The sequence below is a fragment of the Heteronotia binoei genome, chromosome 2 (genome assembly GCF_032191835.1).
Source record: "Heteronotia binoei isolate CCM8104 ecotype False Entrance Well chromosome 2, APGP_CSIRO_Hbin_v1, whole genome shotgun sequence".
Taxonomy (NCBI): Eukaryota; Metazoa; Chordata; class Lepidosauria; order Squamata; family Gekkonidae; genus Heteronotia; species Heteronotia binoei.
Genome location: NC_083224.1, coordinates 87,418,375 through 87,550,949, shown reverse-complemented (window position 1 = coordinate 87,550,949; position 132,575 = coordinate 87,418,375). Strand labels below are relative to the sequence as shown.

The 132,575-nt window shown below is 43.5% G+C and overlaps 2 protein-coding genes across 2 annotated transcripts; both read right to left on the bottom strand.

Moving 5' to 3' along the window:
• Window positions 1-24,397: 24,397 nt before the first annotated feature.
• Window positions 24,398-79,936, bottom strand: C2H6orf89 (chromosome 2 C6orf89 homolog). The gene is made up of 8 exons (XM_060231519.1): window positions 79,762-79,936; window positions 75,640-75,833; window positions 73,363-73,528; window positions 47,624-47,775; window positions 47,385-47,524; window positions 40,498-40,624; window positions 26,794-26,917; window positions 24,398-25,119 (listed from the first exon to the last, which is right to left on the bottom strand). The coding sequence occupies exons 1-8, from the start codon at window positions 79,877-79,879 to the stop codon at window positions 25,034-25,036; spliced, it is 1,107 nt and encodes a 368-aa protein (XP_060087502.1). The 5' UTR covers window positions 79,880-79,936; the 3' UTR covers window positions 24,398-25,033.
• Window positions 79,937-87,067: 7,131 nt separating this feature from the next.
• RAB44 (RAB44, member RAS oncogene family) lies at window positions 87,068-130,460 on the bottom strand. Its single transcript, XM_060231525.1, has 12 exons — window positions 130,291-130,460; window positions 128,404-128,494; window positions 124,453-124,548; window positions 119,211-119,402; window positions 118,460-118,504; window positions 117,429-117,514; window positions 115,683-116,839; window positions 96,230-96,311; window positions 94,790-94,904; window positions 91,606-91,707; window positions 90,626-90,702; window positions 87,068-87,294 (listed from the first exon to the last, which is right to left on the bottom strand). Exons 1-12 carry the CDS (start codon window positions 130,458-130,460, stop codon window positions 87,207-87,209), a joined length of 2,301 nt encoding a protein of 766 aa, XP_060087508.1. The 3' UTR covers window positions 87,068-87,206.
• Window positions 130,461-132,575: the final 2,115 nt, after the last annotated feature.

Genomic DNA, 132,575 nt, shown 5'->3' with positions numbered 1-132,575 from the left:
GCTCGCATACTTATATACCAAAGTAAGCTGATATAAGCAGGGATGGGCACAAACTGGGAAAATGTTGTTTGGTTCGTGAACCACAATCCATCATGAACTTTTTGATGCTAGATAAAATGGTTTAGTTAATGAAGTTCATGACATGGTAGAATACCACCCCGCCCCCGCAGCATGCTAAAGAGACCAAACTCACAGGCTGACTCTCCTGTACATGCTCTCAAAGTGAGGGTTGGGTTTACAGGGTCTGAGTTATAGTCCCCCAGAGAAGGTGCCCCCAGGAAACCATTTTCAGAGAAATGACAGGTGCAGGTTCAGGAGTGCATAAAATTCCCAGATAGGCACTGAGAAATCTTATCTATCTATCTATCTATCTATCTATCTATCTATCTATCTATCTATCTATCTATCTATCTATCTATCTATCCATCCATCTATCCATCTATCCATCTATCCATCTATCCATCTATCTTTCAGAATAATCCAAGTCCGGTTTTGCTCTTTCTCCCACATGAGAACTCGCTTTCACTTTCTTTTCCCCTTCCTTCCTCCCAAAGAAGGAGAGCTCAGCCAATGGAGGAAAGGGGAGGCTTGGCTTGATTCTCTCCCACACGAAGCAGGAAGAGAGAGCGGAACAAAGGTGAGCTGCAATGCAGTGGCAGTTGCAGCTCCAAAGAAGGAAACAAGAGAGAGCCCGTTGCTCGCAGGCCAGATCCAAGCCTTGAAAGGGATGGATGTGGCCTGCAGGCCATATGTTTTACACTCCTGTTTTAAGGAGTGGGCAGGTGGCGATAACATCGTCTGTGGCTACGTGGTCATAGACACTAGTACCAACATGCTGGCAGAGGTGAAATGTGTGCGCCTCAAGGGCATTGTCTGCCTGGCACACATACTTCAGCTGGTGATGAAGGATGCTCTGGGGCTGAGGAGTACTGCTGCCCCCCCTTGAGACGTGGTCCTTGTTCAAGACTTCTTAAGTCTGCATGTCTGCTGCACAAGAGGCAGGGGGGTAAGGAACTACACCTAGGCTATGATTGCACTTTTGGTGGAGCAGAAGAGCATGGCACAGGATGTCACCTCCTCCATGACCATCCTGCACAGGGAAGAGGAGTTCAGCATCAGCTCTAACAACAGGCTGACCCTATCCCAAATGGTATGACCTCCTCAGCCCCCCCCCCCCCTCAGAACACCCGCAATGATGTGCTGTGCCAGCCTGGGGCAGGTCATCCCTGATTTGAGGGCTGGACCAAGTGCTGGCCTCAACACTGGGGCTGGCTGTTCTCCCATGGCTCAGGGCCTTGGCAGAGAGGTTACAGGTGGGCATTGCCACCAGGTTGCATCTTCTCTGCAATAAAGAGTACAAGTTGGCCTGTATAGACTGTTTCTCCCAGATAAAAGGCAGCATTGCTCTCCTTGAGTGCAAAGCTCTTGTAATGGAAGCATGGGCTTTGCAAAAACTACAGAGGCTGCAGGCCAACAGACATGACCAGAGGGAACAGCAGGTGGAAGAGACTGGGGAGGAGCAGCAGCAAACCAGTACCTTTTCCTCAAAGAGCCCAACCACAGAGAAGCCCCACTACTGGTTGTCAGTAGTGAATTGGGAAATCAGCAGCAGTGGGAATGCCAGGTGTGCAATGGTGGAGATTTGGCAGAGTTGATGGTGAGGGAGTACCTCACCAAGTCCCCTGAAGTTAAACTAAGGCTTAACCACAGAGTTTTGAGGCAAGTATAACAGCATCACCCAATGTGATGGCAACACTTCTGGGTCATTTCAGAAGCAATGTCATCATGCTGGGGATGCTTATTGCCCTCCTCTCAATTTAACCAGGGAATTTTCTTCTGCTGCCCAGCTGAGTGGTACTGGGAAACAGCAGTGAGGGATGGGAGGTCTCCCACCACCAGTGGGCAACTGGCAGTGCTAGGGAATAGATACTGAAGGGTAGCATGAGGAGACATAAACTGGAAGCTGAATACAGTTTCAGTTACCTCAGCAACACCACAAAAATGTCTAGTTCTTGTCTAGTTCTGGTCCAAGACTGGAGTAAATTTATTTGGATTAGTTAACTTTCTCAGGATAATGAATATGGCCTGTTCAGAATGGATTTTGAACTATTATTATGCACAACCCTAGTATCCAGTCTAGTTAGAACTCACTGCAATTCTACAAAGTTATGGCTATGGCAGGGTATATCTCCAGGGTATCCTGGAGATATAAAGGCTAGAGCCTATACAGGGCTTTGCTCCTGACAGTCAGTACATTAAACTGAACCCAGTAGCTGATGAGCAGCCAAAGAAGTGACTGTAGAACAGATGTAATGCATGTGCCCTGCCCGCTCCAGAACCACTAATTTTGGAAGGGGTGTTGAAAGACCTGAGTCAGATTGAGGTGACAAGACAGGAGGTTCTACAACTGATAGACAAATTAAAAACTAATAAGTCACGAGGTCCGGATGCCATACATCCAAGAGTTCTGAAAGAACTCAAAGTTGAACTTGTGGATCTTCTAACAAAAATCTGTAATCTTTCATTGAAATCTGCCTCCATTCCTGAGGACTGGAAGGTAGCAAATGTCACCCCTATCTTTAAAAAGGGTTCCAGAGGAGATCCGGGAAATTACAGGCCAGTCAGTCTGACTTCTATACCAGGAAAGTTGGTAGAAACCATTATCAAGGACAGAATGAGTAGGCACATTGATGAACACGGGTTATTGAGGAAGACTCAACATGGGTTCTGTAAGGGAAGATCTTGCCTCACTAACCTGTTACAGTTCTTTGAGGGGGTGAACAAACATGTGGACAAAGGGGACCCAATAGATGTTGTTTACCTTGACTTTCAGAAAGCTTTTGATAAAGTTCCTCATCAAAGGCTCCTTAGAAAGCTTGAGAGTCGTGGAGTAAAAGGACAGGTCCTCTTGTGGATCAAAAACTGGGTAATTAATAGGAAGCAAAGAGTGAGTATAAATGGGCAGTCTTCACAGTGGAGGACGGTAAGCAGTGGGGTGCCGCAGGGCTCAGTACTGGGTCCCACGTTCTTTAACTTGTTCATAAATGATTTGGAGTTGGGAGTGAGCAGTGAAGTGGCCAAGTTTGCAGATGACACTAAATTGTTCAGGGTGGTGAGAACCAGAGAAGATTGTGAGGCACTCCAAAGGGATCTGTTGAGGCAGGGTGAATGGGCGTCAACGTGGCAAGATGAGGTTCAATGTGGCCAAGTGCAAAGTAATGCAAATTGGGGCCAAGAATCCCAGCTACAAATGCAAGTTGATGGGGTGTGAACTTGTAGAGACTGACCACGAGAGAGAACTTGGGGTCGTGGTAGATAACTCACTGAAAATGTCAAGACAGTGTACGACTGCAATAAAAAAGGCCACACCATGCTGGGAATTATTAGGAAGGGAATTGAAAACAAATCAGCCAGTATCATAATGCCCCTGTATAAATCGATGGTGCGGTCTCATTTGGAATACTGTGTGCAATTCTGGTCACCGCACCTCAAAAAGGATATTATAGCTTTGGAAAAAGTCCAGAAAAGGGCAACTAGAATGATTAAAGGGTTGGAACTCTTTCCCTATGAAGAAAGGTTAAAACGTTTGGAGCTCTTTAGCTTGGAGAAACATTGACTGCAGGGTGACATGATAGAGGTTTACAAGATAATGCATGGGATGGAGAAAGTAGAGAAAGAAGTACTTTTCTCCCTTTCTCACAATACAAGAACTCGTGGGCATTCAATGAAATATAAAAGGAAGTACTTCTTCACCCAAAGGGTGATTAACATGTGGAATTCACTGCCACAGGAGGTGGTGGCGGCTACAAGCATAGACAGCTTCAAGAGGGGGTTAGATAAAAATATGGAGCAGAGGTCCATCAGTGGCTATTAGCCACTGTGTGTGTGTGTGTGTGTGTGTGTGTATATATATATTTAATTTTTGGGGGGCCACTGTGTGACAGAGTGTTGGATTGGATGGGCCATTGGCCTGATCCAACATGGCTTCTAATGACCGAGCTGCAGCATCCTATACCAGCTGGAGATTTCAGGTTTACTTCAAGGGCACACCCGTATAGAGTTAATTACAATAGTCTAGTTTTGATGTTAATGTGGCATGGATCCAGGTGACTATATAGGCTGAGTCAAGGCTGGGGGCCATCTTTAGGTATGATGAAGTTGGAAGAAAGCATTTTTTGCAAATGCATTAACTTTCTTCTTCAGCAGCAATGGTGGATCTAGTATAAACTTTAAGCTGCTGACTAAGTCAGCAAGGGTCAGCTGAACTCCATCAAAGATGGGAAGTACAATATCTTTCAAGACATCAGCTTTCCCAACTAGCATTAATTCTGCATTATCTGGATTCAGTTTCAATTTGTTTTTTTAACCATTTAACTACCAGAGCCAGGTAATAGTTCAAGACCTCTGTAGGATCACCAGGAGATTTGGATAGAAAGATATAGAGCAAGGTGTCCTCTGCATATTGAGGACATCTAGTTCCAAAGCTTTGAACTATTCCTCCTAATGGCTTTCCATACAGGTTGAATAGTAAGTGATAAGGCTGCACCCTGTGAAACCTCATGGGACAAGTCCCACACTGATGACATCTGACTTTTGATAGCACAATGTTATGAATAGTGTTTCCTCAAGTCACACTGAAGGGCTCTCAGTCTATAGAACTGTAGTGACAGAACCTTATATGAGTGTACTCTTTACCAGAGCCATCCAAAAACTTAGGTTTGAGCTTGACAGTAGTACTGGACAGAAGACTTGTTTGCACTTGGGACAGAAAGCAGGCTGGGGAGGATAGATTAGAGGAAGAGGGGTTTTAACCTAAAACTAGTCTATCTCATAATGGAAGTAGGGTTGCCAGCTCCATGTTGAGGAAATTCCTGGAGGTTTGATGGTGGAGCCTGATGCCTAGGTAGCCTGCTTATAGTAGAGCAGAGGCTATTGTGCATCTATCCTCTAATAAGAAAAGGACACGCATGTGAATAGAGTAATAGAGCATCTTGTTTTGCATGTCTAAGATCCTAGCTTCAGTTTCCATCATTTCCAGTTAAAAGGAACAGTTAGCAGGTGATACCAAAAACCTTGATGTGAATGTGTGAAACTCTCAGATCCTGGAGAACCACTGCTAGTCATAGCCAACCTGGACGGACCAATATTCTGATTCAGTATATGGCAGCTTCAAGCATGTTCATGGGTACTTGTCTAAAATTTGGGAGAAAGGCACTCTTGGGTGAAGAGTACAAAAAAGGTAAGGGTAGTCCCCTTGCAAGCACCAGTCATTTCTGACTCTGGAGTGACTTCGCATCATAACGTTTTCATGGCAGACTTTTTACGGGGTGGTTTGCCATTGCCTTCCTGTCATCTACACTTTCCCCCCAGCAAGCTGGGTACTCATTTTACTGACCTCAGAAGGATGGAAGGCTAAGTCAACCTTGAGCTGGCTACCTGAATCCAGCTTCCACCAGGATCAAACTCAGGTCATGAGCAGAGAGCTCAGGCTAGTACTGCAGCTTTACCACTCTGCGCCACATGAATTTCAGCCCAGTTATGGGAGATGTGAAGATTAAACCAACAAAAAATTATGAATTAACAAACCTGAATGTGTGATATATTAAAGAATACCAATAGAATGTGTAATGAACACAAAGTAAACTGCAACAAAAAAGACTACACATCATTAATGGCTATAATGAATGGATATGATAATTATAGAGAAAGTCCTGGATTTTTTTGAAGATATATCGGCTTCTACCACAACAGTATGCTGCCACAACTAAGCCTTTTCACAGTCCCTATAGTGCAGGCTCGTCAATAATAAATACGTGCCTTTGACTCTATCAGACTAATTTCTAGAAGATGAACAGAGATTAGCAGGAGTATTTTTAAAAGACAATCTAGCAACACCAACATATTGTTGGCCAATAACCCAGAAGAAATTATTCAGAGTGAAAGCAGCTCAGGGAACATTTTGAAAACTCATTAACAGTAGAAATGAAACAGGATATTTTAAAGCTTCTTAAATCTTTGCTTGTGGCACTACATCGGGAAGAGTGAACATGCCAAGGGGATAAACAAACAGGTGAGCAAACATTTGAATGGGAACAGAGCTGACTGCATCCACATAGTAACATTTCACTGTTTAGCTCCCTTTACCACTGAGAATGCAGTCATTCCTAGCAGCAACACAGCACCCAGACTGTAGTTTTTTACGTACTCTCTTCAATCAGCCACCATTTCCCCTTTATTTCTTCTCTGCTATGCTACTGGAGGACTTTTTAAAAAATTAATTACCATAATTTATGCCATTAAAGGTTCTTGAACTTGGACTTGATATCATAATATGACAACTTCCATTATGTTTTTACAGCCCAATGGTTTGGTAGGGAAAATGGTGGCCACAGAACATAAGAACGTAAGAACATAAGAGAAACCATGTTGGATCAGGCCAATGGCCCACCCAGTCCAACACTCTGTGTCACACAGTGGCCAAGAAACCCAGGTGCCATCAGGAGGTCCATAAGTGGGGCCAGGACACTAGAAGTCCTCACACTGTTGCCCCTCCCAAGCACCAAGAATACAGAGTGTCACTTGCCCCAGACAGAGAGTTCCAACAATACACAGTGGCTAATAGCCACTGATGGACCTCTGCTCCATATGTTTATCCTATCCCCTCTTGAAGCTGGCTATGCCTGTAGCTGCCGCCACCTCCTGTGGCCATGAATTCCATGTGTTAATCACCTGTTGGGTGAAGAAATACTTCCTTTTATCCGTTCTAACCCGACTTCTCAGCAATTTCACTGAGTGCCCACAAGTTCTTGTATTGTGAGAAAGAGAGATAAATAGTTCTTTCTCTACCCCATGCATAATCTTGTAAACCCTCTATCATGTCACCCCGCAGTCAACGTTTCTCCAAGCTAAAGAGCTCCAAGCGTTTTAACCTTTCTTCATAGGGAAAGTGTTCCAACCCTTTAATCATGCTAGTTCCCCTTTTCTGCACTTTTTCTAGTGCTATAATATCTTTTTTGAGGTGCAGTGACCAGAATTGTACACAGTACTCCAAATGAGGCCACACCATCGATTTATACAGGGGCATTATGATACTGACTGATTTGTTTTCAATTCCCTTCCTAATAATTCCCAGCACAGCATTGTCCTTTTTCATTGCAGTCACACACTGTCTCAACATTTTCAGTAAGTTATCTACCATGACTCCAAGATCTCTCTCTTGGTCGGTCTCCTCCAGTTCACACCCCATCAACTTTTATTTATAGTTAGGATTTTTGGCCCCAATGTGCATTACCTTGCACTTGGCCACATTGAACCTCATTTGCCATGTTGATGCCCACTGAACCAGCCTCAGCAGATTCCTTTGGAGTGCCTCACAATCCTCTCTGGTTCTCACCACCCTGAATAATGTAGTGGATGCAAGCAAAATGGTGCCACTGTGGACAGGATCTTCAAAAATGTGCACTTTCCCATCCATTCAACATGCAAATACACTTAGTGTTCTTGTTGGGAACAGCATCTTGTAGGCATCCAGATTTTAGAAAGAGTAAAGCAAAGAAAAGGATATCTAGAAGTCAACAATTAAGAGGTGGAACAAAGTCTCTGTGTGGAAGCAGCATATGTATGAGAACTACAGGGTGCCAAGGATTGTCTGTTCAGAAATTCCACTGTAGGAGAATTTCACAAATGTTGTAGAAAATGCCAACATTTTGTGTTTGGCACTCATGGCAGTTATTATGTAATTAGTTCCACCTCCAATGGAAGCCACTTAGTGGTGGCGCCCACTACTCATTCTCAAAATTTCAGAAATGCCCACAGGGTCGGCATACAGAGCGAGTGTGACGGCGCTTCTATGACAAGGAGTCAAGAACTTCTTATAGAACGTTTTTGAAGGTCTATGAGACTATGAAATCACACCCAGCTCAATTGTTTAGAACAATTCGGTCCTTCATGACACTGCCAACTGGCAATCAAAATGATAAGGAACTGGACATTAGCTGTGAGGCCTTTGTATCCTATTTTGCAGAGAAAGTCTTGACTCTCCTCCAAGCAGTACCGGCCCAAGGTTGTGTGGTGCTCCAGGCAGGCTGCCTGCCCCCCCACCCCTGCAACACCCCCACCACCACCGCAAAGCAGCGCCATGTTCCGTCACCGCCCCCCCCTCCGAGCGCACAGTGCCTGGGCTTACTGTCTTCGATGAGGCTAGTGGTATGACATCTACTCCTTTGAAGAGCCTGCCGAAGGAGGCTTCTCCCCCCTCCTTCCAAGAACCAGAAGTGAGGGGGAGTGAAGTCTCCTTCGGTGGGCTCTTCAAAAGAGTAGATACCACACCAGCTGCATCAAAGGCAGTAAGGCCCAGGAGCAGCATGTGGGGGGGGCGGGGGGGGGGCTCTGACACTCTGATTGCCCCCACCGCCACCTGCCCCCTCCCTTCCCTTGCACTTTTCCCCTGGGGGCAGGGGGAAAGTGCAAGGGAAGAGAGGGGGCAGGTGGCGGTGGGGGGAGGCAGGCAAACTAGGTGTTTGCCATGGGCATCAGGGGGAGAGCCCAATTCGGCACCCCTACCTCCCGGTGCCCTGGGCAACCGCCTAGTTTGTCTAGTGGGAGAGCTGGCCCTGCCACCAAGGTCTACCAGCCACAATTGATACAGTACAGGAACTGGAAGCATGTTGTCCATCTTCTGGCCCTATCTTGGATCACTTCAACTGACTTTCTTGGGAAGATGTTGACAGAATCTTGGCTGCAGTGAAGTAGGCTTGCCCCTTGGACCCTTGCCCTTCCTGGCTTGTAAAAGCATGTTGAGATGACATTCAGGGCCCCTTGGTGGACATTGTTAACTTATCCCTGGCTTTGTGGGTATTTCCAGCCAAGTTTAAAGAGGCAGTGGTCCATCCACTTTTTAAAAAACCTTCCTTCCTTCCTGGGAAAGGTAATCAAGAAAGAGGTGGCAGAGAAGTTCCAAGTTTTCCTGGAGGAGACATCAGTCTTTGATCCCTCCCAGTCTGATTTCTGCCCTGGTCATGGAACGGAGATGGTTTTGGTTGCCCTCACGGATGACCTCAGAAGGCATCTGGATCAAGGTAGGTCAGCGCTGTTGTTGTTTATAGATCTATCAGCAATGTTTGACACGGTTGATTATGACCTAATGATCTGTGCTGACACCGGCCTTGCTGACACTGGAGTTCAGGGGGTCACCTTAAAGTGATTTTCCTCCTTTATCCATGGTTGGAGACAAATGGTGGTGCTTGGCAAGCAGATCTCCATGCGGCCCTCACTGGAATGCGGTGTGCCTCAGGGAGCTATTCTCTTGCCAATGATGTTTAACATCTACATGCGCCTCCTTGCCCAGATTGCCCGAGGCTTTGGGCTGGGTTGTCATCAATATGCAGATGACACCCAGCTCTATCTGTTGAAGGATGGCCACTCAGACTCCACCCCGGGACATCTGACCTTGGCCTTAGAAACTGTGGTGGGATGGTTGAGGCAAAGTTGATTGAAGCTTAATCCAGCTAAGACAGAGGTCCTGTACCTGGGCCATGGGGGATTAGGTTTGGGCATCCAACTCCCAACCCTGGACATGCATCTCTTGTGCCAGCTCAGAAGGTGAGGAGTTTGGGGGTGACACTAGATGCCTCACTTTCTATGGAGACACAGGTCACAGAGGTTGCTCGATCTGCCTTTTATCATCTTCGGCAGGTCAGACAACTAGCACTCTACCTGTCTCCCCAGAACCTAGCCACAGTGATCCATGAGACGGTCACTTCCAAGTTGAATTACTGTAACTTACTCTATTCATATTGCTTTTATAATGTTGTTATCTGCCCTGAGCCCTCCTTGGGATAGGGCAGACTATAAATGACCTAAAATAAAATAAATAAAGTAGCTGAGTTAGTGTAGAACATTTCCATTCCTGTTGTGGTCACAGACACTATAGCTGGAATCACAAACTTTTGTTCCATCCCATGCATCTTAATTTCAAGTGGTACCATCACTGCGTTAGCTTCAGGTGAGACTGCAGTTTATTGTTTTACTAATATGTCAGTTTGTTTGATGCATCTATGTGAATCCAGATATTAACACTGCCTTTAACACTGCAATGGTGGTGAATGTATGTGCTAGAAATGAAAAATAGTTTATAACAGCAGTTTCTTAATTTCAGGGTCCCATCTATACTTTTTCTTTTTGGCACTAATCTCTGTAGCACCAAATTATAGAATACAAATCAACTTCCCACCCACTGCTTGACAAACTTGTCTTCTGCTTGCCTGCTAGACAAATATTAGTAAGCATATGAAGAATGTGGTTCTCATTATTAGTTTAAAATGCTTTAATACAAATCTATGGTCCAACTATAATAAGCCTGGTCATAACAGAGGAAAAAAATGTGGCTAAATAACAGCTGCATGTGCTTTACGTTTGACACGTTATGGACTCTATGCCAAGATGACAGGCTTTCAGTGAGGCCCTATACTCCTGCACATAAAAATTTAGGAACATATGAACTGTCCTATTGGCTCAGATCTGTGATGCAGATATCCCAGTATATCCCCCTCAAAGGACAGCTACAGCCAGATGTTTCAAAAAGAATGCCAAGACAACAGTGGGCAGTACAAGCTAATCTGTGTGTACAATGGTTTCACTCGAGTCTGATAATATCTGAAGCCCAAAAAGTTTCATTTTCATACATGAAATACCCTCTGAACAATCTTTGATGGTCATATCCGAGGGACCGTCTGTCCCCACACATTCCCCAGAGAGTACTAAGATCAGGAACACAACATCTTTTAGTGATCCCTGGGCTGAGAGAGGCGAGACTGACGACGACCAGGGGTCGCGCCTTCCCAGTAGCAGCCCCCCACTGGTGGAACTAGCTGCTGGAAGAGGTTAGGGCCTTGCAGGACCTCACTCAGTTCCACAAGGCCTGTAAGACGATACTCTCCCGGCTTGCTTTCAGCTGACCTTTGAGACCTACAACAGCAGGAGGAATCCAGGAAACACTGACGTCATCATAACTGAATAACACCAAAATGTTATTAGCACCAACTGTTTTAAATTGTTTTATTAATTAATTGATTTTATTGTTATGAGGTACCAATGTGTTAGCTTTTATTGTTATTATGACTAATGATGTAAGCTGCCCTGAGCGTGCCTTGGCGGGGAGGGCAGTGTATAAATTTAATAATCGAAACTATATAAATAGCCAATACCTTTCTGAACCTCACTACATTGCCCACTCAAGAAGAAGATGAAGATATTGGATTTATATCCCGCCCTCCACTCTGAAGAGTCCCAGAGCAGCTCACAATCTCCTTTACCTTCCTCCCCCACAACAGACACCCTGTGAGGTGGGTGGGGCTGGAGAGAGCTCTCACAGCAGCTGCCCTTTCAAGGACAACTTCTGCCGGAGCTATGGCTGACCCAAGGCCATGCTAGCAGGTGCAAGTGGAGGAGTGGGGAATCAAACCCGGTTCTCCCAGATAAGAGTCCGCACACTTAACCACTACACCAAACTGGCTCTCCAGGTATCATTATATTATCCACAAAAATGTCAAAGATGCTTGAGTTTCATTCACTGGAGAATCTAAATTGCTACGGCACTCACGTACAATCTAGCAACCTGAAATTTGATACAAGCATAGCCCAATATATTCTTGATCACTAGAAACACTGAGGGCACTCTCACACAAGCTGAATATAATTTCAGTTCATAAGAACATAAGAGAAGCCATATTGGATCAGGCCAAAGGCCCATCCAATCCAACACTCTGTGTCACACAGTGGCCAAAAAAAAATTAAATACACACACACACACACACTGTGGCTAATAGCCACTGATGGACCTCTGCTCCAAATTTTTATCTAACCCCCTCTTGAAGCTGTCTATGCTTGTAGCCGCCACCACCTCCTGTGGCAGTGAATTCCACATGTTAATCACCCTTTGGGTGAAGAAGTACCTCCGTTTATCCGTTTTAACCTGACTGCTCAGCAATTTCATCGAATGCCCACGAGTTCTTGTATTGTGAGAAAGGGAGAAAAGTACTTCTTTCTCTACTTTCTCCATCCCATGCATTATCTTGTAAACCTCTATCATGTCACCCTGCAGTCAACGTTTCTCCAAGCTAATGAGCCCCAAACGTTTTAACCTTTCTTCATAGGGAAAGAGTTCCAACCCTTTAATCATTCTGGTTGCCCTTTTCTGGACTTTTTCCAGTGCTATAATATCCTTTTTGAGGTGCGGTGACCAGAATTGCACACAGTATTCCAAATGAGACCGCACCATCGATTTATACAGGGGCATTATGATACTGGCTGATTTGTTTTCAATTCCCTTCCTAATAATTCCCAGCATGGCGTTGGCCTTTTTTATTGCAATCGCACACTGTCTTGACATTTTCAGTGAGTTATCTACCACGACCCCAAGATCTCTCTCTTGGTCAGTCTCTACAAGTTCACACCCCATCAACTTGCATTTGTAGCTGGGATTCTTGGCCCCAATTTGCATTACTTTGCACTTGGCCACATTGAACCTCATCTGCCACGTTGACGCCCATTCACCCTGCCTCAACAGATCCCTTTGGAGTGCCTCACAATCTTCTCTGGTTCTCACCACCCTGAACAATTTAGTGTCATCTGCAAACTTGGCCACTTCACTGCTCACTCCCAACTCCAAATCATTTATGAACAAGTTAAAGAACGTGGGACCCAGTACTGAGCCCTGCGGCACCCCACTGCTTACCGTCCTCCACTGTGAAGACTGCCCATTTATACTCACTCTTTGCTTCCTATTAATTAGCCAGTTTTTGATCCACAAGAGGACCTGTCCTTTTACTCCATGACTCTCAAGCTTTCTAAGGAGCCTTTGATGAGGAACTTTATCAAAAGCTTTCTGGAAGTCAAAGTAAACAACATCTATTGGGTCTCCTTTATCCACATGTTTGTTCACCCCCTCAAAGAACTATAACAGGTTAGTGAGGCAAGATCTTCCCTTACAGAACCCATGTTGAGTCTTCCTCAATAACCCGTGTTCATCAATGTGCCTACTCATTCTGTCCTTGATAATGGTTTCTACCAGCTTTCTCGGTATTGAAGTCAGACTGACTGGCCTGTAATTTCCCGGATCTCCTCTAGAATCCTTTTTAAAGATAGGGGTGACATTTGCTACCTTCCAGTCCTCAGGAACGGAGGCAGATTTCAATGAAAGATTACAGATTTTTGTCAGGAGATCCACAAGTTCAACTTTGAGTTCTTTCAGAACTCTTGGATGTATGCCATCCGGACCTGGTGACTTATTAGTTTTTAATTCGTCTATCAGTTGTAGAACCTCCTGTCTTGTCACCTCAATCTGACTCAGGTCTTTCAACACCCCTTCCAAAATTAGTGGTTCTGGAGTGGGCAAACACTTCTCGTCTTCCACAGTGAAGACGGAGGCAAAAAATGCATTCAGCTTCTCAGCCATTTCCCTATCCTCCTTCAGTAATCCTTTTACCCCTTGGTCATCCAAGGCCCCACTGCCTACCTGTCTGGTTTCCTGCTTCTAATATATTTGAAGAAATTGTTATTGTTGGTCTTTATGCTTTTTGCAATATGCTCCTCATAGTCCCTTTTTGCTTGCCTGATCACAGTCTTGCATTTGATTTGCCACAGCCTGTGTTGCCTTTTATTAATCTCACTTGGACTAGCTTTCCACAGCTTAAATGAGTCCTTCTTACCTTTTACAGCTTCCATTACTTTGTTTGTTAACCATGCAGGCCTTTTCTTATACCTGTTTGTGCCTTTCCTAACTTGTGGTATATATTTTATCTGAGCTTCTAGGATTGTAGTTTTAAATAGCCTCCAAGCTTCCCCAAGGGTTTTGACTGTATTTACCTTTCCTTTCAGTTTCCTCTTCACATGCCTCCTCATCTCAGAGAATTTACCCCTTTTAAAGTTAAACGTGGTTGTGCCGGTCTTTTGGGGCAACTCTCTATTTATACAAATGGTGATATCAATAACGTTATGGTCAGTGCTCCCAAGCCGTGCAATCGCTTTTACATCTCTCACCAAGTCTTGGGCATTACTTAGGACCAAAGCCAGGATCACCCCACCCCTGGTAGGTTCTGAGACCATCTGCTCCATAGCACAGTCATTGAGAGCATCAAGAAACTCAATCTCTTTCTCTCGACCAGAACACATATTGACCCAATCAATCTGCAGGTAGTTAAAATCACCTATTACGACACAGTTTTTATGTTTAGCCGCTATCTTTAATCCTTCCATCATATTATAATCGTCCTCTATCTTTTGATTTGGTGGGAGATAACAAACTCCCATAGTTAAATTTTCTTTTGGAAATTTATAATTTCCCAGGCAAGCTAGGCCCGCAACCTTTCTCCTGCCACCTCAAGACTTTGGCAGACAGTCCATACTGTTTGTCACCATCTCAGTGGACAACTCTGATCCATTACCCGGTAGAAAAGTAACAGCTAACCCTTCATCTATTTGAGATGAGTCCTCCCGAACCAGAGACCTTTCATCTCCTGTCGGCTTTCCCCCAAGATTTAGTTTAAAAACTGCTCTGCCACCTTTTTGATTTTAAGCACCAGCAGCCTCGTTCCATCCGGGGACAAGTGGAGACCGTCTCTTTTGTACAGCTCCCACTTGTTCCAGAAAGCATCCCAGTGCCTAACAAACTTAAACCCTTCCTCCTTACACCATCGTCTCATCCACACATTGAGACTTCTAATTTGTGCCTGTCTCTCCTGCTCTGCATGTGGAACAGGTAGCACTTCTGAGAAGGCCACCTTGGAGGGATTCCCGCTCACCAACTGAAGAAGAGGTCCCTTCTGAGAGCGCATTCCCCTTATCCTCAGCACGGTGCCCTGTTTCCTCTCGACCCTCATGCTTCCTGGCAGCAACGGGGCTGCCACGTTCAGAGCGGGGCTCATATATTACGCCCCCGAGAGTCTTTCCCGAGTGCCTAACTTCCCCGAGTGCCTATATGGCCGAGGACCTGCCTACCTGAGGGACCGTCTTTCCCCATACGAGCCCCAGAGAGCACTGAGGTCAGCAGGAAAGAACAAGCTGACTATCCCTGGGCCAAAGGAGGCCAAATTGCAGAACACCCGCACACGGGCCTTCTCCATCGCAGCTCCATGCCTATGGAACCAGCTTCCGGAAGAGGTGCGGGCCCTGCGGAGTCTTGACCAATTCCGCAGGGCCTGCAAGACCTTCCTTTTTAGGCTGGCTTTTACAGATTGCTGATTAATGATCGCTAAACAAATGGATCCGCCAAAATGATTTTGCCTCAGGGATCTTCGCTATCACGTAAACTGACAGAAATAGCACCAGGAACATCACTGTTACTGTCAAATTATGTTAAATGTGAATTGTGAAATTATGAATGTGAATGTGAATTTAGAATGGTTTTTAGATAATGTCGATTTTAACGTCTTGTATAACTACTGTATTGTATATTTTATGGATGTTGTTAGCCGCCCTGAGCCTGCTTAGGCGGGGAGGGCGGGATATAAATAAAATTTTATTATTATTATTATTTTATTATTAACTGACTGCCTCTGCTTCTCCAGGTCAGTCACCTCGGCCTCAAGGGTACATACTCATTCCCTGAGGACCAGAAACTCCTTGAATCGAGCACAAACCCAAGACTTCTGTCCTGTGGGCAGATAGTCATACATGTGACACTCAGTGCAAAACACTGGAAAGCCCCCACCACCACCCCTTGCTCACCTTTCAATACATTTAGTGATTGTTTGCAAATGGATGTTGCCGTTTCACACAGAAAAATCCACCTGCAAAGTGCACTGAATGTAGATTGATAGTAAAGAAGAGATTGGATTTATACCCCACCCTTTACTATCCAAAGGAGTCTCAGAGCAGCTTACAATCTCCTTTCCCTTCCCCTCCCCACCACAACAGACAGAAACTGCTCTTGAGTGGAACAGTCACTTGCCACTGACTCAAGGTCACATCAGCAGGTTCTTTTATGGTTGGGGAAACAGTATAAAACACTCTTGGTGTGGGAGATTCCAGTATGCAAACTTTGTGTGATTGCTTTTCCTGCACGTGGTCTTAAGACCTTTTGGTAACTGTTTGATATGTTTGATGATTAACTACTTCTGGATGATTGAAAGGTATGAGAGTTGGGACATCAAAATAAGGTGGGTAGTTCACCTGTTCTGGAGATGAATAAGAAAGATAGTGTTGACGTTTCTTTATTAACACAAGAATGTAGAGGCTTTTCTAGATGAAGTCCCACTTTTTGAAAAATACGTCGCCACACTGGCAAAAGTGCGTTTTTTCATCTTCATCTTGAGTAGACGCCCTCATGTATCTAGCTATGAATGACCATGTCGTATTAATCCATACATCCATAACCTTCATGCTTGATTACTTCAATGCATTCTACTTTGCCTTTGAAGACAACCCAAAAATGTCAGATGTTATAAGATGGAGCTACTTGCTTTTTGTCTAGAGCATGATTTCAGAATCACATCCAATCAGTTAAACTGCAGTTGCATTAATTAATAATCTACTTCTGGATTCAATTAAAGATGATCATAGAATCATAGAGTTGGAAGGTACCTCCAGGGTCATCTAGTCCAACCCCCTGCACAATGCAGAAAACTCACAAAAACCTCCCTCTAAATTCACAGAATCTGCATTGCTGTCAAATGGCCATCTAGCCTCTGTTTAAAAACCTCCAGGGGAGGGGAGCCCACCACCTCCCGAGAAAGCCTGTTCCACTGAAGAACCACTCTGTCAAGAAGTTCTTCCTAATGTTGAGCTGGAAACTCTTTTGATGTAATTTCAACCCACTGGTTCTGGTCCTACCTTCTGGGGCCACAGAAAACAATTCCACACCATCCTCTATATGACAGCTCTTCAGGTACTTGACGATGGTGATCATATCACCTCTGAGCCGCCTCCTCCCCAGGAGAGCCAGTTTGGTGTAGTTGTTAAGTGTGCAGACTCTTATCTGGGAGAACCGGATTTGATTCCCCACTCCTCCACTTGCACCTGCTAGCATGGCCTTGGGTCAGCCATAGCTCTGGCAGAGGTTGTCATTGAAAGGGCAGCTGCAGTGAGAGCCCTCTCCAGCCCCACCCACCTCACAGGGTGTCTGTTGTGGGGGAGGAAGGTAAAGGAGATTGTGAGCCGCTCTGAGACTCTTCAGAGTGGAGGGTGGGATATAAATCCAATATCTTCTTCTTTCTTCTTCTTAAACATGCCCAGCTCCTTCAACTTTTCCTCGTAGGATTTAATCTCCAGCCCCATCATCATCTTCATCACCCTCCTCTGGACCTGTTCCAGTTTGCCTATATCCTTCTTAAAATTTGGTGCCCCAAACTGAACACAATACTCCAGGTCAGGTCTTACCAGAGCAGAGTAAAGCGATACCATCATTTCACATGATCTGGACACTATACTTCTGTTGATACAGCCCAAAATTGCATTTGCCTTTTTAGCCACCACATCACACTGTTAACATGTCCAGCATGACACTAAGAGCACTAAGAGCCCTAGATCCTTTTCACACATACTACTGCCAAGACAAGTCTTCCCTATCCTATAACTATGCATTGGATTTTTCCTACCTAAATGCATAACTTTACATTTATCCCTGTTAAAATTCATTTTATTGGTTTCAGTCCAGTTTTCCAGCCTGTCAAGATCACCCTGCATCTTGTTTCTGTCTTCTACTATGTTAGCAACCCCTGCCAATTTAGTATCATCTGCAAATTTAATAAGCATTCCCTCTATTCCTTCATCCAAATCATTGATAAAGATGTTGAACAAAACAGGTCCCAGAATAGATCCTTAAGGCACTCCACTTGTCACTCCTCTCCAAGAGGATGAGGAACCATTCACAAGCACTCTTTGGGTGCAATCTGTCAGCCAGTTACAGATCCACCTAATGGTAACAGGATCCAAACCACATTTCACCAACTTGTCAACAAGGATAATATGTGGAACCTTATCACATGATGATCTAACACTTTAAAGGTTATCATGGCCTGCAACTTGTATATCTGAAGGACATCCTCTTTCTGTATATGCCAGCCTTCCTATTAAGAGGCCTTATTAGTGGTGCTTTCTCATGATTTAATTATGTGATATTTTTATTAAACCATTTTCTGCCATCTTGCCACCCAACTTAGGCAGTAAACAATCAAAACATTAAAACAAGCTTTAAAAATATATGTAACAATTTAAAACAATTAACAAAATGCATAAACAGGAAGGTCAGTGTGGGAATACCAAACAAAAACAGAAAAGTCTTCACTTGCTGGCAGAAAGCAATGACAGTAAGGAACACTGTCATTTCCATGAGAGCGCCCACCAAGGTTTCCTAAGTAGGTAAGGAAGGGGCAACATGAACTATTCAATTTCACATGTGCTGCAAAGCATACTTTTTGATGCACTTTTAATATCTTAGAAAGACTAGTGGTTTTTTTCTGGCAGTAGTTTTAATGCAGAGCTGTACTACTAGAATGCACTCCACATAAAGTCATTTAGAAACTCCACTGCAAAAGGTAGCTACCAGCTTTCAGATTGTCAGGCCATCAAAAGTACATTACATAACTGCCCCAGAATTTGCACTAGCTCCTTATTAGCTTCCAGACACAATTCAATGCAATTTATATCTATAAAGCCCTAAATAGCTGTATACCCTAACTTTTGGAATCACTTGCTCTCTTATGTACTTCCAAACTCAGTTCAGGCATTTCTTTAGCACATTTTCTATCCCTATCTCTTTCTGACCCCAACCTTTACCAAAAAAACTTCCAAATTCTATGAATCGGCAAACACTTCAGTTAGAATAAGTCCAGCTAACAATTTCATGCAGCTTGGCTTAGTTTTCAGAATATGTTGTACAGAAACAACTGGAGTTGCCAGTAGGCTTCCCAATCCCCAGTTCCCAGTGGGGGATTCCCCGGTTTTACAGGCTTCCCTCCGCCCCCAGCCAGTTGGCTGGCGGGGGGAAAGCTCCCCCCACACAAAGCCACCCTGTACCTCTAGATCTTGGGCAGGACCTGTTTGCAGTTTTAAAATGTGTGTGCGCCTTTAAATTGGAGCAGGAAGTACTTCATGGGGAAGGGTTAGCAACAGCAGACCTCGTCAGAGTGCAGCCCCTCTGTTTGTTTTGCTTTCCTTTCGGACGAGTGTGTGTGTAAAAGAGCAGCGTAGCCCCTGTACTTTCTAGACCTCATTGTGGAGGCACCAAAGACTCCTGCTTTGTTCTACTGCTTCAGACCTACACGGCTGCCCACTTGCACCAGAGACAGTTAAGTGTGTGTGTGAGTGAGAGAGAGAAAACGGTGGGAGGGAACTCTATTATTCCCTATGGAGACTTATTCTCATAGGAAATAATGGAGAATTGATCCACGGGTATCTGGGGCTCTGGGGGGGCTGTTTTTTGAGGTTGAGGCACCAGATTTGCAGCATAGCATCCAGTACCTCTCTCCAAAATACCCCCCAAGTTTCAAAAAGATTGGAATAGAGGGTCCAATTCTATGAGCCCCAAAAGAAGGTGCCCCTATCCTTCATTATTTCCTATGAAGGGAAGGGATTTAAAAGACGCGTGGGTCCCTTCAAATGTGATGGCCAGAATTCCCTTGAAGTTCAATTATGCTTGTCACACCCTTGCTTCTGGCTCTGCCCACAATGTCTCCTGGCTCCACCCCCAAAGTCCCCAGATATTTCTTGAATTGGATTTTGCAACCCTAGTTACCAGCTCTGCATTGTGAAATTCCTGGAGATTTTAGGGGTGGAGCCTGGAGAGGGTAGAGTTTGGGGAGGGGAGAGACCTCGGTAAGGTAGAATCTACCTTCCAAAACAGCCATTCCCACCCCCCAGGAAACTGTTTTGTTTTACCTTGAGACCAGTTGTAATTTCAGGAAATTCTAGCCAGACTTTTTTTTCTTTCTTGGCAGAGTACATGAATCACTTTGCCACTTCACCACTGGACAGCAGGGTTCTAACATACATTCCTCCCCACATCCCATAGGTTTTATTAACCCTCAAAGTAGTATGGACTAAACAGTGGTTTGTTGGAATGATTTTTTTTTTCAAATAAAGAGGAAAAGCCACTTAGGGGAAAGTGCATCAACAGCCATTTTTAATTTCAAAAAATAAAAATCCCCCACCCTCAAACAAACATATCTGACTTATTTACATTCTTTACAGGCATTTTCCAAGTATATACAAAAATTATAATATATTAGTTTAGAATTGTCCATAAAACTGCATGAATTGCATATTTACATTCTTTCATTGCAAGCAAAATAAAGTTCTATAATTTGGTGCTTATGCTTTTCCAATACATATAGCACTATTTCCCTCTCAGCCCTGAGCCATTGTAATAAGTACAACAGTGAGCCATTTTACACATATTCCCTGCACAGACAAATGATGTCAAAAAAATAAAAGTCATCTGTTCAAGTCTTAAATGCAATAGGAAAGCCCAGCATTTCCGATACTCAATAAAACAGCAGAACCCATTTTCTTTTAAAAACCACCATTTTTAGACTTCCTTGAACTGCATATTCCCCAACATATAACATACGAAGAGGAAAAAACTGATTACTCTGAGATATAAATGCTGTCTTATTCATTTGCTACAAAGCAGCCAGGTATCTTGATACTCAGGATATGGTCTTTGTGGGTGCCAAATGCCCAAAGACTGCAATGTGGCAGATGAATGGTTGGTGTGCTCACCACCTGGCAGGACAGAAGCTCGAAGAAGGTTCCAACTAGTACAGTCTTGCTGAAAGTGCAGGTTAGAGATTACTCCTTTCCTTTCAGATCGGAAGTTTTCCTCCAAGAGGAGTAAAAAGGACCAAATCACATAGCATCTTCCCACACTGTCTATCAGGAAAACCCACATTCTCTCTACAACTGTTCAGAAAGTCTCAGAAAGCCACTTGATTATACTTTACACAAAGGCTGCATTGAACTTTGAAACTAGTCTAAAAGTTGCAGTTTTGAAAAAGACCGTAGTGACTTAAACACAAAAGTTTGCATTCAAATGAAGAGGTACAGGGTGTGGCTAAGCAACTGGGAAAGTCTCAGTTTGAATGCCTTGAGATCAATAAGCCTGCCCCACCCCATTCACCTCTTCTTGCCATTATGTCAGATCAAGTCAATTCACCAAGGCAGAGTGATTTGCTTATAGGGAAAAAACTCTCATTACTAAGAGAAACTGGCAAGTTGCATTTTGTCTGGTGAACTCTTAACAATTAATATGCCATCTTCCTGCACCATGATGAGCCAATCTTTGGGATCCCAGGCACAGGATATAAGAATGCATTATGAGTTGAGACTTTTCCCTGCAGCCACTGTGGCCGGACCTGCCTGTCCCGCATTGGTCTTGTCAGCCACCAGCGAGCCTGCAGCAGACGTGGACTATTGCACCCTTCTTAAATCTTCGTGCGCGAAGCCAAGCCGAGAGAGAGAGAGAGAGAGAGATGAGTTGAGACATTAACCTCTACCAGTTTGGCACAGCAGAAAAGACATGAAAGAGAAATGAAACACAGGCCAAGATGCATAATTATGGGCACATGTAATGATTTGTGGAAGAAAGAATTAGTAGCATGCAACAAAAAAGCATTAAAAGATTGCAGAGGAGTGAGAAACAGCAAAGGACAGTAACTGTATACACACAATTTCTGCTGAAATGTTTTAGAACCAAGTATGTGACAGATATTTCATTACCAAACTTGGAATTTGCCCAACTTCCTACAGTTCACACATCATGCCTGTTGCAGAGTTTGGGAAAGTATTTCTTTATGACTGTGTGTCACAAACAGCAATTACTCTGAAAGGCTTTTTGTTGTTTTTGAATGGGTGACTTATCTGCAGATCTTGATCAAATAATCAGACTTGGAGTCCAAATTTTAATTCATAGGATGACTGGTCTTCCTGAAGGTTCCTTTTCAACCTCATTCTCCAGGGCTGCAGTAAATGTCAGAAAGAATAATATTATTCTTCTAGCTAGCCATTGCAGAAACAGACAGGGGCAGGTGCTATAGTATGCTCTAGAATGGTAGTTGGAACTCCAGATCAGCCATGAAAAACTGTGATTGGATAAAGTGCTCTTAATCAGCCGAAAATCAGAAAACTTAGACCTCTGGTCCTTGTTGAGCAATTACTTCTGCTTTTAATTCCTTGCAGCTTGGGGAAGGGAAGGGAGAAAATGTACTGGAAGTTTAAAAACAAATGATGTAAACTCCAGAGGGAATGAGGCTTGGCCACGTGCACAGTACCTCCTAGACACAAAGGCAAAAGCCTGTGGAAAGAAGTGCACGTGGAAAGCCAGTTGTATGCAAGGCAGACTAATTCTCTTTTGTCCAACAAACTATTTACTGATCCGCATTTGAGAAGAAAAAATGTTTTTATGAGAATGCTTATACAGCATATGCACAAACTGGACTGCAAAGCCACAGTTCTCTCAAGACCCTGAGGTTTACAGAAAGAAGGAATTTTTTTACCCTTTTGCTATTAGCTATCAGCATTGCTGATATTCCCTAAGATAAGAGATTTTACTACCAAACTAGAAATGGTGTCCATACCAGACAAAATAAAAAGATTAAAACTTGCCCTCATCCTTGACCATACCCAATCTGAATAAACCTAGAAACCAAGACAAACTTGCATGCTTCAAAAAGTAGGGTTTTTTAAAAAAAGAACTCAAAATACGTAAATTTTAGATTCCTATTCACTTATCTTTCACCCGTTGCTTAATTGTCTTAATAAAATAAGATCAGCATGATTTCCTGTAGCTTTGTTATAAATTCAGGTGGTTGTCACTTATTCAGAAGTAATAGAACAAGTTCTGCAGCCTGGATCCTAACTATGTTTTCTGCTGGCAGACAACACTTCTGCCAGCAGAGAGGGGACAGCTGTTTCTCTCCTTCCATTGCAGAGCCCCACTTCACACCACTATTCTGTTCCTGATGTCCCACCAGCCTGTTCCCCCCCCCCGCCCCGCTTCCGTATGATTTCAAGGGAGAATGTAGGTCGCACTGGTTGCAGGGGATGGGGTGTGTTTGGAAAATTTGCTTCTGCTCATGATAGATAGGATCCAGTCTTACTCTACCTGCTGTTATCTGATATCTTCTTAATGATATTCTGCTCTTAAAGCTTCCCCTCCCCTTATCAATCTCAGGCAGGTTTGAAGAAGCAAGTGTGAGAGTTCCCACTATACAAAAAAGAAAGACAGAAAATATGGGGGTGGGGGTGTAGGCAAAGGATTGCAAGGTCAAGGAAAATGCTGGAGAAGGAGGCAAACTGAAAACCAACCCTCCAAAAGTCCAGACTTCCACAGTGCTATCCCCTATTTTATATGTTGATCTTTATAATACACAAATCTCCAATTTCAGGGTCATATGCTAGTCTCACATTACATTCTGCAAGTCAGCAATGCATGTCTGATAAACAGACCGCTCACAATTAAATAGGAAGCATTTGGCACAGTACTGAAAAGAACTGGGCCCTGATTCTGATAGGTTGTTCCAGCCTTTTCTTTAAAACTGAGCTCTACTTATAAATAAATAAATTTTTCTTCTTGTTTGGAAAGTGCATTGTTTTGGGGTTTTTTTAAAAAATCCCTAATTGCATATAAATATGTTCAAGTTGATGCCCAAGCCCTCATTGCTGGGCTCTAACTGCAGCCTGCCTGACACAGCTGTAGATTATCTTAATATAGCAGGAACCTAAAGATTCACTCTTGGGAAGCACCACCACAACTGTAGAAAACACATGCTTGAAACTGATCCTCTCTAAAGGCACAAGACAGAGGAGCTTGGAAGGAGCTCAAGGATGATCAACATGCATTCTAAAACATGGATTAAGACTCAGGAAAACAACAAAACACAGGGGAAGGGGAAGAACACAAGCATACACATAGCACAGTCCTTAACAACTCCCTGATACAACCCTGCCCTTAATTACAGTAATTAGAGTATCCACCCATCAGCATTTTTAAACAAGAGATGGGCAAGAGTATTAGAGCAAAATATGCATGGAAAACTTTTAACATCATTTCGTAGGCTTAGATGGATACAGCTATAGCAGACCAAAATGTGGATTATTTGGGGTGCTCTCAAAAAAAGCCCAATTTTCAGAAGAATCATCCTTAACAATTTCTGCAAAAATAAAACAAAAACAACCCTATAGCATATTGCACTAAGCAGCCAAATGCTTAATCATTTTGAAAAATCCTAGATTTGACATTATTGATCCAATCTAGGGAATCAGTAAGAATATGCATTTTAACGCATTGGTGAAGAGGAATGGAAAGGAAATTTGCAAAGTGCTTCCCCTTTGGCAAATACACAAACTCCACCTTAACCACATACACACAAAAAAGGATGGCTACATAAAATCACACCAGAGGGTTGTTAGGGGAGCAAATATAGTAGATTTTACTGGAAAGAATTATGCTTGAATATTATGATAATGCAGAAGAGTCATCACATCATGGCAAAGGTTGCAGCTGCAGATGAAATTTCTGTGCCCAGGCTGTAACACAGAACCAGATCAGAGCAGATTCCTCCCGCAATTGTGTCCTCAGGCTTCAGATTACATTTCAGTAACTTGTTCCTTTTGTAGAAGTGACCCAGATACAGACTAGTAAGCAGTCTGGACAATACATCTCCAGGATGTCTGGAAAGAAGTATTTAGTAAGAACTCCATCTGACGTGTCAGAAAGTGGTGCTCACAAAGAGCACAGATCCTCTCCCATTTCCGAACCCTTCCACTGACTTTCAAGGACAACTCTATGTGAAAACAGAGAAATCTTGGGCTCCTCCAATTACGTCTGATACATTTAAGGAAGGGTCCATATTATCTTGAAGGTCTGATGAAGATGCCCCTTTAAAGTGTACAGTCTCCCTCGCTGCAAGATGTGCAGAATAAGGAAAACCACATCCTTGGAAATTGAGGCTACATCATCCTCATCTCTTCTGTACTCTGCTTCCTTGTCTTTGATTGTGCAGTTTTCTCATACTGAATCTGGGTTCTTTCTCAAGTGTTTTTAGCTGGCGGATCCATCACAAACAACGGCAGGCTCTGATCCCATAGAATTAAAACTTGTTGTCCAATATTCCATGTTCACAAAGCCTTCAGGGTTGGAAAAGCAAAGATATTGCATGAGTCTGTTCTACAGTAATCTACTTTTAAAATGGCAATGCACTGGCAAGCTATGCCCTTCACAAATTAGTCTGATCTCCCAAAATATTTATTTACATGGTTCGACCTCAATTATATGAGTCAGTTTTTCTCTTCCATCCAATGGTAATGAACTTAAAAACAGGACAGTCTTTTTAAGAGTCCTGACTCCTGATTATCCTTTTAGGCCTATATCAAGGGAAACAGAAAACAGGAGCATTCTCAAAACTGAACTCTGCAGTGCTACAAAGCATGTAACTGCAAAGACTGCCAAATGTGTTGAGCCATATCAATCTCTTTCTTTTTTCAGAGTCCTAAATCTTTACCAGCAATTTATCAGTACTTCAAGAAAGTAATGAATTTACTATGACACAAACTTTTTAAGGTGAGAACTACTTTATTAGAGGAAATAAGCATTGCTCTACAGAGAGTCATACCATAAGACGGGGGTGTCAAGCTCAATTGTTATGAGGACCAAATCTGACATAAATGAGACCTTGTCGGGCCGGGCCATGTTAGGCCGGGCCATGTGTGTACCTATTTAAGATTAGGTAGCAGAGATATAAACTTTTGCAAAGGACACAGACAAATCCAATTGAAGATTAAAAAAAAAAAACCCTTAAAATAAAACATGCTTAAAACATTAGCACATTGGTGCTTTCTATGTATTTCTCCCTTGGGATCCAGGGAACTGAGCAAGGAAGCTCTGGCTTTCTCCTTCCTTCCCCAGGGGACCAGGAGGGGAGCAAGCCTCAGCCGATACAAGGAAGAGATGCTTGGCTCAGTATCTCTGCTATGGGACTGAAAGAGCCTGGCAAAGCAAGCAAGCTCTGTCTCCCCATTTCTTCCCCAAGGGAGAAGCCTCAGCCAATGGAGAAAACAGAGCTTTTGCTCTGTAGCTCCTGTGCAATTGAGCAAGCCTGGCAAAGCAAGCTGTGATGCAGAAGGAAGCAAGATATAGGGAGAAGGAAGCAGATGACAGCCAGTTGCTCGGGGGCCTGATTTGGCCCCCAAACTGCATGTTTGACACTCCTGCCATAAGACATTTGTTAATCTTCAAGGTACCATAGCGATTCTGTTGTCATATTTGTTCCAACAGGCTATCACAGTTGCTTCCAGAGTGAAACCTGCTTAACCAAGAGTAGTTTTCTGTTAATTTTTCAGTTGTACAGCTCTGCTTTCAAGTATGGTAAAGAACAGTACAGTAGATAATCAAAAAGTGGGTGCCATGGATACTGGTGTAGCAACATTCTGCCATACATCATACCCTTTGTTTAAATAGCTGTTTGCTTTTTTACTGCTGCAGCAAACTAAGCTGATGCCTTTCAGCAAGCTTTCCACAATGGCAAGGCATCCTTCCAGAGTGGGAAGCATCAATTTAGACCATATTGGATACACAGAGTTCATGCATTTCCCAAAAGACAGGGTGTAGAATACATTATCTTCTCTGTTGTATAATGACACTTAGAACATTTAGTTGGGCACAATTATCATTTGCTGTAGCCATGGCTTGACTTTTTTCCTAGTGCATTGGGTACAACAGGCAGCACTGAACAGGGCCCAAAACACTATGGGCCAACCCATGCTGCAGTATAACATCAGCAAGGGCCATAGGACAATACTCACCAACATCCCCGGCTTCTAACTCCACCACCAGCATCTGGCAATGTTCTCTGCACAATGATGAAGGAGCAGCATGTAAGGTAAGCCGACCACTTCCAACCACAAAGGCGCTCTGTAGCCTGTAAGTCTGAAAAATATAGGGAAGGAACTTCAATTATCCTCTGTCCTTCTAGTTTCATGGAAAAGCAAGAGCAATAAAGCAGCAACAAAGCAAAGACAGAAGAGCAGTGTTTACTATAAGATGGATCATTATCAAAAGCCAGACAGAGCAGTCAAAAAGCCCCATAACTCAAGGATCTTGCCATTTTAAATGGAAGAGAAGTTTGATCTTGGAGCTGTAACATCTACAGGCACTTCATCTCTGTTTCTTATCACTGACTTATCCGTGGGGAGAAAAACACAGAGAGTGACTGCCACCACCCATCTGTCTGGAAACTGAGAGCCACTAAGCATGAAGCATATTGGGGTAGTTTCTGGAAATTGCTTCATGTGTATACACTTCTGCCACACAGAAAAACCACCAGAGAAAGCAATCCCCACAACCATCTGCCTGGGACTCAAAAACAGCCTGTGTCCAAGGCAGGGACTGGAAGCTGCAGGGGATAGTTCCTTGCTTTCACTCCTGTCTCCAAACAAATGGCCTTAGATTCAACAAGCTGTTTCCTCAGAAAGAACTGCTCGTGAAGAACTGCTGCTGCAGTCCAAAATACGCCCCCCTCAAAATGGCATTTCTAGGGGTCCCTGTCCTTCAGGAGAAGAATTTCAGAGGGGCACTTTGAGCTGCAGGAGGAGGGGAAGGAGAGAAAGTCATATTCTGCAGGCCGAAATCCTTCTGTCTGTGGATACGCTCCACTGAAGACAACACACAAAAACAAGGAACAAGCACTACCACCACTACCTAGGATTGACAGTCTTCAGATCCAAGAAAGAGGGTGGCAAAATCTGAGCATATCGCAGTCCTATGCTGCAATGTCAGAGGTTTTGCTACCACAAAAGCATCTTTACCCGGGGCTTCCAGGGTTGGAAAATGGAGAGCTGAACTGCTTCTCACAAGGGGAGCAGACTGGGGTCTCTGTTCAGGGTAGAAAAGACGATCCCGACGCCTACTGCCTACTTTTCTCAGCTAGAGATTAGTCCAAGACATGCTTGAAATATTCTGAGGAGATTTACTTTGGCTGAAAAGGAGTTCCGAAGGGGCTCCTTTGAGGCTTTGAAGAGTCTCCGGCGACAAATTTCATTCCAACATCTACAGAGAACCCCCAGGGTCATTCAGTTGACTTAAACTCACCAGGTTCCAATGCTTCTTTGTTCTACTTAACAGCTGAATTAACATCAGCACGGTGTCTACTTGGATAGCTAACGTGGAAGGTACTGATCTTTATCTATCATTCTGGGACTAAAATAAGAGCTTTAAAAGAAAGACTAAAAGGTGGCAAGTTAAACATATTATGTCAATATAAAGAAGAGGAGGGGGTGAAATTAAGACTATTTGATATTAAAGAACAGCGTTAAAAGATGAGAAAAACAATTAATGTTTTGAATACCTGCGGTTTCTGCTGAAAACCCCCATTGTCACAGAGTTGCTGATCTAGTGGACGTCACAGGAAGTGCGTCATTAAAGTATCGAGAGATCTTTGGATCACTGAGAACGGGATTTGGTAGCAAGCAAGGCAGGAAGTGGCCGTTGAAAGAAGGTAAAATTGCAAGTGAACCAGCCTACTCTGGGACTAAGAAATCATAAAAAAACATCGGCAGCCATTAAGAGGTAAAAAAAAAATTAAAATTATTTAAAGCTATTTGGACTTGGAAAATTAGTGGAGCCGGAATATTTGGACATTATAAGGTGAAAAATATTGTACAATATCAACAAAATTAATTTGGGTAGCCTTTAGAAGAAAAAGGAAAAATTTTTTAAAAGAGGTACAGAAAAACAGCGGGCGCCATCTTAGACAGAATTAAAACCTTCAAAATTAATATCTTGACCTGGGAAGCTCCAGGAACGGCAATTTTGGGCTCATTGAAAAAGGCAAGCCTCTGTCTTTAAAATCTTATACTTGAAATTTCGTTTGGAGAGATCAATTTTTGGAGCTTATTTACATGTCAGACCATAAGCCAATACGTACAAGGGCTGGCTCACTTGAAAAGATGCAGGAGCAACTGGATGCTATGGAGGCAAGAATGTGAAAGGGATGAAAGAGCTAATAACTGCCTGTAAAAAAGAAATAAAGAAGGACATTGAATCCAGTAAAGAAGCTCTAAAAAAAGAAATTGAGGATCTCAGAAATGACACTTTAGTAACATCTAAGAAGTACAAGAGGTGGAGGAGAAGGTGAAAGAACATGATTCCACCTTTTAAAAAGTGCAAGAGAAGGTAGTAATGCACGACTGCAAGCTGATGGAAAATCAGATACGCTTGAAAGGGGTACCTGAAAATGAACAAAATGACCTGAAGGAATATATAACAAAAATCATTGCTGAATTTTTAGGTGAAGACCCAGAAGATTCTAAACACCTGTATGACTATGTATACAGGGTCAACTCATTCTATGCTAAGAAGAATAAATTACCAAGAGATGTGATGATAAGGTTTGTGACATGAGATATGGTTGGAAAGATCATGAGTAAAAACTTTGTAAAAACACTAATGGTTGAAGACAGCAGAGTAAGAATAATGAAAGAGCTGCTAAGGAAGGTTATAACTGACAAAAGACTATACAAAAAATTAACAGACAAGCTACGAGACAATGAAATAAGGTACAAATGGATACTACCAGAAGGTTTGAGTTTTGAACATCAAGGAAAAAGGATTACAATTACAAGCACGCAAGAACTATGAAGGTTTTTTGAAGAGCATAAAGAATTTGGGGATACAGAATAAAGTAAAGAATCATGATGGATTACAAATTAATATATTGGAATGTAAACGGACTAAATTCACCACAAAAAAGAAAGGCAACATTTCATTGGATTAAAAAACAAAACTGTAATATAATCTGTTTACAAGAAGTACATATAAAACAGAAGGATTATAATTTTTTGTGGAACAAACAATTGGAATTTTTTTCATTGGCTAAACAGAAAAAAGAGGCGTGCTTTTATATATTAAACAAGAATTGAATCCAAAATTGATCTTTCAAGATGATGAAGGGAGATACATAGCAGTGGAAATAATGTTGAATGAAAAAAAAAGTTGCTATTGGGAGTGTATCCACCAAATGGAGCAAAAGATTCTTTCTTTAAAAACATTACGCAGCAGCTTGATCAAGTGGCATATGAACAAATTATAATAATGGGAGATTTTAATGGTACTGTTAAAAATATACTGGACAGATCTGGGAAAAAAAATAATAAGGAAGGAAAATTGCCAAAGTCATTTTTTTTAATTAATTAAATAAGAAAGTTTGGATGATATATGGAGGAAGTTTAACCCTGATGTGCAGGACTATACTTTTTTTTCAGCAAGACACAACACTTTTTCAAGAATTGACATGATGTGGAGTACAAAAAATTTGGGTCTCATAACGAAAAAATATGAGATTCTTCCCAAGATAGCAGCAGATCATAATCCATTAATGTGGTTAACTATGCCGGTTAAAAAGATGAGGAGGTGGAGGTTAAATGAGGATTTACCACAGAATAAAGAAATAGTGGCATCTCGGGATCAAGTGCCGTGTTCTACTGGAGAAAGTTTTCCTTCCAGACATTTTGTTCTCAGCTGCGGAGAACATCCTCAGTGGCGTTGCAGCCGGAGCAGGCGCTCTGACCTTCTTGGCTGCTGTGCACTCAATGCACAGCAGCCAAGAAGGTCAGAGCGCCTGCTCCGGCTGCAACGCCACTGAGGATGTTCTCCGCAGCTGAGAACAAACGTCTGGAAGGAAAACTTTCTCCAGTAGAACACGGCACTTGATCCCAAAAGATTCTACAAACCCTAATGATGTTACCAGCCGTGAAAACCTGAAATCTTTGATAATCTAAAGACTTCTTTCAAATAAACGATAATGAGGACTGAATTTCAAATGGTATGGGATGCATATAAAGCAGTGATGAGAGGTATCTTGATTACATTGAATAATAAAGATAAAAGAACAAAAGAAAAACAAATGTTGGACATTCAAAATGAAGTAAAGAAAAAGGAAACAGAATTTAAAAAGAGACCTGGGAAGAAGAAAATCATGAGGGAGATTACAATATTACAAACACAAATGAGACATTTGTTAAATAAAGAATTGGAATGGAATTTGAAAAGATTGCAACAGAAATCCTTTGAAGGAGCAAATAAACCTGGAAAATATTTGGCTTGGCAAATGAAAAAAAAAGGGAGAACAAAATTATTAATAAAATAATAGTTGGAGGAAAAGAGATTGTGGATCAAGAAGGAATTAAAAGAGAAATTTTTAAATACTATGCCAAATTGTTTAAAGGTTTAAAAATAAAGAAAAGATGGAAGTATATTTACAAAAAGTTAATGTAAATCCCCTTACAGAAAATATGGCGAAGGTCCTGAATGAACCAATAGAAAAATGTGAGATTGAAACAGCAATAAATTCAATGAAAATGGGAAAGGCACCGGGTCCAGATGGATATACAGTAAAGTTTTTTAAAGTCCTCAAGGAGGAGTTAGTACCCAAACTTCAAAAATTGATGAACATTATAAGAAAGCAGTAATTTCATTGATTCCAAAAGAAGATAGACATGCTACAAATGTAAAAAATTATAGACCAATTTCATTGTTAAATAATGACTATAAAATATATACACGAATACTAGCAGAGCAACTTAAACAATATTTGATGAATTTTATTAAAGAGGAGCAAGCAGGATTTCTTCCTAGGAGACAAATAAGAGATAATATGAGAACTGTTGTAGATATTGTAGAATACTACAAAAGACATCCAGAAAAAGAGGTTGCATTATTCTTTGCAGATGCAGAGAAAGCTTTTGATAATGTGAACTGGGACTTTATGTTTGTGGTAATTGAGATTGGGAGAAAAATTGAGATTGGGAGAAAATTTTATAAGAATGGTGAAGGCGATATATACTGAACAAGGTGCAAGACTTTGTATAAATGCAGATTTGATGGAAAATATGATAATTAGCAACGGAACAAGACAAGGCTGCCCTCTTTCTCCATTGTTATTCATAATGACTTTAGAAATCTTGCTGATGCAAATTCAAGAAGACAAAGAAATAGAAGGTTTGAAATTGAGAGGTTTTTCTTATAAATATAGAGCATTTGCAGATGATGTAATGTTTATTAATGAAAATCTGATACAAGTAACACCATTGTTGCTTTGTAAAATACAAGAATATGGAGAACTGGCGGGCTTTTATATAAATAAAGACAAATTGAAAATCTTATGTAAAAATATGTCAACTGCTAAACAAAAAGAATTACAAAGTCTAAGAGAATGTGAAGTTACTTCTAAAGTAAAATATCTAGGTGTGGAAATTACAATGAGAAATATTGATTTATATAAAAACAACTATGAAAAGCTTTGGCGTAAAATTGATGAAGATATGTTAAAGTGAAACAAGCTCAATCTATCATTGTTAGGCAGAATAGCTGCAATCAAAATGAACATTCTACCAAGAATTATGTATTTGTTTCGAACAATTCTGATAGTGAAGGACAGTAAACAATTTAATAAATGGCAAAGGAGAATTTCAGAATTTGTATGGGCCGGGAAGAAACCAAGAATCAAAATGAAAAATTTAACAGATGCAAAAGAAAGAGGAGGATTTCAATTACCAGATTTAAAGTTATACCACAAAGAAGTATGTTTGGTATGGATAAAAGAATGGATGACATTATTAAATAAAAACCTTTTAGTATTGGAAGGACATGGAAATATATTCGGTTGGCACGCATATATGTATTATGGAAAAAATAAGATGGATGGTTTTTTCTCTCATCACTATATAAGAAGAAATTTGTTAAATACGTAGATAAAATATAAAAAATATGGAGATGAAAGGAAGCCGTTGTGGATCGTGCCAACAGAAGTAATAAAACTATCTCCTGCGATGGTTGAAGAAAAGTGGTTACCTTATAGTCAACTGTTAAAAATACAAGGTGGTAAGATAGAATTAAAAACAGCTGAAGAATTAAATAACAAATATGATTGGTTTCAAATGCAACAAATTAAGAGCTTGGTGGAAAAAGATGTTAAAAATGAAGGAATAAGAAGAGCAAACTGAGCTGGAAAAAGTTCTGCTTGGAGATAATGATAAGTTAATTTCAAGAATATATAAATTACTATTGAAATGGTCTACAGAAGATGAAGTAGTAAAATCACAAATGATAAAGTGGGCAATTAATATAAATAAAGAAATAAAAATGGAATCATGGGAATACTTATGGAAGAACTCTATGAAGATATCGACATGCTATAATATTAAAGAAAATTGTTTTAAAATGATGTACAGATGGTATATGACACCCAAAAAACTGGCAAAAATGAACAATAAGGTTGTTCAGATAGATGTTGGAAATGTAAAAAACATGAGGGTTCTTTCTACCATATGTGGTGGACTTGTGACAAAGCAAAACAGTTTTGGCAAATGATTCAACAAGAGATTTCAAAAATTTTGGGATATGCGTTCAAGAAAATTCCAGAAACTTTTTTATTGGGATTACAAATAGAAAATTTTCCAAAACAAGACAGAACAATAATTTGGTACTTACTTTCAGCTGCTAGGACATTGTATGCACAGTTGTGGAAGCAAGATAAATGACCAGAAAAATGGGACTGTGTTTTAAAAGTTATGTCCTGGAGTGAAATGGATAAACTTACAAGAATTTTAAAAGACTATGAGTTGGAGAGTTTTAAAATGGAGTGGGAGAAGTTCAGAAGATATGTGGGAAAAGAATGGAAAATAAAAGGACATTGGGTGATTTTTGATAATAATTGAATAATGAAAATGGACTAAAATAACTGAGTTGGTTTATATAGGTTTTGTTTACTCTCTTGTAGGATGATATGTAGTTTTCTTTTTTAAGGAAATTCTTTAAGTGATAAGGTTACCTTTTTTTATTAGTATTTTAAGTAATTGACACCGGCGGGAGTCTTAATATGGGGGGACGGGAGGATAAAATTGAGTAATGTATGGGATAGGTATAGAGTGTTTTTCTTTTTATGTTATTAGTATTGGATATTATTACCATATGTTACTAAATAAAAAAATTGTTTTAACCAAAAAAAGCATCTTTACCCAATAGTTTTCCTCCCAATGGAGAAATCAGGAAAAATTATTATCCCACTTCACTGAATACATAACTAGGAATACCACATAGATCCAAGAGGGCAGCTGTGTTGGTCTGAAGCAGTTGAACAAAGCAGGAGTCAAGTAGCACCTTTAAGACCAACCAAGTTTTATTGAGAACGTAAGCTTTCATGTGCTCTCTAAGCACGCTTCATCAGATAAGGTGATCAGGTATCCCCTCGTCTGATGAAGTGTGGTTAGAGAGCACAGGAATACCAGAGTCCAAGGTCACAAAGGGAGTGTGTGATGGAGCTCTGAACTGAACCAAAAGTCCCAAAGTCTAGGACAGCACCCAGACCATCGATACATGTAGGTCAGTCAGTGTTCACCCACTCCACCCAGGCCCATAGCCCCGGGAGGGGCAGACCCCTCTGTTCACTCCCCCTCTTCAGCTATATGACCCCTCCATTGGAGTCTTCCATCCAGTGAGATTCCTGGCCAGCGAGGAGCCGCTGAACTAATAAGCCCTAGCCCTTTGGTTTTACTTTTCATGGGCTGCTGCTGCCGCCGCTGCGGGCCTGGGAGGCAGAGGAGGTGGCAGCACAGAGCCAGCGAGGGGCTATGGTGGCTAGCAGTGGGTGACAGGGGTGGGGCTCGGCCGGCATCTGCTGGGGCCCATATGCATGCCCTGCCATGGAGCAGAAGCGGTGGGGATGCTCAAGAGACAGGCACACAATCTCCTTCCTTGGGGCTCAGCTCCAGCTGCTGTTGACTCGCCCCGAGCTGAGAGCGGTGCCTGGGCTTCTCTTTCCTCATTGCTTTTGGGTGGCTTAGAGGTGCTTCAAGAAGCAAAGGTGTGGCTGGGGAGGTGGCATGGAAAGGAAGAACTTGCCCCTCAAATTCAAGAATTGCATATAAAGCTTCTATAAAAGATGAAAGTTTTAAGATAACATCTTGGAAACAGAAGAAATAGTCTTGGAAAATCAAAATCGTCTGCATTTGAAATACGGTCAGCACTGGCACTTTATTCTTTCCGCAGAGTCAGGTGAATGGTCTCCAAGCGCTTTAAGTCAGAAATTGACACAATGAATAGGGGTGTGCATTTGGTTTGGCTGAACCGAATAAACCTCCGAATCCAATTGGAAGCCATCAATATTCGGAAGTATACGGAAGTCCATAGAAAAGGTGGGAAAGGAGCTTCTGTGGCCTCAAGGGAGCTGCTTGCCTCCTTTCCCGCCTTTGGAAGCCTTTTCCCACCTCTCCCATAGCCTCCCTGGGATCAAGGAGGGAGGGGGAGGGGGAGAGGAGCCCCAGCAGCCAATACAAAGCTTGCATTTGCAAAATGCATTGCAAATGATTGCTTTGCAGGGCTGTGTTGTTCTTTTGTTTACTTGGCTATCCAAGTAAACAGTGTTCTCTGGCCAATCACAGAGCAGTGGTATTTTTTGAAACTGCTCTGTGTAGGGCCAGAGAACCTTTTTAAGGAGTCTGCCTGGCTGGACTCCATTCCATTGCTGCTGTGTTGGTGTGTGAGAGAGATTGTGCTGCGCTGGCCCTTGGCCTCAGCTGCTGCTGCTCTCTCTCAGCCTTGCCTGACCTGCCTGGAGAAGAGAAGGCATCTAAGTTAAGACAGTCTTGGGGTACTTGTTTTTATTTTAGTTAGTAAAAGGACTTTTTAAGACTCAGAGTCCCTTTACTTATCCAAATTTGGGTGGGTGGGTACTGGGTAGCTTATTTGGGTTAGGATTAGGGGGTTCTGCTGGGGGTGGCCTATATTTTACTTTAGTGAGAGGACTTTTAAAAGTGCAGTGTCCTTTTACTTTTCCTGATTTGGGTGGCTTGGATTTCTTGGGGTTAGGGTGAAGGTTTTTTTGGGGGGAGGGGTTGGTAAAGTTCCTGTATTGTTAAAAGTCAAGTTTTTTACTGTTTTAAAAGGATCATGTGTTTGATTTGTTGCTGCTGTGTTGTGCTGCTGTTGTTCCTTTTCTCTTCTGGTTCTTGGGGGGGGGGCTGTTTGGCCTAATTTTCATTGTTTAAAAGGTCACTTTTTTAACCGTTGAGTTTGTTGGCCTTTTCTCAGTGATCTGTTTGGATCTGTTGTTGTTGGTTTTGCATCCTGTCCTGTTGTCCCTTTTCCTGGTTCTGGTTTTGCGGGGGTGGGGGTGTTGTTGACTGATTTGGCCTGAGGTTTTTTATTGTTGAAAAGGTCACTTTTTTAACCGTTGAGTTTGTTGGCCTTTTCTCAGTGATCTGTTTGGATCTGTTGTTGTTGGTTTTGCATCATGTCCTGTTTTCCCTTTTCCTGGTTCTGGGGGTTTTTTTTGGGGGGGTAAGTTAAAAGTTGAGTTTCTTTGTCACGTTTTGATTTTTTTAAATTACCTCTGGTTGGTGTGGGGGTTGGTGTGTGGGCTGTGTGGGGTGGGTCACTTTCATGTAAAAACACCATTATAATTTTTGGAGTCTGAGGGTGCTTTCAGTTTCGCTAGGGCCACTAAATAGGCTGCCCCACTAATAAGGGTGTTTTTAGGGATTGTGTTTTTTGAAATTTTAAAAAAATTAATCCAGTTTAGGGCTTATCTTCTTTCAAAATTCAACCAGGCCAGATAAGGGTGAATTAAAAGGCAGCGTGACTACTAGGCCACATCAGGCTCCCTTTTAAAGAGACTAGGGTTGCAGTGCATCTTGCTTTCAGCCACTGAAAGCTGGTGCATCCTTAGATTTCCATAGGGTAAACCACAGCTTCTCTCTAGTTATAGGGGACAACTGATTTCTAGTTTGCAAGGGAATCTGGTTTGTCCCAGGATCTAGTTAGGAGAAGTTTAACTAGGAGGATATAACAAGGATTGCCTTCATCTCAAGGTAGCCTTTTTTAAAACTAGCCAGGTAGAGGCAGGATCACCTAGAAGGGGAGGGGGAGGACCCAGTTCCTCCACACACACCTGTGCATAGGGCCACTCCATAGCCGCCTTCCAGCACTCCGACCTCTGGCCATAGTGTGATGAAGAAGTCCCGCCTTGGGCCCTTCATCGAGGTGCGATTAGGTGCTAGCACTGAGCAGGGGTCTGCTGCTCGGGCAGTCTCTCCTCCAGCTGATGTCACTCGGCCTCAGCAGCCGGAGGAGGGGCAGCAAGAGCAGCCCGCCTTGGAGATGAGCTTTAGGGACAGTTTTCTGTCCAAAACTATCACCCCAAGGAGGGTGCAGTGTCGTGCAGGAGCTGGAGGAGAAGCTGGTTGAGGAGGACCAGCCCCCCTTCTTCGGCCAGCTCTCCCAGTGTTGTTTGGGGCAGGGCTGGAGAGCTGGCATCTGGATTTCTGCAGCCAGGTCTGCAGAGCAGACCTTGAGCAGATTGTGTTTTGTGTGGCAGTGACATTGGTAACTGGGTTTATATTGGTTCCAGACCAGCAGGGTTCATTGAGTAGATAGATGGATGTAGTGCATTTGGGTCCTATAGAGATTATCTGGTGTGAAGTTAGGTTTGGCTTTGAGACCCCCAGGAATTGGACCCCCTGGTCCAATTTTTTTTTTTTTGGCCTTGTGGGTTTTGTGCGGGACAGTGCCCTGAAGCTGCACAGCAGTTTGGGGGGCTCTCCTTAAAAACCCCTGCTCCCCAGAGCCACTTTTCCCACGATAATTACAGTGGGGGAAGTGGCTCTAATTGGTTTTTTCTCACCATTGGGAACAGTGTTTCTTTTGGGGTGCCCACAGATGGGTGCAGTCTTTTTGGGGCAGGGGGGTTGCATGCGGGGGAATCCCCTGAAGCTGCCCTGCAGTTTTGGGGCCTCTCCCTCAAACCCCCCTCTGGCCAGAGCCACTTTCCCCACAGCAATTATAGTGGAGGAAGTGGCTAATTGGGCTTTCCCCAGCATTGGTGGCAATTGGCCTTTTGGGGAGCCCAAAGACAGGGACCCCCTGGCCCAATCTTTTTTGGACTTGGGGGTTTTGTAGCAGAGAGTCCCCTGCAGGTTCCCTGGAGTTTTGGGGGCTCTCCCTCAAACCCCCTGCCCCCCAGTAGCCTCTAATTATGCCCTATGTTGCCATTGATTTCAATGGCCCATAGGGTATAATGGTGGGATAGGGGCACCCTCTTTGGGTGTCCCTGGAATGGGACCCCCTGCCCAATATTTTTGAGACTTGGGGGGTTTGTAGGGGGGTTTGTAGGGGAGAGTCCCCTGCAGGTCCCCTGCAAATCTGGGGGCTCTCCCTCAAACCCCCTCCCCTCCAGGTGGCTTCCAATATACCATATTTTGCCATTGATTTCAAAGGCCCATAGGGTATAATTGGGCCATATATTCGGAAAAAGCCGTATATCTCCTGTATATACGGCTATTCCGAGTACTGGTATTCGGAAATACATGGTATTCCAAATATTTTGGCCCCATATATTTCCGAATCCAATTTTTTCCATTTTTTTTTTTTTTGCACACCCCTAACAATGAACTGAAAGTATCTTTGGAAATTTATTTCTTGCACGTTGTACCTTGTATTCATGAATTATTGATAATATGGAATGATATATATTTTTGAAGTGTTTGTAGAACAATCATTTATATTTTTGAAGTAATTTTCACGATTTATTCGTTATTTTCCAGTTATTTGCGGTTTTTGTATAGTTCTGATCTGTGGATCTCAAGGCTTAACCACACTCTTTAGAGTGTGAGTAGAGCTGGCTGGAGGTGGGCTACAGGCATCCACAAAAGAGATTTATTACCTGCTACCTAATTTTAGGAATTTTTTTTTAAGATAGATGGGGAGGAGGTTAGTGCTCAGGAGGTTAGTACTCAGGAGGTTAGTGCTCCAGAAGGGAGTAAGAAAAAAACTGTAGCCATCTGTACTTCAGTGCAGCTTAAATAGACAGCAGATGATATATTTCAATGGTGGAGGATGGCAATACAAGCAGAGTTCTGAGAGTTACTCTATTAAGTAAATAAATGTACAATCACTGTTTGTAGGTAGATAATGAGCAACACAGCACACAAATATTTACAAGATGCAAATAAGACACCAATAAACACAATCCTGCATCACATATCATGCATTTGACCTTTCGGCAAGATACATAAACTACAATGTATATAGCAGGGGTGGCCAACAGTAGCTCTCCAGATGTTTTTTGCCTACAACTCCCATCAGCCCCAGCCAGCATGGCCAATGGCTGGGGCTGATGGGAGTTGTAGGCAAAAAACATCTGGAGAGCTACCGTTGGCCACCCCTGGTATATAGGAAAAGGGAAATACGTGAATGGAGTGAAATTGGCTTAACCGAAAACAGAAAAAAGGGGGGACAATCCAAACTGAATGAATTAAGAACGTAAACGTTAAGAAAATCTGAATGTATAGACCCAATAATTCTGTTAGTCAGAAATATTAAATATTGACAGATATACAAAAATATTAAATATTGACAGATATACAAAAATAAGCATGTTTATTACAAAGTAGATTAAAAACATTTATTGGTCCTGGTGACAGCCTAAATTAAGAATCACGTTGTACAGTGACAACCAAAAATCACTGTTATTGACGCTGCCCATGCACATTTCAGCCCGCTGGAGTTCCTCAGCAGTCAAACAATATTACATCACTACTGGTTCCTGGCTGTGAATTTTTCTGACCAAGCGAGAAAGGTACACAATTCAACCATTTCTACAGGAAAGTGCACCTGACCGTGGCAGAAAACTATCAAGAATTAAAATTAATTCTTGAGTAATATCTTTGCCTTTGTTCATGGACAATAATCATTACAAAATTTTTGTCTCGGTCAATTTATAAAAAATGGTTGCTGCATTGTAATGTCAGGAGCCATTCTGTAATATCATTTGTTTGGTCTCTGAGGAAGGCCAATGGGCTGAATAGAGTTGTGTTGGTGAAGAATGTGACGCGTGAGAGAAATTTGCATTCTTTGTGAAAGTTATTAGCCTAAGTGGCAAGTGAGAAATAAGACTTAGATCTAAAAAATAAGACTAGGCCTATTAAAGGAGCTTTAGAGAAAGAGGAACAGTACCTAACTGAAACAATTGTTTTTATAAATTTTACTGAAATGGTTACTCTGTTCTACTTCTCAATAAACTCTATTTTGTGTTTAAGAGACAAAAACCGTTTTATTTAGAGTTAAGGATTTTCTTTTATCTCAGGGGTACCCTCATGAGCTGACCATTCTGTCATTCTACAAAATACAACAGCACCTGTCCTTCAGGTTCAAATCTGAGGCAAGAGCCTTTGGTGGCAGCAAAAATAAGCAGGAATGCCAAGGAAAGCAAGGAGACAGCATAATACGTGTGTCACCTCAGAACACTACAGAGAGGTGCCTTTACAGGTGTTACATATAAGGGGGTCTCAGAAAAGGGCAAAACCTTACACAATAACTATGTAATATGCAAATACTGGGACACATTTGACCTTATGTTCAGCATACCGATGCCTCACTTTTGAGAATTCACAGGACACTCTCAGTCCTCTGCATGCTGGAATGCACATGACCTAAAGGTGGATCTTTAAAATACTCACCTTATCCTGAAGTTTTGGGTGATGGATGAGAAAACAGCTTTCCAAGGAAACAGAGGTTGGGAACCACAATGAAGAGAAGATGGGGAAAATCTCCTCTATAATCTGACTTTTATTCAGAGTTTTTTCCCTACAGAATATAAGAGAGAATAAAAGATTTCAGGTTTTCACGGCTGGTAATATCATTAGGGTTTGTAGAATCTTTCGGGCTCAAGTGCCGTGTTCTACTGGAGAAAGTTTTCCTTCCAGACGTTTCGTTCTCAGCTGCGGAGAACATCCTTAGTGGCGTTGCAGCCGGAGCAGGCGCTCTGACCTTCTTGGCTGCTGTGCATTGAGTGGGGCCAGGGCTGCTGGAGAGCTGCTATTTCTAGGCTGGAGGGGGTGTGGTGAAAGGGCAATTGGTTTGTGGATGTGCCCATTGTTTGGTGGGGCTTCCTGGAAGGGTAGTGATAAGGAAACTGGCTGTTGAATGTGCCCATTGTTCTGCGTTAATTGCTGGGAGGGTTGGAAGGGGTGTGAAGATAAGGAAGATGGTTGTTGACTGTGCTGATTGTTCTGTGGAATGTACTGGTTGTTCTGTGACTTTCTGCAACCAGGAAAGATGACGGAAAACTCGGCCACACTGTATTCAGGAAACCCACACACACTGACCGCCATCTAAATAAGAATTCCAATCATCATCCTCACCAAAAACGTACAGTTGTAAAAACCCTCATCCACCGTGCATCACGCATCTGTGAACCAAGCCAACTCCAGCAGGAACTATACCACCTCAACCATTCACTGCAGTCCAATGGATACTCCCAACAAGAAATTAGAAGAGCCCTCCATCCCAGGAGACCATCCACACCAAATCCCGAGCCACACACAAATGTAGGTACAGCCTTCCTGCCCTACATAAAATCTGTCACCGACCGCATTGGCAAAATTCTCAAACGCCACAATGTTGACACAGTCTTCAAGCCCACACAACAGATCCGCCACATGCTGCGTTCGGCCAAAGATATGAGAGATCCACTTTCAACCCCTGGAGTTTACAAAATACCCTGCTCCTGTGGTGCATTGGCATTACCCAACGCAGTATCAACACCCGTCTCACCGAACACAAGAGACACTGTCGCTTGTTTCAGCCAGAAAAATCAGCTGTAGCTGAACATGCACTTCAAGAAGGAGACCACGTCATCCACTACGGTCTCACATTATCATACCCGCCTGAACAGAGAAGCTATTGAGATTTACAAACACCAGCACAATTTTAACAGAAAGGAAGAAGGCATTTTCATCCACCAATCTTGGTACCCAGCTCTGCAAAACACCCTACAGACTATAAATTGCAGAAAGTCACAGAACAACCAGTACATTCCACAGAACAATCAGCACAGTCAACAACCATCTTCCTTATCTTCACACCCCTTCCAACCCTCCCAGCAATTAACACAGAACAATGGGCACATTCAACAGCCAGTTTCCTTATCACTACCCTTCCAGGAAGCCCCACCAAACAATGGGCACATCCACAAACCAATTGCCCTTTCACCACACCCCCTCCAGCCTAGAAATAGCAGCTCTCCAACAGCCCTGGCCCCACTCAATGCACAGCAGCCAAGAAGGTCAGAGCGCCTGCTCCGGCTGCAACGCCACTAAGGATGTTCTCCGCAGCTGAGAACGAAACGTCTGGAAGGAAAACTTTCTCCAGTAGAACACGGCACTTGAGCCCGAAAGATTCTACAAACCCTAATAAGAGAGAATCATAATATTATACCATAACATTTCTGCCCAGACCCAAACTATTTGAAATATTTCTATCTCTGGGTCAAGCTAGTGGTGATTTGCAATCAGGTTTCCCTCTTCCTCTTTTTAAAGGAAGTAGTCCCCCAGGGACTGAATTCAGATTATAATCATGATATGGGGGGGAAGGGATAGTTAGCCTTCCTTAAACCATTTCCTAATTCCTGTCTCCTACCCTGGAGCAACTATTCATCCTGTGTGAGAGAAAGCACAAATACCCATTTTGCAGGAGTAAAATAAAAATTAGCGTAATATAACTTTACCAGAGACTCTGAGTTACAGACCGGGACTCCTTGAACTAAATTCAGATCACTTATCTTCTCCCAAGAGAACAATGAGACCAAGGAACCATATGGCTAATACAAGAATAAGAGTAATTTTTGAAAACTCTTTGAAAAAAATCAAGTTCATTTTGAAAATTATATCTTCGAGAAGGGAAATAAAGGTCACCTCGTCCAATGTTAACAAAAACCACATGGGGCTTTGGGATTCCCAGCCTATTCACCCTTCCAGGAAAAGGGAGGGTAGTGATACATTTTAGAAATCCCTGTGTGGGGACCTGTCATGATTCATAGTTTGATATCCTGTACCCAAACTGTCCATCACAAGTTCAAGAAGTGAGAATAGCACTGAGTGATTTTAAAAACACTGTATTCCACAAACATTGCATGCCCAAATTTAATTCAAAGTATAAAATCTTTATGCTCCTGCATGCAAACAATTGTGTTCTCTTTTCCAACCCAGTCATGAAAAGGGTACTAACTGCAAGGCTCATCTACCTACCAGTATACATTTAATGGAGGATGTAGACAGGGTCCTGGCTGCAGTGAAGCCTACTACCTGCCCCCTGGACCCCTGGCCATCTTGGCTTGCGAAGGCTTGCCAGGATGATGTCAGGGTTTCTCTAGGTGACATCGTCAACTTGTCTCTGACAAGCGGGACATTCCCAGAGAAGTTAAAGGAGGTGGAAATTCGGCCACTTTTGAAAAAACCCTCGCTGGACCCTACGGTTCTAGCTAACTACTGCCCAGTTTCAAATTTATTGTTTCTGGGAAAGGTAGTTGAGAAAACGGTGGCGGAGCAACTACAGATTTTCCTGGATGAAACATCCACCCTGGACCCATTCCAATCCAGTTTTCGCCCGTCCCATGGGACTAGTCGCCCTCACAGATGACCTAAGAAGACATCTGGACCAAGGCGGGTTGGCGCTGCTGATTCTTCTCAACCTGTCAGCAGCGTTTGACACGGTCAACTATGATCTATTGACCCACTGCCTCGCCATCACCAGAATACGGGGGACAACCTTACAATAGTTTTCCTCCTTTCTCCGGGGACGGGGACAAAGGGTGAGGCTGTGTGAGCAAACCTCCATGCAGCTCCCACTTATATGTGGAGTGCCACAGGGAGCTATTCTCTCGCCCATATTATTTAATATCTATATGCGCCCCCTTGCCCAGATTGCCCAAGGTTTCGGTCTGAGTTGTCACCAGTATGCTGATGACACCCAGCTCTATCTGTTGATGGATGGCAGACCGTCCTCTGCCCCTGAACACCTGTCTGAGGCATTAGGAGTCGTAGCAGGATGGCTACAGCAGAGCCGACTGAAGTTAAATCCAGCTAAGACAGAGATCCTGTGCCTGAGTCGAGGGGAGCGGTTTGTGTACCCAGCTCCCACCCTTGACTGGCGCAGTTTTAGTGCCAGCCCAACAGGTGAAGAGCTTGGGAGTGATCCTGGATGCCTCACTCTCCATGGAGGCCCAGGTCACGGCAGCTGCCAGGTCTGCCTTCCTTCATCTACAGCAGATAAGGCAACTAGCACCATATCTCTCCCCCTGAGACTTGGCCACAGTGACCCATGCAATGGTCACTTCCAGATTAGATTACTATAACTTGCTCTATGTTGGCTTGCCCTTGAAGCTGATCCGGAAACTGCAGCAGGTGCAGAACGCGGCAGCCCTCCTGCTGACTGCATCACCTATAGGGATGAGCATGTGGCCAGTGCTCCATGGCCTGCACTGGCTGCCCATAGAGTACCAGATCTGCTTCAAGGTGTTAGTTCTGACTTTCAAAACCTTACGCGGCCTGGGACCAGCATACCTGCGGAACTGTCTCTTCCCGTATATGCCCCGGAGGTTGCTTCATTTGGCCTCCCAGGACAAGCTGACTGTCCCCGGCCCAAGAGATGCCCGTCTTGCCTCTACCAGGGCCAGGTCCTTCTTGGTCCTGGCCCCAGCCTGGTGGAATCAGCTCCCTATAGAGATCCGGGCCCTACCTTGCTTACTAGCCTTTCGTAGGGCCTGTAAAATGGAGCTGTTCCGCCAGGTCTTCGGGTGAGGTGGCGGGCATCTGCCCATTAGATTGGTTGGCCTCCCCTACTGTATATCCTACTGTTTTTCTTACTGCGCTGATTCGCTGCACTGTCCAGCTGCGCCATCTCATCATAATTGTTCTGCCGAGCTATTTTGTTTATTGAATAACTGTAATTGACTTTTATTAATATATGATTTTATTGTGATTTTATTATTTATGTTGTGCTCCGCCCTGAGCCCCTATGGGGAAATGGGCAGAATACAGAATGGGCAGAATAGAAATAAACTAATAATAATAATAAATAATAATAATGGGAAGTGGAGGATGAGGACTACTTAAATCAGGGTCAGTGGCATCAAGATGATGTCCCTGCAAATGTCAAAAAATGGCAAGGGGGGCTCTTCTGCATGATATAGTTAAATGATTACCTTGTTCATTGCATGATTTCATAAATCTGCTTTGGTACAAACTTTCCAGAAAGATCATAGATTGGGTTTGGGATCAGTGTGCATGAAAAGGTGCAAACTTTCACATGGAGGATGTTGCCATATTTGCATTTGCAGCTGCAATGAGAGCAAGATGGAGAACTGTCCCAGAGTGGAAACAACTCTGGAAAATTAATAACTATGCTCTTCAATACTGTTGTTTTTCTGGTGCAGCTATACCGAAACTTTTTAATATTTTCCATTTGATTGTATTATGTTGGTCACATGATCGGTTCTTATGCTTCAGGCCTCTAAAACTAACCCTCTTTAAATTTCAGTGGGTAGCTGTGTTGGACAGAAGTAATATAATGGAGTTTGAGCCCAGTGGCACCTTTTGTTGGTCTTAAATTCAATAAGCTTCCGTGTGCATGCACACTTCATCAGATACACAGAAGCTTATACCCAGAATTAAACTTTGAAGGTCTTAAAGGTGCCACTGGACTCAAACTTTGTTCTAACCTTCTTTAGGAAAGACTTAGAATTAAATTGATAGCTCTGAAGAGATGAAACATAGTTTAATTAGAAGTTTCACATCTTTATTGCAGGTATGCCACCAAACTGATCACTGAAAAGCCAGCTACCATGCAGTAATTTAATTAACAGTAACCTCTGCAATGATTTGAAGATAAATGACTTCTGGGTGACAAAAGCCTCCTTTGCATGCTCTTTTCCATGCTTTGTCTCAATGCAGTGATTCATTTTAAGCTGTTCAGTCCCAAGAATTCAATGCAAATAATCCACCCATTATATTTTCGGTGTAGAGTGCTACAGAATACCTGGGGGGCCAAGCACATTCCATCCATAATGGGAGACTTGCCTAAATCCAAAAGTCACCTGTAGACTGCTGCAGCTGGCCTTTACTATGTCTCAGTGTACACAATTGACATCATTGGTGTTTATTTTATTTATTGTTTTGATTTGATTTGTATCCCACCTCCCCAACGAAGCAGGCTCAGGGCGGCTCACAGCATAATTAAAACAATACATATGATAAAATAGTACATTCTATAAAATTATACATTCAATGATTAAAAACATTTAATTTGGTGTTCAGATCTAGATGTTATATTAGATTTTACTGTGCGACGGTATTCCATCTATGATGTAGGCTCCAAGTTAATTAAAGGCCAGCTGGAAGAGGATGGTTTTGCAGGCCCTGCGGAACTGGCCAAGATTCCGCAAGGCCCGCACTTTCTCTGGCAGTTGATTCCACCAGTGGGGGGCAGCGATCAAAAAGACCCTTTCCCTGGTGACTTTCAGTTTGGCCTCTTTGGTCCCGAGGATTACCAATAGGTTTTGAAATCCAGATCGAAGTACCCTCTGGGGAATATATGGGAAGAGACGGTCCCTAAGGTAAGCAGGTCCTTGGCCACATAGGGCTTTAAAGGTAATAACCAGCACCTTGTAACGAATCTGGTACACTATTGGCAGCCAGTGCAATTCCCACAGCCCCGGCTGTATGTGCTCCCACTTTGGGAGCCCCAATAACAACCTGGCCACCATGTTCTGCATTAGCTGTAGTTTCCGGGTTGGCACAGGGGCAGTCCCATGTAGAGGGCATTACAGTAGTCCAACCTCAAGGTGACCATTGCATGGATCACTGTTGCCAGGTCGTCAACGCTCCAGGACCAACTGCTTCACCCACCTAAGATGGAAAAAAGTGGATTTAGCAGTGGCTGCTATCTGGGCCTCCATTGTCAGGGCAGGCTCCAGCAGCACCCCCAAGCTCTTGACCTTGTGCGCCACTTTCAGTGGTGCACCGTTAAATGCTGGAAGGGGGATTTCCCTACCCAGACCGCCCCCAGGCAAAGGACCTCTGTCTTCGCTGGATTCAGCATGTGTACCAAGGGCTGCAAAGTGTGGACTTGTACCCTCCCTATTGTGTCTGGGAACAGGTGGAAGGCCTGGTTCACACTTTGCAGGGCACAGGAGCCCCAGAGACCTCTAGACCACAACGCTGGCAATCTGGTGAGCCACAATTCTGCAGCTCCTGAAACTCAAAGCATGGCCTATAAGTATACGTCTCTCTCCAGAATCAGGTGGAAACCACAACAGTTTTAATAAGCCCTCCCAACCCATTCCTTTATATGCCAAATTTGGCTGAAGCTGATTTGGGTCAAGATGAACCATTACAATAATAAATTAGTCAACTATAGGGGCAATAACTCCACTGTGATAATTTCTACTGTTTTGTTCCCACTTCCCCCAGACTTCTGGAAGATCACTGTGTGTTCCTCAGCTGGGAATACAGTCAGATCAGCTCAAGAAAGAGGCAGGATATAACTTCAGAACTCCACTCAAACTCACCGGAAAAAGTGATATAGAAGGCCCTGCCCCAGATGGCTGCTCCTGACTTCAGCTGAATCTTCATGTATCACAAAATTTATCAGATCAGGGTAGAGAGACTGAAAATGCTTCATTTCATCATAAGACCGATACTGTCCTGTCTTGTGAGAAACACAGTAGATGTTTATATGCGCTATGTTTTCTCCCAAGCCTAAGGAATGTATCACCTTCTGTCAAACATTCCACACTATAAAAGTTACCTTGATGACAAGAGGCTGCGATTGCAGGAGATTTTCTGATAGCTCTCCTAGGTCAGCTGCTGCCCCAAGATTTTTCATGGAACAACAGCAAGAGCAATTGGCAGTCAGAGAAACATTCTGTCTACAATCCAGGCTCCGCCAGTCTTGACATTCTTTGAAGGAAAAGGACAAAAAAGATCTGTGAACTCTTCACTTAAACAAATAACGAGTTCCAAATACTATAGTCATCACTAAGCTTGCAGTGGAATATCTTGAAATTACAAATAGGTTCCAAGGCTAATTCACTGAACAGGAACCTTTAAGATCAATGTGAACAACAACAAAAGGGACAGAAACCACATGGTGAATCTCAGACACAGAGCATACCACAAACAGCTTCTGGTAGCAATGCATCATGCTGCTTTTGGATCTTCAAAGTATGACAATACTGGGTACAAGTTTAAAGTAAAAGTCTTAGCATGTTTCATTAATCAGATACACTGAGTAAGCAAGAAAGGGTATGAAACGCAAACCATATCTGAGGTTCAAGACTGCCATCCCTAATCAATCTCAGCTCCATTAACATTTTTAACACTCCCCTGAAGAATTCATCACTTTGATTAGAGATGTTTACCTTGAAATCTTCTATCACTAAACTAAAAATAAGTAAGATTTTGTCTTCTATTAGTTCAGTTTTCTCTTAATGTAGGTATCTGGAAGAATCTGAATTAACACTGAAGTAAGAATGGAATAGTGTCTTACTTCCCTACTTGTTACTTTCCTTATTTTGAAAAAAACTACAGGTAACCATAGCCCAAAAGAAAACAGTGAAGCTATTTTCCTGTTGTTTTACTTCATGAGCTGTAGTTTGTCAAGAGACAGAGTAAGTCACTGAGATCTAGTACATGTGGTTTACTGCAGTCTGAATGCTGTACCTCATGTGCCATCACTAAAATGAAGATAAGACAGGATGTTTTTAATTGGAAATTTTGCATTAGAAACTTTTTGAAAAGGATGCTTGATCATGACATTCTACTCCTCTTAAGTAGCATGCGCACACACATGCACACACACACTTGTTTCAAGCAAGCATAAAAACAATTTCACTGCACATTTCACATTCCCAGAACCCAAGGTAGAAAATCACTCTCTTCTTCCCTGGCAGGTCAGATGCAAGGACACAAAATTAAGAAAAAAGCATTTGACAATTATAGGAAGCAAAGACTTGAAGAATCACTTTCTGTTACAAATTGGGTTCACCACTGCCACTTTCTCAGTGCTCTGTCACAACACCCTAGGACCAAAGACCACTAATTATGGTATTGAAGGACCAATAAAGACACTTCTAACAACTCTGGCATCTCTGACAAGTGTTTCAGAAGATTTCCACAATTTGCCAGGCTGAGATTTAGCACAAGACAGAGTAGCACAAAACTCTTTGCCTGGCTGTACGTTAATCATGCTTATTAAATAGGGCCCAATTTTGCTTTGCAGCCAACTTGGGGTATTTGCATTCTCAGCTGCACTATTCAGGAGATTTATGCTTGCTATAAAGAAGTGAGTACTCAAAAAGTAGTCCAAATAGGCTTTTTTGTTTTTTAAAAAACTTTAATTAATCTGAGATTTATTGTTGAGGGTGTTCATTTGCGTATTAGAGCGTGAGTGACTTGCATGAAAAGTGTAGGGAAAGGGAGGGTCTGGGCTGGATTTGGACACTGAGAAAGAAGAGGTGACTGATAGATGAATAATAGACTGAGCAAAGAGCAGGGACAATGCACATGCAGGAGCACACAAGGGAATGAATTGGAGCTTTACAAAAGTATTCACCTTCTCCTTTTTTCCAATTACACTTCTGCATTCCTTTTAGATTATCACTCTTCCCAGGCACACTCAAGAAGTATTTTGGCATTAAGTGCAGCAGACCTGGTATGTGATCAGCTTGTAGATTTATAGAAATGTGAGTCTTGCATGAACATTGCTTTCATACTGTGATTACTGCATATGCATTAATATGCAAGGAACTGTTCCTTGACCAATGTCACCAAGTGAAGCGTAGGACAGTACGTCACAAAGACCCTCATAAATTTTATAAGTCATCATGAAGTGCTTTGTAACTATAAGCCACGAATCTCAAAATCTCAGTGTGTGTTCATTACCTGGAGCACCAAACCTTTGATATTTCCAGCAGGGAGCAGAGGACACCAAAGACTCTGCACCTTGACAATAATTAATCCCATTACTAACCATCATGGTTACAAAGGAACTAGTGAAAATAACTTCTGTCTGTAAAAATATTAGGTCATGGTGGGCCTTTTAATAGTCAAAGCATGAAACTTCTTCATTCACTGTAAAAGCTAGTTGTGAACCATGATCCTCCTAGTTTGTTTACTTCTGCATCTACCTATTAAATTACCACTAGTACAATCTTTTGAGCCTCAGCAACTATCCCTCAGCTTCTGAACTATAATAATATAAGTATGAAATAACATTATATATAAAAATATGAGTTTGTCTGATAGGCTGTCATAAACTACCAGGCTGAAGTTTCCTCCTGCTTTTTATTTTGTTTTTATTTACAGCATTCCTTTTTGAGAATCTGTATGGGCAGTGAAAAATCTGCCTGACCTTTCAAGAAATCATTTAATCTTACTCAAAAAAGTGGAAATAAAAAATAAAGTAAATGAGACCAAATAAAAGAACAAACAGCACAGAACCCTAGAGTAGACAATTAAGATATTATAAATATAAAAAGCTCATCTTCCACACCCTTAAAACTAGTTACTGCTAACTTATTATTATCTGCATATCTTTGCCTGCCAGTTTAAAGAGACCGTGTGCATACATGCAAGAGATCTGAGAAATAAAGACTAACCTAAAAGTCACTATTATAAATGAACTGCTATTGCTGTGATGGGAAAAATGCAGCTGAAGTCACATAATTCTTCCTTCATCAAAAAATCTGGACAGAATACAGAGACAATGACATCAGTTAAAATTCCTATTCCCCCTCATTTTATTACTAAGCATCATATTTCTAGGTCAAAACTGTAAGAAGCGTCTCATGGCCTTCATTAGTCAGCATATCTTAATTCTACATCTGTTCTGACTCCAGAAGTAGTCAGCTGTCCTGTTAGCCCCAAAGGAACCAAGATCCTTAACTTTTATTGATTCTTTCGCTGTTGCCCAGAGGTGTGTGTAGACCAAAGCTGTCACTGTAGCAATCAGTCTGTCACTCAGTCTTGAACTCCATCACTTATAACCTCACAGTTACTTACTTATGTTTGTCCTCATGCTGTTTTTACAAAAACAGCAACATACAGTCCATGGCGACACTAGGACTCTCCCAAGTAGTTATGACACCCACTCACCAGGCCGGTCACATGTTAGACTTGATCTTCGCGTCGGGAGTTTTAGTGAACGATCTTGCTTCCATAGCAGTGCCATGGTCGGATCACTATGCCCTCAAGGCTCGTGTGGACGTCCCACCCCAACCCCGTTTGGGCGGCGAGCTTATTTTAGCTCGCCCGCGGAGCCTGATGGACTCGGAACGGTTCCTGACGGCTCTGCAGGATCCCTGGCCCCCTGGCGATTCCCTCGATGACCTGGTGGAGTCTTGGAATAATAGGCTCACCGGGGCCATCGATGAGATCGCGCCTAGGCGTCCTCTGCGCCCTCGTTCAAGGCCGACACCCTGGTATAACCAGGGGTTGCGGCGGTTGAAACGAGGACTCAGACGACTAGAGAGGCAATGGCGGCGTACCCGAGATGAAGCGACTCGAACATCTTATAGAGAGGTTATGAAGTCCTATGAGATGGCAGTCAAGGCCGCAAAGAAAACTTACTTTGCGGCAGAGATTGCGTCCACAATTTCGCGCCCGGCACAACTGTTCAATACAATTCGGACCCTTACAACGCTGCCACAGGGCAGACCAAATTTTAATGAATTGGAAATTGGCTGTGAGGCTTTTGCGGATTTTTTTGCGGATAAAATCGCATCGCTCCGTTCCGACTTCCCTGCCACATTAGATACAGTTAGTGAACCTGAGGCTCCGTGCCTGTCTTCGGATTGTGTCCTGGACGGCTTCGGCGCGCTCAGCCTGGAAGAAGTTGACAGGATCCTCCTATCTGCACGCCCAACAACTTGTAAATTGAACCCATGCCCCTCCTGGCTTATTAAGACCTGCCAGAGGGAGCTAAGATATCCTATACGGGATATCATAAATAGATCCCTATTGGAGGGACATTTTCCATCAGCGCTCAAAGAGGCGGTGGTCCGTCCCCTCTTGAAGAAAACAACGTTAGATCCGACCGAATTGGCACACTATCGGCCGGTATCGAATTTGCCCTTTTTGGGCAAACTTATAGAGAGGGCAGCGGCGTTGCAGCTACAGAGCTTCCTGGAGGATGCTTCTGTCCTTGACCCCTACCAGTCTGGTTTCCGCCCGGGCCACGGGACGGAGACGGTGCTGGTCGCCCTGGTAGATGACCTTCGGCGACATCTGGATCAAGGCGGCTCGGCGGTGCTGATGTTGCTGGACCTATCGGCAGCGTTCGATATGGTCAACCATCGGCTTCTGGCGTGCCGCCTTGCCGACGCAGGGATTCAGGGGTTGGCCTTGCAATGGCTTTCCTCTTTCCTTGACGGTCGGGGACAAAGGGTGGCGATTGGGGAGGAACTGTCCCGGAGACACACGCTTGATTGTGGGGTGCCTCAAGGGGCGGTGCTCTCCCCGATGTTATTTAACATCTATATGCGCCCCCTTGCCCAGATGGCCCGGGGGTATGGGCTGGGTTGCCATCAATATGCTGATGACACCCAGCTCTATCTGCTTATGGACGGCCGGCCCGCCTGCGCCCCAGAAAATCTGGACCGGGCGTTACAGGCAGTGGCTAGGTGGCTTAGGCTGAGTGGGCTGAAGCTGAACCCGGCGAAGACAGAGGTCCTTTGCTTGGGTCGCTGCGGCCCGGGAAGGGAACTCCCCCTGCCAGTTTTTGACGGCGCTCCATTAACAGCGTCGGGCAGGGTTAAGAGCCTGGGGGTGCTGTTGGAGCCTTCATTGACGATGGAGGCTCAGATAGCAGCCACTGCCAAGTCCGCTTTTTTTCATCTTAGGCGGGCGAGGCAGTTGGCCCCCTTCTTGGAACGTGACGACCTGGCAACAGTGATTCATGCTACGGTCACCTCGAGGCTGGACTACTGTAATGCCCTCTACATGGGGCTACCCTTGTGCCGGACCCGGAAACTGCAGTTAGTGCAGAACGCTGCTGCCCGGCTGTTATTAGGGCTCCCAAGACGGGAGCACATTCGGCCGGGGCTCCAGGGTCTGCACTGGCTGCCAGTAATATTCCGAGTCCGGTACAAGGTGTTGGTCATTACCTTTAAAGCCCTATATGGCCTAGGACCTGCCTACCTTAGGGACCGTCTCTCCCCACACGTTCCCCAGAGAGTACTACGCTCAGGTTCACAAAACCTGTTGGTAGTCCCCGGGCCAAAGGAGGCCCGTCTAAAATCCACCAGGGATCGGGCCTACTCAATAACGGCACCTTATTGGTGGAACCAGCTGCCGGAGGAGGTGCGGGCCCTGCGGGATCTAGGGCAATTCCGCAGGGCCTGTAAGACAGTCCTCTTCCGGCAGGCCTATGATATTAGCTGACAATGTAAAACATCTTGGATGGAACAAAATGTATCTATAGGCCGCCGGTTTTATTCTATCTTGTTTTTTACTAATTTATGGTTTAACTGTATTTTTAAATGTTTTAAACTGAAGCTGTTTTAATTATTATGTTGTAAGCCGCCCTGAGACACTTAGGTGAGAAGGGCGGGGTATAAATCTTAATATAAATAAATAAATAAATAAATAAATAAATAAATAAATAAATAAATAAGCATTTTTATGCAATGTTCTCTATACAATAATGCTGAGAAGCCTAAGAGGTAAGGCATCAGGACAAGAGCTAAGGAAACTAATATATTAAGGCCAGGATTTAACATTGAATCACCTTTGAGTCTCATTATTTGAATGACTGTCACTTTCTCTACTCTATACTTGTTCCTTAGTTTTGCTGCAATAAGTATTTCATTCCACATCTTCTAGTGAACCACTGTTGCATGCACAACAATTGGGTTATACTTTGAATATGTTTGTTATGTCTTACAGCTATTTTCATAAAGATAAGACATACTCAAACGCATGTCCAATGTGCACCTAAAAAGATCTAGGACACAAAAGTGGAAAGTGAGTAAAAAGAGGAATATTCAGAAATATTCCTGTTCAGTAGCAATTCACAAGAATCCTTGCTAGATCTGAAGAACTGTCCAACTAGTTCCACATGCCCATGTAGACTTTGGATCTGTTTTTCTTGAACAGCAGCACCAAGTGTCACAGGCCAAACCACTAGCTAAACTGAGAGGAGTCAAAGCAATTTGCAATAGCACATAAAGGCCTATAGGTCAAAGAGGGAATAAAATGAAAAGTCAAATTGGGTGTGCCCAACCCCTTGGGCATGTCTGAAGTAGATCTTTGGATCTTTGCCCACATGAAATATCTCACCCATATTTATTGAAAAGTTGGACAAATAAGAATTGGAAGTTGGCAGTGCAATCCTAAATAGAATTACACCCTTCTAAGCCCACTGACTTCAATACAGTTAAAAGAATGTGATTCTTATTAAGATAGCACTTAAATTTCTGAACCATAGCGTAACTGCTATTGCCTATCCTTTTTAGAAAAAAAAATTCCAAGTCATGGACTTTAAACCATGTAACAAATTAGCTCAAGAATGTGTAAAGTAACATCCATTTTAGAAAATTTTTGCATGTCAGAAGCAGGGTGGGCTCAGGAACACTGTGTCTGTCTGGGCCACGTATTTTCTACAGGTTGGCTCTTCTTTGGATGATGCAACCTACAAAATCTGTAATATGCATCCACCCTAAATAGCTTGAGTAACAGTTTGCAATGTTCCTTGGCATGTTTAGGTACAAGTGTGCCATTATTCAGCTATCCTATGCCAAATTGCTTAGTTTACTTGATTCAAGAGGAGTCTAGGTTCTTGCTAGCAGATGAGCTCACTACCATGGGATGTGGTTGCCTTCTTCGAATTTATGTAGTTTTGCACATTCATAACAATAGTAACATTCTTGGGTTAGTTTTTATAGAGTATATAGCAGACTGACAAAAACAAAACAGAATAAAAGACAAGAGCAGCACAGTGTTCTGTAACTGCAAACAGCATTTACTCTTCCCACCCCACCCCTCAACAGACATTCTCTAATTCAAAATTAGAAGTGAACAGGCTCCCTGCAGGTTTATCCTATTCAGGGTTCAATCCATCTCCACTCTTAAGGGTCAACGTGAAGATCTTCTGTTGAAGTCTGTGAACTTCAGTGAAGCAGAACCCCAAGAATAGGCAAGGAATGCCTACTTTCCCTTCTTTCTACTCCCATTTTCCTTCTGTCTGCAAACAAAACAAAAAAAGTCATAACCTTTCCAAGTGCCATTTAGCAACCTTGGCAAATGTTCTCTCATGGCTTTGCTAACAGGGAAGTCATAGGACCATATTTGCCAAAGTCACCGAATTCATAAGATTGCACAGATGTTCTTCTGTGTATTTAGGGGGGGAAATCCCCAGTGCCCAAGGACTCTGCAGACACTAAGCGGGGGATTAAGTTTAAAAAATATACTTGACTACACTGCTCAACAATGGTAACCACCTAACATAAGCATATTTAAACTGGGAGAGAAAAAGCAACTTATTGCAGAGAACTTTCTTTTTCTAAATGGAGAAAATGTTTTTGTTTTTTTTGGGGGGGGGGAGCTAGAATTTCTTTGGTTTACTTTTCAACAATCATAATACAAGTTTATTCAAGAACAGGAACAGTCTCTGACTTTATTTAGGCATATTAAAAACCATAGTTGCAGCAAATTTTGCATCAGCAGTTCTTCTGAAGTAACCTAAAACTATCTAGGTAGTATACAATTTCACCACTGAATACCAGAATTCTTGTAGGAATAGAAAGTGCCTAGTGGTTAAAATACTGAACTGAGGCAAAACTACATTGTTCGACAAGTCTAGTCCAGGTTCTCCAGACCTCACTTGCTTTCCCCACAGACAAAGAGCAGCTATCATTTTAAATATTGTCATGGCTGTTTTGGCTCAGAAAAAATCCTTCCTTCCCCCACACCATACTTCCAAGTCAAATTGGGCTCCACTGACTTTTCAAATGACATTCTCTGCAGCTGCTGTGTGCTGTGGGGAACCTGGACCCACCTTACCAAAAAGCATATTATGTAGTTTGATCCTCTGAGATGAAAGTCCCATAGGACCATTTCTAGCTCAGCTGCAGACTTTGCATAACCTGGAGAGAGAGGCAACATTCCTTAGTCCTCCTCCTTCATTATTGTTTGTCACTGGAGGTTTTCAGAGGAAGTTGATAAAATGTCTGTAAAGCTGATTTTAGAATGGCATGTCCTGCCTCAGTGGAAAGCTTTAACTAGATATATCCCTGTCTTGACTATGTGTGGGGATCCCAAATCCATGAAATATCATCAAAAGTGTTAACTTCTACAGCAAAGGTCACTCACAACATGGCCCGAGCCCTTCTGGCACCCTAGGCAGCACAGTTCCATCTGCCCCTGAGTCCCCCTGCCTGCCGCACACCTACTCGCAAGTAGATGTAGGTGCTACTCACAAGTAGGCAGCAGGCGCTACTTGCAAGTAGGCAACAGGCGCTACTCACGAGTAGACTGCAGGCATGAGGCTATTCACGAGTAGCCCCGTGCCTGCCGGCCCAAAGGCAGGCGGCCCTCCCACTCTCCCGGAGTACCCCCGAGGCATACCAGCTCCAAGGTTTTGAAGAGATCTCTGGAGGAAGTTTCTCCCCCCTCCTTTCCAGAAAGGAGGGAAAGAAACTTCCTCCAGAGGTCTCTTCAAAACACATGCAGACCTTGGAGCTAGTAAGCTTCTTGGGGCCAGGCGGAAGCTGGCTACGGGGGCGGCAGGTCAAGCTTGGGGGGGGTGGGAGGGAGGGAGCTGGCTGTGGCGGCAGTGCAAACTTCAGGGGGGGACAGGAGGGAGGGAGCTGACTGTGGCAGCAGGGCAAACTTTGGGGGAATGGGAGGGAGCTGGCTGCAGCAGCGACAGGGCAAACTTTGGGGGGGGGATGAGAGGGAGGGAGATGCCTGTGGGGGGTGGCAGGGCAAGTTTTGAGGGCAGGCGGTGGCAGGGTGAACTTCGAAGGAGGGAGGGAGCTGGCTGCGGTAGGGCAGGGCAAGCTTCGAGGGTGGCAGGGTGGCTGCAGAGCGAGCTTCTTGGGGGTAGGAGCACGGCAGGCGAGAGGGAGCTGGTGGCATGGGGGAAGCAAATTAGCCGGTTGTCTTGGGCACTGGGGGGGAAGCCTGATTCGGCGCCCTATGCAACCTCCTAGTTTGCCTAGTGGACGAGCCGGCCCTGCATGTTAATGTTAAATTTGTAGTTTCCTTTTTTTTTGTAGGTAGGGGAATTTTAGCTCAAGATTTTAAATAAAGCTTGAATATCTGCATCATTAAATAATTAGATAGAAATGCAATTTTTCAAAACATCAAATGTCAAAGTCACAAGACTTCTAGTACTTTCACTTCCAAATCTCCAGAACAACAACATGCATGGTTCACTGCAAACCAGATGTGAAACAGTTCTTTTAATATATACCTAGTATATGAACATGCTTTTTAAAAGAAAAAAAATCATATGTAACACTGCTATGCTTTGCATAATGATAAGCATACCAATCTTGGTACAAATAAGGAAATACTCCCATTCACCCTTGCAAAACTGAACATTATCACGCTGAAACTGCTAGGACTATGGGTGCTCCACAACTAAAAATCCCCATTTTATGTCCACAATAAACCAAATAAATTTACATAACTTATATTATTTATTCTGTCTTTTAAATGTGCATTTTGAGACGGGAGCATGCTAAAAAAAAAGAATGCAAAGAGTAGGGCAAAAAGTACTAAGGTAGTTCAATGCCTTTAGGCTATAGTAACCATGATGAATGAAGGTACAGGAAAAGGTGATCCAGTCTCTCAACCACCAGAAAAATCCTGTCTAGATCTCTTCTGGGTTACTAATATAGCAAAGCTTGTTTTTACAACCATAGGCATTACAAACCTATTTCCAAAAATCTATATGCAAAAATGGCAACCTTGATATATATGCAGACTGGACAAGAATGACCTATAAATCTCAACAGTTCTTTAATAATTTTTAAAAATCTTCTGTTATCTTCAAAATTTACAAATTTATTTAGTATAGTATAAGCTTTTATGATTTGGAGGCCACTGATGAAGCGGGCTCTAACTCAAGAAAAATGAGACAAATGTCTTGTTTTGGTTGCAATAGACATAACACAGATACCCTTTTCTAACACCACTGCAATATAGGTGGCATTCAGCTTTAAAAAGCAAGCCTTACTTATATTCAGGAGCGGAATTTTCCCAATGAATCTTCTTCCAGTCACCTATAAAAGAGAAGTATTTTCTGCTTTCTAGATTCCCACAATAGCATGGAGCTGCTTAGCTGGCAGAAGTTTCAAAAGCTAGCAGAAGTTTCAAATGAATCATTGAATTAGAGTGAAAATAAATCTATATAAAAAAGTATTAAAAAAAAAACAACCTTACACAAACTACCCCTACAAAGCCAGTCTGGCCATTTAAAAATATCTGCCAGCACATGTGTCTGTTACTAGGCCCCTGTTACATTTGAAAAAACAGCTGTTTACAGTGAGGTTCAGTATACTTGCCAACAACATTACAGAACCCCCCAGGAGAGCTCCAGGGCATCATGTTACTGTTCACACCACAATGGTGCAGATGGGCAGGTGCAAAAGGATGACATCCCCAAGAGGCATCAATACTTTCTGAGGGGAGAGAAAGAATCTTTGTACACACCCTACAGCAGACACAATGGAGGCTAGTCAAAGTATTTAGTTTATAAGGACCTGGAATCTGGCCATAAGTCAAAAATGCCTCAGGCTAAATTAGGGTGGATAACCAAAAAGCTAGAAATTTTTACTGCATTTACAAAAAGGACTTGATCTTGATAATTATACCCTTGTTTATAAATTAGGACTTGGAGGTGCCTTCAAGGGCTCTGCAACCCAAAAAGATTCCTTGCTCCCTTTATCAACCTTATTCCTTCAAAGCAGGAGTCCAGTTGCATCTTTAAGTTATAATTCAGTTATAATTCACTTCCAACAAAGACCACTGATCCATCTTCTGGAAGCGCCTTATTAAACATCTTTCCCAACCTCAAATATCCCTGAAATAATCTCAAACTTTGTATTAAGTACTCTTAAACTGTGAATTTTCTTATTTCTGGCTTAATTCATGAAGATCAAACAGGATTAGTGGCAAAAAAGGTTTAAAACAGACAATATTAAATGTAATTTAATATTCAAGACAAAAAGAAGAAAAAATGGCATTTATGTTCCTGGATGCACAGAAAGCTTTTGATAATGTATCTCGGTCTTTTTAAATGAAAGTTTTACTGAACACAGACTGTGGAACAGAATTTTCAAATTTGATGCAAAGTATTTCTACAAATCAACAAACTAAAATCTTAATAAATAGTTATTTAACAAAAAAAATTGAGAAAGGAACCCGATAAGACTGTCCAGTATTACTACTATTATTCATCTTGGCAAAGGAAATACTTGCTATAAAAATTAGAGAAGACTTCAGAATTTCCGGAATTAAAGAAATAAACGAATATTAGATGAAAAGTTACACAGATGACATTGTTACATCAGTAATAAAACCAAATATTTCTTTGAAATATGTAATGGAAACAAATAAACAAAATGGAACTTATTCTGGATATACACTGAATTTAAAAAATGAAGATAATATTACTAGTGGCAATCAAAACAGAAGAAGTTGAAAAAAATAAAATGTGTTACAAAAAAATGGAATAAAGTATTTGGGAATATATGCAACAGAACAAAATGTCAACTCATATAAGGATAATTATCAAAGAATTTGGGCAAGTATTATTGAAGACTTACAAAGATGGTAAAGATTAAAACTCTCATGTTTAGGAAGAATCACTGCTGTCAAAATGAACATATTACCAAAGCTGACTTTCTTGCTTCAAATGCTACTAAATTTACATAGATGAAAAAAAAGTGGTAAGCAATGATAAACAATTTTATCTGGACTGGAAAGAACCCAAGAATAAGATTCAAAGGCGGGGGTGGGGGGAGAGGAGGTTTGGCTGTATCAAACATTAAATTATATCATCAAGCAGCAACATTAGTTTGCTGTTCGATTGGATTGTAAATCCAAATAGAAGTAATGTCAAATTGGAGACAATTGATACCAAAAGAAATAATACACAATTATCCATGGACTAAAAACTCACCAAAAATAATTTAACAAGATGGCAACCATATTTTGAGGGATGGTGTATTAAGAATATCATTTGAGGGATGGTCTATTAAGAATATCCCCAGTAGATGTTGGCAATAATACTACAAAGAAAGAAAACTGGTCATATAACACGAATATATGATGGACAAACAAGGAAAAATAAAATCTTGGCAAGAAGTTCATGATGAAGAAAAAAACAATCTGTGGCTGTTATATCATCAGATGGTATCCAAATTTAAAGAACAAATAGTCAAAGAAGGGGGTTTGCTAAGAAAGAAAACACCATTTGAACAATTAATCACTGGAGATTTAAAGCACTTACTAGAAAAAAAATCTACAAAATATTTTTACAATATGGCACTAAAAATAAAAAGTAAAAAAGCAACTAAAAAGTGTTTGACAAAATGGATGCAAAACTTAGGAGAAAATATACCTATGAGTCATTAGGAAAATCTATGGACTAAAGAAATTAAATTTACTGAATGTCAAACATTAAGGAAGAATTGGTATGTTTTTAGATGGTATATCACTCCTAAAGATACAGTAAAAACCAAGAAATAATGAGAAATGTTGGAAATTTCAGATGCAATATTTTATCATATGTGGTGCTCATGTAAGAAGGCAAGAAAATATTGGATAGATATACATGAAGAAATGCAAAAGATTCTGAAACTTGTTTGCACTGGATCCTAAACCATGCAATTAAATATAGTACCAAGTAATATTATTAAGACATACAATGAACTATTTAAGTACATGGTGACAGCAGCAAGAGTAATTTTTGCAGAAAAATGAAAAGCAGGAATATGTCCAAATCTGCGGGAATTTAAGAATAAACTAAGCAAATACACAGCAATGGCAAAACTAACATCTTATATACATGACTAAACCAACACCAGCATTTCAAGAAAAACTGAGCCCCCCCCTTTTTTTTAACTACATCGTTGTAAATTAAGGATAAAATTAATTGAATAGTAAATGATAGCAGGAAAGAGTTAGGAAATAGATTTGTTAGGAAAATGCTGTTAAATAACATTATAGGTGGAAAATATAGAAGAAATATTTTAACAGAAATGAAATATTAAGTAAATATAAGTAAGTTCCATACAAATGTATAAATTGAATATACACAACAGTTTTATATGTTCACATGTTATGTACGACTGCAAACTTAAATAGAATTTATATTTTAAAAAATAAATGTGTGAGGAACTTATGCCATCCCCATAGTTCTCACTTTTTAAATCTATAAAAGAAGGATGGGCCTACTTCTTGGGGAAACCATGCATTTTTATACCTTTCAAGGTCTACCACTCTACCAAGATATTTATCTCACCTATTCTCTAAGAAGCCCAAGGAAGCATGAATTGGTTTGGATCCAACAAACAGAGTTGCACTAGAGCAGGGGTCCCCAACCCCCGGTCCGTGGACTGTTAGCAACTGAGTCTTGAGTTGCATCATGGGAAAAATGGCAGCGGCGGAGGAGTCCTAGCGTTGTGCTCCTCGAGATAACAGCTTTTACCGCCGCACAAGCTAGGCTACACGTTTTACAGTTTCTTGATTGAATGATATGCAGCTGAGGGAGGTGAGGGGAAACTTTTGAATGTTATTACCCCTCCTTCCCTTTGAAAACATCCTAAGTGTTACCAGCGGTGCCGGGCCGGGCCGGGCCGCGCCAGAGCGGAGTCGAGTGGAGAGTGGCGGCAGGAAGCGTGAGTTGCAGCGGGCTGTGCTCGAGCAGCAGGAGGCGTGAGCCGAGCCGGCCGAGGGCCGTGTGCCGGGCGTGGCTGAGGCTGAGGAGCTGAGTCGTGGGCCGGACGAGCTGAGCTGGGGGCCTGAGTTGTGGGCCGGAGAAGATTGGCGAGGAGACCAGCGAGGGGCTGCTGTCGGTGTCGACGGTAGCGACAGTAACAACAGACGAGCTGTGGGCGGCAACGAAGTTTGGGAGGGGAACGGGATGATTGCCTCGGATCCTCCTCTCACTCCCCCCCTTGTGTGGGAAGGGAGGAACATCGGAAGGGGGCTGAGTCGCTGACAGGCTGGTTGGGGCGGTGGCTGTGTGACGAAGGGGACGCAGGGAGGCTCATACTCCCCTGGGCCCCTGAGGTTGCGCAGTAAGTCGCCCAGGTCTGCCAGTCGGCTAGATAGTCGGCATAAGAACACCCCAACGACCCCCTATTCATCTACTTACTTCTCAGCAACGACCTCCTATTCATCTACTTACTTCTCAGCAACCTCCCACCTACTGCTCTGAAAGAACAGGCTCCATATGGATACCAGCACGCCCGAAGACAAGGACAAGGCAAAAATAAGAACACTGCACCTTATAGGCATCAGCACTTTAAAAAATTATCGCACTTTATTCAACTGTTTACATCCCCTGTCCTAATCCCTCACTCCAGCAGATCTAAACTGCCAATTTAATGATAATATTGATTGTGGTTTTATTGGTTATTTAAATTAGATTGTTGATTATTGGCTAAATTGTAAGTTGGAATTGTGGCAAAATTAGGGAAGAATTTATTGGGAGGGTTTTTTATAATTAATGAGCTTTTGGGATTAAAACTGATTTGTGGCAAATTAATTAGTGAAGGATATTTACCGGGAGGGTTTTTTTTATAATTAATGAGCTTTTAGATCTAAACTAATTAAATTTTAGCTAATAATTTGTGGGAAGATTTGGGGTGGGGCTTTAGTTAAATAGCTATTTAGTTGATTGGCAGATTAGTTTTTAGTTTTTATAGATAGATTGGCTGGAAGGAGGGGGTGGAGGAGAGGGCAGCTTTAACCATCCCATCGGACTAGGTGGACATTAACAGGAGATGACTGGCCTGGGGATTCCAGTACTCCTGGGGAGGGGAAGATATGACGGTGGGACTAGGCAGAATTATAAGGGAAGGAGATCGAGACATAATAGTGCTCGACCCCCTTCCAGCCTTCGTCCCATCCCGACAGTGACAGGTAGTAGGGCCAGGTTGGATTACTCGCCTCCGTCACTGGTGTTATGCAATGCCAGGTCCATTAATAATAAGACCTCTGTCCTTCGGGAGTTCCTGTCTGAACAGGATATGGACCTGGCATGCATGACCGAGACTTGGGTGCGTGAGGGGGAGATGGTAGCTCTCTCCCAGATGACCCCCCTCCCGGTTACTCGGTCTTTCACCAGTCACAGACTAGCGGGCGGGGGGAGGGGTGGCGCTACTCATACGAGAGGCTTACTCCTTTAGGGCATTTCCGGCCCCAGAGATTCCAGGCATTGAATGTGCTGGCCTGATGTGGGATGTTGGGGAGGGGTTGGCAATCTGGCTGGTGTACCGACCGCCAAATGCACCGGCCGGCGCCTTACCATCCCTGGTAGAGGCCGTGGCGGGCTGGGCGTTGGAGTGCCCAAGGCTTTTGGTCTTGGGTGACTTCAATGTCCATGCCGACGACGCGGCCTCCAGCCAGGCGATGGACCTGGTGTCATCCATGGCAACACTAGGACTCTCCCAGGTTGTTACAACGCCTACTCATCAGGCGGGACACATGTTGGACCTGGTCTTCGCGGCCGGAATATCAGTGAACGATATTGCAATGGAAGCAGTGCCATGGTCGGATCACTTTGCCCTTAAGGCTCGTATGGATGTGTCACCCAAAACCTGTTTAGGCGGAGAGCTTATTTTAGCTCACCCGCGGAGCCTGATGGACCCAGAACGGTTCCTACTGGCCCTACGGGATACCTGGCCCACTGGCGATTCCCTGGATGATCTGGTAGAGTCCTGGAATGATGGACTCTCAAGAGCTATCGAGGTGATCGCACCCAGGCGCCCTCTGCGCCCCCGCTCGAAGCCGTCGCCCTGGTTTAACCGGGAGCTGCGGCAATTAAAGCGGGGACTCAGACGACTGGAGAGGCAATGGCGGCGTACTCGAGACGAAGTGACCCGAACATCTTATAGAGAGAGTTTGAAGACCTATGAGATGGCAATCAAATCCGCAAAGAAAACATTCTTTGCGGCTAAGATTGCGTCCGCAACTTCGCGCCCGGCACAACTGTTCGATATAATTCGAGGACTTACAATGCTGCCGCAAGGCAGACCAAATTCTATTGAATTGGAATTAGGCTGTGAGGCTTCTGCGAAATTTTTTGCAGATAAAATTGCGTCACTCCGCCCCCACCCCCCTGCCAGTTTTGAGACAGCTAGTGAAACCGAGGCCCCGAGCCTGTCTTCGGATTATACTCTGGATGGTTTTAGCCCCCTCAGCCTGGAGGAAGTTGACAGGATTCTCTTATCTGCTCGCCCAACAACTTGTAAATTGGACCCATGCCCCTCTTGGCTTATTAAATCTTGCCAGAGGGATCTTAGATATCCTGTACGGGATATCATAAATAGATCCCTGACGGAGGGGCATTTTCCAATGCCGCTCAAAGAGGCAGTGGTCCGTCCCCTCCTAAAAAAAACATCTTTAGACCCGGCCCAATTGGCACATTATCGGCCGGTCTCAAATTTGCCCTTTTGGGGCAAACTTATTGAGAGGGCAGTGGCAATGCAGTTACAGACCTTCCTGGAGGACGCTTCCGTCCTTGACCCATTTCAGTCCAGCTTTCGCCCGGGTCATGGGACGGAGACGGTGTTGGTTGCCCTGGTAGATGACCTTCAGCAGCATCTGGATCGGGGTGGCTCGGCGGTGCTGATGTTGTTGGACCTGTCGGCTGCGTTTGATACGGTCGACCATCGGCTACTGACGTGCAACCTTGCCGACGCGGGGATTCAGGGGTTGGCTTTACAGTGGCTTTCCTCTTTCCTTGATGGTCGGGGACAAAGGGTCGCGATTGGGGGGGAACTATCCCGGAGGTACACACTCGATTGTGGTGTGCCCCAAGGGGCGGTTCTCTCCCCGATGTTATTTAACATCTATATGTGACCCCTTGCCCAGATTGCCTGAAGGTATGGGCTGGGGTGTCACCAGTATGCTGATGACACCCAGCTCTATCTGCTGATGGACGGCCAGCCGGTCTGCGCCCCGGAAAATCTGGATCGGGCACTACAGGCCGTGGCTGAGTGGCTCAGACTGAGCGGACTGAGACTAAATCCTGCGAAGACAGAGGTCCTTTGCTTGGGTCGTCGGGGACCGGGGGGGGAAATCCCCCTGCCAGTTTTTGACGGTGCGCCGCTGACAGCAGCGGACAGGGCCAAGAGCCTGGGGGTACTATTGGAGCCTTCTTTAAAGATGGAGTCTCAGATAGCAGCCACTGCCAAGTCCGCGTTTTTTCATCTTAGGCGGGCAAGGCAGTTGGCCCCCTTCCTGGAGCGCGATGACCTAGCAACAGTGATCCATGCTACGGTCACCTCGAGGTTGGACTACTGCAATGCCCTCTACATGGGGCTGCCCCTGTCCCGAACTCGGAAACTGCAGCTGGTGCAGAATGCCGCGGCCCGGCTGTTATTGGGTCTCCCAAAGTGGGGACACATTCGGCCGGGTCTTCGGACCCTGCACTGGCTTCCAGTGATGTACCGAGTTTGGTACAAGGTGCTGGTCATTACCTTTAAAGCCCTATATGGCCTGGAACCTGCCTACCTGAAGGACCGTCTCTCCCCACATGTTCCCCAGAGAGTGCTGAGATCAGGAACCCAAAATCTTCTATCCCTGGGCCAAAAGAAGCCCGCTTAAAATCCACTAGAGACAGGGCCTTCTCTGTTATGGCCCCTACATAGTGGAATCAGCTGCCGGAGGAGGTGAGGGCCCTGTGGGACCTTGTTCAGTTCCACAGGGCCTGTAAGACGACCCTGTTCTGGCTAGCTTATACCTAGCTGAGACGAGAAACTCAATGTAGCTTTGCCAGACTCCTGTTCACATAGCTTTGGAATGTTTAATGGTTTTAATATTTTATCTGCTCAAAATGTTTTAATTGTTTATATATTCAAATAATTGTTTAATTTTATGTCTGACTAATTGTTGGGAGCCGCCCTGAGCCACTTGTGGGAAGGGCGGGATACAAATCATAAATAAATAAATAAATCATTATTTCATTATATATTACAATGTAGTAATGATAATAATATGACATTGAATTTATATTCCGCCCTCCACTTCCAATCTCATAGTCTCAGAGCAGTTCACCATCTCCTTTACCTTCCTCTCCCACAACAGACACCCTGTGAGGTGGATGGGGATGAGAGAGCTCTTACAGAGCAGCTGCCCTTTCAAGGACAACTCTGTGAGCTACAGCTGACCCAAGGCCATTCCAGCAGCTGCAAGTGGAGGAGTAGGAAATCAAACCCGGTTCTCCCAGATAAGAGAGCTCTGGCTGACCCAAGGCCTTTCCAGCAGGTTCATGTGAAGGAGTGGGGAATCAAACCTGGTTCTTCCAGATAAGAGAGCTCTGGCTGACCCAAGGCCATTCCAGCAGCTGCAAGTGGAGGAGTGGGGAATCAAACCCGGTTCTCCCAGATAAGAGAGTTATGGCTGACCCAAGGCCATTCCAGCAGGAGGACTGGGGAATCAAACCCGGCTCTCCCAGATAAGAGTCTGCACACTTAACCACTGCATCAAACTAATAGAAATAAAGTGCACAATTGTATCATCCCAAAACCACCCCACCCCCAGTCCGTGGAAAAATTGTCTTCCACAAAACCGGTCCCCGGTGCCAAAAAGGTTGGGGACAGCTGCACTAGAGGAAAGCAACTTCCCACCCCACCCCTCAATGCAGCCTTCTTTGCATACCTCCCCTTTGTTCCTTTGGGTCAGCAAATCCAAAAGAAAGGGGACAAACTGGGAAGCTGCACCAGGAGAAGGGAATTGGCAAAAATTACATTACCCTTGTCCACAAAAGTTTTGTGAGAAGAGCAGATGCTGTGCTGACAAAACTGCCTTACAGGATCCCAGCCATTTTCCACCTACTCCTTCAGTTCATTCTTACAAAAACCCAAGCAGCAATTCCAAGGTGAACTTCATGACTACATGGGGATTTGAATCTAGTCCCACCCCCCAGTCCTAGATCAGAATACTAGTCATACATCATCCTGCCCATTCTGCAACCTTTTCCACTGCAATTCAAATTCTGAGCCTTTGAATGAGTCACATGAACTGAATTTCTCACATAAACTGAAATTTTCACACACATTTATTATGCGAACCTTGATTTCTCATTCCAAAACAAAACGCTTTCAACATTCTGGATGTGGTTTCAAAGAACAAGAATATACAGACAAATCCCACTGACCTAAATTAGGACTAAGGATATTCATACATCATGAGTCTGTTGCATAATCATGCCTGTTTCTGCTACCCTGGAGAGAGCCCAGAGATTCCTTTCAATGGCAAGTAAACAGCTACAATTGCAGCTACTAACAAGAAAGGAGGAGGGACTTTCTTTTTTCTAATTTCAGCACAGCTGATGCAACTCCATGTAATATTCATTTGCAAAGAATGTTAACATCAGAAGCTGACAGACCAGCTGACAAAATACATACCAGTGGAGAAAACACCATAACTTCAATTGGTTTAAAATATTTTGAGTTCTCATTAACTGTCCTAGTGGAAGAAAACAATCAAAATTTCAAGCTACTGGACACAAAAGCCTACTTAATAAATACTAAACCTATCTAAGGGAGTATCTGCTCCCACGTACACCTCATCAGGAAATTATCTCTGCAGATGCTACACTCTCAGGTGAAAGATTACTCATTAATCAGGTGGACCTGGCATGTATGACGGAGACCTGGGTGCGGGAAGGCAACACTGTTGCCTTGAACTGCTTACCCTGCCCAGGTTCTCTGTCCTCCACTAGTCTCAGACAAATGGACAGGGGGGGGGGGGGTGGAGTTGCTGTGTTTGTCTGGGATTCTTTTTCTTTCAGGGCGCTTCCTGCCCCAAACATCGCTGGCACTGAGTGTGTCGGCCTAGTGTGGAAAGCTGAGGAGAGTTTGACAATCTGGGTGGTGTACCAACTGCCTACTGCTCCATCAGAAAGCCTGCCTGCCCTGCTGGATGCTGTGTCCACCTGGGCATTGGGCTTCCCCAGGCGATTAGTTCTGGGGGATTTCAGCGTCCATGTTGATGACGCAGCATCTCAGCAGGCACAGGACCTGGTGTCATCCATGGAGACACTAGGACTCAGCCAATTTGTATCGGCTCCCACGCATCAGGCCGGTAACATGCTGGATTTGATCTTTGGGGCAGGTATATTACCAGATCTTCGTTGTCACACCAAAGCTGCCCCTTGGTATACTGTGGAACTGCTGAGGATGAAACGGCAACTTAGACTGCTAGAGTGAGCATGGTAACGTGCTCGTTACGAAGAGTCAAAAACCTCTTATAGAATGTTTATGAAGGTCTATGAAGTGGCTATGAAGTCCACTAAGAAAGAGTTCTATACGGCCTCCATAGAGCCTGCGAAGTCACGCCCAGCCCAACTATAGTAATTCGGTCATTAATAGTTTTGCCATCAGGCAATCAAAATGGTAGAGAATTGGATATTGGCTCTGAGGCCTTTGCAACATATTTCGCAGATAAAATCCTGACTCTCTGACAGGACCTACCCACCACGATTGATACAGTATGCGAGCTGGAAGTCCCTTGGCTGTCTTTTGGTTCTATATTGGACTGCTTCAGCGGGCTCTTGCCGGAGGATGTGGACAGAGTCCTGGCTGCAGTGAAGCCTACCACTTGCCCCCTGGATCCCTATCCATCCTGACTGGTGAAAGCCTGCCGGCATGGTATCAGGGACTCTCTGGGTGATATTGTCAACTTGTCCCTTTCAACAGACACCTTCCCAGAGAAATTGAAGGAGACAGTGGTTCATCCACTTTTGAAAAAACCATCATTAGACCCTGGGGTCTTGGCCAACTACCACCCAGTTTCAAATTTACTATTTCTGGGTAAGGTAGCTGAGAAAGCGGTGGCAGAGCAGTTACAGGTTTTCCTGGATGAGACATCTGCCTTGGACCCATTCCAGTCCGGCTTTCGCCCAGACCATGGGACGGAGACTGTCCTAGTTGCTTTCACAGATTACCTAAGACGGCATCTGGATCAAGGCAGGTCAGTGCTGCTGATACTTCTTGAACTGTCAGCAGCATTTGAAATGGTCGATTACGACCCACCGCCTCGGCTTATCACCCACCACCTCGCTGTCGCCAGAGTTCGGGGAGTGGCCTTACAATGGTTTTCCTCCTTTTTCTTGGGACGGGAACAAAGGGTGGTGCTTGGTGAGCAGAATTCCTTGCAGCATCCACTTATATGTGGAGTGTTGCAGGGAGTCATTCTCTCGCCAATATTATTTAACATCTATATGCACCCCCCTTGCCCAGATTGCCCGAGGTTTTGGGCTAGGTTGCCACCAGTATGCTGATGACACCCAGCTCTATCTGTTGATGAGTGGCCAACCAGTCACCACCCCTGACCAGTTGTCCAAGGCATTGAAAGCTGTGGCTGGGTGGTTACAACAGAGCCGGCTGAAGCTGAATCCAGCTAAGACGGAGGTCCTGTACCTGAGTCAGGGTGGGGTAGGTATGGGCATCCAGCTCCCAGTTTTGGACAGTGCCACATTGGTGCCAGCCCAACAGGTGAAGAGCCTGGGAGTGACCTTGGATGCCTCCCTTTCCATGGAGGCCCAGATTACAATGGTTGCCAGGTCTGTCTTTTATTATCTTCGGCAGATCAGGCAGCTAGCACCATATCTATCCCCCCGGACCTGGCTACAGTGATCCATGCAATGGTCACTTCCAGACTAGACTACTGTAACTCGCTCTATGCTAGCTTACCCTTGAAATTGATCCGGAAACTGCAGCGGGTGCAGAATGCGGCGGCTCGCCTGCTGACTGCACCACCTTTATGGATGGACATTTGGCCAGCGCGCCACAGTCTGCACTGGCTGCCCATTGAGTACCAGATCCGCTTCAAGGTTTTAGTTCTAACGTTTAAAGCCTTACGCGGCCTGGGACCAACATACCTGTGGGACCATCTCCTTCCTTACGTCATTACGTTCAGCCTCCCAACATCTGTTGGCCATCCCTGGCCCAAGAAACACCCGCCTTGCCTGAACTAGGGCCAGGGCTTTTTCAGTCCTGGTCCCAACCTGGTAGAATCTGCTCCCTACAGAGATCCGGGCCCTACCTGGCTTAATAGCCTTACGTAGGGGCTGTAAAACGGAGCTGTTCCGCCAGGCTTTTAGTTGAGGCTGCAGGCGTCTATTCTTGATCTGGTTGGCCTCCCCTATCTGTACTGTCACTTGTGCTATAAAATGGATTGTCATCTGCCATCTCTATGAGATAGCATGATGTGAGACAGCCAGGCTGGGCAATATGTGATGATACGGTAAACTTCTCTGAGTGCTGTTGAATTGTCTGTTTTTAAAATGTTTTTATGGTATTTTATTGTTTTATCATATGTTGTACTCTACCCTGAGCCCTACAGGGAATGGGCAGAATAGAAATATACTAAAATAAATAAATAAATAAATAAATAAATAAAATTACTGGTAGAATGGCCTTTTTGGTAGTGGCCTCTAAGTATAAGCTGCCAGAAATTCACCAATACTATTAAGTTAGCATTTTCAGGATTGTAAAAACAATGTAGACATTGTTTTGCACTATACTTTGCTGGGATCTGTTTAATCTACTTCTTGCTTAATATTAACTGTAATTACATTAGCATGTTTTAAAACATTTAAATATTTATATTGTGCATGTGTTTTACTTATGTGAGAGTGCTTTAAAGAAATAAACAATTGTGACATCTTTCTAAAGTAAGAACATAACAGCAGCCCTGTGATTCATCTAATCCAGTAACCTGTTTCACACAGCAGCCAATCAGCTGCCTTGGAGGCCAGCAAACAGAAGAATATGTTTTTGCACCCCACCACCTTAAGGAGTGTCAAAGTGGCTTATAGTCGCCTTCCCTTCTTCTTTCCACATTAGGCACCTTGTGAGGTAGCTGAGGCTGAGAGACTGAGAGAACTGTGACTGGCCAGAGGTCACCCAGCAGGCTTCACGTGGAGGAATGGAGAATCAAACTAGGTTCTTCAGATTAGAGTCCACTGCTCTTAATCACTACTCTATGCTGGCTCTCTAAACAGAGTATAGAAGCCAGGGTTTTCTCCTGATGTTACCTACTAGCACCACTATTTACTGCCTCTGAATGTGGAAGTGCTAATTAGTCACCATGGCTAGTGGCCACTGGTCAGGACCAGCTTGTGCATTCTTGCTTTTCTGTCCAAAACTGTTCATGGGACAAAAGTATATTTTACCATATAAGCAAAGGTTTTATGCGGAATCTTATTAAGCACAGAAGAAGAGTGAAACCAAGATGCTACTAAGGCTAATGAGGAATAAATGCCATCCTCCCATAGATAATGAGGCTTTTATCTGGATTTTCCAAATTCTGTTTTACTCTGAGGTTTGTTTGTCTTTCTGCTGTTCAGTTTTATCCTTAATATGTGTGAAACCTTAAAAGAAATCAATTTCCCTTCAGAAGCCAAAACAGGTTTAGAAGTCCATATGAAAGAGACCTTAGTGTGAAGACAAAAACAGCAGCTACCACCTTAGAGTCAGCCAGTCAGCTATTGAGTTAGCACCATCCATTGTAACTGAGTTAATTTCTTCTCTATTTATTTGTTATTTCTTTCCTGGGATTTCTATCAGTTTGTCACATTAGTTTTAGAGACCAAAACAGCAAGGATGTAAGGAGAATTTCCTCCTCAGGGGCAAGAGCAGGGAACAGGCAGTGGCTGCTGCAATTGTAGTAGTGGTGAGTGAGGCAAGGGGCTTGTGACAACTGCTGGTGGTGGTAAAAGATCATGAGCTTCCACTGCCTGAAAGCATAGTTTTATTGGCATCAAAACCTATGCGTATCTGGTAATCTCATCCTAGAACATAAGAACAATCTCCACAGACAAAAGCGAAGAAGGGAACCATTCCACTCACTTCCCACTACAGTCTTCCAGTTTATATGGTTATTACTCTATATGAGTCCTGTGACCACAGGAATAAAGGACTGCTGTTCAGAGGTGAAATCAGGGAGTGTCTATGACTCTTGCACTGGATCCAGCCTGATATGACTTGACTGATGCCTTGTCCCTTGGTATGAACTTTTAAAGTAGGCCATACCTAAAAATACAGGAGTTGGGGCCATAGAAAGGCAATGCATAAGACTTTTTATCATTATCCAGTGCAAATCATGAGCCATACATTCGCAGCAATAGTATTTCCTCCAGTTCTAAGTATATTAAATAAAAATGAGAAAAACACACAGTGGTGATAGGTGGGCAACCGTGTTGGTCTGAATCCAGGTGGGCACCCGTGTTGGTCTGAAGCAGTAGAACAGATTTTGAGTCCAGTGGCATCTTTAAGACCAACAGAAGTTTATTCAAAGTATGAGCTTTCATGTGCATGCACACTTTTTCAGGTAGATACCTATCTGCACACTTCTTCATATACCTGAAGAAAGATACTTATCAATCTGAAAAAGTGTGTGTGAACATGAAAGCTCACACCTGGAATACATTTTTGTTGGTCTTAAAGGTTCCACTGGACTCAAACCCTGTTCTACAGTGGTGATAAGGTTTTCAAAGTTTGCCTGAGTGGCAGTGCTATTGTGATTACCTTTCCACTAGCTATTAATTCAGAGAGTTCTGCCCATATCCATATCTGATTTATACTTAGCCTTATTCAATTGCTGACAAGATCACATACTTCCTTTGAATCAAGTCTAGACTGGAACTTTGACTACAAGTGTAACTAGAGGCCTATCTGTGGCACGCTGCAGTGTTGGGATGAGGAGAAGATGCTGTATCCATAGAAGCACACAAAAACTTCCCTGAACCAAACATGACAGGTCCATATCCTTCCTCATCCTGTCTAAGCGGGGCCTGGCTTGCATATGTTGTCTTACAATCATTTCATAAGGTTCAAATTCATTAACCAAAGAATCAGTTATAATCAGTTGGTTTTCAAACTTCATAAATCCAGATATTTGTGACTAAACTTAATGCACAGCAGGACATATCTATGTTATCTTAATTTCTCCTTCACAAAATTTGTCTTTCTGATTGGTCTTGGACTTGGCTGCCAGGCTGCATGGTGTGAGGATGTGTCACAACAAACCGCAGCCAATTTAAGCATGTTTAAAGTAAAAAAGATGACTTTGAGCCAGCAGATGAATCAATTGGTGCTTACCACAGGCAGACCTTCTGGATCTTAACAGTCGTTCTCAATTTGCTCCTTACAAAAAAGGAAAATGTGATTTTACAATGAAAGGTGGGTCATCAGTGCACACCATTTTCCTGTTTTAATTAGTGTTTATTATGTATGCCACCATCAGAGATCTCTCTCTACATCTGTTATAATTAAATAAATATAGAAATTGTTTCCTTACTCCGCAGCATATACTTCTTGGTGATGGGCAAAGGCAGCAGTCGGATATGACTGATGAGGGAGCCCCATACATGGGCTTTGGTCAGTGTAGTCTCAGGTGATGAAAGGGTATGTGGCTGGATCATAAAATATGCAGTTAGTAAAACTAACCCCAAGGTAATCAGGCCCTGCAAGAAAAGACAGGGATTTGATTACTCATACTACAATAACTTTGTATTCAGAGTGACAAATTTCCCCTTTCAAAGAATCAAGGAGACTCTTCTTCGTCTATCAATTATCACTGGATAAGACAAGCCAATCTTAACTTGATGTTGCAAGTTCTAGTGTTAAGAGTTCTTATTTACCGTTTTCACTTGTGCAGAACAACAGGTAAAAGACTTCCCAGTACTTCTGAGCACGCATGCCTTTTTAAATAATGTAATCTTTTTTACTCTGTGCACAGAATTTAGAAACCAAGCAGCTTATTCATCACACACAGAACACATGTCTTTCCACACTCAAGAGCAGCCTCCAATGCAGCTTAGCAAATAACACAAAGTTACATCCTAATGCTCCACTCAGGTAATGGTAACACCTTCTTTCAATGCAAGGAGCCTTCTTTTAACACACAAGACTTGCCTCTTACATTGGAGGAAAGTGCTGCAATTAGCAGAGCAGTAAGACATAAACCAGGGTGTACAAGTTGGAAGTGTTGCTACAGTCTGCAGTATAAACTGGCAAGGAGGCTAAGGGAGGACAACCAGGCCATAAGCCTGTTTGCATGCACAAGCTTCCCACACAACGTAAATGGGTTCCCATGATTGCATCCTCCTGTGTCACTAAGGAAGGAATTTTAAGGCACAATTCAGAATTCCTAACATTGAACTGGAGATCTTAACAGCTTGCACACTGCTTTGTGACAGTTTGGTGGATCCTAGCAAATACATGATACACTGCTGTTGTGTTTTGTTTATTAATATTTAATTTTTAATTTATTGGCAAAAGGTTATAGTTAATTCAAATTTTGCTTGTTTTTTCTGAACTCAAAACTCCAAATCCAGCCAAATCTGGAAATGGAAGTATTACATCAGCCTTCATGAGTATCAATCATAAATCCTCTCTTTGTCTTGACATTCACATGCCCCTGGCCAAATGGAGTTACCTGTGTTAATGCTCTCTGCCAAGAAGAAGAAACTAAACTTGTTGCCGATTTCAACAAAAAGCAATTGACAAGTCTGCTTACTATTTGGGAAATATATATGTTTGTGCAACATCAACAGCACTGTAACATATATACAGGTAGGTATCTATGCAGTCAGAAACAATAGAACAAAGTTTGAGTCCAGTGGCACCTTTAAGACCAAAAACGTTTTATTCAAGGTATAAGCTTTTGTATGCAAGCACACTGTATCTGAAGAAGTAAACTCTGTTGGAGCCACTGGACTCAGACATAAGCACTGTAAGCCATATATACGCTTGCATTATTTTAACTTTTTGTCCAAAGTCTTCTTCATTCTCAAAAGCTTTAAATCACTGTTGAAGTATAGCTATACCATTGCCATTTATCTGATTGTTTTATTATTTTAATATTGCTTGTTTACTGTCTTTTTTATGCTGTTAGCCACCTTGAGTCTGCGTAGAATGGGCAGGATATAAATATAACGTAAATAAAAAATAAATAAAATAAATATAACTGAAATACACATGTGTAAAGGCAAGCAGAACCATTACTTAAAGTGAGGAAATGCTTATGCAGAGAGTATTCGGAGCACACATTACTCAAGACTGGGAAACAACTCAGAATGAAATTAATCCATCTTGTTTTATCAGGGTCAGCTTGCAGTTTAGGAGACCTTTGGGAATTTGGGCCCAGGAAGATGTTATAACTGTTTCAGGATAAGGAGGAAGCATGGTTAGCAAAGATCCTGAAGCATGTGAGTTACAAGAATACTCCAAACACATGCTATCACGTTCTCATTTCACGCATGTTTCAACAGTCAGATACAATACATGACTGGACTTTATAGCAAGGAAAAATGATGGGAGCTTCTAAAGTGTCAGAGCGCTAGCAGCTGAGTCAGGCAAAGACACCACAGCCTTTACAAACTAAGTCAGGCAGAGACACTACAACCTTTATTCTACATGCCCGTTTTAAAATTCCTCCCACACAACAACTGCAACTACTAAAAATGACCACAGTGACCTAAGCATTTACCAACCTCTTTTATTGTGACTACTGCATTTCATACTCTGTTGGCCTCACCTACAGTACATTTTCCATAAGGACATAGTAATTTACCTTATAAAGAACCATCAAAAGGGGATATCGTGGAGGTCCCCGCTGGGGTTCATTTTTCTCCAAGAGTTGTCTGATGAATTTCTCTATGGCTTTTTCAGGCATACCACACTGGTAACCAGTCTGTCTCACCAAGTCAATGGTCTCTGAGAGTTTATCATAAATGCTGAGTTCACTGGCAGAAAGCTCCATGACCTCTGGTGGAAAATCCAAAATGGAAACACTCAAAAGGGTTAAAATTAAAATATGTCATTGCCTAAAGGATTTGTGTCAAAAAAGTTAGCACAGGAATCACAGAAATTTCCCAGTTCATTTACACACAAGGCAAAGAGTTTAGAGTTACAATCCTAACCTCTGGAGCTACTTCAGCTGCCAATATCTGTGAATAACAATTGCTGGGGAGCAAAGAATAGGGTAGACCCTTGATCATAGACCTCCCAGAAGCATTTGGCTGTCCACTGTGAGAGGTTGAATTCAATGGATCCTTAGTCTGATATAACAGGACTCTTCTTGCAATCTTATGAACCTAACATAACAGAATCTAACAGAATTCGAATAAATTATATTTTATAAAGAACAACAGGGAAACAACAGAAACCAAGCATCAGAATTTCTGCTGATGGAAAGCACGGTATGTCCTTGGATGCAGATTGGCCTTTGCCCATTGTTTCCAAATGAAGATCTAAACAACAGAAGCTATTCCTGATCAAAGGATACTGAGAGCAACAATGCAACCAAAGCAGAACGCCAAAATCTGAGACCCTTATTGTTAGCATTTGTGAACCAATGTTTAACTACAACAAAGTCTTTGGTTATTGCTTCTTTCACCATGTGAATATTTGTGAAATCCCTGGCAATTTAATCACTAAGGCCATGTAGTTCTTGAATAATGATAGAGAACACCTTTCCCTTTTATTTTATCCAATAAAAGCTCTATAATACATCGCTATTGGGCAGTAAATAGTTGTAGTTAATCACTTATCACCTAATAGACAAAAGGAATTTAAAAAATTGCAACTGCTAGAGTTCTTTTTGGATGCCTGTCAACTAGATACATAACTAAATCATGAGAATATGTATCAGAATGAGCTGGCGAACACAATGAAATATAACACCTCCTGGAGATTAGCATATAAAGGACACTTCAAAAGAATATGTGCAATCGTGTCAATCTTACCTAAGGGACAGGGGCAGATTCATTCTGAATAAAATATAAGAACCTTTTCCTCATAACTGCCAAGGAGTGGGAGTTTAATCTGGCCAGAATGAATGCTCTTAAAAGGCTTTGGGAAGTCAAGAGATAGGTATAGGAAGGGATTTCAGTGAAGGACTACCAAAAATTGAGATGAATAAGTACGGCATGCTCTAAAAGCAGATTTTCTGTGGTCAATTAATTTTATACAACTTCCACCAAAGTAAATGCTGCATGAAAGCCCAGATCCTGGATGGTAGCCAGGTTAAATTGAAAACCAAGAGTTTCTCAAAGACAGTCTGAAACCGTAGTGACCAATAAGGGTCCTCTTTCAAGATGCCAGATAGCCCCTACTGCTCAAATATAGCTTAATGAACAGTCTAAATGCTTATAATTAAGATCTTGTCTCAAGGGAAGTTTAACCTAGTTCTGAGCAAAGAGCCATGCCAGCTACACAAAGAGGAACATTTAAAGATTTTCTCAAGAAGATGGTCAATATTTTCATTAACCAAAACAATCCTTATGGCTACTCCATAGAGATTAATTGGAACACTGGGAATGTTTTCTACTACCATTCCAAAAATATATATATGCTGCTGACACAAGGGTTTTTTTTATTACTAGCGACTGATGTAGTCCCCATTTTAGATTAGCTATAAGGTCTGTGTGAAGTTCCTGCATGAGCCACAGCAACCTTTTCCAATTATGGTGTGTTGCAGCTTTTCACAGAGTCTTTTATATCAAACTTTCAAAACCTTAAAAGCTGTCTTCAGTCTCCAGGGCTTAGCACTCTCAATTTTAAGCTAAGGTAGTATTCACAGTGACAATTCTCTGTTGAGAATTTACTACCACTGCAAATGTACTCCAAGCATCTGCATTGCTACAGATTTTCCTCAATCACACCGCTGTGGCCACAATTCCTCAATCCTGGACAGTTTTAATCAGTACCATTTTTTAAAGCACAAGCAAAAAGCCTTCCAGTGGTAGGGTACAGAAAATTGCAGCCATGAGAAGATGATGGCAACCATGTGGGGTGGAAGGCTCAAAACAGTGAATCTTTCAATCCAGATACACACTGGCACTACATTTTTTGCCAGAAAGATAGTACCAAAAAAGTTTAGGGAAAGCCTGGAAAGGGGGTTATTAGAGAACAATGTTGTGTGCATGCACTGAAAAATATCACTCCAGACATTCTGGCAGCAGAACTGCAAACATTGAGATAAAGGGACTGGAAGCCGCAAGCCCATCACAGAAATATATATTGCTTGTACTGACAGCATCATTTGCAGAATTGAGCACTTAATTTGCAATTGCCTAGAGCAAATTCCACCAAGCAGTATCTCTCAAATAATATTATCATATGCTGTATATCATAAACTACATATTTATTAATTCCACTAGTTGATAAAGCTTACAGGTGACAAATGAAGTGTGTCAGAGCAGTCCCTCAGAAAAACACACTAGTTATTAAACACCACACTAAACCTAGACTGATATTGAAAGCTGGCCTTACCTCCATAACACTTCCGTAACCATAATTTAGCTACTCAAATGTGCCTACTAGAAAACAGTACAAAACATTTTAAACTCTTTTTTTTGAGAGGAAGAAAGTGACACTCAAATTAAATCAAATTTCTTCAAGATCATGCCTTCAATAACTGGGGGGGGGATGCTAGTTGCCATGTGTTCACATATATTTTGTGATCTAATTAATACAATTAATTAAAGCTAGGCAAGTTAATAAAGTCAAGAAGTTGTGAGCTGTCTTTAAGGGGAGGCCCACAAACATTATATTACAATACTCAAAGATTACAATTGCATAGGTTAGTGAGGCCAGATCAGATGGGCACTGATGGGGAAAACAATTTATGAGCAAGATGTGATTGAAAGTACCCTTATCAACTATGCCAACCTATTTCAACAGCAAGGCTGTCTTGAAAACAACCTCTGATCTGCAAATACTGCAAATAGAGCCAGTGTTTCATAGTGCTGCTGGATTAGGATCTGAGAGACACAGGAGTGAACCTCAGCTTCCAGTCTGCCACTTGATGCTTGCTGAGTGACCTTGGGCCAGCCACACACTCTCAGCCTGTACCCTACCCTACAGGATTGTTGTGAGGATAAAACGAAAGGGAGGATAATTATGTAAGCTGCTCTGTGTTTCCATCCGAGGAATGAAGCAAGCAAGTAAACAAAAGAATCCCTACTTTTCACCTGATCTTCAAACAGCAACCTAACTCGATCCAGGGTTGGAAGATCAACTCCTTTCAGAACATCAGCCTGCCCAGCTGACATCCATCTAGTCTAGCTTCTATAAACCAACACGGAGACGCAGGCGACAAGAAACATAAATCTCAGCATAATGAAATAACAGCTGTTCTCAGATCTCTGCTAAGAATCAAACATGTGGGAACCTAAAGGCGGGGCCCACAATTTGTGGAACTGTTATCCCCTGAACTTCCTTTTTGCGGTGACTCCTCCGTTGCCAGGCAAAGCAGCCGCCTCCGCGCTGGTGCATGAAGCTCCTGTCCTCGCAGGCCTTTTCCTCTCTTATTCAGGATTCTTTTTCGAGCAGGCGCTCCTGCTCGAAAAAAAGCCCTGCTTTTGCTATTCACTTCTGTCACATTAACCACACAAGTAAGCAGCCAATGACATTGGGGGGGGGGGGGGGGCGCGTCTGGATGGTCGCTGGAAGCACCCGCAGGGCCTTTTGCCCCCCACCACCCAGCCAATCCCTAGCTGCGCTCCCGCAAGGGCAGCGGGAAGCCTCGCCACCCAAGACGAGCGACATTGTCCCCCTCCAGTCACTTCTCCACGGACCACCAACCAAGCACGTCACAGGACACCGCCCCGCCCCCTGGCTCCTCCAGCCCGAACTTGACAGCGCCCTGCAGCTCCTCGCGCACACAAACGCCCCCCCTTCACCGCCTCACCCCAGAAACCGCCCGGAGGAGTCCCGCAAGGCTGGAGGGAGGGCTCGAGCATGGAAGTGGGATTCCCGTGCAAGCCAGCGGGGCCGGATCTTCCTGCTTCCGGGGCGAGGCCGCACATCCACCGCAATGGCGCCTCCTCTTCACCACCAGCGTTCCGGAGTGCCAAATCTTTCTCGGGAGCGACCTGATCGTCGCTTGTTAACGTGTCACCAACTGTTCGCCGCCAACTGCGTCGGGATGTGCAATGCAGCGCGATCGCCTGGGGTTTATTCGGCTGTTCAGTGAACCGGGTTAAGGCTGCCACGCTCACCAGGGAGAAGGGAACCCTTGAACTCGCTTCGGAATTTGGTGCTGTAACATTGCATCGGATTGCAACACACTGTAGTCCGATCTTGTTCATGTAAAATTCAAAGGGCATCTGTGACTGCAGTCTTAATTGTCGGCTTCTGGGCTGTTATAATACAATGTGCAAAAATACATTCCCAAGGAGTTCGTCTCTGTAGTGCTGTGAAAAGAGGGGGCTTGCCCTGTCAATAGTTTTATTCTGTGGAGTGAATCCATATTCTCTGTTAAAGACATCTCTTTCAATGATGGGACTTTCTGGCACTTTTGCATGCTTTGGGAAGTATGGAGTAGATGAAAAAACTTGCATGAGTATTATATAGTGAGTTCAGCCAGCTTGAGGTAAGCAAGAACATTTATTGAACAAGACCAGAACTGAACACAAACAGGCAACACCACTCCTTAAATCTATTTGGACTGAGTTAAACGCACATCCACCCTATTTGTCTCTCCAGGCTCCTTCATTTGCATTTCCCAAGAGAAATGCCTCATGTCCCGATTGGGTGGTTCTAAAAGAACAGCCAATTGGAATGTAGGCATCAGGATCCTGAAGAATGCTTCAAGGTCAATTTACAGACATGACAAACCAGCAGTCAAAACAACCAATACTCAACAATGAGCCTAAAAATAAGTGCCAGAAACTTTACTTTCTTAAACCCTGTATACATTGTTCTCAAGCCCAATCCAGGTTAGGCTTGAGGTACTTCTTCAACAAAAACCAGTTCTGTGAGTTACGTTCCATAATGGTTCCTTGGTCTGTTTTCAGATGTCTGTTATGTGATCAACCAGGTTCTTGCAGAGGAAAGATAATGCCACAATAGACTGGCTTGTCTTTGACATACCACCAGTGTCTTGCTCTTTCAATTGCCATTGGTATCCTGGCACTCTCCACTCTCTGTATCACTGAACCAGAGGTCCCATGCCTGTGGGCATCACACATTTTCTGGTGCCCTTTTAGTATTTTTCTGAAATTGACAGCACAAGGTAGGGCTTTTGCCCAGCAAGTCTTCTGATTGGCTGCTATTTTTTTAAAATGTTGATTTGGCACTGCCTGTGGCACAGCTGCCATCACAGCACAAGGATCTGCACTATGTTACTGAAGCTGTGGCAATCATTTTGTGGCTCGCTCCACCTCTGGCAGCTATTTTTTGCCAGCCAGTTTGTTGCTGCACCCACCATGCCATGTCAGAATTTTAAATATGTCCATAGGCTCAAAAAGGTTGGGGACCCCTGCACTAGATCTATGATGGGGCTTCATTTGGAATATTGTGTACAGTTCTGGTCATCTTATTTCCAATAGGATTTTGCAGAGCTAGAAAAAATGGACAGAAGGGAGCAACCAAGATGAGCACTTTTTCTATGAGCAAAGGCAGGAGAATGGGACTTACCAGTTTAGGGGGGAAAGACTACTGAAACTGAAAGGACATGATAGATGTCTGTAACATGCATGGAGTAGAGAATGTGGAGAGCTTTTTTTCCCTCACAGTACTAACACTCAAGAGCAACCAATAAGGTTAATGGGCAATAGATTCAGGACAAATTGAAATAATTCACTTAACAAGATTGGTTGCCATGTTAGTCTGTCTGTACCAGTAGAAAACAAGAGCCTGTGGCACAGAGTAGTAAAGCTGCAGTACTGCAGTCTGAGCTCTCTCTTCACGTCCTGAGTTCGATCCCAGTGGAAGCTGGGTTCAGGTAGCCAGTTCAAGGTTGACTCAGCACAATCCGGGGGGGGGCAGAAAGTCTTTTGGGAGCAGGCGATCCACTACGTGGGCGTAAGTAGCATTTGCACCAACGTAAGTCCGGCCCTGCTGCGGGGGAGGGGAGCTACGTGGGCGGGGGGCCACCAGAGTGCCACTCCACCCAAGAGCAGTGGCGCCAGAGGGCTGCACCCGAACGTTGGCAGAAGTGCAGTGGAGCACGGTGCTCAGGTGTGGGAGGAGGTGGAGTTGGGGGTGCGACCAGGCTTAGGCGGCTCCATGCGGGGTTTGGGCCATGACACACACCCCCAAAAGGCGCAATGTTATGTCTGCAAAAACAGCAGCATGTCCCATAGGCACTCCTTGAAACTAAAAACAAAGGTCGGCTCTACCACTGCGGAAGCTCGCAGATCCCTTAGGGAGCGGTGTGATTGCTTCATCAATCCCCTCATGCCTTGGGCTGACGAGCCCCCTCCCCAGCACCCAATCACGGTCCCCTTCCTAGAAATACTTCCGCTCTGGCCTCACACAACTCAGTTGTTAGGGTCAGCTTCATATGGTGGGAAGTTCTGCAAGGGAGCTCCCTACCATACGGACTAAGAGCGAGGGACAGGCAGGCATGTTGGTGACAGGTTTTTCACTGTGCAGTTGCTTTGACAGTATCTTTGACTTGCGAGGGGGAGAGTGAGGTCTCACCACTGGGGTTAACTGCTCTTGTTTCCAGGTCTCCACAGGTTCCGGGCTCCCAGAGGTTCTGGATGCGAGGACTGTCGCCCATGGCTGGGTAAGTTTCACTGTGCACCCCCCACTGTCCTCCCCCTCCCCTCGCTCTTGACTGCTTGGTGTGCAAGTGTTTCCAGCGCTTGAACCAGGCAGTGGGCTCCAGCAGGGGGCATTTACTGGCCCCACTCCCCTGTGCTGCTGCCTGCTCCCTTCCCTTGGTCTGCTCTCTGCCGCGTTCCCAACCCCTGGCAGGGCATGGGGGGGCAGCTGACCCGATGCAGGGAGGTGGGTCAGAGACTGTCCCTTTAAGAGAGCGCCTGGCTGAATCGCAACCTGCTCCTCCAGCTGCCGCCCTTGCAGGTGCTCATGATCTCTGTCTGTTTTGCAGGTGGGAATCCAACACAGAGGCTTCCTCATGTGTTGCTCCACCCCCCCCCTCCACTCCCTCAGCTGTTTCTGCCCACCGCTCTGAATGGAGCCCCGCCCACTGCAAGACTGCCCAGCACGCACCGGAGAAACTGTTGCACTCTGTTCCGGAAAAATAAAGTCTGAGCTGTGCCCTCTGTTGTCTCTCCTGCTTGGCATCAGCTGCACGTTCCCTGGGCAAACCCCCCCCCCCCCACTCTGTCAGTGGCCTCTCCAAGGGAATGCCTGGGAGGGTGGGCAGACTTGGTTCTTGGGGGGGGGGAGCAGGCTATGAACTGCCATGCTGCCCCCACGTGGCTGGACAGGGGAGGGGAGTGCCGCCCCTCAGCTTGCCGGGGCTGATGGGCTAACCTACCCCACAGGGCTGTTGTAAACAGGGCACAAAGAGGGGGGGTGATGAAGTGGATGCATGCCCAGCAGCTTGCACTCTGAGTTCTACGGCCCCCGGGGGAGGTGTTCCTTGCACATAGCAGGGGGTGGCGGCAGGGCAACACCGGGGGAGGAGGCTCCAGGTGGTGGGGGGTGTCTTTTGGACTTGGTGGTCTGCCCACTCCCAGACACACATTCCAACCACTGTTTAGGGCAGCAAACTCCTGCACTTTGTGGTTCTTGTTTGTCCGTGCATGCCTCTGCCCGTCTGTCTGCCATTGGCAGAGTCTCTGACAGGAGGGTCTGAGGGGATTGACGGCCTCTCAGGTGCAAGCTTTCCACCCCCTCACCTGGTCACATGCAACGGGCTGGCCAATCCCGTGGTCCCGGACAAGCCTGTACCTCCCCCACCCCCACCTCGGCAGTGGCCCAATGGCATGCACAAGGGCAGAATCACCATGGCAACAGGTTCTCTCTTGCTTGGGTCCACACTCCCCCTCCACGCGTGGCATAACATTTCCCCTTTGGGAGCCAACTGCAGCCGCCTATGCTAGTTCTGCACTCAAGTGCAGCTACATGGCAGTTCTCTGGATTGGGCTGTTAGCCTTCCATCCTTCCAAGGTCGGTAAAATGAGTACCCAGCTTGCTGGGGGGAAAGTGTAGATGACTCTGAATACAAGTGCTAGGAGGCATCATCAGAGGAAGGCTGTATGTCCTGTTTGTTGGCCCTCCAAGGCATTTGGTTGGCCACTCTGTGATACTGGTTACTGGAAAAGCTGGACCACTAGCCTGTTCCAGGAAGGGTCTTCTTATCCCAGCTACGCCCTACACCTATCCTTAGTACAGCATCTTATCACCAGTTACCAATTCCATCTAAAGGCCCTGTACTCTTTCCACCTGTAGCACTCCAAACTCAAGCAGCCTTGTTAGCACACCTCCAGTAGGGAAGTCTGATCCAATGATCTGCCTCTCCCCTCAACATCGCCCATCCTGTGTCTCAGTAATTAACCCTCAAGAAATCTTTGTTTACTAATTATAGAATCTATATCCGTAATAAAATGGCACCATGGAGTCTCTCATGGGTGATTAATGTAATACAATATCGATCAGAATCATACCATACATTGCCAAAGCTTTTGTGGTATTATTGAGTATCCTAGTCCCATCACCACATTTCCCATTTTTTTATCAGCGACTCAGCCATCTATAAAGCATCTTCCACCATACTACCTCCTCCATATGGCCTTTCACTGATTTGCATTCCATGTCTTCTTGACCCATAGCCAATCACTGTCACTCTCATTTTCAGTTACTTCACCTTCCATTTCTTAATGAGTTGATCATTCAGTTATCTTCGTAAACACTCCATATCCATGCTAATTTTCTGCAGCTTTTCTGCTTTCTCATGGGGAATCCATGATGCTGATAAATGAGAACTCTAGACATCTTGAACATTTTGGAAAACAGTACTGCACTAAAAATGGAAACTAATGTTTCTTGTAAGATGATAGATGCTAGGCATGTGTAAGATTACATTGGTAAATTCTTGCTCATCAACATCACATTTACATCAGACCTTAAGGTGAGAGAATATTTAAAATGCAACATGCTTGGTCCTATTTAAAATTTAATGATTTTATCATAACCCTGAGTTAGACACATTCATTCTTGTTTATAAGCTGGTTTTCAATTAGTGTGTGTGTGTTTTCTGTAATTGTGCAATTTGCTTATAAACTGTTGTTTTAATTGGAAAACTAATTTCACTGTTTTTTAAAAGTTGTTTACAGCTTTAAATTCTGGAACACATTCATATTGGTCCAACTAATGAATTTTAAAATGTTTTTGCTGCCATCTTGTGGAGAAAGCATAAGAATAAGCAATCTTCACTTTTTGCTGAGTTTACTTAGTTTAATATATTTCTGATAAGCAAGAAAAGTGCTATCTTCTGTGCATAGCTGAAACAGCATTTAAAAGAAATTATTTTTGTCTGCGTGCCATATCACAGCTATACAATAACACTGGATAAACAAAACAGCCTGAAAAGAGCAGGAGGTCCATGAGGCTTATAGCCAAGACCTTTCAGTTTTGTAACAACCTTCACTGGATATGGAAGGGACTTGGTAGCATATTGTGGAAATCTCTCTACATATTTGGGAAGAATGTGTGGACTTTTTAAAGGCTTCTGACTATAAGTGCTTACTTTCACAGACTCCAGCAAATCCTGAACAAATGGTCTTGGTTATTCTGTAATCTATTTTTAAAGTGCTATCTGGATTGCAGTTACTGTCTCTTTTTGTAACCCAGATTCTGTAGCTACACATACCTGGTTTATTTGTTTTTAGAATGAGAAAAGAGAGACCCATGCAGAGGTTTCTTTCTGGGGGAACACAGTGGAACAGAGTTCTGGAACCTCTTCATGGAAACAAAATTCTCAAAAAAAAAAATAAAAGTTAGTTAGGTGTACCCATGTGTTTCTCCTTCATGTCTAGGGTTGCCAAGTCCAATTAAAGAAAAATCTGGGAACTTTGGGGGCGGACCCAGGAGACTTTGGGGGTGGAGCCAGGAACAAGGATGTGACAAGCATCCAAGGGAGTTCTGGCCATCACATTTAAAGGGACAGCACGCCTTTTTAAATGTCTTTCTTCCATAAGAAATAATTAAGGATAGGGGCACCATCTTTTGGGGCTCATAGAATTGGGCCCTCTGGTTCAATCGTTTTGAAACTTGGGGGTATTTTGGGGAGAGGCACTAGATGCTATACTAAAAATCTGGTGCCTCTACCTCAAAAATAGCCCCCCCCAGAGCCCCCAATACCCACGGATCAATTCCCTATTATTCCCTATGGGAATCGTTCTCCATAGGGAATAATAGAGTGCCTAGTAGACATTTCCCTCCCCCCACACACACTTTCTAAAGGGGGGGAGGGCCTCCATACCAGGGAATCCCCCCTCCCTGCCCCCTCCCTCTCTCACACACACAAATACTTACTTGGTCTTCTTCCAGCAGAACTTTGCTTACTGTGAAAACGAAAGCAAGGCTGCACAGGAAAAGAAAGGGAGGGGCCGTTCTCCATGGAAACTGTTACTGACCCTTTCCCATGAAGCCCTTCCTGTTTCCTGTGCAGCCTTAAAGGGGCACACATTTTAAAAACAGATCAGAAGCTCTACAACAACATGATGCCTACAGGTATGTTCTCTCTCCGCCCCCCCTCCCGCTTCCAGATTTTTTGAGAGCGGGGGAGGAGGCTGCAAATTTGGGGGTCCCCCGCCAGGGTGGGGGGGTTGGGAAGCCTATTCATGTCCCTCTCGAGAGTTCCAGCACCTCTTTTTCCAGAAAAAAAGCCCTGGACCCATGTATGTTTCTGGGAAGTGGCACAGAATGTAACATACAGGCAGATAGTATTTAAAGGTTAAATGAATGTAAGTACCCTGATAAAAGCTATTTTCTACCAACTTCATATAATTTGAGACAGCAGCAGCACCTGAATAAGAATTATCACTTTCTTTAGTGGCCTTGCTCAGTGCCTTGAGAGACAGCAGGCTAATGAACAGAAACTAAAGTAGGTGAACAATATAATGCAATCCTATGCAGAGTTGATTTCAGTGAACTTATCCTGCTGTGCCTCAAGCATCAAAATACTCAAGCCTTTCCATTTTCAACTTTCTCTTCAAGGTATGCACAGAATAAAGAATTGAGATAGCAAGGTGTAACATCAGCCAGTATTGTGCAAAAACTGGTCATATGGCTTAGCTCTCTGCAACAAGATCCCATGGCTATGTAAGTTAGGTTCAGCAGAAGAATCCAGGAGGTACAATATAAACACAGCTGGCACCAGGATCTGTTTAAAAATCTTTTCGCTCTTAGTTCATGTTCATCTTCTATTGGTCATGAGCAGCATCCTTTTTTCTTCGTAGGTAGGGGAGGTAACGCCAGAATCTTCTGTTTTAATTGGTCTTCATGAGCTTTCAGCAACCTGACTCAGTAAATATGCAGAGAAATAGCTGATTAATATTTTGCTGAAATCTAGAAGTACAGTATTCCCAGGCTTCCAAGTTTCAGTTATAGCTCTCAGATTCAGCTGATGCTTACTAACCAATTTACATTACAAAATGCTCACACAAAAGTTATATCTGAATAGCATTTATCATTACATCTAGTAACAAAATCCTGGTGCCTGTGCTAACTTCAGATTAATTAAGAGGCATGACATGATTTTCCCCCAGGGTTACATCAAGATATGTGATTATCTACTTGTTGCAGGTGTTGACTATCTCAGCAAAACCTAGAATTTCCCACCTATGACAGGTGTTAACCTGCTGAGTAAAACCAGTAAATTGACTCTGTATTTTCCTTTCTCTTTTTTTTGGCATGTGGGTGGGTGTGCATGTGTGCATGCATACTAGGGTTAGAATACACTCTGAGAGAGGTCACTATAATGGATTACACAACAAAAAATGCAAGCTAGTGACCAATTTACTAAGAAGTATATAGAAATCAGTCCAAATGCCCAAAACATGTATATTCAAGTCCCAAAGTAGTGTGGTGACAAGCCAATCGATTAAGTACTTGTTTCTTTCCAGTCTTCATCAGACCTGGGACCACTAACAAAAGAAAATATTATACAAAAATATCAGAAGGACATTCAGACACCACCAACCCTCTTCCAGTGAAAAAATATATCATACTTACATATTGATTCAATTATATAGATTCTTTACACAATTTTCAAAAAAGAAGGACACAGAGCGTCTCCAGCAGCAATTTCACATCGGCTACAGCTCAGTATGTGGCTTCTTGCACACCCTAATGGTGCAACTAACATGTTTAAAAAGGCAAATATCTCATTTACAGCTGCCATTACACAAACCTACCCGCTGTGTGCTACCCGCTGTGTTGTGTATTTGATCATCTGTGGGTGTGGCCTAAAGTATGTTGGCAGCACTACTCGAGCCCTTAGAGTACGTATTCTGGAACACAGGAGCAGACTTAAGAACCATGTGATTGAAGCTCCTATGGTCAGCCATTTTATGCAAAAGAATCATGACTGTGAAGATTTTTGTTTTTTCACCTTATACAAATGTGAACAAACAGATAGAAATGAAGACATGCACAATATCCTGCTGCAAAAAGAGGCATACTGGATACACTAGTTGAGTTACATTTCTCCATATGGACTGAATATGACCAGTGATTTGACATGTTTTTTATGAATGGTCTTCTTTATAATATTATGAGTGCTGTGCATAATTTGCCTGTATAAATTATGGGATTTGATATTCTTTGTATGGAATATTTTGTATATTGTATCTGCTGTGATATAGTTTGTGTCTTTTAGCATGTTGCATTAGAAATATGTTACTTTACCTTTAAGAGGTTTGTGTAATGGCAGCTGTAAATGAGATGTTTGCCTTTTTAAACATGTTAGTTGCACCATTAGGGTGCGTAAGAAGCCACATACTGAGCTGTAGCCAATGTGAAATTGCTGCTGGAGACACTCTGCGTCCCTCTTTTTTGAAAATTGTGTAAAAAATCTATATAATTGAATCAATATGTAAGTATGATATATTTTTTCACTGGAAGAGGGTTGGTGGTGTCTGAATGTCCTTCTGATATTTTTGTATAATATTTTCTTTTGTTAGTGGTCCCAGGTCTGATGAAGACTGGAAAGAAACAAGTACTTAATCGATTGGCTTGTCACCACACTACTTTGGGACTTGAATATACATGTTTTGGACATTTGGACTGATTTCTATATACTTCTTAGTAAATTGGTCACTAGCTTGCATTTTTTGTTATGCATACTAGGGTTGGCAGGATCTCCTGCTTTTACAACTGATCTACTGCTGGCAGAGATCAGCTCCCCTGGAGAAAATGGCTGCTTGGAAGGGCAGGCTCTATAGCATTGCAGCATGCTGTGCCCCTCCTCTCCTCAAACCCTGCCCTCTTCCAGATCCACCCCCAAAGTCTCCAGGTATTTTCCAACACAGACCTGGCAACCCTAGTGTGTGCCTGGAAGTCATGGCTGACTTCTGGTGACCCCTGCTGGGGCTTGGACATTCAGAGAGGTGGCTTTATTGCCTATCTCTGGATCCCAGCCATGGTATTCCTTGGAGGTCTTCCATCCAAGTATTTGCCAGGGTTGGCCCTGCTTACCTTCCAAGAACAGACGAGTTCAGGCTTGCACGGGCTATCTAGGTCTGGGTGACACTGCATGTTTTCTTAACTTAATATGAATTTTATATAATTATACTTCATTCTGTACTTCCTGAATTTCATAGAGAATTGAGGTTTCATAGACTTCCATAGACACCAAGGACAAGTGCCAAGGAAGCACAGCAATGAGTGGGGGAGTGACTGGCTGAGAAAGAAACCAAATCCGCATAATACTTTTTTATTAGAGAAAATATTGGGTGAGGTTTAGAATTCATCAGAACCCTTCATCAGACAGATGTTACAAAACTTAAAAAGTTAGAGACATAATAATAACATAATTATAGTATTATTATATATAATGTATATTATTATTATCATTCAGATTAGTTCCTAGTCAGCCTCTCTGCAATTTATCAGAGTATGTGGCAGGATCATGGGTACTTCTGCCAATACAGAATGGTAAAGCCCTTTAAATGGGGGAGAAGATTCTTTGCATGTTAACCAATTACTCAATGTGTTACCTGCTGTAGACACTCACATGCTAGGGGTGTTATATTTGGCACTTGATAAACTGCTGGTTTGTTGTTGTTTTTCAGAGTTTGCATCTATTGCATTTGTAATTCCTGCGATGCATATGGTTGCATGACTGTTATAGGCACACTTACTGTTCTTTGGATGTTCATCACAAGCAGAATTACTTTCCTCCAATGCCCATGCTAATTGATGAACTTCTGTTTTTAAAGTTATTTATGTTGTACCCACTGTGGCTCATGCAACACTAATTTTTAACAACACTGTCAAGAACAGCAGGATTTCCGCCTCTCTCTTACTGCCATACTTTTCCAGGAATCTCTCCTTTGCTATGCTAAGCCTCAGCTTTTTAAAAAAAGTTGCCAAGAGGATGATAGCTATCCAATACAGAAAAGCCTTCCTCACACAGTAAGATTAGGTCCCTGTCTCCCTGCTTCTGGATCATGCAGAAAAGCTCCTAGACAATGCTTGTAGCTAGTTCCATGGCTTCTGATTAAACAGGCATTTTTTGGGCTGCAGTTCTCTCAATAATGGATGGATTTAAGGCTCTCAGTAGATGTTTGTTTATTCTCATTTCTCCTGATATGCTGAGGGCTACATGTTGAAGCTCAGCTACTCACCTGACAAATTTGACCATGGATTCAAGCACATTGTGACCTGAGGCAGCACTGCATTCATAAAATGAAAGTCCATACTCCTAGTATTCAAACATAAGAGATCATAATATAAACAATACATATCCTTTAGTGTTAGTTACCAGACCCAACTTTCAATCTCACAACATGATCTAAAAGTCACACATTCATAGACAGAGTGTTACCAACCATAATCTGTTCCTGGTACAGAGGAGAGAATGAAAAACTAGTTTTTGTATTCCATGGGCCATTACCGGAAACTGGGTAAGCAAAATGCATAGAAAGATCTCATCACAAGTAAACTGCTCAGCTAAACAAAATAGGAGTCAAGATGCACCTTTAAGACCAACAGTTTTATTCAGAACTTAAGCTTTCGTGTGCTCTCTAAGCATACTTCATCAGACAAGGAATCCAGTACTGAGTAAAGCCACACATAGCTGGTAGTCAGTGGCTCAGAATGCAAACTGGTACAAATTTAAGTTCCAATCATAGTATAGTAAAATTATCTGGTAGGGAAAACAGAAATTCCAAGTTGAGAGGCAGAATGTGAATACCAGATGCTGATGACAAACAACAATTGAAGGTCATCACCTTCTGGAGGTATTAGACTGCATTTCCAGAAGCATGGGGCTGGCTGCCATCAAATACAGAATGCTATAGATGGGCCTTGTCTAACCCATCAAGGTTGTCTTGTGTGCTGATCCAACCGCCAGACCCTAACTGTTCAATTCTGTATCCTCTCTTTATTACAAATATTTTCTGCTTTGCATGCAGTTAATAATTATGTGGTCATTTCCTGATAATTAATCAACATAAGAATTACAAGCCTTCTATTTTTTCCTACACAGCTAGTCATTATCCACCTGTCCACCTTATTGCACAACTTATGATTTGTTTTACCTTTGCTTTGTTTACCCTCAGGGAACATGGAATTACAATTATGAGACAAAAGTTGATGTGGGTACCTGGGCCAACTGTGAACCATCCTCAGCAGATATTCTTCTGCATGCAGCACAGTCTGTTTTGTTGCCAAGCAAAAGGACAATGATGCCATCTCCAGCTCCTTCCTATCAAGATATGCATTTTTCTTCAAACATTAGTTAAAACTAGATATCACTTGTGGACTTTATATCAGCGATAGGGCTTCTACAGTAGCTAACTCAGGAACAGTGTTTTAAGTCAATTCTTCCTAATTTCTTTCTGTTAAAGAAATCAAACTGCATTATGCCAGAGATGTTCCACAGATGGAAGAAGATGGAGGAATGATCTCACCTGATTCACCTCCTCACCGTAACCCATCCAACCTACATGGCTTTTTGTGTATAAGCATTCCCCCTCCACGCAATGCCCAGTAATGTTTGGAGGAGGTCACAGTAAAAAGGAAAAATAGTAAAATATCCCCCTTCACTAACAGAACATATACAGGATTGAAATTAGTACTCCTACCCTGGAGTAGGAAGTGTGAGATGAAAGGTCTGGTTCTATCTCCTTTCTCCATATATTCTTTGATACAATGTATTTAGATTTGTTGATTGCACTATCCCTTAAAATGAGCAACAACAGTATACATCTTTGTAAACATCACAATAACCCCAAGGCCTAAAGGCACAAATGCCTTCTGAATTAATACTAATTATAGTTTAATTATTTTAAAAAAACCTTGCTGTTGTGGATACAACCCCCATTTTGACTTATTTTTATAAAAGACGTCATTTATGATTGCAAAAATAATTCCTTAGACCACACTGGACTTATTTAAAAACATGGTGTGACGGACTCAGGAACTTAGCCTGAGAATTGGAGAACAGGCTTGCAACTATTGGCTGGAACGTTGCCCTAGCAACGAAGAAGTAACAATATAATAATAATAATAATAATAATAATAATAATAATAATAATAATAATAATAATAATAATAATAATAATAATAATAACAACTTTTTATTTATATCCCGCCCTCCCCGCCAAGGCAGGCTCAGGGCGGCTCACAACACATAAATACAATACACAGTAAAACCATAATACACAGTAATTACAATTAGATAAAACCATCATTTAAATCAACTTATATTAATTAACATTATGGTGCTATAACTCATATCTTCTATAAAATTCAGTGGCTAAAAACATCTTCAGCGAATCTATCTTGGCTCAGTATTAAGTGAAGGCCATTTTAAAGAGAAAGGTCTTGCAGGCCCTGCGGAATTAGTCCAAACACTGCAGGGCCCGCACTTCCTCTGGGAGCTGGTTCCACAGTAGTGGAGCTGCAATAAAGAAGGCCCATTCCCGAGTAGTCTTCAATTTGGCCTCCCTTGGCCCAGGGATATTCAGCTGGTTCTTTCCAGCTGACCTCAGCGCTCTCTGGGGTTCATATGGGGAGAGAGAGTCCCTCAAGTAGGCAGGTCCTCGGCCATATAGGGCTTTAAAGGTAATAACCAGCACTTTGTAACGAACTCAGTACACCACTGGCAGCCAGTGCAGCCCGCGCAGCCCCGGCTGTATGTGCTCCCACATGTGTCGGGAGCCCCAACAACAGCCTAGCCGCCATGTTCTGCACCAGCTGCAGCCACCGGGTTCGGCACAAGGGCAGCCCCATGTAGAGGGCTTAGCAATATGAGGTTTGCTTAGCAATAAAACACCTCAGGATTGGAGTCTTAGCTGAGGAGTCTTCGAGTTAGGTCTTCAGAGAAGGAGTCTGAAGGGAAGACTGTGGGCTTAGGCCGGTCAGTTGTATAGGCAACTGGACAAGGGGGCTGAGAGCAGCCAGAGAGGCTGGGCTCCTTGTGGGAGACAGAGCTAGGCAGTCTCTGTCTGAAAGAGAGAGTTTTCAGGCAGTTTGAAACTCTCTGAGGGAGATTTTGCCAGCACATCAGGCAATCTCCATGTACAAACTAGATCACACAAAGACACACTGAAGGGAGAAGTGGATTTTGGTGGTCAGCAGGGTTCCCCAAGACTCAGACCAATAGACTAGCTGTGGGGCTGAGACGCATCAGTATTGAGGGGTGCGAGTCCTGGAAGTTAGTTAGTGGAGTGTCTGTGAGGGAGAAAATACTGGCACCAGTTAGGAGTTCTATATGTGTGTGTGAGGAGTGATTGTGGTTTGTTATTTTTATGATTCGGCATAGCCGAAGCCTAGGGCTAAACAACTGAAGTAGCAGCACTCTGAGTGCCCAGAAGGCACAGCCTGCCTGAAGTAGAATCTAGTAGGATTCTGAAGCCTGCCTGTTTGTTATGTTAAAGATCTTCTGCCAAAGTTATTATATTTTACCTCAGCCTGATAAAATCTCTACTCTCAGTAATTGATTTATTCTGCCATCCATCTGCCAACTGAATTGCCTTTTAAGTATTGAACAGATATAATCAATATTATTTTTGATCCCTCTCCCTTGCCTTTTTGTTATCCAAAAAATATTTTTGTGGTTTTTGAATTTTAAAACAGTCTGGTGCCTATTATTTTGGGGCCTGACAGGATTTCTGTGAGTGTGACTGAGGGACTGAGGGAAGGTGACTGGGGAGAAATTTAAAGTGGTCGCCTTCCCATGTAGGCTATGACCGGCTCTCTCACACATGGGTTTACCCTCCTCCTGTCTATACAATCAGGGGATACCAAGTATTATTATACATTTTTTCATGACATTGAATAAAGAGAACAGGTTGTTGCTCCTGCACTTAAAACAAACACACACACAGTTCCAGGAATTGCCTCCTTGCTATTTTCTTTAGCAACACTATAGTCTTACATGTAGATCTTGCTATTTATGTAACAAGGTGGAGTCTGCTAATATATCTCATGGTGAAATGCCCATCCTATTATCTTGCTGTTAGCCTTTGTTATAGTCACCATGTTCTGAAAAAGAATTGCTAAAGCATACATTTGTCCTACTGTATCCAAATATGTTCTCCCACTGTTGCAACAATACATACAACAGTAGAACAGCACATCCATAATACAGTGGGGCAAGTTGTTGCCAATTTCCTGTTCCAGCAAACTCCATTCCCTTCCCCACCCCCCCACCGCTGTTTGTGAAAGTTCCCTGACCTCAAGAGCAGAATTCCAGGGGGTTGAAATGGGAGGCAGGAAAGTCCTTTTCCATGACCACTTTACTTGCAGTACTTTGGATCCAACCTAGTATCCTTGATCCTTACCTGGATACAACTTAACCAGTACCGCACATCTGCAAAACTATTTTCTGAGGTGATGTCATACATCAGCACCACACCATCAGCCTTTCGGAATAACTGCTTGGTGACACTGTGGTATCTGTCAGGGAAGATTTCTCTTGGTAGTTACAAACATCCTATACATGATTTTTTTACTTGCCCTCCAAAAAAGACTGAATGTTTGTTTAATTAACTCTGAAAACCATCCTGCCCTTTCAAATAGATGATGATGATAATGATGTCAAACCTCAGAATAAATTAACATGGCCACTTGGTTTCACTTATGGATAACTTTTCTCCCAACCAATATATTGTCTGAAAGCTACTTGAAACACCATGAACTATGACTCATATCCCTATCAATGTCACATGGCAAACATGGATATGGGAGGATACTCAAAATAACATTTCTGCACCTAATCCAAGTTCTAAATCAAAGTCCTGTGCAGAAGAATGTCATGTGCATCATATAATACATTGTAAATAGGAATTGACAGACAAGGATTTTATCTCCCTATATCTTCAATCTGTATGCAGAACATATCATAAGGAAAACTGGATTAGTTTCAAATAAAGGTGGAGTGAAAACTGGTGGAAGTCACATTAACAATGTGAGATATGCAGATGACACCACATTACTGGCAGAAAATAGTGGAGACTTCAAACGATTCCTGATGAAGACTAAAGCAGAAGGTGTCAAAGCAGGATTACAGCTGAACATCAAGAAGACCAAAGTAATTACTACTGGGGAATTACACAACTTTAAGGTTGACAATGAAAAAATGGAAATTATTCAAGGTTTTCTGCATCAACTAAAATGGAGACTGCAACCAAGAAATGAGAAGACTGAGAATGGGAAAGGCAGTCATTTAGGCGCTAGAAAAGACGATAACAAATCAAGCCTGAACTCTCCCTAGAAGCTAAAATGACTAAATTGAGGCTATTGTACTTTGGTCCCAAATAGAAATGTGTCTTCATGTATCTCTTGCAGGTTTCTGTAGCTATGACTGATACTGTATCATTGCTAGGACAACAAAAGCCCTCCCTAAATTCAAAGCAAACATACAAATATGACTATTATGGGCCTATAATTTTTTAAAACTATTTTACTTAGCTATTTAACATCAAATGCCTTTCTTGCTTAAGAACATAAGAGCCTTTCTTAATCGGACCTGTGTCCATCTAGTTCAACATCCTGTCACACACAGTGGACAAGCAGTTCCTCTTGAGGGCCAAACAAGCAGCGCATAGAGGCTGAGGCCTTCCTCTGATGTTGCCTCTTGGCACTGGTACTCAGAAGTTGACTGCCTCTGAATGTGGAGGCTCTCTTTAGTCACAGAAAAAAAACTTAATACAGTTTTCAAAGTGTATAATCAAATACTTCTTCCTTGGCTATTTCCTCCCCAGCACCTAGATGTTTCCTACCTTTCCTGACCAGCTGTGTCCCATAGCCGCAAAGCGAAGCATTTATAATCCACAAAGAGGTTTTTGATCCGATAGTCCATTCCTAGGGAATACAATATAACAATTTACAATGCAATTCTATTTGAGTCTTGAACAGCTTCCAAGAACTGAAGTATGCAAACTGAGGAGTTAGTGATAAGAAAGAACACCACACTTCTTTGAGTGCTCCTATCACTGAATTTTACAGAGATAGGCTAACACAATGCTGAAGAAATTTGTCAGTGCTATTATCTGGATTTGTAGGCCAAAAGCCTGATGTGAAGAAGTGAAATGGACTTCTTCCATGTAGGAGTTGTTTAACCATCTTGCTGTATATTTTGTATAACAGGCCCAGAGCCAACCTGGGACTGGAAGACCCTGCTATTATGAAATAAACTGACAATTCCCATAGGTTAGATTCTGCCATCTCTTCCACTGGGATAAGAGGGAGGAGACACTCATTTTAACTCCAAAATTTAAATGTTAGGGATCATGGGACCTAAGTGAACAAAAAGCCACATGGAACAAGACTGTGGTGAGGAAGGGAATTGGCGAAGAAGATTCCCTACATTGCCCTCTTGAGCCAGCAGAAAAGCTGGTAGGAACCAACCCTCTTATGTGGAAGGGATACTCTTCTCTGTTGTATTTCTTTACAATCTCACACCACACAGATTAGAACACAGCTACCATTTCTGCTGTTCTATGCCAAAGATAGTGGCCATTGCACAGAAAATCAAAAGTTTCATGGCACTTTAAAAATTAACAGATTTATGAAAATATGTGTCATTAAAAACTATTAGTGTTATACCAGATAATCCTGTCTTATTATGGCATCAACAGACTTAACACTGCTGTCCTTCTGGAATTTATCATCCCAGAGACAAAAAGACAAGACCTGACACAAAGCTGCTATCTAAGTAGTAAAAACATAACACAGATAGGCCATGAATCTCTATGAGACCAGCTCTATTTGTTTCAAAGCTGTTGCCAACCAAAGAGCCACCTGAAACTGGAAACATGAAGTATCAATCAAACTTGTAGCCACTAGGGCTCCCAGCCTCTAGATAGGAATGGAGAAAAAAACCATTAGGCTCTGTGTAAAATCAGCTAAACAGCACCTCTTAACACGATAATATTGATGCATGTCTTCAAAAAAATCTGGTCAACACTTTTATGATGCAAATACGGTTTGTTCTTCTATGAAAGCAATAAGCCTTAGGAAAGAGTGGATTGACCCAAATTCATATGCCATGCATCCACGAAAAACCTTCATCAGCCGCATACACATGAAGTATTGGCAGCAGACTGATCAATAGCACAGCAGGTTTAATCGATTTAATTTCCCTGTTTCGCTTTAACGCTTTATCTCAGCCAAAGCTTATTCACATTCCAAAACACATCTCACTACATTTTACCAACACTTTACTCTCATACTCAGTAGAATCAAGATACTTTCGTATGTTGCTTTCTTAGAAGAATAAACCCCGTATTTTCATCATAAAAGTGTTGACCAGATTTTTTTGAAGACATCAATATTATTGTTAAGAGGTGCTGTTTAGCTGATTTTACACGGAGCCTGATAGTTTTTTCTCCATTCCTTTCTTCCATGTGACTTTTTTGTGTTTGCTTAGCCTATAGATAGGGCCTGGAGTTCTCCCAGAGTTATTAATCTTCTGACTACAGCAATCAGTTTTCCTGGAGGAAATGGCAGCTTTGAAATTTGGACTTCATGGCATCACATCCCTGTTGAATGCTCTATCCTCCACAAGCTCTGTCCTCCCTAGACAGTCCCCCTAATCTCCAGGAATTTCCCAAGCCAGAGTTGTCAGCCCTAACCTACTGTGGAGCAATTTAGTGTGTTTTGTTGGGCAAGGAAGAACATAAACAAAAAAGAGACTGTGACCTTTTCCACACAAGGTTTAGTGCTGCTTTGACGTGGGTTTTTCCCCACTTCCCAACAGTATTGTGGCGTATTTGTGCACCTCTTAGGTTCATACTACACTGGACTTCCGGGGAGGAAAATGGCGAGCTGAGTTGTCTCTCACATCGGGAGCAAGCTGAAGGTCTTGTTCAGGGTAGTGGAGGGCAAATCAAAGCCCACTGCCTACCTTTCTCAGTGAGAGAAAGGTCCAAGACTTGCACTAAAAACTTTGGAAGAGATTTACCTTGGCTGAAAAGGAGCCCTGTAGAGGGTTCCTTTGAGGCTTTGAGGGGTCTCAGAAGTTTGCATAGTTATCGTCTGCAAGATCTTTCAGAGTCATTGATTTGGCATAAGCTCGTCAGGATCCTAACCTTCTGGGACAATTCTAAACAACTAAAGTTTTGGAAGACCAGTGGAACTTGGATAAGTGAAGAAAAAAAGGTACAAAAGCTCTTTTTTCACTCCGGAGCTATTTACAGATTAAAGGGACATATTAAAGGTGGGAAGAAGGGGAAAATATAAAGCTTGCAATTAGAAGAAAGAAATGGAGAAGTTTGGACTGTTTTAATACAAAAGACAGTGTTAAAAACTGCTAAAATTTGAAAAGAGAACATAGTTTTGTCTACTTGCGGTTTGCAGTTTGTGAAAAGTAAAAGCCACGTTGCATTGGAATATACTGGAACAGTTCTGCAACTCTTCTGAGCAAGACAGGAAGTGCGTCAAGTATCGTGAGATTTCCATGAGAGTTGAAGTTGACAGAGACAGGAAGCAGTAAAGGAAAAAGCCTACTCTACATCATAGAGAAACATCGGCAGCCATTGCTGGGAGGTCCAATTTAAAACATTGTTTTAAAAAGATTTGGGACTCTAAAAATTGACAGAATCGACGGGGAAAAGGCTAAGAAGACAAGAACTATTGACTACATTACTAGTGGGCTCCTGGGGTGACTTTAAAAGGGGGAAAAAAATTTTAAGGGGAAAAAATCGCGGCCGCCATTTTGGAATTTTTGAAGACTTTTTTGATAAATATCTTGGCTTTGGAGGCTCAGAAACCAGCGAAATTAGGCTTGCTGGAAAGGGCAAGCTCTGCTCTATTGAACCGGACTGTCAGATTTCAAATTGGTGAAGTCAAAAATTTCATCATTTTTTTAAAGGGGAATTTTTTTAAAAAAATCTATATCTGGGCCTGGGAAGCTCAGAAGAAAACAGAACAAAGTTTAAATAAGAGAGAAAATTTAGACCTTTTGACCTTGGTAGCCAAATTTGTAAATTGTGAGACGGAAATTTTTGGTATTTTTATTTTATCTCCCTGTTCCTTGCCTAAATGTCAGAGCCCAGGCAGACCCGAACAAGAGCCCTCTCATTAGAAAAAATGCAGGACCAAATGGAGGCTATGGAAGCCAGGATTATGAAAGGAGTTAAGAAAATGATGGAAGAAATGAAGGAAGAACTTGTCACAGTAATTAAAAAAGAAGTGGATGAGCTCAAAGACCAAATTGGGAAAATAGACAAGAAAGTACAGGAAGTGGAGGAGAAAGTTAAAATACATGATACCACCTTGCTGAAAGTCCAAGAAAAAGTGACGATCCACAAATGCAAATTAATGGAAAATCAGATACGCTTGAGAGGAGTACCTGAGGAAGAGAATGATGATCTGAAAGGATATATGATAAACATAATTGCAGAATTCTTAGAAGAAGACCCTGACAAGACTAAGAGCATGTATGATCACATGTATAGAGTCAATTCGTTATATGCCAAAAAAAACAACTTACCAAGAGATGTTGTTGTAAGATTTATGACAAAGGAAATGGTGGGAAGGATTATGAAGAAAAACTTTGAACAGTCATTGATAGTAAGAGGTAGCAGAGTGAGAATTATGAAGGAGCTACCCAAAGAAGTGATAAATGACAGGAGAACATATAAAAAGTTGACAGAAAAATTGAAAGACAATGGCACAAGGTACAGATGGATAATCCCCGAGGGTTTGAGCTTTGAACTTCAGGGGAAGAGAGTAACAATTACAAATGCCAGAGAGTTGAGGAGATTTTTTGAAGAAAATAAAGAATTTGCACCATGATGGATTACAAATTATTGTCTTGGAATGTTAATGGACTAAATTCACCACAAAAAAGAAGGGCAACTTTTCATTGGATTAAGAAGCAAAATTGTAATATAATTTGTTTGCAAGAAGTCCACATCAAACAAAAGGATTATAAATTTTTATGGAACAAACAATTGGGAAGGGAATTTTTTTCATTAGCTGAACAGAAAAAAAGGGGAGTAGTTTTTTATATTAAACAGGACTTGGAGCCAAAACTGGTGTTTAAAGATAAAGATGGAAGATTTGTAGCAGTGGAAATAACATCAAATGGGAAAAAAACGCTGTTATTGGGACTATATGCACCTAATGGTGCAAAAGATGCTTTTTTAAAAGACATTATACAAAAACTAGATGAGTTGACCTACGATCAAATACTCTTAATGGGAGATTTTAATGGAACAGTTGAGAACTCATTGGATAGATCTGGAGGGAAAAAAAATAGTGGGAAAGAAGGGAAATTGCCAAAGTCTTTTTTTGAACTAGTCAAACAGGAAAATTTGGAAGACATATGGAGAAAGTTTAATCCTGAAGTGCGGGATTATACTTTTTTTTCTGCAAGACATAAGACTTTTTCTAGAATTGACATGCTGTGGGGAATTAGAGACTTTGGCCTTACAACAAGGAAGATAGATATTTTGCCTAAAATTGGTGCTGACCATAACCCAATAATGTGGATTACAAAATTGTCCAAAAGACTGAGAAGATGGAGACTGAATGAAGATTTGCTACAGAACAAAGGAACAGTGACTTTCCTAGGAAAAGAAACTAAGGAATTTTTCCAAGTGAATGATAAAGAAGATATTGACTTCCAGACGGTCTGGGATACTTATAAAGCAGTAATGAGAGGGTTGTTGATTACTTTGAACAACAAAGATAAAAGGGAAAAAGAAAAACAATTATTGGACATTCAAAATGAAATAAAGAAAAAAGAAGGAGAGCTGAGGAAAAGACCAGGGAAAAAGAAGATTCTAAGGGAAATTTCAATATTGCAAACTCAATTAAGACATTTACTAAACAAAGAAGTGGAATGGAATTTGAAAAGGCTTCAGCAGAAATCGTTTGAAGGAGCAAATAAGACGGGGAAATACTTGGCGTGGCAGCTGAAAAAAAAGAGGGAAAATAAAACAATTAGTAGAATTGTGATAGATGGAAGAGATGTAGTTACTCAAGAGGGAATAAAAAGAGAATTTTTTAAGTATTATGCCAAGTTGTTTAAAGGTGCTGAAGTGAAGAGAAAAAAGATAGATGAATATTTACAGAAAATAAAAATTGAGCCTTTAACTGAAAATATGAGAAAAATTTTGAATGACCCAATTGAAAAAATAGAAATTGAAGCAGCAATTAATGTGATGAAGAATGATAAAGCTCCCGGGCCAGACGGTTATACAGCTAAATATTTTAAAATTTTTAAAGATGAATTAATACCAAAATTACAGAAGCTGATGAATGTAATAAGAGCTAAAGGGAAGGTACCAAATACATGGAAGGAAGCTGTTATTTTTTTGATACCTAAAGAAGGAAGAGACGATACAAATGTGAAAAATTATAGACCAATTTCACTTTTGAACAATGATTATAAAATATTTACAAGAATTCTGGCGGAACGACTTAAGCAATATCTGATAAATTTTATAAAGGAGGACCAAGCTGGTTTTCTTCCCAAAATGCAAATAAGAGACAATATTAGAACTGTTGTAAATATTGTAGAATACTATGAAAGACATCCAGAAAAGGAAGTAGCACTATTCTTTGCGGATGCAGAAAAAGCATTTGACAATTTAAATTGGGACTTCATGTTTGCAGTGATGGAAAAAATGGAGCTTGGAGAAAGTTTTATAAGAATGATAAAGGCAATATATTTTGAACAAAGGGCAAGGTTGTGCATCAATGCAGATCTTACAGACGAAATGAAAATTAGTAAAGGTACTAGACAAGGCTGCCCGCTTTCGCCATTGTTGTTCATAATGACTCTTGAAATTTTACTGATGCAGATCCAAGATGAAAAAGATTTAGAGGGACTACAAATAAAAGGGTATACCTATAAATATAGAGCATTTGCGGATGATATAATGTTTATAAATGAAAATCCCTTACAAGCTACACCGTTGTTGTTAACGAGAATACAAGAGTTTGGGGAGTTGGCGGGACTTTACATAAACAAAGAAAAATCAAAAATTTTATGTAAGAATATGCAGAAAAATAGACAACAAGAACTACAAAGACTAATGGGTTGTGAAGTTACCTCTAAGGTAAAATACCTAGGGGTAGAGATAACAATGAAAAATATTGATCTGTTTAGGAACAACTATGAAAAGCTCTGGCGTAAAATAGAAAAAGATATGCTAAAGTGGAACAAGCTCAATTTGTCATTGTTGGGCAGAATAGCTGCAGTAAAAATGAACATCTTACCAAGGATTATGTATTTGTTTCAAACCATCCCCATTGTGAAAGATGCTAAGCAATTTGATAAATGGAGAAGAAAAATTTCGGAATTTGTGTGGGCCGGGAGGAAACCTAGAATTAAAATGAAAGTCCTGATAGATGCAAAAGAGAGAGGTGGGTTTCAATTACCAGATTTGAAACTGTATCATGAAGCAATTTGTTTAGTATGGTTGAAAGAATGGATAACGCTATTAAATAAAAAACTTCTAGTGTTAGAAGGCCATGGAAAAAAATTCGGCTGGCATGCCTACTTGTATTATGGGAAAAAGAAGATGGATGATCTTTTCTCTCACCATTATATAAGGAGCAGCTTACTAAATGTGTGGATAAAGTACAAGAAATATGGCGATGAGAGAAGACCTTTGTGGATAGTGCCGGCTGAAGTGATAAAGTTAACGGCCAAAACAGTTAAGGAAAAACAACTATCATACAACCAACTACTAAAAATACAAAGTGGGAAAATAGAACTGAAAACTGCAGAAGAATTGAATTATAAATATGATTGGTTTCAAATGCAACAAATAAAAAGCTTGATGGAGAATGATATCAAAGCTGAAGGAATAAGGAAAGAGCAAACAGAAATGGAAAGAGTTCTGCTTGGAGATAATGAGAAATTAATTTCAAAAGTGTACAAATTACTTTTACAATGGACTACAGAAGATGAAGTAGTGAAATCTCAAATGATAAAATGGGCAATTAATGTAAATAAAGAAATAAAGATGGAATCTTGGGAATATCTGTGGAAAAACTCTATGAAACTCGCAACATGTCATAGCATTAAAGAGAACTGTTGATGTATAGATGGTATATGACTCCAAAAAAATTAGCAAAGATGAACAATAAGATGCCAGATAGGTGCTGGAAATGTAAAAAGCATGAAGGTTCTTTCTACCATATGTGGTGGACTTGTGAAAGAGCTAAAACGTTTTGGCAGATGATTCAACAAGAGATATCTAAGATCCTGGGATATGAATTTAACAAAGAAGCAGAGACTTTTCTGCTGGGATTACAAATGGAAAAATTTCCAAAAGAAGATAGAACTTTAATATGGTACTTGCTCTCAGCTGCTAGGACATTGTATGCGCAGTTGTGGAAGCAAGAAAAAATACCAGAAAAATGGGACTGGACTATAAAAGTTATGTCATGGAGTGAAATGGACAAATTAACAAGAAAACTAAGAGACTGCGATTTAGAACTTTTTAATCGGGAGTGGAAGAAATTCAGAAGATATGTAGAAAAAGAGTGGAAAATAAAAGGACATTGGACAATTTTTGATGATTAAGACTTTTAAGACAAGAATATAACTTTTGAAGGGGGGATCCTTTTCTTTATCAATTTTTGTTTTTTCTTGATAGTTAAAGGTACCTTTAATATCTGTTTTTTTCAAAAAAAATAACACTGGCAGGGGTCAAGTATTGGGGGAGGGGTGGGAGAAAAGTAAGATGTGGGGTAGAATGATGTTTTTTTTGTTTTTTTTATCTTAAGCTTTTTATAAGTTGTAGATATAGTTCTACTACCATATGTTACTAATAAAATTGTTTATACAAAGGTTCATACTACACTTAATAATGTCCTTTGCAACTGGATTTTTGCTATTCTTTCACAGTAAATATCTAATTGCAAAATGCATTATTTAGTATATTTTTATTTAGTATATTATTTAGTATGCACCTTTAGTTTTCCCAAGCTCTTCTCCATGCTTTCTCAAAACTGCGTTGATGCAAAGTTTTGGGAAAGATCACAGCAAAGCCTGGATAGCTGCTGGGTGTATGCAAAAGTTTGAATTTTTCCAATCCCCCACACACAACATCAATTTTCCCTGTCCCTGTTCCCACAGTGACTATGTCCTCCATCCACCACAGTGAGACCTTTTGTTTCTTCTTAATCAGCAACTGATTATACTACAATCTGTATGTCAGTTTCTCTTAATTCCCAGCATTCATTTTTTTTTAAAAATGTAAGTATCTAGCATCTTTCATTGTGAAGATACAAGGGCAAATGATATATCTGCAAAGAAAGGGGTTACAGACACCCTTGAAAAAAAGCTGGGAATTCAGAGAACCTGTTCCACAGATTGTTATATCATTATATTCAACTGCTGACCTTTTTAAACAAAAAAAAATTAAGGCTGCGGGGAGGATGAAATGGCCACTGCCAGGAAATAGAGGCAGGGAAAATCCAGGAAACCTGCCATGTGGAAGCCCTGTAGCTGCTGCATTTTATCAGCAGAATGTAACTAACCATCAAAATTATATTATTTCACAGAAGATATTAAATTATAAATTATTTTACAACACGCCAAGAATATACTTTTTTCAGCGCATAAAAAATGGACTTCACAGAAACAATAATCCAAAATGTATTCATTCTTATATTGTTATAACTAGGCTCGGCCCCTTCCCAGCCAAGCCGGCATTGCCGGCGCTCAGGCTGGGGGCCGCCTTTGCCCCCGCGGAAGAATGAGAGCAGAGATTGACAGCCCCAAACCATTCAGGGCTTGAGCTGGGCGTGGCGCCAGGGCTATATAAGCCCTGGCCCCGCCTGGACTGAGTGAGGCTGTCTTCTTGGCTCTCTCTCGGAGAGCCTCGTGCATGAGCAGCAGTTTTTCCAGCCTTTGGAGCGTCATGGATCTGTTGTGGCAGCATGGGTCGGTGCATCGGCTGGAGGCGCAGGCATGGCAGCGCGAGCGGCCGGTGATCATTCCAGATGGAGCGCGGTTTGGCTTCGGGCGCAAGGGGCTGGTAGCGCAAGCGGTTGTGGCTCGCTGGGAGTCTTTTACGGGGGCGGGTAGGCTGTGTGTGGTTCGCAGCGGCCAGGCTTGGCCCGCCGCGCGGGCGGTTGTCCCATACAGAGTAGGGGGCCTCATGTTCGTTTGAAAGCGCGTGCAGTGGCCATTTTAACAGGCGGGTGGCCCTCCCCCCCCCTCCTTTTTTATCCCGGCTCTGGAAGCTTCAGATTCTACAAGCGCTTGCGGCGGCAATTCCTTAGCCGGCAGTCCTTGGGCGGCAAGTGGTGGCTTCGTGCCCTACTCCGGTCACGCGGCGGCCAGTTCCTTTGAGGCCGTTTTGGGCGGCAAGGAGAGCGCATGCGGCGGCCATTTTATTTGAGGCCGTTTGGGCGGCAAGGAGAGCGCACGTGGCGGCCATTTTATTTGAGGTCGTTTGGGTGGCAAAGAGGGAGCATGCGGCGGCCATTTTCTGGGGCCGTTATAGCGGCCATTTTAGGCAGGGCTAATAGTCTCGCAGTGGGCCCGGGACGAAGCACTTTCTAGTGAGCGGAGGCGCTTTAGGGAACCCCCTGGTATAACCAGCTGCCTGACATTGCCAGCTACCTTGCTGGTCGGGTTGAAGGGGTACATCCCTGCCTGCGATCTTGTAGAGAGGTGAGGGGGAGTAGCCCTCTTTATTTGCTGCCCCCACAAAAGGGTCAAGTTATCAATATGACACCCAAGAAGGGTCAGGATAAAGGCAAGGGCAAACAGCCCGCATGCCCACCTCGCGTGCATCCGCCTGAGGACCATGGTCAAGGGGAACAGGTCCGTCTGGCCCTTATTAGACAAGTGGAGGCATTAGAGCAGCAACGGCTCGCAGTAGGGGCTCCCATTTGGCAGGGGCGTTGTCGCGCTTCAGGGCGGTCAACGTGCCTTACGTTTGAGGCGGAGATGCTTGCGCGACTGTCTGCCTTGCAGGGCGGAGTGTCGGCGCCTGATCCGCAGCCGGAGCCGGAAGAGGAGGAGGACCCTGGCGAGGGACCATCGGGTGGACAGCCGAGCGGAGGCGTTTATGGTGGCGGTCTTCTGCAGTCTCCGGATGGTGGTGGAACTCCTGATGATGATGGGGATAAGTCTTTTGAACAGCGGAATCCAGGTTGGCCCTGGGGACATATTCAGAATCCGGTTTTGGGGGGGGGGGAATTGGGGCATAGGTCAGCTTGGCACACCCGCCATCCAGTGGGGAGGCAGGCTGACCTGGCCTTGGGGCATACAGAGCTCAGTCACCCAGGGGCCTGGTTTAGCTAGTGCGGGCTTACAGGCAGCGGGTTTACAGGCAGTCACGGCGACTCCTGCAGCTCCCGCAGCGCCACTTCCCCAAGGGGTGCTGCCTTGGGGTGGGCAGCAAGTTGCCCAGATACAAGCAATGTGCCCTACTGGGTTTGGAGGCGGGTGGTTTTATTTATTTATTTATTTATTTATTTATTACTTTACATTTATATCCCGCCCTCTCCGCAAGCGGACTCAGGGCGGCTTACAGTATCATAAAAACAATCAATTCCATAAAACATATAAAACCATAAAACATTTATCAAGTTAAAAACTAGTATGCACCTAACTCTTATGCTAACATCCCATGCCACGCGTTCCCATACGGTGACACCTCGTTGCCTTTGGGAGATCATTTGACGGGAACTACCCATGATAAGATCTTGCGCGGTGAGTACGTGGATGTGTTCGGCCTTCTCTATAGAGAGCTCGAGAAGAAAAGCAAAGATGAGCTCGATGAGAAGGACAAGGAGAAGCTGAAACGCCGAAAGGTCGACAGGACCTGGGCAAATTGGCTGCCTGGCTTCTTAATCTATGCGGGGGTTATTGCCAGGGCACAACCTGCCCATGCAGCCGCCCTTTTTCAATATATCGACATTATTTACAGAGATTATACGGACTTCGTCGGTGCAGCATGGCTGCAATACGACGAAGCCTTCCGTATGAGGGCGGCTGTGAACCCGGGGTTGCCTTGGGACCAAGTCAGCCAGCAGCTTTGGCTGCAGCTGATGTCCCCAGCGAAGCCTAATGCCGGGGACAGGTCCGACAGTGGACATTTAGTCCAAAAGCAACAGCAGCAGATCACTGCAGGTGCCCACTCGTCGGCGGGCCAGCCGGTTCAATCCCGGCTGCTATGTTGGGAGTTCGCTTCCAAGGGAGTGTGCCCCAGGAAGCACTGCAAGTTCAAGCACGAGTGCCCGCTGTGCAGCGGGCCTCATGAGCAGTCCACCTGCAGTAGGTCTAAGCCTAAAGGTTGGCTCAAACGCCCCGGGGGAGGTGGTAGCAGTCAGCAGCCACCTGGAAAAGGGTCCCAGCCCCATTCGGCTGAAGGTCCTCAATAATTTATTGAAGAAATACCCACGCAAGGCCGATGGGCAATATTTGTGGGAGGGGTTTTCCTTCGGGTTTAGGATTCCTTACCAGGGGCCGAGGGCCCCTTGTTCGGCTCCCAACCTTAAGTCAGTGGCGGGTCTCGAACATATTGTTCGAGCGAAGATCGCCAAGGAGTGTCAGGAGGGTAGGGTCCTTGGACCCTTTGATTCGCCTCCGGTCACAACGTTGTGGGTATCTCCCTTGGGGGTGGTGCCTAAGAAGGCTCCGGGAGAGTATCGCCTCATCCATCACCTGTCTTAACCCAAGGGGGCGTCGGTCAATGACGCCATCCCCGAGGAACTGTGTTCGGTGCGGTACACCTCATTTGACCAAGCGGTCAAAGTAGTTCGGGGTTGTGGCATTGGGGCTGAGATGGCGAAATGCGACATCAAGTCAGCATTTCGTCTCTTGCCAGTGCACCCCGAGGATTTCGAGCTCCTGGGTTTTTGCTTTGAGGGCAAATTCTATATGGACCACGGCCTCCCTATGGGTTGCTCGGTATCCTGCGCCGCTTTCGAGCGCTTTAGTTCCTTCATTGAGTGGGTACTGCGGGACAGGACGGGGTGCAATGACACGGCGCATTACCTGGATGACTACCTTCTGGTTGGTCCTCCGGGCACTGGGCAGTGCGCTAGGTTGTTGAGGGCCTTTCAAGAGTTAGCCAGCGAGCTGGGGGTTCCATTGGCGCAGGAGAAGACTGAGGGACCCAGTTCGGTACTTACTTTTCTGGGTATTGAGCTGGACACTCACAAACAGTCTTCTCGGCTGCCAGAGGCGAAAGTAATGGACCTCAGAGCCCAGTTGGCTACGTTGAAAGGTCGGCGCAAGGTTTCGTTGCTGGAGTTGCAACAGGTGGTGGGTCACCTTAACTTTGCGTGCAAAGTGGTTGCACCAGGCAGGGCCTTGTTGCGGCGTCTTTGTGACGCTATGAGACAGTTGCATTCCCCCATCATCGTGTCCGTGTGACCGCAGGAATGTGGGCGGACCTTGAAGTTTGGGAGTTGTTCTTGGACGCGTTCAGTGGCGTTTCCTTTTGGAGGGAGGAGTTGAAGATCGAAGCCGGACTTCCGATCTCCTCGGATGCCTCTGGAACTACAGGGTTTGGTGTGTACTTTAGGGGGCATTGGTGTGCAGAGCAATGGCCTACAGAATGGTTGGACAGCGGGCTCAGCAGGGACCTGACATTTTTGGAATTTTTCCCTATCCTAGTTGCCGTTTGGCTCTGGGGAGTGCAACTGGCCAACCATTCTGTGCTCTTTTGGTGCGATAACATGGCAGTAGTACATGTTATCAACTCCTTGACTTCAAAGTCTCTGCTGGTCATGAACCTGGTTAGATCTTTTACGCTGCGTTGCCTCCGGTTGAACATTTTGTTCATGGCTAGGCATGTGCCCGGGGTCTGCAATGGGGTGGCAGACGCTCTATCTCGCCAACAGATGGAGCGTTTTCAGCAGCTCGCCCCAGAAGCGGACTTGCGGCCGGAGCGGATGCCCTTGGATCTATGGCGGCTTGGGAAGCTGAAGCCGGTAGGGCCATTCAGTTGGCTTTAGCGCCTAGCACGAGAAGGGCTTATGATAGGGCGGCCTCTCAGTTTCGGGAATTTAGGAGGGCTGCGGCGCTGAAGGATTGCTGGCCGATTCCCACGGCTTACATTATGCAATTCAGCGTATATCAGAAACAGAGGGGTTTGGGGTTAAAGACTATTAGAGGCCAACTGGCGGCGTTGGCCTTTATTAGCAAAGCCCATGGGTTTGATGACAGCACGGCTGATTTTAGGATCAGGAAAATGCTGGAGGGTTGGGCCAGGGAGCGTGGCCCGCGCGTGGATGACTGGCAGCCCATCTCCCCTTCTGTTTTGAAGGGGTTGTTTGGCAGCTGGCCGGCCATTTGTTCCTCCCCCTTCGAGGCCGCTTTGTTTCACGCGGCTTCGTTGGTGGCTTTTTTCGGTGCCCTAAGGATCAGTGAACTGGTGATGCAGTCCAAGACTGACATTTCAATGCGGGCGCTCCAGGCGGGAGACGTCAAAATTGGTCAAGGGCAGGTAGTTCTGACGCTACGGCGGTCCAAGACCGATTAATGGAGGAAGGGGTCCGTCATCACTCTTGGACAGTGTGCGGTCCACGAGTTGTGCCCAGTGCTGGCGGTTAGGCAGTATATTCAGTCTAGGGGCTCTGGGGATGGCCCCTTCTTCCGCCATGAGGACGGCTCCCCCCTCACCAAATACCAGTTCTGGGCAGTGACGAGTCGGGCTCTGGCCGCAATAGGCTTGAAGGGAGTCAAATTCGGAACCCATTCATTTCGCATTGGAGCTGCCTCCACTGCTGCTTCAATGGGTTACACGCCAGCTTCTATACAGCGCATTGGGCGCTGGCAGTCGGCGGCCTTTAAGACGTATGTCCGCCCGTTAGGGCCATAAGGGGTGGTGGGTCAGGCGTGGGTGGTATTGCTTTTTAAGTTCACCGGCCTGACACTTTTTTGTCTTACAGGTGCTGTGGCTCGTGGTGAGAGGCGGCGTATTCTCATCTGCGGGCACAGCATGGTGTTCTGGGCCGCCCATCAGGCTCGGCGGTCGTCATTCGGCACCCAGCTGGGCCTCAGTGCATGGGCGGTCGTGGAATGGCTTGGTCAGTGGGGCCTGCGGTGGCCTGGTATTATGCCCCTATTGTTCAGGGAAAGGGCTGCTCCGCCTCCACACATATTGGTTGTTCACTTAGGTGGTAACGACCTTGGGATGCTGCGAGGGAAGGCTCTCTCGCAGCAGGCGCTGGCTGATCTCCGGGAAATTAAACGGAGATGGCCTGGGGTGATCCTTGTGTGGTCAGCAATTCTGCCACACAGGGTGTGGAGGCATGCCCTTTCTCCTGGTGGGATCGAGCGCGCTAGGCGCAAGGCTAATAGGGCACTACAAAAAGCCATGGAGGATGGCTTGGGAATTTTTCTCCCTCATCTGGCCATACGGGTCGATGATGCTGACCTGTATGGGTCGGATGGGGTTCATCTGTCTGAGTTGGGCAACCGGGCCTTTTTGGAGGAGATTCGGCAGGGTTTGCGGTCGGCTCTGGGCCGCCCGTTGGGGCGCTAATGCCTAAGCAGAGGCTTGGCATTGGCGGTGGCCGGGGATGTGTTGGCCACAGTGTTTTCAGGGGAGCACCTATGGCCTAGCACCTTTGGTGCGTGTGGTCTGTATGAACCGCAGATGGGCTACACGGCTCAGTGCGGGGAATGCAGATCACGGTGAGCCTCACCTGGGGTGGATCTTTCCATGGGGGATCAATGCTAGCCCAGGTGGAGAAAGGCTGGAGGCCTGGCCGCTCAGTTACAACCCGAATGCAGCGGGTTTGTGCTGGGGGCAGGGTTGCTCGCCCTTTGGACAAGGCGGGGTCCGTGGGTGACCCCAGGGGCTTGTCTGGTTAGGTCTTATCCCTGCCGAGTTCATAGGTTAATTGAGTTTAATAAAGCGGCCCGGTTTAAACCCAATACTTTGTGTCTGTCTCTTATTTCGACTGGGGGGGCAGGGCTCGGCCCCTTCCCAGCCAAGCCGGCATCGCCGGCGCTCAGGATGGGGGCTGCCTTTGCCCCTGCGGAAGAATGAGAGCAGAGATTGACAGCTCCAAACCATCCGGGGCTTGAGCTGGGCGTGGCGCCAGGGCTATATAAGCCCTGGCCCCGCCTGGACTGAGTGAGGCTGTCTTCTTGGCTCTCTGCCCACCCACCCTCCCTTGGCAGTAAAGGTTTCAACCGGTCGCCTTGTTGGGGGCCAGGTAGGAATTTTTTCATCTCCGCATAATTGGCCCATGTGGAGTTGTTTTTCGCCTACCTTGTACTGCCTTATAGTGTCAGGTTAGGTGGATTGTAAGTTGGTCGCTGGCCGGGGATGTGTTGGCCACAGTGTTTTCAGGGGAGCACCTATGGCCTAGCACCTTTGGTGCGTGTGGTCTGTATGAACCGCAGATGGGCTACACGGCTCAGTGCGGGGAATGCAGATCACGGTGAGCCTCACCTGGGGCGGATCTTTCCATGGGGGATCGATGCTAGCCCAGGTGGAGAAAGGCTGGAGGCCTGGCCGCTCAGTTACAACCCGAATGCGGCGGGTTTGTGCTGGGGGCAGGGTTGCTCGCCCTTTGGACAAGGCGGGGTCCGTGGGTGACCCCAGGGGCATTTCTGGTTAGGTCTTATCCCTGCCGAGTTCATAGGTTAATTGAGTTTAATAAAGCGGCCCGGTTTAAACCCAATACTTTGTGTCTGTCTCTTATTTCGACTGGGGGGGGGGGGAATTCCACCAAACTTATCCCATGGAACAAAAAGCTTGTGGTGAAACAAGCTGAAGAACAATAAACATTTTAAAGAGGTATATAGATGCTCACAGATGCTATCAATTTAAAGACACATACAAGCATTATGGAAGTTGTATCGCTATTACACATTCAAAAAGCATAAATCCATACAAATACAGACTCAATGTAATTTACAAAAACACTGCTCTCGCCACAGGAAGAGTGAATTGTAGGAAAGTTGAGTCTAAGTGCATGAAGAATTGAGTGTGACATGCCCTCCAGAATTACAGTGCATTTCAATAATTCTTTTTCAAAGCCACAGTTAACTAATCATCAGTATTCGGAACTGTATGGTGTTAATAATAAAAAGAAAACAGATAATAAACTGTATAGCACAGACTATAAATTATATACAAAGAATTACACTAAGAAGTTTAAACTTACCCCATGTTTGCAGAACAATTCTTGACAAAAATTAACCACCTTTGTAAATATCGTCTACTGCCTTTTGTCCACCTTGAGGGTTCTTAACAATTACTTCATTATGCTTCTTTTTAAAGATACCAGGTTGTCTAATTAAGTTCAGCTGTTGTGGGAAGCATATTGTTTTAAAGGGATACTAGGTTCTGCCATAGTTCAACACTTTATATGAATGAAGAAAAATTCAATTTAAGATCGAAACCATGAAGCATATAGGCATGTAACTTCAAAATCCAGTATGCCTCCTATCTGAGTAAAACCTTAGAAATATCTTCATTTATATATGGTTGTGGTGAATGTTTATAAATAACATAAAAATGCAAATAATCAGGAGAATATTGTTTTTCATGGAAGTGTGCAACCACAGGAGCTTTTAATGCTCAATTACAAATCCTAGATTTGTGTTCTCGGATTCTTGTTTTTAAAGCCCTTAATGATATTCCAATATATAACAGGTCACACAGACATTTTACTGCATTGACAACCTATTTGGTGTTACAGTTTGAAAAATGATGAAACTTGATCATAAAACCATCTGCTGGGTTTAAAAACTCCTATACTTCCATGGCCAATGGGCAGGCTGCACAATTCCCACATCTGAAATGCCCAGATGTATCAATCGTAAACTAGAATGATATGCAGATCCAATATCTGATCTAATTATCATGTCCCACACATTTTTGGGTTTCCTGAAACCTATTTGGGGTGGTACCTTACAACCAGGGATGTGTGAGACAATATGTCAATATTCAAGGATGGCTTTCTTTTGTGTGTGTGTGTGTGTGTGTCTGCACCTGGAAGTCATGTCAACCTCTGATGATTGACTCCTACTGGGGGCCTGGAGGATATTCAGAGAGGTGGCTGAATAAGCCTGCTCCTGTCCTCTCTACTGGGTATTTCAAGGACAGTCTCCCATCTAAGTACTAACCACAATTGACTCTGCTTAGCTTCCTTACTTTCTGTGAACTCAATTCCGAATTGGATAGTGTCATATCTAACCATGAAACTCTCAGCTACGATTCAGTCTTTGTAAGAAACTCTGTGGAGATAGGTGTATTCTTGTCAATTACATTGACTTTGTATGCATATAGAACAGATTTAAGGTTTTGAATGTGTAATACCGAAACAGCTTCCATAATGCTTGTATGTATCTTTAAATTGCTAGTGTCTATGAGCATCTATATGCCTCTTTAAATGATTTACTGTTCTTCAGCTTGTTTCACCATGAGCTTTTTGTCCCATGTGATAAGTTTGGTGGAATTAGTTATCCTTTAGATAATAAAAGCCCTACTGTGGTGGCAAATCTGAGAATTTTCATTCGTTGGATGTAGGCTATGCAGGATTGGCTCACACTCTGTCTCTGGCATGCCATTGGTTGATTCTGCTCTCCCCTGTCCACTGCTGACCCTGTCAGGCAAGAACCCCACCAGACGGCTATTGACCTCTGAGTTCTCTGCTAACAGGTTCTCCTGGGGGCTTACTGATCACTACTACCTTTCCTCGGGGCCCATTGTAAGAAGTCTGGGATACTCCGTCTTCCTCACCCCCACAAACAACACTGCCATGAAGCAAATAGTAAAACTACCAATACACTGTGAGACATGTTCATGAGACAAACAGTAGCAGTTACTTCTCTTCAACTGACACAAAAGGAATGTTCATTCACACCAAGGAGGGGCCAGTTCAACAGCAACAGATAAACAGACTGACACTATACAATGTATTAACCTCCTTTCTACCTGCAAATACTCTTCACTCTTTCTATTCAAATTAGGCTACAGTGGGCTCATATGATAGAATGGACTCTATTCTGTCCTATGGGTCCATAGGACACAATGGACTCCATTCTGTCCTATGGGCTAATTGCATAGAGTCCGTTCTGTCCTATGGGCCTATAAGATACAATGAAGTCCACTCTGTCCTATGGCCCCATGAGCTGGAATTGACTCCCTTTTTTTTCTGCAGCCTGCAAGTGGAAAGGAGCAAAAGGGAGGCTTGCAATGGCTCCCTGCCTCTTACAGCCATCAGCAGAGTGGGCCTGCCTGTCAGCTGCTTGCTTTAAGAGATGGGGAATCATTGGAAGCCTCCCTTTTGTTCCCCCCACCTGCAAGTGGGGGGTGTGTGTGAAAGGGAGGCTTCTAATGCCTGTCTAACTTCCTGTCTGCCTGTCTGCCTGTCATTTTTCTGTCTCCTTGTCTTCCTTCCTTCCATTTTCCTTTCTTTCATACTTTTCTCCCCCAAATTTTTATAACTCTCCGTTCCTTCCTCTCACTTTTTCTCTGTCTCTGTCTTTCTGACTTTTTCTTTCACTCTATCTTCCTTCCTTTCATTTTTCTTTCTCCCCTTTTTTTTTTTTTACCTTTCCCTTATGGTCTTTCTCTCATTCTTACTCTGTATCTCTGTCTTTCTGTCTTTTTATTTCATTCTGTATGTCTTCCTTTCTTCCTTTCATTCTTTCTTGCACTCCTTTCTCCCCATCTTTTTCCTTCTGTTCTTTCTCTTAGTCTTACTTTTTCTTTCGTTCTCTTTGTCTACCTTCCTTCCTGCCACCCACACATTCTCACACACACACACCAATATTTTTCTGGGGCCCGTTGTATTTCTTCCTACAATGGGCTTTACTGCTAGTAATAATATAAGAGCGGCTACATTTTGGATTACTGTTTGTGTAAAGTGCATTTTTTATGTTAAAGGTAACAAACTTTAAATTTTAATTATGGGACAAATCTAATCTGGAACTATATGTCATTCCACCTTTAGAGACAAGCATAATAGCAGCCAATATTTATCTTCCATTTATGCTTTTCACTCATTGACTTATAGTACCTGAGTTGAATCTTATTTCTGCTAATAGAGCAGCCTGCATCTGGAAGAAGGAATCTTGCTCATTGACAGGACGGATGACATAAGAGAATCATAGGAACCAAGTTAGTCACTATTTCTGCACACAGGTAAAAGAACAGGCCAAGCATAGAAAACAATAACAGCAACAAAAAATCAAGAAGCCAGGCTTCCCAACAGCAAGGCCTAGGCTTTGATCCATGACATAATGGTGTCTCCTAGCATAAGATGATAGCTATTTACCTATGGTAGCAGTTATATTTGTCCCAAAGGAATCATCATGTAAACGGCACAAAAAGGATGTTTTGCCAACATTAGAATCTCCTACAAAGAGCACATTATACAGATGATCTGGATAAGAGCAGACATCTGTGGTGCCTTTTGAAGTTTCTTTTGTTCCAGCATTCACTTGAAAATCCTGATCATCTGTCTTGACATTTGTTTCCTTATCAAATTCTGTCCTAGCCTCTTGATTCTTCTTATACTCAGACATATCAGCCAGTCCTTTTTTGACTTCTGCTAAAGGGGTTTCTCTCTCCTCAGAGGTCGGAATCCTTGTCTCACTCTGGGACATATTTTTCAATTGGCTGTTGTGCACCATTGATATTTCTGGCCCGGATTCAACATGCAATTTGGGCAGAACTGTCTTTATAGGAAAACAAACTGGTAGCATACCTTCTAGTGATGGTATCTCTTTGTTTATTTTTATTTTCATAGATTTTTTCTTTCCCATTCCCTGCTCAGAATCAACAGAAGGCCATATTGTCTGAGTTATCTTTAAAACTTGTTCATGAAGTTTGGGTTGGGTTACCTGCCCTAAAGACAGAATGTCCTCCTGTTGTGAGCTCTCTTTGGAGTCACTGATTTGTGATTTCAACTCAGAATGACCAGGAGAACAACCCTCAGGAGAAAGACTCTCTCTCTGCATTGGCACTAGAGTCTTAAAATCCATTTTTGACTCAAAAATGCTAGTTTTTTCTTTACCTAGAACATCACATTGCACATAACTCTGTCCATTAAGAATATCTTGTTGTAATGTACTCTGGTCAGTTTCTAAAATTCTTTTCCCTTGGCCATTATTCCTCAAGAGAGCTTCATATTGTGGCATTATTTCCTGAGTAATATAGTGCTGATTATTTCCATCATGTCTCATTTGATCTGAAGGCTCTTGTCCTTGAAAACTAAGATCGTGCATCTGTTGGTGTGATTCAGACACCTTGCTAAGAGCTGCTATAGTATCGTTTATTTCTCTAAGCAAAGAACTTTGACCGAAAGGCTCCTGTAGGAAACACTGCTGTTCTTCTTCAATAAACTCAGCCAAAGGTTCCTCTTCAGTAGAAATCACTCTTGTTCTGGGCTCTGACTCAGTTTTGGTAATCAATGCATTGTCCTCTGGTGTCCTAGGGAGAAACAAAGCATAGGGCAGTTCTTATCTGGTACACAAAAAGGTTTAAAGTGACACCATTCTGGAGTACAAATGCATGAGATGTTAAGGACATATTTCCTGCAAAATTATTCACCAGCCAGGCTTCCTGCATTAGTCATTTAGGCAGGATAAAGCGCAAGCACATGTGTTGTTAACATATAGCATGTGAACATATAAATGCTTCAAGGGCCAAGAGGGGAAAAGATTGTATATCAGAAGGCCAATACAAAACATATTGGTAAACAAATATTGTTTGTTCTTCTAGGAAACGTCTGGCTAAAAAGTGGGATAAAAATCTTCAAATGCATTATTTTTAGCAAGGAATGTCTGGGGGTACAATGCTAGACACTTGTCAGCAAAAGCTCTGCTTGGCCTTGGAGTACTCCAGAAACATGTTTCCAATTTTTTGGATGCAGTACATATAAATTCAAGGAAATTTCAGAGCCACTGACAGGAAAAGTAAAGCTACCACGATACCAGAGCAGGTGCCCAGCTGCAGAGAAAACCACTGCCACCTCATTCATTTTTATTTAAATCAGCCATGTATTCATTCCAGTGCTTACTGCTGATCAGAACTGTCCTGTATATCCTCATTCAACCTATATCCAAAGTTCATCTCCAGTTTAGAGGGAACCATCTCATTTTCATCCTTTGAAGAACAACAAGAGTAGAGAAACACAAAAAGGACCACTGTTGATATACTAATTCCCAAACTGTGTGCAGGAACATCCTTGCGTGCTACAAGAGAACTGCTAGTGTACTAAGAGAATCATATTAAACTACGAAAAAAGGTTCTGGAACAAAGGTATGCACTCTGGAAACAGGCTGCCTCCTGCATTTCTGTGTGATCTATTGCTCAGGCCTTGCCTTCTTCCAATCAACCTCTGCTATGATGGGTAATTCTGCTGTTTGTTGGCATCACGTATGATTTGGATGCCCTGACCTGGATAGTCCAGGCTAGCCTGATCTCATCAGACCTCAAAAGCTACACAGGGTTGGCCCTGGTTAGTATTTGGATGGGAGACTGCCAAGAAATACCAGGATCATGATGTGGAGACCAAAAATGGTAAACCACCTCTGAATGTTTCTTGTCTTGAAAAACTTTCAGGGTCTTCATAAGTCAGCTATGACTTGACAGGAAAAAATATTTGGATCACTGAATTGTTCCTGATGCAGACACATAACAGAATTATCTCTTACCAGAAGAGGCTGCATATTGAATACCTGCATGAGTCTATGTACGTTTTCAGAGTGTAGCTCTTTCCTGTCAGAAAAGTAATTTATACAGGGGGTGGATAATTATGAAAGCAGGCAGTTCTTACTTTAAAAGTATGCAGGTAGGCACTTACATACCCTTAAAGTACACTTTTTAATGTACGAGGGGAAAACATTTCCAGTTTTGATTCATTTGACCCATGAAAGCTGACATTGTCCCATGAGCATTCCAGCTGTTTCATCAGCACAGTGTTACATTTCAGGTGCTATAATATACACATTGCTAGTACAGAGCCAGCCTTACCACTGGGACATTCAGGGTTGAACTTGTGGCACTACTTCAAGGGAGCAAGGAGTGGTAAGCTGAATAAAGAAATACCTGTGGAGTTTGAGGTGCCTTGCTGGAGATTTCCTCCAGTAGTCTCTCCCTGTAAGAAGAAGGTGGTATACTAACATATCTACTTTCCCACACACATTCATGTGTTGGTTTTGCACAAAGGAGCTATACAAACCTTGCAGCTGCAATAATACTGCAACTTACAATAAATAGCATGTAATAAGAGGGTGGCGATAAATGATAGTGCAACCAGAAAGTGTATGTAGTCTTAAAGAGTGCAGACTTGCCCCGTTGACATCACACTGCAGTTTTCAAAAAGCAAAAACCTTGGAGAGCTCTTCAATCAGAAGTGATACACTGTCAGCAGCAGTGGGTGAGAACAGAATTCCCAACCCATGGTTGCTTTCACTGATAGACTCCTTACACCATCTTTGCTTTGGAGACAGAGAACACCCCAGCATTACAGTATGGTTTTTGCTCTCTGCCATGTCTGGCTTCTATGCAAAAGACAAACATCACCCTTAGCTTCTCAGAGGAGAACCAAAACAACAGTGTACTAAATCAGTAGCTAGATAACTAATTAATGCTGGGGGCAGCAGAAGTTCAAATGAAGCAAGCTCTTGTCCAACAGAAGGGGAGACAATAAGCAATTGCCTTCTTTCCACTAAACAGGAATTCTAGTTTGTTCGACCTTGGGAAGCATTCCTAAACAGGACCATCTAGAACATAAAAGGCATTTCCTGCAGTATATTCTTCCCTGAGCATGGTGATATTGAGAAGACAGAATTAAGACTTGCCTGCTGCCTCCTTTGAGCATCTGTGAGACTCTGTTTTTCATGGCATTCAAATGTCCTTGAGTTTCTTGTAGTTGATGGAGGCCCTGTTTTAGCTGGTTCTCGAGGGCAATGTTGGTTTGTTTGAGCTGCTGGTTTTTAGTATTAGTCTTTTGCTGCTTTTCCTGGAGGCTGAACAATTCTGCCTCTAGCTGGAAAAAGATTGAAAATGCTTAATCAAAACTCCTGCAGAAAGGTGCTTCAATCTGTTGTGTAGGTTCCTCTTCTACAGCAAACCTGTATGAGCCTCACAGACTCTCATCTGTTTCTGGAATGCTGACTATCTTCTTGTGCTGCTATTGCCACCCTTTTTACTAAAATACAATCTCCTGTGCCTTTAACAACTACATGACAGGACAGAAACACAATAGGTATCATTTTATTTATTTATTTATTTTAGTATATTTCTACTCCGCCCATTCCCCGTAGGGCTCAGGGCAGAGTACAACGTATGATAAAACAATAAAATACAATAAAAACATTTTATGAACAGACAACTCAACAGCACTCAGAAAATATACCATAATCGCATATTGCCCAGCCTTGCCATCTCACATCATGATATCCCATAAAGATGGCAGATATTATTCTGTTTTATAGCACAGGTGACAGTGCTGGCAGGGGAAGCCAACCAGATCAAAAATAGATGCCCGCAGCCTCAACTAAAAGCCTGGTAGAACAGCTCCATTTTACAGGCCCTATGAAAGGCTAATAAGCCAGGTAGGGCCCGGATCTCTGTAGGGAGCTGATTCCACCAGGTTGGGGCCAGAACTGAAAAAGCCCTGGCCCTAGTTGAGGCAAGGCAGGCATCTCTTGAGCCAGGGTGTAACGTACTCGATTGGGAGACGCGAGTAGGGCAACATTCTTTATTAGGAGCACGTTGCAAGAGAGAGAACACGCGGGCCGGGTCCCGCTTATGTACAGTCCCCGGTACAGCCTACTGGACAGGTCAGGCCAATCCTGACTTGTTAAACTTCCCGCCACAGCTGGTGATTGGCGGGGGATTCCGCGCCCCGCGCTGGAGGCGTCTGGGACAGCCCAGTCGCCTCTGCGCATGTCGCGTCTGGCTGCTGATACACTACACCCCTCCCCCCCTGGTTAATGAACATAATCCTTAAGGTACGCGGGAGGTCGGCGCTCCCTGGTGGACCTTCTGGGGAGGTCCGGTGGAGGTGGCGCGGCTTCCGCTGCTGGTGCGTCGGTGGGCCGAGGCGTGGCCAGAGGCTGCGGGTCTGGTTCCGTCGGTCTCTCGGGCTCAGTCAGTCCCGGCGCTTCGTGTGGCGGTGTAGCCGGTGTTGGGGCCGCGTCCTCTGGTCGGCCCTCGGTTGGCTCTTCCCCGGATCTCGCCCCTTCTGTGTCCGCAGGTTCCTCCGGTAGCATGCGGCGGCGTAGCTGGTCTATGTGCCGCCGTAATATCTGGCCCCCCTCGGTTGATATATCGTAGTGGCGGGACCCCATTACTCATAGCACTCGGCCGGCCACCCACTCAGGCCCCCTCGCATAGTTCTGGGCGTATACTGGGTCGCCCGCAAAGAAACCCCTGGCCGCGTCCCGGACCTCGGGACTTCCGCGGGTCTCTGAAGCCCTGTCGGGGTGTAGTCTGTCCAGTCGGGTTATGAGCTTGCGCCCCATGAGGAGCTCAGCCGGACTAACCCCAGTGACCGGGTTGGGGGTGATCCTATTGTCGAAAAGGAACGCGGCCAACCTGTGGTCCCAGTCGCCCTGTACGATTCGGCTCAGGGCCTCCTTTGTTGTGCGGACCATCTGCTCTGCCTGGCCGTTGGTGGCCGGAAGGGGGCAGACCTTATGTGTCTAATCAGATATCTCTGGAGGAACGCCTGGAAGTCGGCCGAGGTGAACGCGGTCCCGTTATCAGAGACTATGGTGTCCGGGATACCGTGTGTGCATAAGACCCTGCGCAGCGCTCTGATCGCGGCTGCGGACGAGGTGGACCCTACGGGAATTACCTCGAACCATTTGGTGTAGGAGTCCACTATTATCATGAAGATCTGCCCCTGGAATGGCCCCGCGAGGGCGGCCAAGACGTGGCTCACCACCGGCACTGGGTAGGGATTATCCTGCAGTGCCTTGTTTATCATGCATTTGTAGTCTGCACAGATCCGCACCTCCCCGTTTGGCTTGATTGGGGTTACGATGGGGGTCTCCCAAGTGGCGTAGTCCACTGGCTCCAGGACTCCCTGGGCTGTGAGGCGGTCTAGTTCGGCCTCTATTTTTGGCTTCAAGGCGAACGGGACCCTCCTCGCCTTGAGCCGAATCGGCCTGACTGTGGGGTCTAGTGGTAGGGAGATGGCCGGCCCTTTGTAGCTCTCTAGGGAACCGTCGAATACGTCAGGAAATTCTTGGCATATCTCCCCGAACCCTCTGGGCGTTAGGGTTTGCCCTACCCCCTCCAAGCGGATCCCCAAGGGTTTGAACCACGCCAGTCCTAGCAGGGTGGTAAGCTGGCGCTTTACCACCAGGATGTCCAGCGGGCCATAGAAGGACCCCCGCTCGACTTGCACCCGCGCCCACCCCGCAATTTGCACCGGATTCTTCTGAAAGTCCCAGAGTATGAAGTCCGCCGGCCTTAGTTGAAGCCGCTGGCGGGGGCACAATTTCCTCAGGGTCTCCTCTGCTATGATGGAAATGGAGGAACCTGAGTCCACCTCCATTTGGCAGGGGTTCCCTTCGATGAGGACCGCCATTTTAATTTTATCGGGGGTGGCGAGGGGCAAGTTCAGTACCTGAAGGGACGTGGAGTCTGTGGAGTGGAACTCCGCCAACTCGTGATGCGTGGTCGGCCTCCGGCGGTTGGGCTTGGCTCGGCAAGCCCTGGCGATGTGGCCGGTCTTCCCGCAGCTCCGGCAGTCCCAGGTCCGGTACTGGCAGTCTCTCCGGTCGTGGGGGTCGCCGCAGCTGGCGCACTTGGTGGCAGGAACCCTCTCCACCGCTGGTGGTCGATCGGGCGCTCGGGGGCATTGGGCTGCTCTGTTGGGTGGCCCGGCTGGGCGACGCAGCTGGTAGGCTTCTCCCTCCTCCGGGCGGTCGTGGTCCAGCTCCTCGTGGTGGACGGCGTCTGTCCGGGCCTTGGGAAAGGTCCGGGAGGTCCTCTCGAACGCCACTGCTTCGTTGAAAGCGCTCTGGAGGGTGAGCTCTTCCTTGGCGAAGAGCTTCTGCTGGAGCCTCTCGTCGCGGAGGCCCCACGTGAAGCGATCGGCCAGGGTGTCTTCCAGCTGGGGGAAGTTGCAGTTCCCGGCGATCCTGCGGAGGGCCGCCAAGTAGTCGGCGGCCGATTCTCTGGCAGCCTGGTCCCTTCTGTGGAACAGGAACTGGCGGGCCACCCGTGAAGGCTGAGGTAAGAAGTGGCCGGTGAGGAGTCTGCTGACCTCGGCGAAGGACTTCTCCTTGAGGCGGGCGGGGGCCGAGAGACCCTTGGCGATCTCGAATGTGGCCGCCCCGCAGACGCTCAGGAGAACGTCCCTCTTCATGCTGTCCTCCGTGACTTTGTTGGCCCTCAGGTAGCATTCGACCCGTTCCAGGTAGGACTCCCAGGCCTCTGGATTCGCGGGGTCGAACGGCTCGACGTGACCGGTGGTTCCGCCCTGGTTGGCCATGGTGGCTGCGGCGGCAGTCGTGGTGGTGCCCTTGGTCTCCTACGTAGCCGATGAGGCTAGTATCCCATCCTCGTCGCCAGTGTAACGTACTCGATCGGGAGACGCGAGTAGGGCAACATTCTTTATTAGGAGCACGTTGCAAGAGAGAGAACACGCGGGCCGGGTCCCGCTTATGTACAGTCCCCGGTACAGCCTACTGGACAGGTCAGGCCAATCCTGACTTGTTAAACTTCCCGCCACAGCTGGTGATTGGCGGGCGATTCCGTGCCCCGCGCTGGAGGCGTCTGGAACAGCCCAGTCACCTCTGCGCATGTCGCGTCTGGCTGCTGATACACTACACAGGGACAGCCAATGGATGTTGGGAGGCCGAACCTAACGACCTCCCGGGCATATATGGAAGGAGATGGTCCTGCAGGTATGTTGGTCCCAGGCTGCGTAAGGCTTTAAATGTTAAAACTAAAACCTTTAAGCGGATCTAGTACTCAATGGGCAGCCAGTGCAGACTGCAGAGCGCCGGCCGAATGCCCACCCATAAAGGAGGTGCAGTCAGCAGGCGAGCCGCCGCATTCTGCACCCGCTGCAGTTTCTGGTTCAATCTCAAGGGTAAGCCAGCGTACATTGAGTTACAGTAGTCTAGTCTGGAGGTGACCATTGCATGGATCACTGTAGCCAGGTCTTGAGGGGATAGATGAGGTGCTTGCTGCCTGATCTGCTGAAGATAACAAAAGGCAGACCTGGCAACCATCATGATCTGGGCCTCCATGGAAAGGGAGGCATCCAAGGTCACTCCCAGGCTCTTCACCTGTTGGGCTGGCACCAATGTGGCACCGTTCAAAACTGGGAGCTGGATGCCCATACCCACCCCACCCTGACTCAGGTACAGGACCTCTGTCTTTCTCTTCAGTATATGGAATAAATTGTGGGCAAACTGCTGCAGTCAAATTTCTGTCTTGTGAGAGGAAAGATGGCAACCCTAACTTGAATATGGTTGTTCCTATTGAAGAGTGTTTTGTTATTGTTAACTTGGAACGAACATTTCTTTGAACAAAATCTGTGAAAGGGTTTTTTCCTCTCAAGACTCCATGCAGAAAACATTTGCAGCACATTCCAAATGACTTCCATGGGTGGACTTTCTGTCAGCACCAATGAAACAAAAACAGGAGTCTGCAAAAGGTACATGCACTGTCAGAGTGAGTGCCTTTTTCTCACAGTATCTCTTATTGTACCACATTGCACCTCAACAGTGTTTTGATTCATTCATCAGACCACTGGCCCTGAGATGCTCATCAGATGGCAAGCAGCTGGGTATGGGCAATGATTTTACTGGCAGATTGTGCAGCCAGTCCTACCCCCTCCCTGCCCCATCTGTAACTTTAGCTACAGTTAAATGTTTCCAGAAGGTGGCACCATTTCATTTGAATAAAGGCAAAGAAGCAAGCCGCTAAAGATCCAGCAATCTTTGGCCTCTTTATGAGCTGTTCTGTGGACATATGGAAAGCTGAAGACAGGTGAGCTGTTCTGTGGACATATGGAAAACTGAAGACAGGTGAGACTTGCTTGGGTCCCACCACATTGACCACTATCTTACCTCTTTTTGAACACATAGGAAATGCTGTATTTCCCTTTCTTTGACATCCAACACTTTCTGCATCTCCACACTGTAGAACTTGCTTCTCATTTCACTCTGAAGCAATAAAGGTAACAAAGCTGTAGTTTTATATGATGTATCCCGGGGATGGCAGTTATGAAGATTTGTATGATTAGACCAGTTTATAACACAAAGATAAAATCTATGGTGACTGGACATTCCATAATTAATCCACACCAGCATTCACACTCATAACACATAGCTCAGCAGCGACTCAGGGTGTAATCACATGAGAGATTTGGCCTGACCTAGCCATGCCTCCCATTCAGATTTAATGTGTGCAATCACACATGCACATCTGCCCCCGAGGTCCCACCTGTACTTACCTCATCTTAGGGCAGGCTGGGACTGAATTAAATAGCTACTGGGAACATCCTTGTAACAAACCTCTAAAATGCACCCTACATACATTTTAGAGGTTTACTACCAAAAAGTTCCCAGTAGCTATTTAATCCGGTCCCAGCCTGTCCTAAGACGAGGTAGATATAGGTAGGACCTGGGGGGTGGGGTGCATGATGCACTCACCCCTCATGTGCATGAGCAGTCTGAATGCCCTCTTGTGCGTATATGGCCCGTGCCTCTCCCAGCAGTAGGGTGGCGGCTGTGTGAATGTCGCAGCACAGATCAAAGAGAACCAGCTTTTTCAGAGCCGGGCTACTGCTGTGCCAAGTCTCTCATGTGATCACACCCTCACATACAACATTGCCACATATGAAAGCAGTATACTGCCAATTAGTTTTAAAGTTCCCCATGTCTGTGCAGTGTCCTCATTCCAACACAGATTACACATATTCATTTATAAATGATTTTGCCTTTAAATAAGACACAACAAAGAAGGCAAGAGGCCAAAATGTCATCCAATACTATAAGCCATTATGTTTTTAAAGTCATTAAAATTTCTATGTATTGAATTCTCATAAGAAGCTTCAGAAAATAAAAAAGGGAGAAGTTTTCTCAAGAAAAGCAATATATCCACTTTTTGCTTATTGAACCTCTTATGAGATTTGGAGATATGTGGTTATGAGTTGTGACATATATATTTTGTCATATGCTGTCAATGTACTGTTTGCCAGAAACCTGGGAGTATTGTAAGCAACTGTGTTCTGTGCCTGCCCATAGAGAACATGGGTTAAAACAATTTTATTTGGTAACATATGGTAACAAATTATATTTCTTGCATCATTAATAACTTCTTTTATCTATCCTATATATTACCTTCTACCCACCCCTGCCCCCGTTACTGGACCCCCGCCAGTGTTATTTACTTAAAGTACTAATGTTTAAAGATACCCTTAACTAATAAAAACAAAAATTAATATTCCTCTTTTTTCTAAGACGTAATCATTATCAAAAATCGCCCAATGTCCTTTTATTTTCCACTCTTTTTCTGCATATCTTCTGAACTTTTTTCACTCCATCTTAAAAACTTCTAAAACATAGTCTCTTAAAATTCTTGTTAAATTGTCCATTTCACTCCATGTCATAACTTTTACAATCCAATCCCATTTCTCTGGTATTTTTTCTTGCTTCCACAACTGCGCATATAATGTTCTAGCAGCTGAAAGCAAGTACCAAATTATAGTTCTATTTTCTTTTGGAAATTTTTCCATTTGTAATCCCAACAGAAAAGTCTCTGCAACTTTCTTAAATTCATATCCAAAGATCCTAGAAATTTCTTGTTGAATCATCTGCCAATACTTTTTTGCTCTTTCACAAATCCACCACATATGCTAGAAAGAACCTTCATGTTTTTTACATTTCCAACATCTGTCTGGCATCTTATTATTCATCTTTGCCAGTTTCTTAGGAGTCATATACCATCTATACATCATTTTAAAGCAGTTCTCTTTAATACTATGACACGTCGAAAGCTTCATAGAGTTCTTCCACAAATATTCCCAAGTTTCCATCTGTATTTCTTTATTTACATTAATTGCCCACTTAATCATTTGAGATTTCACTACTTCATCTTCCGTAGACCATTTTAAAAGTAATTTACATAATTTTGAAATTAATTTTTCATTGTCTCCAAGCAGAACTTTTTCCATTTCTATTTGCCCTTTTCTTATTCCTTCAATTTTAATATCATTCTCCACCAAGCTCTTTATTTGTTGCATTTGAAACCAATCATATTTATTATTCAGCTCTTCAGCAGTTTTCAATTCTATTTTGCCACTTTGTATTTTTAATTGTTGATTATATGACAACCACTTTTCTTCACCCGTCTCAGCTGTTATTTTTATCACTTTGGCTGGCACTATCCATAACAGTTTTCTCTCATCTCCATATTTCTTATATTTCATCCATGTATTTAGCAAGCTGTTTCTTATATAATGGTGAGAGAAAAAGCGGTCTATCTTTTTTCCCCCATAATACATATAAGCATGCCAGCCAAATTTATTTCCATGACCTTCCAACGCTAAGAGTTTTTTGTTTAACAACATTATCCATTCTTTTATCCATACTAAGCAAACTGCTTCATGATATAATTTTAAGTCTGGTAATTGAAATCCGCCTCTCTTTTTTGCGTCTGTTAAAATTTTCATTTTAATTCTTGTGGCGTTTTCGCACTGACCTTAATCGGCAGCGACGTCCCTCTTCACCGCGCAGGATGTGCGCGGATTTCGCACCAATTGCTGCGGAGCACCCAGAAGAGCCGCAAAGTCCCGCGGCTTTTGCAGCGCAAGTGGAAACCGCCAAAAACCAGTTTCCATTTGCGCCGCAAAAGCCGCGGGACTTTGCGGCTCTTCCGGGTGCTCCGCAGCAATTGGTGTGAAATCCGCGCAGATCCTGTGCGGTGAAGAGGGACGTCGCTGCCGATTAAGGTCAGTGCGAAAACGCCCTTGGTTTCTTCCCCGCCCACACAAACTCTGAAATTTTTCTTTGCCATCTATTAAATTGTTTACTGTCTTTCACAATCATTTGAATAGTTTGAAACAAATACATTATTCTTGGTAGAATATTCATTTTAATTAAGGCTATTCTACCCAAAAGTGACAAATTAAGTTTATTCCACTTTAACATATCTTCATCCATTTTACACCATAGCTTCTCATAATTATTTTTCAACAAATCAATATTCTTCATTGTTATCTCCACACCCAAATATTTTTCCTTGGCGGTAACTTCACAGCCCGTTAGTCTCTGCAATTCTTGTTGCTTATTTATTTGCATATTTTTACATAGAAGTTTTGATTTTTCTTTATTAATACAAAGTCCCGCCAACTCCCCATATTCTTGTATTTTAGCTAATAACAAAGGTGTGACTTGTATGGGGTTTTCATTTATAAACATTATATCATCTACAAATGCTCTGTATTTATAAGTAAATCCTTTTACTTTTAATCCTTCTATTTCTTTATCTTCTTGGGTGGGTTGGTAGGTCAAGTATAATTCCAAGGCCTGAGTTGCTTACTCTTCTGGAAGCTCCAGCAATAAGCTTGGAAGCATTCTCCCCACTGGAGGTCAGGGAACAGTGCTCCCCTGTGCACTGTGCCGTAGGCAGGCCTTGATTTCAGCAGGAGCTCACAGGATCACAGCTCCTGAACCTTTCTGAGCAAAGCAGAGGAAAGCGATACCATCACTTTATGTGATCTGGACATTATACTTCTGTTGATACAGCCCAAAATTGCATTTGCCTTTTTTAGCCATCACATCACACTGTTGACTCATGTTCAGTGTATGATCCACTAAAACCTCTAGATCCTTTTCACACATACTACTGCTAAGACAAGTCTCCCCCATCTATAACCATGCATTGCGTTTTTCCTACCTAAATGCAGAACTTTACATTTATTCCTGTTAAAATTCAAGAAAAGATGAAACAAACAAATACAACACACCCCTTCTGAGAAGTCACAGGAATTAAGCTTGATTCAGCTGGGCACCTACCTCTCTCTGCAGACTCTTTTTCTCCCTCTCTATTTGCTGTTCCATTTCCTCATACAGCTGTTGTACTTCCTTGTTGTGATCAGCAACATGCCTAATTCAGATGACCAAGTATGAGGGCATTAATGCAGATTTTGTTGCAGCATGTGACCTGTTACTAAAATGGCCATTTTTTGCCAGTAGTGCATACATTATAAGGAGCTCCTTTGTACCTTTGATCAGCAATCAATTTTATGAAAGACCTGTTCTGAAGAGGTAAGGGGCATTGTGGGTCATCTCCTCACCACCCCCCCAGGTGGGCTGCTGATAACTCCCATTGCAAAAATCACTGCTCTCTCCAAACCCTTCTCTTGCCTCTGAATTGTTGATTGGTGTGGACAACCAGTAGTCCTCAAAGGAACAGACTTGGCTGGAGGGCATCTGTAGACTAATGAACACGTAGCTTACCCATAACTGGTGTTCTTCAAGTAGTCATCTATGCAGCCACACTCATGAGATATCAAGTATCCATGGAATCCACCTTCTGAAACTTCCAAAGTTTTAAAAAAATGGGTTTTGGCCTGAGCCGCTCTCACTCCATCAGTGAACACATATATAGAGAGTTCCAGAAGTGGCTACTGGTGCAGCAGGCAACATGGACTGAGAAGGGGATGTGGCTCCACCCACTCCAGGCATGTGCAGTATTTGTTGCTAAAGTGGGCAGGACTCATACCATTTCAAATTTCCAAAGGTGGGCTTTATGCATGCTTGAGATCTCATCAGTGTAATGCAGAGAGACCACAACAAAGAACCTTACCTTGTACTGTGTCAGACCATTAACCAGTCTTGGGCAGGATCAAGTCTCCCTTCTCTGAGATCCTTTAACTATACAAGATAGGGATTGATCCTCCACCCTTCTGCAGCCCTTTGTTCTTGCTATAAATTCAAACACTGAAACCACTTCTTGCTTTCCCCACTTCTTGTATGGGTCCAACATTCACTTTTTCTGACTTCCCCCACCCCTGTTTTGAAAAGCTATATTTATGATAACTCTTCCATACAATCACCTTCTGTTTCATGACCTACGTGTTCAGTATTAGCTGTAACTTCTCTTTAGCATGCTTAGCTTCCTTGATAAAGTGTGTCATCTTAGCCAAGAATTTCTTTAGGCTTCCTAGCAGATGAGGTTCATCTTGCTGCAGTTGCACCCAGATCGTCCAGATTTCTGACTGACTACAATAGAGGATAGTTTATGTTTCTTGGTGAATTTTCTGAAGAAAGTCAATCTCACTGAACTTTTAATGGGCCCGTTATTTAGGAATTGATTCAGGGTCAAATTAGTGGTGATGCTCTTGGCATTCCATCATTGAAACTGTTATTTGGCCTTAAAAGCAGACATGGGAGAACAATACAGATTAGGGCTATTGTCACTGGGAAAGGGGGATTAAGTCTTCTCTCTCAGTGTCCTGCATCACGTTGCTAATTAGAAATCCCACTCAGACCCATTGATCTACCCACACGTAGCCTTGCAAATAGCAGATCAAAGAGAAAACTCCCTGAACTGGGTTAACTGTTGCACAATGAACGCTATTTAAGTACAGCTCTGACCAGATAGGAATAAATGTTATTCCATAAGGACCCCAAGAGAAAACATTTACTAACCAGAAATGTATTTATAAGCAAACAATTTCAAGCCAACATAGCTACTCCCTTAGCTCAGATCATGGAAGAATGGTTTGTAAGACCTGACACTTAGCCTGATATTACTCTCTGCAGCCTAACCCCACCTACCTCCAAGTGTAGTAGTATTCTACACTGATCTGCATCTCTTTCACAGGCTTCCATCCCTGATCTGCCTGCCTGCATCTGTGGGACTCAGTCTGAAACATGGTATGGTTAGCATGTTCTTACTCTTCAAAGATGCTGTCAGCTTCCAGTTGGTTGATGAAGGTCTCAAGGCACTTCCGCTGTTCAATATCAGCTTCCTCCAGTGAGAAGTTAGCAGGACCCTTTAATAAAGTGTCTTTTCTCTTCCGGTGCAATCGTGTTACAGCCTGTGAGCTCAAGACATGCCCTGTCATGTGACAACCAAGATCACACCTCTGGGCAAACATAGTACAATATGGAAGAGCTTAAGCCAGTACTTGGTCAGTGGAGATGAACAACCTAGCTACCTATCATCTCCAGACTGTTTTGTGTGTGAAAACCATGTTAAATCAGGGCACTTAGCACTTCCAAGCCGCACAGGAATTGTGCTGTTCTCCAAACTGATCACTACATCCAGGCAAATTATTGTTATTACCATTAACATGCATGTCTCGCTTTTCTCCTCTGAAATTGAATCCCTGTGGTAGGTTACAATAAAGCTAAAACAGTATAAAATATAAAAATAAGAACAGAGTTTAAAAACTACTAACCAGCCCAAAACAATTTCCCATCTCCACAGACTATAAAAATAGTCATAATCACTAGTGAAATTAAATGCATAAAAGAATAGAAGCATTAAGAATCCTATTTTGAGTACTCAGAATGCAATATTTTGCTGCAGGGAAAATGCAATAGGAATGGAACATTCATTACAACTGAGGCTTCTTTCACACTACAAGGATTTTCTGTGATGTTTTAACTGCAACAGTAAATACAGATGCATTCTCATTGGCAGTGAAGAAATACTGGAGCTTTCTGTGCCCTTTCCTGGCATCAACCCCTCATGGACACCATTCTCCCTACCACACCATGAAAGGACTTGTTGGAAGGTGGGGAAAGTAATGGCTATATCATTAGATATAAAAGACAATAAATGGGATCACAGTGTGAATATAATACTGAATACAAAAAACATAACTGTATATAGGCTACTATATATTTTTAATAATAAAACTGCTTATACATTTCACAACTATCATTCACCCAAAGAATTAACAATAATTTTAAAAATTATTAAAAAGATATTGTAGTCCATAAAGAATGAATTCTGTTGAAAATGCTGTATTACATTACAATAATGAACTCTGTTGAAAATGTCATATGACTTCGTGGTTGTTATTGTTAATTCTTTGTGTGAATGATAGAATTAACAATTTTTAAAATTATTAAAATATTTCAAAGATATAGTAGTCCATAAAGAATGGATTCTGTTGAAAATGCTGTATTACAATACAAGTACAAACGCTGTTGAAAATGTCAGATTACTTTGTGGTTATTGTTAATTTTTTGTGTGAATGATAGTTGCGAAATGTGTAAGCAGTTTTATTAAAAAGATATAGTATCAGGTATCATTGGATATTGCATTAGCAGTCATTCACAACTGGATTTTCCTGGGTGGACAAGACATTCCAGTTGCAAAGAAATGCTATAGTCCAGTCCCTTGGATGGCAAGAAGATCAAATCAGTCAATCCTAAAGGAAATCAATCCTGACTGTTCCCTGGAAGGTCAGATACTGAAGCTGAAGCTCAAATACTTTGGCCACCAAATGAGAAGGGAGCACTCGCTGGAGAAGACCCTGATGCTGGGAAAGATTGAAGGTAAAAGAAGAAGGGTGGCAAAGGATAAGATGGTTAGGCAGCGTTATCAATCCAACAAACATGAATTTGAACGAATTTAGGAGGAGGATGGAAGATAGAAGGACCTGGTGTGATGTGGTCCATGGGGTCGCAAAGAGCTGGACTCGACTGTGCAGCTGAACAACAACTAACAACAACAATAGTGCAATATCTATAAACATCATTGCAGATGCAGCTCAGGAAGATGGCACTGATTTCACAAGACCTTTAAACATGCATGCTTTCCTTTTTGGATGGCATAACATGCTTGGACTGCATACTTTCTTTTAAAAAACATAATAAAATAGGTTTTGGAAAGAGCATCCTGGGGAAAACCTGGGAAGAGGATTGGATTTATTGGAGTAATATCCTACCCTATACTCTGAATCTCAGAGTCTCAGAGCAGTCCTTTACCTCCCCCTCCCCACCAACAGACACCCTGTGAGGCAGGTGGGGCTGAGAGAGCTCTTACAGCAGCTGCCCTTTCAAGGACAACTCCTACAAGAGCTATGGCTGACCCAAGGCTATTCCAGCAGCTGCAAGTGGAGAAGTGGGGAATCAAACCCTGTTCTCTCAGGTAAGAGTCCGCATACTTAACCACTACACCAAACTGGATGGTTAAAGCATGATGTTGTACAGGTGCTCCAAAAAAG

Bases quoted from the DNA above. Each gene is read 5' to 3' on its own strand.
- C2H6orf89 (XM_060231519.1), bottom strand. From the start codon at position 79,879: ATGTGCGGCCTCGCCCCGGAAGCAGGAAGATCCGGCCCCGCTGGCTTG. The intron at 47,525-47,623 runs GTAACTTTTATA...GTTTCTCACAAG, and splicing joins CGCAGCCTCTTGTCATCAAG to ACAGGACAGTATCGGTCTTA. The intron at 25,120-26,793 runs GTGAGTATTGTC...CCAACCCTGAAG, and splicing joins GTTAGAAGCCGGGGATGTTG to GCTTTGTGAACATGGAATAT.
- RAB44 (XM_060231525.1), bottom strand. From the start codon at position 130,460: ATGACAGGGCATGTCTTGAGCTCACAGGCTGTAACACGATTGCACCGG. The intron at 119,403-124,452 runs GTAAGATAGTGG...ATCTTTTTCCAG, and splicing joins TCCTATGTGTTCAAAAAGAG to CTAGAGGCAGAATTGTTCAG. The intron at 118,505-119,210 runs GTCTTAATTCTG...TCTTACAGGGAG, and splicing joins TCAAAGGAGGCAGCAGGCAA to AGACTACTGGAGGAAATCTC.